The sequence below is a fragment of the Ranitomeya variabilis genome, chromosome 2 (genome assembly GCF_051348905.1).
Source record: "Ranitomeya variabilis isolate aRanVar5 chromosome 2, aRanVar5.hap1, whole genome shotgun sequence".
NCBI lineage: Eukaryota > Metazoa > Chordata > Amphibia > Anura > Dendrobatidae > Ranitomeya > Ranitomeya variabilis.
Genome location: NC_135233.1, coordinates 674,342,085 through 674,486,263, shown reverse-complemented (window position 1 = coordinate 674,486,263; position 144,179 = coordinate 674,342,085). Strand labels below are relative to the sequence as shown.

The following is a 144,179-nucleotide window of genomic DNA, read 5'->3' as shown; positions in this document are numbered from 1 at the left end:
CGCAAGTAACACTGCCAGCTTTGATTAATTTCTGAGTACAGATCACCATAAAAAAAGCATGAATTGGTTAATGAGTTCATGGAAAAAAGCAGCAGCAAGGCTTAGAATTTATAAGACAGTAATCCCCGACTAGATGCCTGTCATACGCTATACCTACTGCCTAGACAAATTGCAGATAAGAAAGGTATCATTATAATAGAACAGAATTTATTTGAATTAGCCCTGAAAACAGCAATTAGTTTAACATAGCAGCATCAAGGACTGCTATTTCATCAACAATGCTGGGGAATTTAGCATAACGTTTCACATTTACTCAGCCTGATATGGAGGAGACTAGGATCTTCTGTACTTACTGTACAAAGTCTCCTGTCGTGACTGTGAAATCTTGTATGCAGTGTGAGAACTCCCTGACTGACGACCCCCTGACGGCCAACAACAAGGCACTGGATCATATACTAATAGAACCCACTGGCTCTTTGGTTTCCAAAAATGTTCCCACATCTAGAAGGTGGAGCCTCAGAAAAGCATTTTTCCCCATTACTACGAAGTGGGTCTCCTACTCCGGTAAAGTATATGAACTAAGTGCAAGGGATATCAGAAATTTGAAGGAATATAAAAAAACTGAGAAATTCATGGATACCATCCGCGCTGCTGTACAAATAAAGGTCCAGGCCAGTTGAAGATACAAAATGGTGGTTTATTCTCAACGCGTTTTAAAGTCAACAGGACCTCTTCCTCAGGAGATGCTATAAGTGTACAATATCGCTACATACTGTTTAAGTAGATTCCACATTCAAATCTGGTACCAAAAGGGAATCACATGTCAAAAAGTGTCAAAGTTTATGAAAACTGATACATGGTATAGCACATGACTATCATAACTAAAACATGAGATTTGATTTTAAAAAAATATATATATACAGTACAGACCAAAAGTTTGGACACACCTTCTCATTTAAAGATTTTTCTGTATTTTCATGACTATGAAAATTGTACATTCACACTGAAGGCATCAAAACTATGAATTAACACATGTGGAATTATATACTTAACAAAAAAAAGTGTGAAACAACTAAAATATTGTCTTATATTCTAGGTTCTTCAAAGTAGCCACCTTTTGCTTTGATGACTGCTTTGCACACTCTTTGGCATTCTCTTGATGAGCTTCAAGGGGTAGTCACCGGGAATGGTTTTCACTTCACAGGTGTGCCCTCTCAGGTTTAATAAGTGGGATTTCTTGCCTTATAAATGGTGTTGGGACCATCAGTTGTGTTGTGCAGAAGTCTGGTGGATACACAGCTGATAGTCCTACTGAATAGACTGTTAGAATTTGTATTATGGCAAGAAAAAAGCAGCTAAGTAAAGAAAAACGAGTGGCCATCATTACTTTAAGAAATTAAGGTCAGTCAGTCCGAAAAGTTGGGAAATCTTTGAAAGTGTCCCCAAGCGCAGTGGCAAAAACCATCAAGCGATACAAAGAAACTGGCTCACATGAGGATCGCCCCAGGAAAGGAAGACCAAGAGTCACCTCTGCTTCTGAGGATAAGTTTATCTGAGTTAACGGCAGCTCAGATTAGAGACCAGGTCAATGCCACACAGAGTTCTAGCAGCAGACACATCTCTACAACAACTGTTAAGAGGAGACTTTGTGCAGCAGGCCTTCATGGTAAAATAGCTGCTAGGAAACCACTGCTAAGGACAGGCAACAAGCAAAAGAGACTTGTTTGGGCTAAAGAACATAAGGAATGGACATCAGACCAGAGGAAATCTGTGCTTTGGTCTGATGAGTCCAAATTTGAGATCTTTGGTTCCAATCACTGTGTCTTTGTGCGACGCAGAAAAGGTGAACGGATGGACACTACATGCCTGGTTCCCACCGTGAAGCATGGAGGAGGAGGTGTGATGGTCTGGGGGTGCTTTGGTGGTGAAACCTGTTGGGGATTTATTCAAAATTGAAGGCATACTGAACCAGCATGGCTACTACAGCACCTTCCAGCGGCATGCTATTCCATCCGGTTTGCGTTAATTTTTCAACAGGACAATGACCCCAAACACACCTCCAGGCTGTGTAAGGGCTATTTGACCAAGAAGGAGAGTGATGGGGTGCTACGCTAGATGACCTGGCCTCCACAGTCACCAGACCTGAACCCAATCGAGATGGTTTGGGGTGAGCTGGACTGCAGAGTGAAGGCAAAAGGGCCAACAAGTGCAAAGCATCTCTGGGAACTCCTTCAAGATTGTTGGAAGACCATTCCCGGTGACTACCTCTGGAGGATCATCAAGAGAATGCCAATAGTGTGCAAAGCAGTCATCAAATCAAAAGGTGGCTACTTTGAAGAATCTAGAATATAAGACATAATTTCAGTTGTTTCACACTTTTTTGTTAAGTATATAATTCCACATGTGTTAATTCATAGTTTTGATGCCTTCAGTGTGATGTACAATTTTCATAGTCATGAAAATACAGAAAAATCTTTAAATGAGGTGTGTCCAAACTTTTGGTCTGTACTGTATATACTGATATTTTATAATTATAATCATATATTCTCGTTTGTAGGTATATTAATACAGAAGAAAAAATCCAAAAAAATAAAAAATAAAAAATGCAGTGAAGAAGGGGATACGAACCCACTCAAAAAAGAGGGAACACAGACTTCTCAGAAGCACCAACTACATGGGCCAAAGTTCCAGATGGCAAAATCTGATTAATAAGTATATATGGATTAAAAATATTTAAAAAGTCGAGATTACCACCATCTGAACAAAGGAGACTATTTATTGTTAAAAAAATTTTGAATGAAATTAATTCTTTATCAATTTTTCCTCTATAACCCTATTACTTTTGAAACATATAACTGTGGTATAGTCCCTCTTTTGAATGAATTCCAGTTGTCTTTTAATTCCACTTTTTTAGAAAAAAATCTAATTGTGAACACATATATAGCTAGAGGAAATGTGCCTTTAAATAAAACAATTCAATATTAATCAACATATTCACATTTTTTTTTTTACAGATTTTTACATTACTTTTTTATAGATTTCTTTTTACTTAATAAATAGTCTCCTTTGTTCAGATGGTGGTAATCTCGACTTTTAAAATATTTTGTACCTATATACTTATTTCTCACTGCAAAATGCAAATACATTTATATAATTTATACAATGTGATTTTCTGGATTTTATTCTTGATTTTCTATCTCTCAATGTTAAAATTAACCTACCCTTAAATTTATAGACTGTTCATGTCTTTGTTAGTGGGCAAACTTACAAAATCAGCAAGAAATCAAACACTGTTCATATATGTGAAGATCTGAGGTTGTAGGTTGTAATATTCACTTAGGCAGGTTAACGATGCAACTATTTTTTATTTCTTACATCCATGGTTGTACAACAATTCCAAGTAGATGGCCAAAGTACAATGGCAGTAGAGGAGGAGGACGACACAAAAAAGGCGAAATGCTGAAGCGTATACCCATGTTTGGGTGGGAAGGGGTGCATCGGAATGGACCAGAAAAAAACAAAAAACACTGGATTTGCATTTGTGATCCACTGCTGTCATCAGGTGGTGTAAAGAAGTCTGGCCCACACAAGACCTTTTTGATAAGAGCATTTTCAGTTGACAGGCGCCTATTGGTTATAATACTCCAGGCAGCAATAAAAACCAGCTCTGACAAAATGCTAGCTGCAAGGTAGGCCGTGACCTCCAAGGCATAAAAAGACAGTTCATGCCATGTGTCTAGCTTGGATACCCAATAGTTGTAAGGCACAAAGGAATCATGGAAGATTCTTATACAGTTGGCCAGGTACTTCATCAGCATTTTCTAAAACTTTTCCTCCTTGTCAGAGTACCCCAGGGAGCTGTGGGGGTCTGAGAAAACTTTCCCAGATTTTTGAGAGTGTTCTTCTGCCTCTTTTGCACCTGGTGTGTGCCTCCCTCGTCTCCACTCCTTGGTTGTCTAAGGAACGGTGGGTGACCTCCGCTGCCAGCGTTGTCAGATGAGAATTTTTTAAATAATTCTTCAACTAGGCCCTTTTGGTACTGCAACATTTTATTAGACCTCTCCGGTACTGGAAGGCCAGATGCAAAGTTCTCCTTTGTAGTGTTGGTCTAGAATGGTGACCAACCAGTAATTAGTGTTGGCTAAAATGCATACATCATGAGGGTCACGTGAAAGGCAGCGGAACATAGACTCAGCCATGTGTGCCAGACTGCCAACAGTGAAGACTTCACTGTCCCCAAGAGGACGACTGTCCATGTTTTCCTCCTCGTCATCCTCCTTGTCCTCCTCCTCATCCTCCCTCTACTCATCTTCAGGCCATCCACACTGAACAGACGAGATGAAGGTGGTTTGGGAAGTACTACCTATTGCGCAAGCAACAACCTCCTTTTTCCTCTTCCTCCTCATTGTCACTCAATACGCATTGAGAAGATGAGGCTGGGCTGTGTAGCATCACCCAGTATATTGTCTTGCTCCATCTCAACTTCCTCTGCCTGCAATGTCTCCTCTTTAATTATGAGCAGCGAGCCTTTTAGTTGATAGAGAAGCAAGATGGTGGCGCTGATTATGGCATCATCAATGTTCACCATTTTGGTCGTGGTTTCGAGAACCGCACAAATGTCAGATATCTATGCCCACTCATCAGCTCTTATGTGTGGAGGCTGACCGGAATACCGACGGGCATGGTGTATCTGTAAGAGGCGCATGTCACGTGTCTATCTACGTCGCGCAGGTCCTGTTGGCTCCAAAGACGCCAATAGACTGTATCGCGGCACACAGATGCCCGCGCACCAATGGAGAAGAGCATTAAGTGAGCGCCTGTCTTTGGCCAGGACAGCGCTCCAGAAGATAATTCAGACAGCTGCCGCAGGCCATTCTCTCAATCTTGTGGGGAATACCCACTGAGGACCTTCCACTTTCCACCTATGACCTACGATGGATCAGCACCCCTACCACACAAGCGAAAGGTAAAAGCCTTATATTAAAAACCTACTTACTTAGTGGGCCCTAGTTGTACTGTCTGGCACTTTTCTTTATAATCATTGTTAAATATTTATAGCATACTTGTCCTAGGGATATGCCTGCATGATTATCCCAACCTATTTCACATTACTATACCATTGATTATACCCTTTCACAGGGAAGGTATTTACAGCACAAATTACTGACATCAAATAATATCAGCTGCCTTGTCCTCAGTAACACTTTCTCCTGAGCTAATGAAAACATCCTTGAAATAATGTAAGTAGGTCCTGTTGTGTCAGGACTGAAATTCAGTGGAAATGGAGCTATTTATGACTAATTTAATTTTCATGGCAAGAAATGACTGCAATATTTTACAATTCATCTGATCACTCTTCACAACAATCTAGAATTAAAGCGGTTGCCCACAAAAAAGGACATTATAATCTATAGATCTCTGAATAATAATATTAAGTTCCACAATTGCATAAATTAAATAGAACCTGTCAGCAGGTTTGTGCACAGTAACCGACAGGCACTGTCAGGTTGGCACCGTTATACTGATTAAAATGATGTCTTGGTTGGTGAAATCCATCTTGTGGTTGTTGTTTAAGCTTTGTTTTCAGTTTTCAGTTAATGATATGCTCATGCTTCAGGTTGGGGCTGTGGGGGAGATCTTCATGTGGTGCTCTGCTTAGCTAGTCATACTGATGGCTTCTGACAGGTCACTGATCCTTCAGTGACCTGCCCCCCATTTTACATAATTAATATTTTATACATAGCTTAAAAAAAATCCTCTTCTGCAGATAGGCGCCAGTGGTGTATTGTGTATGTATTCCTTTTCTTTCATTTTTTCCATAAATTCATTAAAAAAAAAATCAGTTTGAAAATGGGATGGCCGTGCCTTCACAGTAGGTGCCTTCACAGTATCAGCTACTGGCGATCTTCTAGCTGCTACTGCACAGGCACCGGCAGTGACATCTTACTAGAGAAAAAAGTTGCCTCCTCCAAGATAGGGCCTGCGCAGTAGCATCTATCGGATCGCCAAAGCTGCTACTGCGCAGGCTCGGCCAGTGCAATTTTCATACTGATTTTTTTTAATTTTTTTAGGAATTCATGGCTAACATGAGAGAAAAGGATTACATACACATTATATATGGGATCATGCTGCAGCCCATGCGCCTGCCTGCAGAAGAGGATTTTTTTTTCAAGATACTGTCAGAAGCTACACTGGTGAATACCTAACCAGAGCACCACATAAAGACCCCCCCCACAGGCCGCCCCGAAGCACGAGCATATCATTAACTCAAAACTGAAACTAAAGATTAAACAACAACCACAAGACGGATTTCATCAGCCAAGGTATCATTTTAATCAGTATAATGGCGCCGACCTGACACTGTCTGTAGGTTACTGAGCACAATCCTGTTGTTCCCTTTAAACAAATGCTCCTTTCATGAGATAAACTTATAAATGTGCCACTGCTGTGTACTGTTATTTACTGTACAGGATATTTGAAGATGTCGAGGTTTTTTATGGCCATTCTCTATTAGAATGCTTGATTTCCAGTTAATATACTTTCTTCTACTTTCTCCTACTTAGGCTTTAGTAGGTGCTGGTAGCCAGTTTACCATTTTTCTTCATACAAATGTATGTTTTATGTGATGTCGCCAACTTAAATGACATCCAGATATGACACTTTCTGCATGCCCATTTTGAATACTAATTAAATTGCCTGTAGATCTGTCAGACAGGCCGAGCAAAACTCAATCTAAAGAACCACTGAAAATGTTTTAGATAAATGAGACTTGTATTGTGTGGCTACATATTAATCATGGTTTGTATTATAGTCACGAGCAGTCAACTTATTTAGTGGTTAACACAACACTAGCTGGGGGCATTTGAAACCCAGTGTAGAAAAAAATAATCACGTGACAGTATTCCTAATGTAGTCCTGCATAAAGTTTTAGTAGAAGACCTTGCTAGTCAGAAGTCTAATTCATGGAATGAAGTAACATCAGCCTGCAGGTAATGGATGTGTGTTTACAATGAGGTGCTGTATTAATAATATCATCTGCAAACAATTGAAGTAGTGTTCAAGGGAGTAGCTTGGCAATAATCCATGAAGCTATAGTACATATATAAAATGGCTTTAGGATGCAAACAGCAATAAAAAAAGAACAGACAATAAAGAACTGAAAGAATAACATGATTAAGTGCAAAACATCAAACATTTCACCCGCAGGCAATGTCTCAAGAGAAAATGATGGTTTATTGCTAGTAAATTTTCCATCAATATCTGATCAGAAATGATTTGATCATTAATTGCCAGAACAAATAGCAGCTGCACTAGTTTTTGCCATTGAGAGAACACAGACTTTTATTTTTTCCTCTTTTAGATCGGAAAAAAATATCCACTAATCACAGAGAACCAACACAGAAGAAGCTCTACAATGATAGGACCCGATTAAACATCTTCTAATAGCTTAACTTCTTTGGAACATGACACTGAGGTAACCTTGAGCTGTATAGCCATTATTATTATTATCATTATTATTATTATTAATAATAATTATTATTCAGAATCCAGGAAAACCTGTATAATCAGCCTACATGTGATCAACTTTCTTTACGATCCAACATACTGAGAGTAAACCTGCTCAAAATTTACATCTACTGCAATTTTATTAGTGAGCACTGAATAATTACAGCCAAAGCTTTCAAGCCTCAGATCCTGAATGTTTTTGATTTAGAAGGGAACATACCTGCAAAACTTATGGCTAAGAAGGCCTTTAGTAGAAATATTCTTTCAAGATGATAAATGTTCACACTTCTCTTGACAATGTTACACTAAAATCTCGAGAAATAGAAGATCTAACGCATAATTGACCCAGTAACATGTCACAACAAGAATTTTGTTGTCTATTTTAACTTGCAAGTTAAGCAGGAAAAAGCGCACTGCTACATATGCAAAGTTTCTAGAGCCTGACTACAATGTCAAAACAGTGTAAGATGAGTACATTGAAATGCCTGACATGAAAACATAATAAATCTGGATATTATCATCTTCATTAACCCCTAGGGAGTTGGTAGACTATTTCATACATGTGTATCATCTACATATATAGTTTTATCCAAGCATTAAGACACCCTTTGTTGTTTGCGTCTAAGTGAAAAGAAGTCAACTGTAACTATTCCACCCCTGGTACAGGTTCCAGTGGTGGGAATAATCAGGTTTTCACAGAATAGTGCTCAAATCATATAAAACATAACCTTTATTATAAATCAATAAAATCCCACAAAATATTAAAATACAATCGACACCCCATATGATATGGGCTGGCTTATAAATGGGCATATAAAGAAGAAAGGCAGATATTTCACCCTAATAGGTTACCATAGCTTCCCTTCCTATCAGTGGAGGTTGGCACCCTGGAAAACCCGTGCAGTGGTGCCCCAGCTTAACGTCGACTCTACCTCCCTTTCCCTAAAAAGCCCTCTCAAAAGTAGGGTGCATAGAAATAGAGCAGTATTGTACCACATGTAATACACTAAAATTTGTAGAGCTTTTTGTGGTAAAGGTGGGATTGACTTGTCATTTTCATCTGCTTACCATCATGATACCAACGGTCAGACTGAGAAGACAAATCAATCTTTGGAACAAATTTTAAGGTGCTTTGTGTTGTGAATTCTGCTCTTGGGCTCCCTCCGGTGGTTGTTGGTGGTAGTGCAGTTGTCTTGGGGTTGTAATCCAGGGCAGGTGTTTCTGCTGATTGCATCTCTACTAGGTATTTAGGTTTGCAGGATCCATGAGTCCTTGCCAGTTGTCCATGGTTCTTGGAGGGATTGCATCTCTCTCTGGTTCCTCATGCCCTGCTGCCAATTCAGCTAAGATAAGTGTCTGTTTTTTGTCTCTGTGCACACATGCAGTGTGCTTTTCAATTCAGTGCAATTTATTGTGTTTTTGTCCAGCTTAGACTTTGTTTGGATTTTTCAGTCATGCTGGATTCTCAGGAGATGCAGATATACTTTCTATGTCTTTAGTTAGATGTAGAATATTTGTATTATCTGCTGTGGATATTTTTAGGATTTTAATACTGACCGCTCAGAATTCTGTCCTATCCTTTTCTATTTAGCTAGAAGTGCCTCTTTTGCTAAATCCTGTTTTTCTGCCTGCGTGTGTCTTTCCTCTTATACTCACAGTCAATATTTGTGGGGGGCTGCCTATCCTTTGGGGTTCTGCTCTGAGGCAAGATAGAATTCCCATTTCCATCTATAGGGGTATTTAGTCCTCCGGCTGTGTCGAGGTGTCTAGGACGTGTTAGGTACATCCCACGGCTACTTCTAGTTGCGGTGTTAGTTTAGGGTTTGCGGTCAGTACAGGTACCACCTACTCCTGAGAAAGTCTCTCATGCGGCTCCAAGGTCAACGGATCATAACAGTACAACTGGCCAACAATGAGTTAAATGCATCTCAGAAGAAGGGAAGAAAGAGCCATTTTTTTTTCTGTAGCCTGCTTTGTTTTTTCTTCCCTCTTTTCCTCTGGGTGACTGAGGAGTCTTGTGCTAGCATGGATGTTCAGGGATTAGTTTCTCGTGTAGACCAGCTTGCTGCTAGGGTACAGGGTATTTCTGATTATATTGTTCAGACTCCGCTTTTAGAGCCTAGGATTCCTACTCCTGATTTGTTTTTTGGGGACAGGTCCAAATTTTTGAGTTTTAAAAACAACTGTAAACTGTTTTTTGCTCTGAAGCCTCGTTCCTCTGGTGATCCCATTCAGCAGGTTAAAATTGTCATCTCCCTGCTGCGTGGCGACCCTCAGGATTGGGCATTTTCCCTGGAATCTGGGAATCCGGCCTTGCTTAATGTAGATGCCTTTTTTTCAGGCTCTAGGATTATTATATGATAAACCAAATTCTGTGGATCAAGCGGAGAAGACCTTGTTGGCCCTGTCTCAGGGTCAAGAAGCGGCAGAATTGTATTGTCAGAAATTTAGAAAATGGTCTGTGCTGACTAAATGGAATTGAGGATGCTTTGGCGGCAATTTTCAGAAAGGGTCTTTCTGAATCTGTTAAAGATGTTATGGTGGGGTTTCCCACGCCTGTTGGTCTGAGTGATTCTATGTCTCTGGCCATTCAGATTGATCGGCGCTTGCGGGAGCGCAGAACTGTGCGCGCTGTGGCGTTGTCCTCAGAGCAGATGCCTGAGCCTATGCAGTGTGATAGGATTCTGTCTAGAACGGAACAACAAGGATTCAGACGTCAGAATAGGTTGTGTTTTTATTGTGGCGATGCTTCTCATGTCATTTCAGTCTGTCCAAAGTGTACAAAGAGAATCGCTAGTTCAGTTACCATCGGAACTGTACAACCTAAATTTCTGTTATCTGTGACCTTGATCTGCTCATTGTCGTCATTTTCTGTCATGGCGTTTGTGGATTCAGGCGCCGCTTTGAACTTAATGGACTTTGAATTTGCCAGGCGTTGTGGTTTCCCCTTGCAATCTTTGCAGAACCCTATTCCTTTAAGGGGCATTGATGCTACACCTTTGGCTAAAAATAAACCCCAGTTTTGGACACAGGTGACCATGTGCATGGCGCCAGCCCATCAGGAAGATTGTCGTTTTCTGGTGTTGCATAATTTGCATGATGCTATTGTGCTGGGTTTTCCAAGGTTGCAGATACATAATCCGGTGTTGGATTGGAATTCTATGTCTGTGACTAGTTGGGGTTGTCAGGGGGTTCATAATGACGTTCCTGTGATGTCAATCTCCTCTTCCTCCTCTTCTAAAGTTCCAGAGTTTTTGTCTGATTTTCAGGATGTATTCGATGAGCCCAAGTCCAGTTCCCTTCCACCGCATAGGGACTGTGATTGTGCTATTGACTTGATTCCAGGCTGTAAGTTTCCTAAGGGCCGACTTTTCAACCTGTCTGTGCCTGAACATACCGCCATGCGGAGTTATGTTAAGGAGTATTTGGAGAAAGGGCATATTCGGCCATCTTCTTCACCGTTGGGAGCGGGATTTTTTTTTGTTGCTAAGAAGGATGGCTCCTTGAGACCCTGTATTGATTATCGCCTCTTGAATAAGATCACGGTCAAGTTTCAATACCCTTTACCTTTGCTTTCCGATTTGTTTGCCAGGATTAAGGGGGCTAGTTGGTTTACTAAAATTGACCTTCGGAGGGCATATAATCTTGTTCGTATTAAGCAGGGTGACGAATGGAAAACTGCGTTTAATACGCCCGAAGGCCATTTTGAATACCTTGTGATGCCATTCAGGCTCTCTAATGCTCCATCTGTTTTTCAGTCCTTCATGCATGATATCTTCCGGAATTATCTTGATAAATTCATGATTGTATATTTGGATGACATCTTAATTTTTTCTGATGATTGGGAGTCTCATGTGAAACAGGTCAGGATGGTATTTCAGATCCTTCGTGATAATGCTTTGTTTGTGAAGGGGTCTAAGTGTCTCTTTGGAGTGCAGAAGGTTTCTTTTTTGGGCTTCATTTTTTCTCCCTCATCTATAGAGATGGATCCGGTTAAGGTTCAGGCCATTCATGATTGGATTCAGCCCACATCCGTGAAGAGCCTTCAGAAATTTTTGGGCTTTGCTAATTTTTATCGCCGTTTCATTGCTAACTTCTCCAGTGTGGTGAAACCCCTGACCGATTTGACGAAGAAAGGCGCTGATGTAACGAATTGGTCCTCTGTGGCTGTCTCTGCCTTTCAGGAGCTTAAATGCCGATTTACTTCTGCCCCGGTGTTGCGTCAGCCAGATGTTTCTCTTCCGTTTCAGGTTGAGGTTGACGCTTCTGAGATTGGGGCAGGGGCCGTTTTGTCTCAGAGGAATTCTGATGGTTCCTTGATGAAACCGTGTGCCTTCTTTTCCCGTAAGTTTTCGCCTGCTGAACGCAATTATGATTTCGGCAATTGGGAGTTGTTGGCTATGAAGTGGGCGTTTGAGGAATGGCGACATTGGCTTGAGGGAGCCAAGCACCGTATTGTTGTCTTGACCGATCATAAAAATCTGATTTACCTCGAATCTGCCAAACGGATGAATCCTAGACAGGCTCGATGGTCCCTGTTTTTCTCCTGTTTTGATTTTGTGGTCTCGTATTATTATTATTATTATTATTATTTATTGTTATAGCGCCATTTATTCCATGGCGCTTTACAAGTGAGGGGTATACATAATAAAAACAAGTACAATAATCTTGAACAATACAAGTCATAACTGGTACAGGAGGAGTGAGGACCCTGCCCGCGAGGGCTCACAATCTACAAGGGATGGGTGAGAATACAGTAGGTGAGGATAGAGCTGATCGTGCAGTGGTTGGTTGATCGGTGGTTACTGCAGGTTGTAGGCTTGTCGGAAGAGGTGGGTCTTCAGATTCTTTTTGAAGGTTTCGATGGTGGGCGAGAGTCTGATGTGTTGTGGTAGAGGGTTCCAGAGTAGGGGTGATACGCGAGAGAAATCTTGTATACGATTGTGGGAAGAGGAGATAAGAGGGGAGTAGAGAAGGAGATCTTGTGAGGATCGGAGGTTGCGTGTAGGAAAGTACCGGGAGATGAGGTCACAGATGTAAGGAGGAGACAGGTTGTGGATGGCTTTGTACGTCATGGTTAGGGTTTTGTACTGGAGTCTCTGGGCAATGGGGAGCCAGTGAAGGGATTGACAGAGGGGAGAGGCCGGAGAATAACGGGGGGACCCGTATCTTCCGGGTTCTAAGAATATTAAGGCTGATGCCCTCTCTAGGAGTTTTTTGCCTGATTCTCCTGAGGTACTTGAGCCGGTTGGCATTCTGAAGGAAGGGGTGGTCCTTTCTGCCATTTCCCCTGATTTGCGACGGGTTCTGCAGGAATTTCAGGCTGACAAACCTGACCGCTGTCCAGTGGGGAAACTGTTTGTTCCTGATAGATGGACTAGTAGAGTGATTTCTGAGGTTCATTGTTCTGTGTTGGCTGGCCATCCTGGTATTTTTGGTACCAGAGATTTGGTTGGTAGGTCCTTTTGGTGGCCTTCTTTGTCGCGTGATGTGCGTTCTTTTGTGCAGTCCTGTGGGACTTGTGCGCGGGCCAAGCCTTGTTGTTCCCGTGCTAGTGGGTTGCTTTTGCCTTTGCTGGTCCCTGAGAGGCCCTGGATGCATATTTCTATGGATTTTATTTCAGATCTTCCGGTTTCCCAGAGGATGTCGGTTATCTGGGTGGTTTGTGACCGGTTTTCTAAGATGGTTCATTTGGTGCCTTTGCCTAAATTGCCTTCCTCTTCTGATTTGGTTCTGTTGTTTTTTCAGCATGTAGTTCGTTTGCATGGTATTCCGGAGAATATTGTGTCCGACAGAGGTTCCCAGTTTGTTTCTAGGTTTTGGCGGGCCTTTTGTGCTAGGCTGGGCATTGATTTGTCTTTTTCTTCCGCATTTCTGTCATGGTTCCCAATGGCAAGGGAACGTCAGAGAACTTAAATAACAGACTAGCTCTTGGGTGATGGAATCTCGAGCTGACCGTGAGCTAAACCTACCACACAACTAACAGTGGCCGGGTGACGTACCTACGTTTTATCCCTAGACGCCCAGCGCCAGCCGGAGAACTAACTAACCCTAATAGAGGAAAAAACAGACCTGGCTTACCTCTAGGGAAATTCCCCCAAAAAGGAGACAGAAGCCCCCCACATATATTGACGGTGAGTTCAGAGGAAAAGACATACGCAGTATGAAGGTAGGTTCAGCAAAGCGAGGTCCGCTTACTAGATAGTAAGAAGATACAATAGGGAACTTCACGGTCAGCTGAAAACCCTATTAAAATACCATCCAGAAATTACTTTAAGACTCATGTGTCAACTCATGACACCGGAGTGGTAATTTCGGCCCACAAGAGCTTCCAGCTACAGAAACATAACATAACTGTGAACTGGAACAAAAATGCAAACAAACTTAGGACTAAGAGTCCAACTTAGCTGATAGTAGTCTAGAAGCAGGAACATGCAACAGAAAGGCTCTGGTTACATTGATGGCCGGCACTAGAATAACTGAGCAGCAAGGCTAAATAGGATACTCCCATATCCTGATGGAAACAGGTGAACAGAGAAAGTGAAGCACACAAGTCCAGTACCACCAGTGACCACCGGGGGAGCCCAAAAACCAAATTCACAACAGTACCCCCCCCTCAAGGAGGGGGCACCGAACCCTCACAAGAACCACCAGGGCGATCAGGATGAGCCCTATGAAAGGCACGGACCAAATCAGAAACATGAACATCAGAGGCTGTCACCCAAGAATTATCCTCCTGACCGTAGCCCTTCCACTTGACCAGATACTGAAGTTTCCGTCTGGAAACACGGGAGTCCAAGATCTTCTCCACAACGTACTCCAATTCACCCTCAACCAACACCGGAGCGGGAGGCTCAACGGAAGGCACAACCGGTACCTCATACCTGCGCAATAATGACCGATGGAAGACATTATGGATAGAAAAAGATGCCGGGAGGTCCAATCGAAAGGACACAGGGTTAAGAATCTCCAAAATCTTATACGGGCCGATGAACCGAGGCTTAAACTTAGGAGAAGAAACCCTCATAGGGACAAAACGAGAAGACAACCACACCAAGTCCCCAACACGAAGACGAGGACCAACACGACGACGGCGGTTAGCAAAATGCCGAGTCTTCTCCTGGGACAACTCCAAATTGTCCACCACCTGTCCCCAAATCCGATGCAACCTATCCACCACAGTATCCACTCCAGGACAATCCGAAGACTCCACCTGACCAGAAGAAAAGCGAGGATGAAACCCCGAATTGCAAAAGAAAGGAGAAACCAAAGTGGCAGAACTAGCCCGATTATTGAGGGCAAACTCCGCCAACGGCAAAAAGGCAACCCAGTCATCCTGATCCGCAGACACAAAACACCTCAAATAAGTCTCCAAGGTCTGATTAGTTCGCTCAGTCTGGCCATTAGTCTGAGGATGGAACGCAGACGAAAAAGACAAATCAATGCCCATCCTAGCACAGAACGCCCGCCAAAATCTAGACACGAACTGGGTCCCCCTGTCAGAAACGATATTCTCCGGAATACCATGCAAGCGAACCACATTTTGAAAAAACAGAGGAACCAACTCGGAAGAGGACGGCAACTTAGGCAAGGGCACCAAATGAACCATCTTTGAAAAACGGTCACACACCACCCAGATGACAGACATTTTCTGAGAAACAGGGAGATCAGAAATAAAATCCATAGAGATGTGAGTCCAAGGCCTCTTTGGAATAGGCAAAGATAACAACAATCCGCTAGCCCGAGAACAACAAGGTTTGGCCCGAGCACAAACATCACAAGACTGCACAAAAACTCGTACATCTCGAGACAGAGAAGGCCACCAGAAGGACCTAGCCACCAAATCCCTGGTACCAAAGATCCCGGGATGACCTGCCAACGCAGAAGAATGAACCTCCGAGATGACTCTACTGGTCCAATCATCAGGAACAAACAGTCTACCAGGCGGGCAACGATCAGGTCTATCCGCCTGAAACTTCTGCAAAGCCCGTCGCAGGTCTGGGGAAACAGCAGATAATATCACCCCATCCTTAAGGATACCTGTAGGTTCAGAATCACCAGGGAAATCAGGCTCAAAACTCCTAGAAAGGGCATCCGCCTTCACATTTTTAGAACCTGGTAAGTATGAGACCACAAAATTAAACCGAGAGAAAAACAACGACCAGCGCGCCTGTCTAGGATTCAGGCGCCTGGCAGACTCAAGATAAATCAAATTCTTGTGATCGGTCAATACCACCACCTGATGTCTAGCCCCCTCAAGCCAATGACGCCACTCCTCAAAAGCCCACTTCATAGCCAAAAGCTCCCGATTACCAATATCATAATTTCGCTCGGCGGGCGAAAATTTTCGAGAAAAGAACGCACAAGGTCTCATCACGGAGCAATCGGAACTTTTCTGCGACAAGACCGCCCCAGCTCCGATCTCGGAAGCATCGACCTCAACCTGAAAAGGAAGAGTAACATCAGGCTGACGCAACACAGGGGCGGAAGAAAAGCGGCGCTTAAGCTCCCGAAAGGCCTCCACAGCAGCAGGGGACCAATCAGCAACATCAGCACCCTTTTTGGTCAAATCAGTCAAAGGTTTAGCAACATCAGAAAAACCAGTTATAAATCGACGATAAAAATTAGCAAAGCCCAAAAATTTCTGAAGGCTCTTAAGCGAAGAAGGTTGCGTCCAATCACAAATAGCCCGAACCTTGACAGGATCCATCTCAATGGAAGAGGGGGAAAAAATGTACCCCAAAAAAGAAATCTTTTGAACCCCAAAAATACACTTAGAACCCTTCACACACAAGGAATTAGCCCGCAAAACCTGAAAAACCCTCCTGACCTGTTGGACATGAGAATCCCAGTCATCCGAAAAAATCAAAATATCATCCAGATACACGATCATGAATTTATCCAAATATTCCCGGAAAATGTCATGCATAAAGGACTGAAAGACTGAAGGGGCATTCGAAAGACCAAAAGGCATTACTAAATACTCAAAATGGCCCTCGGGCGTATTAAATGCGGTTTTCCACTCATCCCCCTGCTTAATTCGCACCAAATTATACGCCCCACGGAGATCAATCTTAGAGAACCACTTAGCCCCTTTTATTCGAGCAAACAAATCAGTCAGCAGTGGCAGAGGATACTGATATCTGACTGTAATTTTATTCAAGAGTCGATAATCAATACACGGCCTCAAAGAGCCATCTTTTTTAGATACAAAGAAAAAACCGGCTCCTAAGGGAGATGAAGAAGGACGAATATGTCCCTTTTCCAGGGACTCCTTAATATATTCTCGCATAGCAGCATGTTCAGGTACAGATAGATTAAATAAACGACCCTTTGGAAATTTACTGCCCGGAATCAGATCTATGGTACAATCGCAATCTCTGTGAGGAGGTAGTGAACCAAGCTTAGGCTCCTCAAAAACATCACGATAATCAGATAAAAATTCCGGAATCTCAGAGGGAATAGATGACGAAATGGAAACCAAAGGTACGTCCCCATGAGCCCCCTGACATCCCCAGCTTAACACAGACATTGCTTTCCAGTCAAGAACTGGGTTATGAGATTGTAACCATGGCAATCCGAGCACCAAAACATCATGTAGATTGTACAACACAAGGAAGCGAATCGTCTCCTGATGGTCTGGATTCATACGCATAGTCACTTGTGTCCAGTATTGTGGTTTATTACTAGCCAATGGTGTAGAGTCAATACCCTTCAGAGGTATAGGAACTTCCAGAGGCTCTAGATCAAACCCACAGCGCCTGGCAAAGGACCAATCCATAAGACTCAAAGCGGCGCCAGAGTCGACATAGGCATCCGCGGTAATTGACGATAATGAACAAATCAAGGTCACAGACAGAATAAACTTAGACTGTAAAGTGCCAATTGAAATAGACTTATCAACCTTTTTTGTACGTTTAGAGCATGCTGATATAACATGAGTTGAATCACCACAATAGAAGCACAACCCATTTTTTCGCCTAAAATTCTGCCGTTCGCTTCTGGACAGAATTCTATCACATTGCATATTTTCTGGAGCCTTCTCAGAAGACACCGCCAAATGGTGCACAGGTTTGCGCTCCTGCAAACGCCGATCAATCTGAATAGCCATTGTCATGGACTCATTCAGACCTGTAGGTGCAGGGAACCCCACCATAACATCTTTAATGGCATCAGAGAGACCCTCTCTGAAATTCGCCGCCAGGGCGCACTGATTCCACTGAGTAAGCACAGACCACTTACGAAATTTTTGGCAGTATATTTCAGCTTCATCTTGCCCTTGAGATAGGGCCATCAAGGTTTTTTCAGCCTGAATCTCTAAATTAGGTTCCTCATAAAGCAACCCCAAAGCCAGAAAAAACGCATCCACATTGAGCAACGCAGGATCCCCGGGTACCAACGCAAATGCCCAATCCTGAGGGTCACCCCGCAGCAAGGAAATTACTATCCTAACCTGCTGTGCGGGATCTCCAGCGGAGCGAGATCTCAGGGAAAGAAATAATTTACAATTATATTTGAAATTCAGGAAACGAGATCTATCTCCGGAGAAAAATTCTGGTATAGGAATTCTAGGTTCAGATATAGGAGCATGAATAGCAAAATCCTGTAAATTTTGAACCTTCGTAGCAAGATTATTCAAACCTGTAGCCAAACTCTGAGGATACATTTTAATCAGGTGAGATCAGAGCCATTCAAGGATTAGAAGGAGAGAGAGAGAGGCAAAGGCTGCAATTAGAGCAGAAAAGCAACTGAGTCAACTATAGAGCAAGCTCAGAAGAAAAAAAAAAAAAATCTGAAGACTTCTTTTTCTCTCCTTTCTTCTGCCAACGGTTTTAACCCTTGGCCGGCCATACTGTCATGGTTCCCAATGGCAAGGGAACGTCAGAGAACTTAAATAACAGACTAGCTCTTGGGTGATGGAATCTCGAGCTGACCGTGAGCTAAACCTACCACACAACTAACAGTGGCCGGGTGACGTACCTACGTTTTATCCCTAGACGCCCAGCGCCAGCCGGAGAACTAACTAACCCTAATAGAGGAAAAAACAGACCTGGCTTACCTCTAGGGAAATTCCCCCAAAAAGGAGACAGAAGCCCCCCACATATATTGACGGTGAGTTCAGAGGAAAAGACATACGCAGTATGAAGGTAGGTTCAGCAAAGCGAGGTCCGCTTACTAGATAGTAAGAAGATACAATAGGGAACTTCACGGTCAGCTGAAAACCCTATTAAAATACCATCCAGAAATTACTTTAAGACTCATGTGTCAACTCATGACACCGGAGTGGTAATTTCGGCCCACAAGAGCTTCCAGCTACAGAAACATAACATAACTGTGAACTGGAACAAAAATGCAAACAAACTTAGGACTAAGAGTCCAACTTAGCTGATAGTAGTCTAGAAGCAGGAACATGCAACAGAAAGGCTCTGGTTACATTGATGGCCGGCACTAGAATAACTGAGCAGCAAGGCTAAATAGGATACTCCCATATCCTGATGGAAACAGGTGAACAGAGAAAGTGAAGCACACAAGTCCAGTACCACCAGTGACCACCAGGGGAGCCCAAAAACCAAATTCACAACACATTTCATCCTCAAATGGCCAGACCGAGCGAACTAATCAGACTTTGGAAACCTATTTGAGATGCTTTGTGTCTGCTGATCAGGATGATTGGGTGGCTTTCTTGCCATTGGCCAAGTTTGCCCTTAATAATCGGGCTAGTTTGGCTACCTTGGTTTCGCCCTTCTTTTGTAATTTTGGTTTTCATCCTCGTTTTTCTTCGGGGCAAGTTGAACCTTCTGATTGTCCTGGTGTGGATTCTGTGGTTGATAGGTTGCAGCAGATTTGGGCTCATGGCACGGCTACTTCTAGTTGCGGTGTTAGTTTAGGGTTTGCGGTCAGTACAGGTACCACCTACTCCTGAGAAAGTCTCTCATGCGGCTCCAAGGTCACCAGATCATAACAGCTTTGTTGCAGATCGCCAGGAGGACTGGCACTTTGCTTTTACCTCTCGAAGAGTTTGCTTTTAACAGTCGAGTAAATCACCCTACTGGAACCTCACCATTTTTCTGTATTTATGGTTTTCATCCTCATTTTGCTGAATTTTTAGGATTAGTTCTGAATATCTTGAAGTGGAGGTCACCATGCAGAGATTGGGAAAGTCAGGAGGTAGGTTCAAAAGAATATTGGGACTGCTCAGATTCACCAAAAACGGAAGGCCAATAAAAGACTTTCAGTGGTGCTGTTTTTAATATTGGGGATAAGGTTTGGTTGTCATCTTGGAACATTAAGCTTAGAGTGCCGTCGGCAAAGTTGGGTCCAAAGTTTATTGGTCCATATGAGATCCTGTAGGTGGTAAATCCGGTGGCATTCAGATTAAATCTTCCTCCTTCCCTAACATGTTCCATAAATTCATATTAAAGAAGTTTGTCCCTTCAGAAGTGTCTTCATCATCCCCACCTCCTTTGGTTTCTCACGACGGCGGCTTGGAGTATGAGGTTCAGAGGGTTGTGGATTCTCGTAGGTTCCCTGCAGTACTTCATCCACTGTAGGTGATACACACCAGAGGAGAGATCCTGGATCCCAGCTCGATGTGTTAATGCCAAGCGGTTAATCAGAGCCTTCCATCTAAAATTCCCTGGGAATCCTGGGGTTCCAGTGCCCCCCCATAGAAGAGGGGGTACTGTCATGATTCCACCCCTCAGTGTGCCTGGGATGCAACTACTGATGGCTCAGCCTTTCAATCTGGTACAGGGGCATGTTGAAGCTGTTAGTACTTTGATTGGTAGCTCAGTGTCCAGTCTTGTGCAGGAGCGTGGGTAGCTCTCTGTGTTATGATTGACCATGTGGCTGTCCAATTTGAGACTGGGAAGTCCTGGCTGTCTCCATGTGTTCATTGTCCCAGGTGATTGCTCTGCTACTTACCTGGGCTGTTAGTCCCAGACCTCTGCCAGTCAGACATCCAGCTAAGTGTGGTTTGTCATTCCTTTTCTGAATCCTGCTCATACAGGTATTGTACATATGACCAGGTTTTAAATACATCAGATAGGGATTACATACATTAGTTAGGACTGCTCTATATGGGTATACCTTGACGTTTGGTAGAGCGGCTTAATATACATTTTTTGCAAAAAACGTATGAACCAAATACCCTGTTTTTTCCATCTTTTTACTAGCACTTGCTGTCCACTGTGATTTTTTTTTGCAACAGAGTGTTTTTGGTTTTACTGTGCTTGTGTTTTCAAGTCTCTTGGTGGTGTGAACATTTCTCTACTGGCTTGTTCACTGTGCGCGCAGCTCATGTGTTCTGGTTGTATACCTCTTATAGCCTGGTCATAAATGAAGAAACCTAGATGAAAGCTGGATCACCATGGGAGCAATAGTCACCAAGAAAGTCTGTTTCCAGAAGTAAATCCGGACTGGGTACAGTTGTGCCACGCTGTTAGGTCCTGTGTCACCAGTGGCACTGGAAATATTCAAGGAAAAAAAAGTTGTTGTTGTTCCAGCGTCTGGTAAAATTGTTCTTTCTTTATTTTAAGTCCATTAAAAATGTACAAAAATTACAAAGGTTGCATAGACAGGGCAAGGGCGCAAGACGTGTTTCGAACGCACGCTTGCTTTTTTTTTATCATACTGGAAATATACAGGGATTTCTCTCACCCTTGCTAATTATAAGGAGAATCTGGATCTAAGACCTCCTAATTCATACTTTGAATGATTTCAAATAAGCACTAAAGGCAGGTACTGCGCCCTAATTGAGGGACCTGGAAGATTTTTTCTAAAAAGAAGTAAAAATGATCCGTAAGTTCATGGGCAGAGTTTATTTACTATGCTTATTTATAAAGCACCATCATATTCCACAGCACTTTACAGACATTATCATCACTGTCCCCGATGGGGCTCACAATCTAGATTCCCTATCAGTAGGTCTTTGGAGTGTGGGAGGAAACCGGAGAACCTGGAGGAAACCCACGCAAACACAGACAGAACATATAACACTAAGAGTAATTTCTAAACAGTAAGAACACAGTTATGAATCAGCTGTTCACTTGTATGGCAGCAGCGATGGCCACTGCTCGACTCTCTATGTAGCCCAGCATAATATGAATAGGGGGTTAGCACACAAATCTGGTAAGGACAGAGATTCGGCACCTACCACTCGGAGCATCTCTGCGACTGCAAGGCAGTTTTTTCTACTAATTTGGACACTTTTGAAGAACTATTGCACTAGTGTATATTAATTATAGTTTGAACATTCCTTGCAATTGTATTTTGCTACCTGGACTTAGGAGCAGATTCTGCTTCAAATACTCTTTGAATAAGCTTCCAATTCAGTTCAATGGGAAAACATTAGTGTTGGTTTTTTTTGCATGTGGAAAAAAAACCATGTTACTTCTTGAGGCAGTACTGCCTGAAAATAAATGCCCCAAATTTGACTTTGGAGAAAGTTGAAGCCAAGAAATGCCCCGTACACAAACACCAATATTATTCCATGAGGCAGTGCAGATCTGAGCATTTTTTCTCAGCTGTATTCAGAATGCTGCAATTTCATTCCGAAATGTGACGGGTGTGAGAAAAAAAACCAAATGCCACACGGACCATCAGTGGCATTACAATTCTGTAACATAGGAAACTGTAACTAGTCCTGGTAAAGATTTATAGCTTCTGAATAGAAAAAATGGATTGTATGCAGAATGAGAGAAAATCATCCCGCTCTCTTGGATGAGAATGGGAGCGATTATTTATACACACGTGTGAATGAGCCCAAAGGGGAAAAGAGGCTGTCTGTGTGGCATTGGTTTTTTACCTCACACCCATCAGATTTCGGAATGAAATCGCAGCATGCTGAGGAAAATATGCAGACCTGTACTTCCTTATTGAATAACATTGGTACGAGTGCAATCCGATTTTTTTCTATCAGATTGCACTCGCCTGTTTTATACGTAAGCGTGAGCGAACCCTACGAGTGACAAAAACTCAAATTTTACCTTGTATTTCCTTGTAATATTTGGTTGCTTAGGCAGAAACACAATAAACACCACCCCGCCGCCTGAATAATGGTCTGTAGACAATCATAAGCTATTATTTAAGTCTGAGCACAGATCAGGAAGAGGTAAGAAGTAGAAAGGTAAGGTTTAGTCTTGAGGAAGAGGTCCTTCATGACCTCGAAACGCGTTGACTATTAACATGTTCGAAATAAAGCTTTGAAGAATATCGTCCGCCATTCATCTTCATCAGCAGAATTGGACACCTACACCCTGTTTCACCATCATCTTCACCCTAAGAGCACGTACCTGGTATGATACCTGCCGTAAGGGGGTCCCACTCTGTGACCACATGGCATGTGCCGCTTCATCCTCCCTAGCTGTCTATTAAATAAATGATTATAATAAAGATCTCCTGATTTCACGCTTCCAGAAATCTGGCCATATGAGGAGAAGGTGCAACAATTGTCTGGCCAGCAGCACTTGCCGCAGTGCTGTGTAATGGGGAGCTGTCCTTCAGCACCCTGCCAGGACCGCCTCATAGGAGAGCCCTGCCAGCTGCCCAGCCATGCCTCACCCTCTCCAGCTCCTTCCTGGAGGGTAGCCTGCTGCTGACCAAAGCTCCACACTGACTGATTCTCAGCAGCACTGCCTCCAATGCAACATGCACTTAACTCTTACAGTGCTGGCACAGCCGTAGCTCAACAAGTTCTACTTTTCTCAATGAAACCTTTGCATACATATATCTGTGGTACCTGATATTTATGGACAAGGCAGATGTGTGATGATATCTTAATGAAGCTGCATTGTTTGCTCCAAGGGGGGGAAAAAGTTTTCTAAGCTGCTGCAGCATGGTGACCTCCTCAACATGATACCTCTGTGTGTGTGCTGCCTCTGCAATTTATACAAGCCTGTGATCAAAAGCATTTACTTATATGTATGTCATTTAAGCAAAAAATAATGTATAATAATACATCATAATAAAAACAGGTTGGAACTGGCAGCCACTAATAAAGCGAATGCGCGGGTTAGGTAATAGTCACTTACATTAGTGAGAATGCTTTCTGGTGGGTAATAGTTTATTGGATTGGATAGACACTCAATAGCCATTGTTGTGTGACCTCTGCCAGCAATCAGTTAAAGGAAACCTATTGATTTAGTCAGTGGTCATTGGGGCCCAATATCAATAAGATATAAATACTGTATAGATATATACACACTGCGAATATAAATACCGTATATATATATACATGTCAGTACAATACATACCGTATATGGTATGTATATACACGTGTAAATATATATATATATAAACATGTACATCAAGTATATATACATACAAATATATACAATATATCTATATAAATACAAGACATGTACAAATATATACAAATAGCATGCAATGTATATATATATATATATATATATATATATATATACACACACGAAGTATATATACGTAAAAAAATATGCTATATATATTGTATGTCATATATAAATGACATACACAAATAACATAATGTGTATATATCTATATATATAGATATATACATATCTATCTATTTATCTATCTATCCATCTATCTATATACAAACATATGGTACTATTTGTTTCCTATTCTTTTCATTGAATCTGTCCATAAATGAGCCATGAGAAGAGCAATCAGACTACTCCCAATGAATTACCTAAGTGGAATCTGCATAGGCACCCTTGTCCAAATGCGTCAGAGCCAGGTCCCTGTGTGGGGGAGGGGAGGCATTCCAGACACATATCCTATCCAGAGTGCATTTTTTGTCCCCTATTGATCGTTGTTACTTTTTCCTCCTCTTCTTCTCCAATAGGGAGGTGATGCTGCTGCTGCTCCAGTCGCTGTCCATAGGCTGAGCACACAGTGTCTTGGAGGGGATCCCTGGGTACAGTTGGTCTCAGGCAGACATCAGGGGGTTCCCCTGTGTGTGGAAAGTGTTCTCGGTGCTCGGGGTCTGCCTTGTGCTCAGGGTCTGCCGTGTGCTCAGGATGCAGCTGTGCAAGGGACGCCTGCTGGGGATCTCCGTGGCGGTAGCACATGGGGTGTTCTCCGGCTCCCTGAACATCCTGCTCAAGTTCCTCATCAGCAAGTACCACTTCTCCTTCCTGACCCTAGTGCAGTGCATGACCAGCTCCACTGCAGCGCTCACCCTGGAAGTGCTCCGGCGCTGTGGGAAGATCTCTGTGCCTCCCTATGGGCTCCAGCTGGCTCGGATGTTTGCAGGGGTGACCATCCTCTCCACCCTGCAGTCCAGCCTGACCCTGTGGTCTCTGCGGGGGCTCAGTCTCCCTATGTACGTGGTATTCAAGCGATGTCTGCCCCTGGTGACCCTGCTCATTGGAGTACTGGTGCTCAGGAACGGGCTGCCCTCTGTAGGGGTGCTCATTGCAGTCTTCATCACCACTTGTGGGGCTGCCCTGGCAGGTAAGTGCCTTCACACCCAGTCTCTTACCGCTCAGGCTGCTTTATTAATAAAGTCTCCTGTCATTATTTGCTCCTTAAGACCTTTCAGGCTCCAGTAGTGTTCTTAATGACTTTCCTCCTGACCCTCATCTCCTAGTGACTGTCATATTAGCAGTTGTTTTTATTGTCACCTCTGAGCTTTATGTCTCTTTTCCTTCCTTGTTCTCTAGTTTTTCAGCACTTGTCATACTTGCTTACTGTATCTTATAAATGGTTGGATTTTTTTTTAAATAAACATAAAAACCTGTATAAAGTAGACCTTCAACTCAGGTTGACCTATCTAACACACTGTGGGCAACATTAAACCCAATTAATCACATTGGCAAAATTAAATCAATCTAATTTATTCATGAATTAATAATAAACACTAAATAATTGTGACTGGGTAATGTGTAAGAACACTTTTCCACTTAGCAAGGTGAAGTCAGGTTGCTTTCTGTCTGCAGTACACACTATATAAGGGTGTATAGCGCAGGTGTCCTAAAAATCCCACTGAAGAAGTATGTGATTGCCTGTATTACTATGCTTTTGCCTTATACATAGCATATAGGTATATGTATCATGCAGTATAAAAGAATGCGTCCGATGACCTCTAGGATATAATATCATGTTTATAAAACAGTTTTGGCATACAATGTAATATAAAAGTAATGATACCGGGCTTAGCACACCCTTATATATTTTATTAGCCCTTGAAGAAAAAAAGTGTGACATAGTGAATTTGTGTCATCATGTCTCATGTTTTTGTAGTCACCCCCGCAACTTGCACAAAATCCCCCATTAACCTGTCTTCCCATGAACTTATTCAGGTTACCATTGTATTTATTATGTCAGATTGTACTGTATTTAACACCCTGGATTTTCTTTGGTATTATCATGCTAATTTATAAAGCATGAAGAAGAAATCTGCAGAGCCTTGTTTTGTGCAAATATCTAAAAATAAGTAGTATTGAGAGATACTGCGGGTTACAGTAAGGCTACTTTCACACTAGCGTTAACTGCATTCCGTCACAATGCGTCGTTTTGCCAAAAAAACGCATCCTGCAAAAGTGTTTGCAGGATGCGTTTTTTCGCCATTGATTAACATTAAGCGACGCATTGTGACGGATTGCCACACGTCGCACCCGTCGTGCGACGGATGCGTCGTGCAGTGGCAGACCGTCAGGAGCAAAAAACGCTACATGTAAAGTTTTTTGCTCCCGACGGTCCGCTTTTTCCGACCGCGCATGCGCGGCCGGAACTCCGCCCCCACCTCCCTGCACTTCCCCGCACCTCACAATGGGGCAGCGGATGCGCTGGAAAAATGCATCCACTGCCCCCGTTGTGCGGCGGAGACAACGCTAGCGTCGGGAACGTCGTCCCGACGCTAGTGTGAAAGTAGCCTTAACATTATCGAACCCCTGTTCTTCCTACTTTTATGGCTGAAACTACTAAAGGATTGTATGTTCTTTCCATTTCAAGTTAATTTATGGGACTTTTAGCCAGGTGTGACACAAATGCTGTAAAGTTTGAATGCTTTCAAAATTAGAAGTGTTAATAGTTCATTTTTATCAATTACCAAAATATAAAGTGAATGAACAAAAGAGAAATTTGAATCAAATTAATATTTGCTGCGACCGTCATAAATTTTTCTAGCTCCATTTGCACATGGTCCTTGATGGAACTTGACGTGGATGTTGTTGCAAACATCTTGGAGAACTAACCACAGATCTGTGAATGTAGGCTTCTGCCAATTTGTCTCTATCTTCCTGTAATCCTAGACAGACTTGATGATGTTGGCTCTGTGAGGTCTTATCATCACTTCCAGGACTCCTTGTTCTTCTTTACACTAAAGATAGATATTTATGACATTGGCTGTATGTTTGGAGTCATTGTCCTGTTGCAGAATAAATTTGGAGCCAATCAGATGCTTCCCACATGGAACTGCTTGACTGGATAAGTATCTTAAATTGACCAAAACCCCAAATATGTTTGCTGAAATATAGCCCCAAGCTATTCAAACCTCCACCATGCTTCACTGTTACCTGCAGACACTAATTATTATACAGCTTTTCAGCCAGCTCTTCAGTAGACACATTTTCTTCTATTACAGCCAAATATATAACATTTTGACTTCATCCTTTCAAAGAACTTGCTGGAATTTTTCTCGTATAGTTTTGAGCATACTTGAGTCACTTGGCCTTGTTTCATTCAGTGCTGGATGTATGACTTTTTGGCTGCAATTTTTCCATGAAGACAACTTCTGGCCATACTCTCCTAAACAGCAGATGAGTGTAGCTGGGTCTGGCTGGTTGCTGCAAGGTCTGAGCTAATAACACCGCTGGATTCCTAATTTTGAGGGAAAGTAAACATGATGACTGCGTCTATGGTCCTATTTCTTGTAGTTCTGTAAAACATTCTTGAACAGCACACTGGAAACCCCAGCCTGGTGTGAAATTTTTGCCTGGGAGAGATGTTGCTGATGCAGTATAATTACCTTGTGTCTTGTGCTGTGCTTAGTCTAGACATTGTGCATGACCTGTGACATGAAACTGTCCCACAATTTCAACTTTATAGCACAGTTTGATTGTTCTTCTTTACATGCTTGAGCTTCAAACACAGCTATTTCTTTTACAGTTAATGATTGTGTTTCAGCCAACATATGAAGATAATAATCATTATCATGTGTTTGGTATAATTGGTTACTTCTGCATCACACTATAATTCTACAAAGTTCATGACTTTGTGAAACCGAACCTAGAAGAATTAATGTTGTTTTTATGTCAAATATTGATTATTTGATTTAGGTTTCTCATTTGGTCATTCACTTGGTCATTCACTTTGCACTTGGTTAATTGATAAAAAATAAGCTACAGGCACTCTCATTTTTCCCACACCTGACTACATTTTTTTCACAGCTATATATATATATATATACTAGATGGTGGCCCGATTCTAACGCATCGGGTATTCTAGAATATGTATGTAGTTTATTTATGAAGATTATGAAGAATTTAGAATAATACATTGAATACACAGGATTCGGCCGGCTGCGACCAATTAGCGAAGCATGGTTCAAATCCCACACCAGTTCGCGGCCAGAGTGCGCCTGTCGCTGATTGACGGCCGGCCACATAGTGTATAGCACAGCCACGTAGTATATAACAAAGCTCACGTAGTATATAACAGTCTATGCACTATATAACACAGCCCACGTAGTGTATAACACAGCCACGTAGTATATAACACAGCCCACGTAGTATATTGCACAGCCATGTAGTATGTAGCACAGCCCACGTAGCATATTGCACAGCCCACGCAGTATATTGCACAGCCCACGCAGTATATTGCACAGCCCACGTAGTATATTGCACAGCCATGTAGTATATTGCACAGCCCACGTAGTATATTGCACAGCCACATATTATATTGCACAGCCCACGTAGTATATTGCACAGCCCACATAGTATATAGCACAGCCACGTATTATATAGCACAGCCACGTGTATAGCACAGCCACGTATATAGCACAGCCACGTAGTATATTGCACAGCCCACGCAGTGTATTACACAGCCACGTAGTATATTACACAGCCCACATAGTGTATAGCACAGCGACATAGTATATAACACAGCCCTTGCAGTATATAACACAGGCACGTAGTCCTACATAGTATATAGCACAGCCACATAGTATATAGCACAGCCACGTAGTGTATTGCACACCATGTAGTATATTGCACAGCCACGTAGTATATAACACAGCTACATTGTATATTACACAGCCCACATAGTATATAGCACAGCCACGTAGTATGTTGCACAGCCGATACAGTATATAACCCAGCCCACGCAGTATATAGCGCAGCCCACGCAGTATATTACAGCCACGTAATATATTACATAGCCCACATAGTATATTGCACAGCCAATGTAGTATATAGCACAGCCCATGCAGTATGTAACACAGCCCACGTAGTATATAGCACAGCCAAGTAGTATATTGCACAGCCACAAAGTATATTGCACAGCCACGTAGTATATTGCACAGCCATGTAGTATATTGCACAGCCACATAGTATATTGCACAGTCCACGTAGTATATAGCACAGCCACGTAGTATATTGCACAGCCGACGCAGTATATTGCAGAGCCGACGCAGTATATAACACAGCCCACGCAGTATATAGCACAGCCCACGTAGTATATTACACAGCCATGTAGTATATTACACAGCCACATAGTATAGTACACAGCCCACATAGTATATAGCACAGCCATGTATTATATTGCACATCCGACGTAGTATATAACACAGCCCACGTAGTATATAACACAGCCCACGCAGTATATAGCAATGTGGGCACCATATCCCTGTTAAAAAAAGAATTAAAATTAAAATAAAAAATAGTTATATACTCACCCTCCGACGGCCCCCGGATCCAACCCAGGCCTTTCCCGCTCCTCGCGCGCCGCTCCGGTCCCAAGCGGCAATAATACGTGATGATGTAGTGGTCTCGCGAGACCGCTACGTCATCTCCGGTCATTGCCGCAATGCATTCTGGGGACTGGAGCGGCGCGTGAGGAGCGGGAAAGGCCTGGGCTGGATCCGGGGGCCGTCGGAGGGTGAGTATATAATGATTTTTTTATTTTTTTTATTATTTTTAACATTATATGTTTTTACTATTGATGCTGCATAGGCAGCATCAATAGTAAAAGGTTGGTCACACAGAGGGATAATGGCAGCGTTAACGGACTGCCTTACACCGCGTTATGCCATGGTGTAAGGCAGTCCGGTTAACGCTATGTGGGCGCTGACTGGGGGAGGAGTAGGGAGGGGGCACGACGTGGGATTTCCGTGACAGACAGACAGACAAACAGATGGAAGTGACCCATAGACAATTATATGGTAGATGTATATATATATATATATATATATATATATATATATATATATATATATATGTATAGTGCTCAACATAAATGACTATGGAGTATACTCCCTTTGATAAGTAACTTTTAATCGATATCTCATGACTGAGTTTCATAGAACATTTTTTTTAAACCATAACATTAAAGTTAGGTTAATTATATAACTTTCATTACAAAATCTCATATTTTGCTCAAATTAGTTAATGTAAGAATGCACTACACATTAGAACCTGGATGCTCAATTGAGAGTGATGCTCAACTTGTCTCTTCAGAATTTCCCATACTTGTTCAATTGTGTTAATATCAGGAGAGATACTTGGCCACTGAATCACTTCCACACTGTTATTCTTCAGACGTGCAACCGATGTCTGTTTTGAATCATTGTCATGATGGAAAAGTGCACGTCTACCAAGGACACGGAGTGATGGTAGTATCTTCTCTTTCAATATTGAGCAGCACATCTGTGAATTCATAATACCATCAATGAACTGAAGCTCCCTGACAGCAGCTCTAATGCAGCTCCACATAAGGACACTGACCTCACTATGCTCAATGTAGGCATAAAGTTTTATTGCCAAGTGTTTAAAAAAATTTGAAAATGGCGGCCTCCGCACCTGCGCAATAACAGCTATTGGTATATATAGAGATCTGATAGCTACTATTGCGCAGGCGCTGGCGGCACCATTTGGCTGGAGAAGGAAAAAAATGTCCTCCTCCAAGATAACACCGCCCGCGCCTGGACAGTAGCAGCTCTCGGCGATCTCCTATTTTTTAATTCTTTTTTATTTTAAACTTGCTCATTAACATTAAGAGTACTTATTAACTGGACACTAAACTGTTATGATCCGGTGACCTTGGAGCCGCATGAGAGACTTTCTCAGGAGTAGGTGGTACCTGTACTGACCGCAAACCCTAAACTAACACCGCAACTAGAAGTAGCCGTGGGATGTACCTAACATGTCCTTGACACCTCGACACAGCCGGAGGACTAAATACCCCTATAGATGGAAATGGGAATTCTATCTTGCCTCAGAGCAGAACCCCAAAGGATAGGCAGCCCCCCACAAATATTGACTGTGAGTATAAGAGGAAAGACACACACAGGCAGAAAAACAGGATTTAGCAAAAGAGACACTTCTAGCTAAATAGAAAAGGATAGGACAGAATTCTAAGCGGTCAGTATTAAAATCCTAAAAATATCCACAGCAGAAAATACAAATATTCTACATCTAACTAAAGACATAGAAAATATATCTGCATCTCCTGAGAATCCAGCATGACTGAAAAATCCAAACAAAGTCTAAGCTGGACAAAAACACAATAAATTGCACTGAATTGCAAAGCACACTGCATGTGTGCACAGATACAAAAAACCAGACACTTATCTTAGTTGAATTGGCAGCAGGGCATGAGGAACCAGAGAGAGATACAATCCCTCCAAGAACAATGGACAACTGGCCAGGAGTAATGGATCCTGCACACCTAAATACCAGAAGAGCTGCAATCAGCAGAAACACCTGCCCAGGATTACTAGCCCAAGACAGCTGCACTATCACTAACAACCACCGGAGGGGGCCCAAGAGCAGAATTCACAACAGTACCCCCCCCCTTGAAGAGGGGTCACCGAACCCTCACCAGAGCCCCCAGGCCGATCAGGACGAGCCAGATGAAAGGCACGGACCAAATCAGCAGCATGGACATCAGAGGCAAAAACCCAAGAATTATCCTCCTGGCCATAACCCTTCCATTTGACAAGGTACTGAAGCCTCCGCCTCGAAAAGCGAGAATCCAAAATTTTCTCAACCACATACTCCAACTCCCCATCAACCAACACAGGAGCAGGAGGATCAACAGAGCAGAGGGAACAATGGGCACCACATATTTCCGCAATAAAGATCTATGGAAAACATTATGGATGGCAAAAGAGGCCGGAAGGGCCAAACGAAAAGACACCGGATTGATAATCTCAGAAATCCTATAAGGACCAATAAACCGAGGCTTAAACTTAGGGGAAGAAATCTTCATAGGAACATGACGGGAAGACAACCAGACCAAATCCCCAACCCGAAGCCGGGAACCAACACACCGACGACGGTTGGCAAAACGCTGAGCCTCCTCCTGAAACAAAACCAAATTGTCCACCACATGAGCCCAAATCTGCTGCAACCTGTCAACCACAGAATCCACACCAGGACAATCAGAAGGCTCAACCTGCCCTGAAGAAAAACGAGGATGAAAACCAAAATTACAAAAGAAGGGCGAAACCAAGGTAGCTGAACTAGCCCGATTATTAAGGGCAAACTCGGCCAATGGCAAGAAAGCCACCCAATCATCCTGATCAGCAGACACAAAGCATCTCAAATAAGTTTCCAAAGTCTGATTAGTTCGCTCGGTCTGGCCATTTGTCTGCGGATGAAATGCGGAAGAAAAAGACAAATCAATGCCCAGCCTAGCACAAAAGGCCCGCCAAAACCTAGAAACAAACTGGGAACCTCTGTCGGACACAATATTCTCCGGAATACCATGCAAACGAACCACATGCTGAAAAAACAACGGAACCAAATCAGAAGAGGAAGGCAATTTAGGCAAAGGCACCAAATGAACCATCTTAGAGAACCGGTCACAAACCACCCAGATAACCGACATCCTCTGGGAAACCGGAAGATCTGAAATAAAATCCATAGAAATATGCGTCCAGGGCCTCTCAGGGACCGGCAAAGGCAAAAGCAACCTACTAGCACGGGAGCAACAAGGCTTGGCCCGCGCACAAGTCCCACAGGACTGCACAAAAGAACGCACATCACTCGACAAAGAAGGCCACCAAAAGGACCTACCAACCAAATCTCTGGTACCAAAAATACCAGGATGGCCAGCCAACACAGAACAATGAACCTCAGAAATCACTCTACTAGTCCATCTATCAGGAACAAACAGTTTCCCCACTGGACAGCGGTTTGTCAGCCTGAAATTCCTGCAGAACCCGTCGCAAATCAGGGGAAATAGCAGAAAAAACCACCCCTTCCTTCAGAATGCCGACCGGCTCAAGTACCTCAGGAGAATCAGGCAAAAAACTCCTAGAAAGGGCATCAGCCTTAATATTCTTAGAACCTGGAAGATACGAGACCACGAAATCAAAACGGGAGAAAAACAGGGACCATCGAGCCTGTCTAGGATTCAGCTGTTTGGCAGATTCGAGGTAAATCAGATTTTTATGATCAGTCAAGACCACAATACGGTGCTTGGCTCCCTCAAGCCAATGTCGCCACTCCTCAAACGCCCACTTCATAGCCAACAACTCCCGATTGCCGACATCATAATTGCGTTCAGCAGGCGAAAACTTACGGGAAAAGAAGGCACACGGTTTCATCAAGGAACCATCAGAATTCCTCTGAGACAAAACGGCCCCTGCCCCAATCTCAGAAGCGTCAACCTCAACCTGAAACAGAAGAGAAACATCTGGCTGACGCAACACCGGGGCAGAAGTAAATCGGCGTTTAAGCTCCTGAAAGGTAGAGACAGCCACAGAGGACCAATTCGTTACATCAGCGGCTTTCTTCGTCAAATCGGTCAGGGGTTTAACTACACTGGAGAAGTTAGCAATGAAACGGCAATAAAAACTAGCAAAGCCCAAAAATTTCTCAAGGCACTTCACGGATGTGGGCTGAATCCAATCATGAATGGCCTGAACCTTAACCGGATCCATCTCTATAGATGAGGGAGAAAAAATGAAGCCCAAAAAAGAAACCTTCTGCACTCCAAAGAGACACTTAGACCCCTTCACAAACAAAGCATTATCACAAAGGATCTGAAATACCATCCTGACCTGTTTCACATGAGACTCCCAATCATCGGAAAAAATTAAGATGTCATCCAATTATACAATCATGAATTTATCAAGATAATTCCGGAAGATATCATGCATGAAGGACTGAAAAACAGATGGAGCATTAGAGAGCCCGAATGGCATCACAAGATATTCAAAATGTCCTTCGGGCGTATTAAACGCAGTTTTCCATTCGTCACCCTGCTTAATACGAACAAGATTATATGCCCCCCGAAGGTCAATCTTAGTAAACCAACTAGCCCCCTTAATCCTGGCAAACAAATCGGAAAGCAAAGGTAAAGGGTATTGAAACTTGACCGTGATCTTATTCAAGAGGCGATAATCAATACAGGGTCTCAAGGAGCCATCCTTCTTAGCAACAAAAAAAAATCCCGCTCCCAACTGTGAAGAAGATGGCCGAATATGCCCTTTCTCCAAAGACTCCTTAACATAACTCCGCATGGCGGTATGTTCAGGCACAGACAGCTTGAAAAGCCGGCCCTTAGGAAACTTACAGCCTGGAATCAAGTCAATAGCACAATCACAGTCCCTATGCGGTGGAAGGGAACTGGACTTGGGCTCATCGAATACATCCTGAAAATCAGACAAAAACTCTGGAACTTCAGAAGAGGAGGAAGAGGAGATTGACATTAAAGGAACGTCATTATGAACCCCCTGACAACCCCAACTAGTCACAGACATAGACTTCCAATCCAACACAGGATTATGTATCTGCAACCATGGAAAACCCAGCACAATAGCATCATGCAAATTATGCAACACCAGAAAACGACAATCTTCCTGATGGGCTGGCGCCATGCACATGGTCACCTGTGTCCAAAACTGGGGTTTATTTTTAGCCAAAGGTGTAGCATCAATGCCCCTTAAAGGAATAGGGTTCTGCAAAGACTGCAAGGGAAAACCACAACGCCTGGCAAATTCAAAGTCCATTAAGTTCAAAGCGGCGCCTGAATCCACAAACGCCATGACAGAAAATGACGACAATGAGCAGATCAAGGTCACAGATAACAGAAATTTAGGTTGTACAGTTCCGATGGTAACTGAACTAGCGATTCTCTTTGTACGCTTTGGGCAGACTGAAATGACATGAGAAGCATCGCCACAATAAAAACACAACCTATTCTGACGTCTGAATCCTTGTTGTTCCGTTCTAGACAGAATCCTATCACACTGCATAGGCTCAGGCATCTGCTCTGAGGACAACGCCACAGCGCACAGTTCTGCACTCCCACAAGCGCCGATCAATCTGAATGGCCAAAGACATAGAATCACTCAGACCAACAGGCGTGGGAAACCCCACCATAACATCTTTAACAGATTCAGAAAGGCCCTTTCTGAAAATTGCCACCAAAGCATCTTTATTCCATTTAGTCAGCACAGACCATTTTCTAAATTTCTGACAATACAATTCTGCCGCTTCTTGACCCTGAGACAGGGCCAACAAGGTCTTCTCTGCTTGATCTACAGAATTTGGTTCATCATATAATAATCCTAGAGCCTGAAAGAAGGCATCTACATTAAGCAAGGCCGGATTCCCAGATTCCAGGGAAAATGCCCAATCCTGAGGGTCGCCATGCAGCAAGGAGATGACAATTTTAACCTGCTGAATGGGATCACCAGAGGAACGAGGCTTCAGAGCAAAAAACAGTTTACAGTTGTTTTTAAAACTCAAAAATTTGGACCTGTCCCCAAAAAACAAATCAGGAGTAGGAATCCTAGGCTCTAAAAGCGGAGTCTGAACAATATAATCAGAAATACCCTGTACCCTAGCAGCAAGCTGGTCTACACGAGAAACTAATCCCTGAACATCCATGCTAGCACAAAACTCCTCAGTCACCCAGAGGAAAAGAGGGAAGAAAAGACAGAACAGACTACAGAAAAAAAATGGCTCAACACCTTTCTTCCCTTCTTCTGAGATGCATTTAACTCATTGTTGGCCAGTTGTACTGTTATGATCCGGTGACCTTGGAGCCGCATGAGAGACTAAACCCTAAACTAACACCGCAACTAGAAGTAGCCTCCGCACCTGCGCAATAACAGCTATTGGTATATATAGAGATCTGATAGCTACTATTGCGCAGGCGCTGGCGGCACCATTTGGCTGGAGAAGGAAAAAAATTTCCTCCTCCAAGATAACACCGCCCGCGCCTGGACAGTAGCAGCTCTCGGCGATCTCCTATTTTTTAATTCTTTTTTATTTTAAACTTGCTCATTAACATTAAGAGTACTTATTAACTGGACACTAAACTGTTATGATCCGGTGACCTTGGAGCCGCATGAGAGACTTTCTCAGGAGTAGGTGGTACCTGTACTGACCGCAAACCCTAAACTAACACCGCAACTAGAAGTAGCCGTGGGATGTACCTAACATGTCCTAGACACCTCGACACAGCCGGAGGACTAAATACCCCTATAGATGGAAATGGGAATTCTATCTTGCCTCAGAGCAGAACCCCAAAGGATAGGCAGCCCCCCACAAATATTGACTGTGAGTATAAGAGGAAAGACACACAGGCAGAAAAACAGGATTTAGCAAAAGAGGCACTTCTAGCTAAATAGAAAAGGATAGGACAGAATTCTAAGCGGTCAGTATTAAAATCCTAAAAATATCCACAGCAGAAAATACAAATATTCTACATCTAACTAAAGACATAGAAAGTATATCTGCATCTCCTGAGAATCCAGCATGACTGAAAAATCCAAACAAAGTCTAAGCTGGACAAAAACACAATATATTGCACTGAATTGCAAAGCACACTGCATGTGTGCACAGAGACAAAAAACCAGACACTTATCTTAGTTGAATTGGCAGCAGGGCATGAGGAACCAGAGAGAGATACAATCCCTCCAAGAACAATGGACAACTGGCCAGGAGTAATGGATCCTGCACACCTAAATACCAGAAGAGCTGCAATCAGCAGAAACACCTGCCCAGGATTACTAGCCCAAGACAGCTGCACTATCACTAACAACCACCGGAGGGAGCCCAAGAGCAGAATTCACAACACTAAACATACGATTATGCTGCCGTGCAGGTGCCACAGCTGGCACCTGCCTGTAAGAGCGTTTTTTATTTTTTTCTTCACTATCTACAGGTATTCATTATGCAAACTAGTGGGCAGTGAAGGATCAGTGACCTGTCAGTCTGCATTATCAATAGCTAAAGGTACCTTCACATTAAACGACTTTGCAATGAGAACGACAACGATCCGTGACGTTGCAGCGTCCTGGATAGAGATATCGTTGTGTTTGACACGCAGCAGCGATCTGGATCCCGCTGTGATATCGCTGGTCATTGCTGAAAGTCCAGAACTTTATTTGGTGGTCAGATCGGCGTGTATCGTCGTGTTTGACAGCAAAAGCAACGATGCCAGCAATGTTTTACAATGGTAACCAGGGTAAATATCGGGTTACTAAGTGCAGGGCCACGCTTAGTAACCCGATATTTACCCTGGTTACCATTGTAAAAGTAAAAAAAACCCCACTACATACTCACCCTCTGATGTCTGTCACGTCCCCCAGCGTCCGCACTGCTGCTCAGAGCTTCCTGCACTGAATGTGTCAGTGCCGGCCGTAAAGCAAAGCACAGCGGTGACGTCACCGCTGTGCTTTAGGGCCGGCGCTTACACAGTGCAGGGAAGCTGAAGGCGAGGGACGCGACAGACACGGCAATGTAAGTATGTAGTGTTTGTTTTTTTTACATTTACACTGGTAACCAGGGGTAAACATCGGTTACTAAGCGCGGCCCTGCGCTTAGTAACCCGATGTTTACCCTGGTTACCCGGGGACTTCGGCATCGTTGGTCGCTGGAGAGCTGTCTGTGTGACAGCTCTCCAGCGACCACATAGCGACGCTACAGCGATCGGCATCGTTGTCGATATCGCTGCAGTGTCGCTTAATGTGACGGTACCTTAAGTAGAGCACCACATAAAGACCCCCTCCAGGCCCGCTCCAGAGGACGAACATATCATTAACACAAAACTGAAAATAAAGATTAAAAAATATCCACAAGATGGATTTCAGCAACAAAGTTATCATTTTGATCAGCATAACAGCGCCGACTTGACACTGTAAGTTACTGTGCACAATGCTGCTGACAGGTTCCCTTTAAAGTCAAAGTCCCATAATGGGACAAAGTATAAAACTAAAAAAATGTAAAAAAAAATTAGTGGAAAAATAAAAAAATTTAAAGCTTTAAGTATAAAACGATACAAAAATATATTTTTTTCTATAAAATAGATTTCATTGTGTAAAAGCGGCAAAAGATAAATCTTACCCAAAGAATAAAGCTACCATATCACTGGATTCTCATTGGATAATCAGTAACAATCCCAAAAAGAAAAATTAGAAGCATTTAAAGAGACCATGATGGATGAACAAAAAAACTTAAGCACTTGTTAAAAAATAAAAAATAAATGTATATTAAATGTAAAGAGGTGAGGCATATTTAAAGTTGAATATAATGCTGGTTTCAGGGAATGCAGGGCAAGCGTTAGAAGAGCTAAAGACAGTAATTAAATGAGGCTTGCAAGGGAGACCAAAAACAGTAAAACAGGATTTTGGAGGTATGTCAAAAGCAAAAGAAAAGTTAAAGATGCCATAGGATTTTTACCGGATGAAAAGGGGAAGTGTTCAAAAATGATGTTGAGAAGGCCGAACTTTTAAATTCCTATTTTGCATCTGTGTTCTCTAAGAAAGCAAATGTAACATCAACTGATCCTCAAGGTGACATCGAAGGAATAAAAGAATTCACACTATCTACAAACAGAGAGATAATGAGGGAACACTTAGCTAATTTAATTAAATTTAAATCTCTTGTTTCAGATGAATTACATCCTATGGTACTATAAAGGTACCGTCACACTAGGCGATATCGCCAGCGATCCGTGACGTTGCAGCGACCTGGATAGCGATATCGCTGTATTTGACACGCAGCAGCGATCTGGATCCCGCTGTGAAATTGCTGGTCGCTGCTAGAAGGTCTGCACTTTATTTGGTCGCTAGGTCGCCGTGTATCGCCGTGTTTGACAGCAAAAGCAAGGATACCAGCGATATTTTACACTGGTAACCAGGGTAAACATCGGGTTACTAAGCGCAGGGCCGCGCTTAGTAACCCGATGTTTACCCTGGTTACCAGCGTAAAAGTTAAAAAAACAAACAGTACATACTCACCAGCGCGTCCCCCAGCCTCTGCTTCCTGACACTGACTGAGCGCCGGCCCTAAACTGAAAGTGAAAGCACAGCGGTGACGTTAGTGGTGACTGTTAGGGCCGGAGCTCAGTCAGTGTCAGGAAGCAGAGGCTGGGGGACGCGCTGGTGAGTATGTGCTGTTTGTTTTTTTAACTTTTACGCTGGTAACCAGGGTAAACATCGGGTTACTAAGCGCGGCCCTGCGCTTAGCAACCCGATGCTTACCCTGGTTACCCGGGGACCTCGGCATCGTTGGTCGCTGGAGAGCGGTCTGTGTGACAGCTCTCCAGCGACCAAACAGCGACGCTGCAGCGATCGGCATCGCTGTCGCTATCGCTGCAGCGTCGCTTAATGTGAAGGTACCTTAAGAGTAATTAGTAATATTAGTAGAGGAAATTGCAGAACTACTAGCCAGAATCTTTGAAAATCCTTGAGAGCAGGATAAGTCCCAGAAGATTGCAGAAGGGCAAATGTTCGTATCTTCAAAAAGGAAAGATGATGGAGCCAGGAAATTACAGAGCAGGGAGCTTTACTTCTCTACGAGGAAAGATCTTTGAACAAATTATCAAACAACATGTATGTAAGTACTTGGATAAGAATACAGTAATTAATCAGCCAGCATGGGTTTGCAGCAAACAATTCATGCTACACTAATCTAATTTCCTTCTATAATGGAATCACTGACTGAGTGGATCAGGGAAATGGAGTAGATATAGTATATCTTGACTTCAGCAATACATTTGGTAAAGTATCTCATACTATCCTTATTGAAAAAATGATCAAGTATGGGATTGACAAGGCTACACTTAGGTGGATTCATAACTGGCTCAGTGATCGTACTGAAAAAGTGGTGATAAATGTGTTGTGAATTCGGTTTGTGGGCTCCCCCGGTGGTCTGTTATGGTAGTGTCTCTTATGTGCCTTCCTCCATCTCTGATTACCTGTCGCCACCCTCTTGGGGAGTTTCCTATTTAAGGCTGCTTGGCTGTTAGTCACATGCCGGCCAGCAATGTGCTAGTAGCATTCTGTTGCATTCACCTGCCTCAAGTTCCAGTTCAGCTAAGTTGAATTTTGTTTCTTGTTTTGCTATTTTTGTCCAGCTATCTGCAATGTGACTCTTCAGTGCTGGAAGCTCTTGTGGACAGAAAATTACTACTCCAGTGGCATGAGTTGTCACTGGAGTTTAAAGTAATTTCTGGATGGTGTTTTTGAATAGTGATTTTTAGGTCGACCGTGAAGTAACTCTTTCCTGTCCTTCTGCTATCTAGTAAGCGGACCTCACTGTGCTAAATCTGCTGTTCATCCTACGTATGTCATTTCCTCTGAACTCACCGTCAATATCTGTGGGGGCCTACTATCATCTTTTGGGGTTCCTCACTGGAGGTAAGGCAGGCCTGTATGTTCCTCTTATAGGGGTAGTTAGATCTCCGGCTGGCGCGTGGTGTCTAGGGCATCGTAGGTACATCCCCCGGCTACTGTAAGTGTTGGGTCAGGTTCAGGTCACGGTCGACCTTAGTTTCCATCACCCGAGAGCTAGTCCGTTTTGTATTTTTTTCCCATGGTCATTGGGGTAACCATAACAGTTTGGCCGGCCTGTAAAAAATCTATGTGTTAAAATATGCACTAAAGTAGGAAGGAGAAGAAAAGGTTTTTTTTTTTTCTGTGTTTGAAAGTGCACCTTAGTTTGATCATTTGTATTCCTTGCTTAAACTGCAGTCTTCAGCCTTTTTTTTTTCTCCTCTCCTCTTAATCTCTGAATGCTTGGGTTACACCCATTTGAAACATGGATCCACAGAGTTTAGTTGCGGGTTTGAATAACCTTGCGACAAAAGTACAGAACCTACAAGATTTTGTTATACGTGCTCCAATGTCTGAACCTAAGATTCCTCTGCCTGAATACTTTACCGGAGACAGATCCCGGTTTTTGAGTTTCAGAGAAAATTGCAAATTGTTTTTGTCTCTGAGATCTCACTCTGCTGGTGATCAGACTCAACAAGTTAAAATTGTTATCTCTCTACTGCGCGGCGACCCACAAAGTTGGGCATTTGCATTATCGCCAGGGGATCCTGCGTTGTTAAATGTAGATGCGTTTTTTCAGGCTTTGGGGTTGCTTTATGAAGAACCTAATTTGGAGATTTTGGCTGAGAAAGCCTTGATAGCTCTTTCCCAAGGGCAAGATGAAGCTGAGATATACTGCCAGAAATTCCGTAAATGGTCGGTGCTTACTAAATGGAATGAGTGCGCTTTAGCAGCTAATTTCAGAGAAGGTCTCTCTGATGCCGTGAAGGATGTCATGGTGGGGTTCCCTGTGCCTACAGGTCTGAATGATGCCATGAAATTGGCTATCCAGATTGATCGGCGTTTGCGGGAGCGCAAATCTGTGCACCATATGGCGGGGTCTTCTGAGGAAGAATCTGTGCACCATATGGCGGTATCTTCTGAGCAAAAACCTGTGCACCATATGGCGGTGTCTTCTGAGCAAAGACCTGTGCACCATTTGGCGGTGACCTCTGAAAAGGCATTGGAGCATATGCAATGCGATCGTGTTTTGTCTAGAGGCGAACGTCAAAATTACAGGCGCAAAAATGGATTGTGCTTCTACTGTGGAGATCCAACTCATGTTATATCAGCATGCTCTAAACGTATAAATAAGGTTGATAAAAAGGTTGATAAATCTTTTTCTACAGGTACCTTGCAGTCAAAATTTCTTTTGTCCGTGACATTGATTTGTACCTTATCATCTGTGACTGTGAATGCTTATGTGGATTCTGGCGCCGCTCTGAGTCTCATGGATTGGTCCTTTGCCAAGCGTTGTGGGTTTGATTTGGAGCCGTTGGAAGTTTCTATTCCCCTGAAGGGTATTGATTCTACACCTTTGGCTAGCAATAAACCACAATATTGGACACAAGTGACTATGCGTCTTACCCCAGACCATCAGGAGATTATTCGTTTCCTTGTATTATATAACCTACATGATGTCTTAGTGCTTGGATTACCATGGTTACAGATTCATAATCCCGTCTTGGACTGGAAATCTATGTCTGTGTTGAGCTGGGGATGTCGGGGTATTCATGGGGATGCACCTTTGGTTCCTATTTCTTCATCTACTCCCTCTGAGATCCCAGCATTTCTGTCAGATTTTTATGATGTCTTTCAAGAGCCTAAAGTTGATTCTCTCCCTCCCCACAGAGAGTGTGACTGCGCTATTGAATTGATCCCCGGTAGTAAGTTTCCTAAGGGTCGCTTGTTTAATTTGTCTGTACCTGAACATACTGCTATGCGGGAGTATATCAGAGAATCCTTGGAAAAGGGTCATATTCGCCCCTCGTTGTCTCCACTAGGGGCAGGATTTTTCTTTGTAGGTAAAAAGGATGGTTCATTGAGACCTTGTATCGACTATCGACTTTTGAATAAGATTACAGTTAAATACCAGTACCCGTTACCTTTACTGACTGATCTGTTTGCTCGTATAAAGGGGGCTAAGTGGTTCACTAAGATCGATCTACGTGGTGCGTATAATTTGGTCCGGATTAAGCAGGGGGATGAGTGGAAGACCGCATTTAATACGCCTGAAGGCCATTTTGAGTATTTGGTAATGCCTTTCGGTCTCGCAAATGCTCCTTCCGTTTTTCAGTCCTTTATGCACGATATTTTCCGTGAATATCTGGATAAGTTTATGATTGTGTATTTGGATGATATTCTTGTTTTTTCGGAGGACTGGGAATCTCACGTTCAACAGGTCAGGAGAGTTTTTCAGGTTTTGCGAGCTAATTCTCTTTTTGTAAAGGGCTCAAAGTGTAGTTTTGGAGTTCAGAGAATTTCCTTTTTGGGATATATTTTTTCCCCTTCATCTATGGAGATGGACCCTGTCAAGGTCCAGGCTATTTGTGATTGGATGCAACCTACTTCTTTGAAGAGTCTGCAAAAGTTCTTGGGTTTTGCTAATTTCTATCGCCGATTTATAGCGGGTTTTTCTGCCATTGCTAAACCTTTGACTGATTTGACCAAAAAGGGTGCTGATGTTGCTAATTGGTCCTCTGCGGCTGTGGAGGCCTTTCAAGAGCTTAAGCGCCGCTTTTCTTCCGCTCCTGTGTTGCGCCAACCTGATGTGTTACTTCCGTTCCAGGTTGAGGTGGATGCTTCGGAGATCGGAGCAGGTGCAGTTTTGTCGCAGAAAGATCCTGACTGCTCAGTAATGAGACCATGTGCGTTTTTCTCCCGAAAGTTTTCGCCCGCTGAGCGAAATTATGATGTGGGAAATCGGGAACTTCTGGCCATGAAGTGGGCGTTTGAGGAGTGGCGTCATTGGCTTGAGGGTGCTAGACACCAGGTGGTGGTCCTCACTGACCACAAGAATCTAATTTATCTTGAGTCGGCCAGGCGTCTGAATCCTAGACAGGCGCGCTGGTCGTTGTTTTTCTCCCGATTTAACTTTGTGGTGTCATATCTGCCTGGGTCCAAGAATGTGAAGGCGGATGCCCTCTCTAGGAGTTTTGAGCCTGACTCGCCTGGTGATTCCGAACCTACCGGCATCCTGAAGGATGGGGTGATATTGTCAGCTGTCTCCCCAGACCTGCGGCGTTCTTTGCAGGAGTTTCAGGTGGATAGGCCTGATCGCTGTCCGCCTGGTAGACTGTTTGTCCCTGATGATTGGACCAGTAGAGTTATCTCGGAGGTTCATTCTTCCGCGTTGACAGGTCATCCTGGAATTTTTGGCACCAGGGATTTGGTGTCTAGGTCCTTCTGGTGGCCTTCTTTGTCTCGAGATGTGCGCATGTTTGTGCAGTCTTGTGATGTTTGTGCTCGGGCCAAGCCCTGCTGTTCTAGGGCCAGTGGGTTGTTGTTGCCCTTGCCTATTCCTAAGAGGCCTTGGACGCACATCTCTATGGACTTTATTTCTGACCTTCCGGTTTCTCGTAGGATGTCTGTCATCTGGGTGATTTGTGACCGTTTTTCCAAGATGGTTCATTTGGTACCTTTACCCAAATTGCCCTCCTCCTCTGAGTTGGTTCCTCTATTTTTTCAGAATGTGGTGCGTTTGCATGGTATTCCTGAGAATATAGTGTCTGACAGGGGTACTCAGTTTGTGTCTAGATTTTGGCGGACGTTCTGTGCCAGGATGGGTATCGATTTGTCTTTTTCATCTGCATTCCATCCTCAGACTAATGGCCAGACTGAGCGTACTAATCAGACCTTGGAGACTTACTTGAGGTGTTTTGTGTCCGCTGATCAGGATGATTGGCTTGACTTTTTGCCATTGGCAGAGTTTGCCCTTAACAATCGGGCTAGTTCTGCCACTTTGGTTTCTCCATTTTTTTGTAATTCAGGGTTTCACCCTCGGTTTTCGTCCGGTCAATTGGAGTCTTCGGATTGTCCTGGAGTGGATGCTGTGGTTGATAGGATGCATCAGATTTGGGGACAGGTTGTGGACAATCTGAAGTTGTCCCAGGAGAAGACTCAACAGTTCACTAATCGTCATCGGCGTATTGGTCCTCGTCTTTGTGTTGGGGACCTGGTGTGGCTGTCTTCTCGATTTGTTCCTATGAAGGTCTCGTCTCCTAAGTTTAAGCCTCGGTTTATCGGCCCTTATAGGATTCTGGAGGTTCTTAATCCTGTGTCCTTTCGTTTGGACCTCCCAGCATCTTTTAATATCCATAATGTTTTCCATCGGTCATTATTGCGGAGGTATGAGGTACCGGTTGTTCCTTCTGCTGATCCACCTGCTCCTGTGTTGGTTGAGGGTGAATTGGAGTATGTGGTGGAAAAGATCTTGGACTCCCGTGTTTCCAGACGGAAACTTCAGTATCTGGTTAAGTGGAAAGGTTATGGCCAGGAGGATAATTCTTGGGTGACAGCATCCGATGTTCATGCTCTCGATTTGGTTCGTGCATTTCATAGTGCTCATCCAGGTCGCCCTGGTGGTTCTGGTGAGGGTTCGGTGCCCCCTCCTTAAGGGGGGGGTACTGTTGTGAATTCGGTTTGTGGGCTCCCCCGGTGGTCTGTTATGGTAGTGTCTCTTATGTGCCTTCCTCCATCTCTGATTACCTGTCGCCACCCTCTTGGGGAGTTTCCTATTTAAGGCTGCTTGGCTGTTAGTCACATGCCGGCCAGCAATGTGCTAGTAGCATTCTGTTGCATTCACCTGCCTCAAGTTCCAGTTCAGCTAAGTTGAATTTTGTTTCTTGTTTTGCTATTTTTGTCCAGCTATCTGCAATGTGACTCTTCAGTGCTGGAAGCTCTTGTGGACAGAAAATTACTACTCCAGTGGCATGAGTTGTCACTGGAGTTTAAAGTAATTTCTGGATGGTGTTTTTGAATAGTGATTTTTAGGTCGACCGTGAAGTAACTCTTTCCTGTCCTTCTGCTATCTAGTAAGCGGACCTCACTGTGCTAAATCTGCTGTTCATCCTACGTATGTCATTTCCTCTGAACTCACCGTCAATATCTGTGGGGGCCTACTATCATCTTTTGGGGTTCCTCACTGGAGGTAAGGCAGGCCTGTATGTTCCTCTTATAGGGGTAGTTAGATCTCCGGCTGGCGCGTGGTGTCTAGGGCATCGTAGGTACATCCCCCGGCTACTGTAAGTGTTGGGTCAGGTTCAGGTCACGGTCGACCTTAGTTTCCATCACCCGAGAGCTAGTCCGTTTTGTATTTTTTTCCCATGGTCATTGGGGTAACCATAACATAAATGGTTGCAAAATCCAATTGGAAGAGTGTTTCAAGTGGGGTACCACCAGGCTTTGTCCTGGCCCCACTGTTCAACATCTTAATAAATGATCTAGATAAGGGAACTGAAGGTAAACTAATCAAGGTTGCAGACAATGCAAAGCTAGGTGGGATCGCTAAAGGCCCCGTCTCACATAGCGAGATCGCTAGCGAGATCGCTGCTGAGTCACAAGTTTTGTGACGCAACAGCGATCTCAGTAACGATCTCGCTATGTGTGACACATAGCAGCGATCAGGCCCCTGCTGTGAGATCGCCGGTCGTGTCGGAATGGCCTGGGCCATTTTTTGGTCGTTGAGGTCCCGCTGACATCGCTGAATCGGTGTGTGTGACACCGATCCAGCGATGTCTTCACTGGTAACCAGGGTAAACATCGGGTTACTAAGTGCAGGGCCGCGCTTAGTAACCCGATGTTTACCCTGGTTACCAGCGTAAATGTAAAAAAAACCAAACACTAAATACTCACCATCTGATGTCCGTCAGGTCCCTTGCCGTCTGCTTCCTGCTCTGACTGAGTGCCGCCGTACAGTGAGAGCACAGTACAGCAGTGACGTCACCGCTGCGCTCTGCTCTCACTGTACGGCGGCACTCAGTCAGAGCAGGAAGTAGACGGCAAGGGACCTGACGGACACCGAAAGGCGAGTATGTACTGTTTGTTTTTTTTGGTAACAAGGGTAAACATCGGGTTACTAAGCGCGGCCCTGCGCTTAGTAACCCGATGTTTACCCTGGTTACCCGGATGCTGCAGGGGGACTGGACTTCGGCATCGTTGAAGACAGTTTCAACGATGCCGAAGTCGTTCCCCTGATCGTTGGTCGCTGGAGAGAGCGGTCTGTGTGACAGCTCCCCAGCGACCACACAACGAATTACCAACGATCACGGCCAGGTCGTATCGCTGGTCGTGATCGTTGGTAAATCGCTATGTGAGACGGGGCCTTAACACTAGAGAAGACAGAAAAAGGATTCATAAGAATCTAGATAAGCTTGAACAATGGGAAGCAGCTAATAGAATGGTATTTAACAGGGAAAAATGCAAAATTCTACATCTGAGCAAGAAAAATGAAAATTACATTTACAGAATTGGAGGAATAGAACTAAAACATCATGTGTGAAAAAGACTTGGATATACTAATAGATCACAGATTGCACATGAGTCAACAGTGTGATGCAGCAGCAAAAAAGGCAGACACAGTTTTCTAAAGAATATATACAAATATTATATGGTCCCTAAAAATGGTTTTGTAAATTTTGTTGGAAAAATGAGAAATCGTTGGTCAACTTTTAATCCTTCTAGCTTCCTAACAAAAAAAAATTTTGTTTCAAAAATTGTGCTGATGTAAAGTAGACATGTGGGAAATGTTATTTATTAACTATTTTCTATGATATAGCTCTCTGATTTAGGGGTATAAAAATTAAAAGTTTGAAAATTGCAAAAAAGTTGCCAAATTTCAGATTTTTTTCACCAATAAGCGCAAGTCATGTCAATGTAGTTTGCAAAATGGGGTAACTTGTGGGGGTTTCTGCTGTTTTGGCACTTCAGGGACTCTGAAAATGTGACATTGCGTCCACAATCTATTAAAGCTAAAATTGTGCTCTAGGAGTCTAATTGTGCTCATTCTCTTCAGAGCCCTGTCATGCTGCAAACAGTAGTTTCTGCACAAATGTGGGCTATTGGCATACTCAGAAGAAATGGTACAACAAACTGTGGTTTCTATTTTCTTCTGTCATCATTGTGAAAATTAAAAATTTGGGACTAAACCAACATTTTCATGTACAAAATTATGATATTTCATTTTCATAACCAAAGATATAAATTTGTGGAGTACCAGTGGGTTTTAAGATGCTTACCAGAACCCTACATGACATTTTTGAGTGGTGTAGTTTCAAAAATTGGGTTACTTGTGAGAGGTTTCTGCTAATTTGTTACCTCAGAGTCTTGTCAAATGCGACATGGCATTCCCAATCTTTTCCAGCCAAATTTTCATTCCTAAAGTCAGAAAGCACTCTTTCCCTTCCATTTTTTCTAGTATTGGCATACTCAGGAGAAATTGGACAAGAAATTTGCTGGGTTTATTTACTCCTGTTATTTCTGTGAAAAAGAGTAATCGGGCTAAAACAACATTATTGTAAAAAAAAAAAAAGTACCTGTAATAATTTTTTTTCTTTCCAATCATTAATTCCTGTCAAGCATCTGGAAGGTTAACAAACATTCTGATTGCCTCTAAAAAAAAAAAACAGGTTTTGTAAAAATCACTGAAAAAATAAAAAATGCTACTATACTTTTAAGCCTTCTAAAGTTTCAAAAATAATGCTGACTAGTAAACGTAATGTAAGTGTCTTTTATTAACTGTCTTGTGTACCATGACTATTAAAAGTTGTGAGTTTTTCTAGATTTTTGATAGATATTTGGATAAAAATTGTGATTTTTATTGATCTAAATTTACCACAAAGATGAAGTACAATGTGTCACGAAAAAACAGTCTCAGAATCATAGAATTATATCGTGGCATACTGCAGCTAGTGGACCAGCACATAGGGAGCAAAACACATCTGAGTAGGCCCTCAATGTAGGAAAACACGTTTACAACTTTGTGGGAACACCCTAATCATAGTAGGTAAAGGGGAACTGTAAAGAAATTGCTCCCTAAATTTTTTTAATGCTTTATTGTGAATGCCCCAAAAATAATAGTGATCACATTTTGCCCTTCTACCAAAGAAGTAATGATGCCCCTTGGACAATTACAGTACACTGAGGTCCCTTATAATGCTATAATGCCTCTCAAGTGCACAATTAGTATTTATATTGTTCCTTGAGTGCCTCTAAAAAAATAATGTCTACCGAGTGTCCTCTAAGCAATTTATAATGCCCCGAGTACGTCAGCAAAAGTAATAGCATCCCATTTATCACCCTACATACTGTAATAATGTCTCAGGTTCTTGCACATATGGTTTTAACATCCCTTGGATTTCCCCAAATTCAGTAATACTGATCCAAAAGTCCCTTACATGCAGTAATAATGTGTACTGAGTTCCCCACATACAGTAATCATTAATTTATGCCCAGTAGGATGTCCCCACAATCACCAACAGAGTATATCTCCAGTGTCCCCCACATATTACGATGGCCGACATCTTCTCACATAGTATTATTACCTCCACAGCTGCCCACACATAGCATGATGATCGCAACACCACCCCACACATAATATGAAGGTCTCAAAGCCACACCCGCACAGCATAACATTTCTCACAGTTATCCACAGACAGTATTATGGCCCACACAGCCCCCACACAATATGATGGCCTCACAGACCCCTCACAGTATGACCTCACAGTATGATGCATCCACAGCCACCCACAGACGGTATTATAGTTCTCCCCCACAGAGTATGATGGCTTCCACAGCCCACCACACACAGTATGATGGCCTCCGCCAGCACCCACAGACAGTATGATGCCCCCGCAGACAGTATGATAGCCCCACAACCCCCCACAGACTATGATGTTTTAACAGCCTTCAACACAGTATGTTGGCCCTACAGTCCTCCAAACACAATATGACCTAAACAGCCCCCTCACATAGTATGATGTTCTCCACAGTCCACCACACACAATATGTGGCTTCCATAGACCCCCATACACATCCATCATTTCACAGCATAATGGCCTCAACCAATCCACACATAGAATGAAGGTCCCATAACCCCCATAAAATATGATGGTTCCACAGCCCCTTCACATATACTGTCTCCATATACCCCACATACTGTATGATTGCCCCCACAGTCCACCACTGAGTATAATGTCCTCATGGCCATCCACACACAGTATGATAGCTGCAAAGCCACCGACACTATATGATTGCCACGATTGCCTCTCTACTATATGATAGCCTTCACAGCACTGCCACACAGTATGATGTTCACACAGCCACTTACACAGTTTGATGCCCCCACACAGTATTCTGGTCACCACTGCCCCAAAATATATGTTTGCTCCCACCGGCCTCCCACACATTATGATGTCCCACTGTCCTCTACAGGTAATAACTCATAAAAAAATCAATACTATATCCTCACCTAACCCCAAATCTACAGTCAGCATTAAGGTGTCAGCTGTTGTGAATTTGGATTCTGGGCTCCCCCGGTGGCTACTGGTGGAATTGAACTGGTGTTTTCATCTTCTCTGTTCACCTGTTCCCATCAAGATGTGGGAGTCGCTATATAACCTTGCTGCTCTGTTAGTTGCTTGCCGGTCAACAATGTTATCAGAAGCCTCTCTGTGCTTGTTCCTGCTCCTAGACAACTACTAGATAAGTTGGACTCTTGTCCATGTTTGTTTTTGCATTTTTGTTCCAGTTCACAGCTGTAGTTTCGTTACTGTGTCTGGAAAGCTCTTGTGAACAGGAATTGCCACTCTGGTGTTATGAGTTAATGCCAGAGTTTTAAAGTAATTTCTGGATGGTGTTTTGATAGGGTTTTCAGCTGACCATGAAAGTGTCCTTTCTGTCTTCTGCTATGTAGTAAGTGGACCTCAAATTTGCTAAACCTATTTTCATACTACGTTTGTTATTTCATCTTAATTCACCGCCAATACATGTGGGGGGCCTCTGTCTCCTTTCGGGGTATTTCTCTAGAGGTGAGCTAGGACTAATATTTTCCTCTGCTAGCATTATTTAGTCCTCCGGCTGGTGCTGGGCATCTAGAATCAACGTAGGCATGCTACCCGGCCACTGCTAGTTGTGCGTTAGGTTTAGTTCATGGTCAGCTCAGTTCCCATCTTCCAAGAGCTAGTTCCTAGATATGCTGATGCTATGTTCTCTTGCCATTGAGAACATGACAGTTTGACCGGCCCACTAAAGGGTTAAAATCCTTGGCTGAGAAAGGAGAGAAATAAGAAGTCTGCTGAGAATTTTTTTTTTTTTTTTTTTTCTCCTTCTAATCTTTGAATGGCTCTGTGTCCACCTGTTTGTAATGGATCTTCAGAGTGTAACTGCAGGTTTGAATAATCTCGCCACGAAGGTACAAAATTTGCAAGACTTTGTTTGTCATGCACCTGTATCTGAGCCGAGAATTCCTTTGCCGGAATTTTTCTCGGGGAATAGATCTGGGTTTCAGAATTTTCGAAATAATTGCAAATTATTTTTGTCCCTGAAATTTCGCTCTGCCGGAGACCCTGCACAGCAGGTCAGGATTGTGATTTCCTTGCTCCGGGGCGACCCTCAAGACTGGGCTTTTTCATTGACACCAGGGGATCCTGCGTTGCTCAATGTGGATGCGTTTTTTCTGGCCTTGGGGTTGCTTTATGACGAACCTCATTTGGAGCTTCAGGCAGAAAAAACTTTGATGTCCCTATCTCAGGGGCAAGATGAAGCGGAAATTTACTGTCAAAGATTCCGTAAATGGTCTGTGCTTACTCAGTGGAATGAGTGCGCCCTGGCGGCGACTTTCAGAGAGGGTCTCTCTGATGCCATTAAGGATGTTATGGTGGGGTTCCCTGTGCCTGCGGGTCTGAATGAGTCCATGACAATGGCTATTCAGATCGATAGGCGTTTGCGGGAGCGCAAACCAGTGCACCATCTGGCGGGGTCCACTGAGAAGTCGCCAGAGAGTATGCAGTGTGATAGAATTCTGTCCCGAAGCGAGCGGCAGAATTTTAGACGGAAAAATGGGTTGTGTTTCTATTGTGGTGATTCTACTCATGTTATATCAGCAAAGCTTGATAAATCTGTTTCCATTTGCACCTTACCGTCTAAGTTTATTCTATCTGTGACCCTGATTTGCTCTTTGTCATCTATTACCACGGACGCCTATGTCGACTCTGGCGCCGCTTTGAGTCTTATGGATTGGTCCTTTGCCAAACGCTGTGGGTATGATTTAGAGCCTTTGGAGACTCTTATTCCTCTGAAGGGGATTGACTCCACCCCATTGGCTAATAATAAACCACAATACTGGACACAAGTAACTATGCGTATTAATCCGGATCACCAGGAGATTATTCGCTTTCTGGTGCTGTATAATCTACATGATGATTTGGTGCTAGGATTGCCTTGGCTGCAATCTCACAACCCAGTCCTCGACTGGAGAGCTATGTCTGTGTTGAGCTGGGGATGTAAGGGGGCTCATGGGGATGTACCTGTGGTTTCCATTTCATCATCTATTCCCTCTGAAATTCCTGAGTTCCTGTCTGACAATCGTGACGTCTTTGAAGAATCCAAGCTTGGTTCGTTACCTCCGCACCGAGAGTGCGATTGTGCCATAGATTTAATCCCGGGTAGTAAATACCCAAAGGGTCGTTTATTTAATCTGTCTGTGCCTGAACATGCTGCTATGCGAGAATATATAAAGGAGTCCTTGGAAAAGGGACATATTCGTCCATCGTCATCTCCCTTAGGAGCCGGTTTTTTCTTTGTGTCAAAAAAAGACGGCTCTTTGAGACCATGTATCGATTATCGGCTTTTGAATAAAATCACTGTAAAATATCAATACCCATTGCCGTTGCTGACTGATTTGTTTGCTCGCATAAAGGGGGCCAAGTGGTTCTCTAAAATTGACCTTCGTGGGGCGTATAATTTGGTGCGAATCAGGCAGGGGGATGAGTGGAAAACCGCATTTAATACGCCCGAGGGCCACTTTGAGTATTTAGTGATGCCTTTTGGTCTTTCAAATGCTCCGTCAGTTTTCCAGTCCTTTATGCATGATATTTTTCGCGATTATTTGGATAAATTTATGATTGTGTATCTGGATGATATTCTGATTTTTTCGGATGACTGGGACTCTCATGTCCAGCAAGTCAGGAGGGTTTTCCAGGTTTTGCGGTCTAATTCTTTGTGTGTGAAGGGTTCTAAGTGTGTTTTTGGGGTACAGAGGATTTCCTTTTTGGGATATATTTTTTCTCCCTCTTCCATTGAAATGGATCCTGTCAAGGTTCAAGCTATTTGTGATTGGACGCAGCCCTCTTCTCTTAAGAGTCTTCAGAAATTTTTGGGCTTTGCTAACTTTTATCGTCGATTTATTGCTGGTTTTTCGGATATTGCTAAGCCATTGACCGATTTGACTAAGAAGGGTGCTGATGTTGCTGATTGGTCCCCTGACGCTGTGGAGGCCTTTCGGGAGCTTAAGCGCCGTTTTTCCTCTGCCCCTGTGTTGCGTCAGCCTGATGTTGCTCTACCTTTTCAGGTTGAGGTCGACGCTTCTGAGATCGGAGCTGGGGCAGTGTTGTCGCAGAAAAGTTCTGACTGCTCCGTGATGAGGCCTTGTGCCTTCTTTTCCCGTAAATTTTCGCCCGCTGAGCGGAATTATGATGTTGGGAATCGGGAGCTTTTGGCCATGAAGTGGGCTTTTGAGGAGTGGCGCCATTGGCTTGAGGGGGCCAGACATCAGGTGGTGGTATTGACTGACCACAAAAATTTGATTTATCTTGAGACCGCCAGGCGCCTGAATCCTAGACAGGCGCGCTGGTCATTATTTTTCTCTCGGTTTAATTTTGTGGTGTCATACCTACCGGGTTCTAAGAATGTTAAGGCAGATGCCCTTTCTAGGAGTTTTGAGCCTGACTCGCCTGGTAACTCTGAGCCCACAGGTATCCTTGAGGATGGAGTGGTATTGTCAGCCGTTTCTCCAGACCTGCGGCGGGCCTTGCAGGAGTTTCAGGCGGATAGACCGGATCGTTGCCCACCTGATAAACTGTTTGTTCCTGATGATTGGACCAGTAGAGTCATCTCTGAGGTTCATTCTTCTGCGTTGGCAGGTCATCCTGGCATTTTTGGTACCAGGGATTTGGTGGCAAGGTCCTTCTGGTGGCCTTCCCTGTCACGAGATGTGCGAGGCTTTGTGCAGTCTTGTGACGTTTGTGCTCGGGCCAAGCCTTGTTGCTCTCGGGCTAGTGGATTATTGTTGCCCTTGCCTATTCCTAAGAGGCCTTGGACGCACATCTCGATGGATTTTATTTCAGATCTGCCTGTTTCTCAGAAGATGTCTGTCATCTGGGTGGTGTGTGACCGTTTCTCTAAGATGGTCCATTTGGTTCCTCTGCCCAAGTTGCCTTCTTCTTCCGAGTTGGTTCCTCTGTTTTTTCAAAATGTTGTTCGTTTGCATGGTATTCCTGAGAATATCATTTCTGACAGAGGGACCCAATTCGTGTCTAGATTTTGGCGGGCATTCTGTGCTAGGATGGGCATAGATTTATCTTTTTCGTCCGCTTTCCATCCTCAGACGAATGGCCAGACCGAGCGGACTAATCAGACCCTGGAGACATATCTGAGGTGTTTTGTGTCTGCTGACCAGGATGATTGGGTTGCTTTTTTGCCATTGGCAGAGTTCGCTCTCAATAATCGGGCCAGCTCTGCCACTTTGGTGTCCCCGTTTTTCTGTAATTCGGGGTTTCATCCTCGATTTTCCTCTGGTCAGGTGGAATCTTCGGATTGTCCTGGAGTGGATGCTGTGGTGGAGAGATTGCATCAGATCTGGGGGCAGGTGGTGGACAATTTGAGGTTGTCCCAGGAGAAGACTCAGCTTTTTGCCAACCGCCACCGTCGTGTTGGTCCTCGGCTTTGTGTTGGGGATTTGGTGTGGTTGTCTTCTCGTTTTGTCCCTATGAGGGTCTCTTCTCCTAAGTTTAAGCCTCGGTTCATTGGCCCGTATAAGATATTGGAGATTCTTAACCCTGTTTCCTTCCGTTTGGACCTCCCTGCATCCTTTTCTATTCATAACGTTTTTCATCGGTCATTATTGCGCAGGTATGAGGTACCGGTTGTGCCTTCCGTTGAGCCTCCTGCTCCGGTGTTGGTTGAGGGTGAGTTGGAGTACGTTGTGGAGAAAATCTTGGACTCTCGTGTTTCCAGACGGAGACTCCAGTATCTGGTCAAGTGGAAGGGATACGGCCAGGAGGATAATTCTTGGGTGAATGCATCTGATGTTCATGCCTCTGATCTGGTTCGTGCCTTTCATAGGGCCCATCCTGATCGCCCTGGTGGTTCTGGTGAGGGTTCGGTGCCCCCTCCTTGAGGGGGGGGTACTGTTGTGAATTTGGATTCTGGGCTCCCCCGGTGGCTACTGGTGGAATTGAACTGGTGTTTTCATCTTCTCTGTTCACCTGTTCCCATCAAGATGTGGGAGTCGCTATATAACCTTGCTGCTCTGTTAGTTGCTTGCCGGTCAACAATGTTATCAGAAGCCTCTCTGTGCTTGTTCCTGCTCCTAGACAACTACTAGATAAGTTGGACTCTTGTCCATGTTTGTTTTTGCATTTTTGTTCCAGTTCACAGCTGTAGTTTCGTTACTGTGTCTGGAAAGCTCTTGTGAACAGGAATTGCCACTCTGGTGTTATGAGTTAATGCCAGAGTTTTAAAGTAATTTCTGGATGGTGTTTTGATAGGGTTTTCAGCTGACCATGAAAGTGTCCTTTCTGTCTTCTGCTATGTAGTAAGTGGACCTCAAATTTGCTAAACCTATTTTCATACTACGTTTGTTATTTCATCTTAATTCACCGCCAATACATGTGGGGGGCCTCTGTCTCCTTTCGGGGTATTTCTCTAGAGGTGAGCTAGGACTAATATTTTCCTCTGCTAGCATTATTTAGTCCTCCGGCTGGTGCTGGGCATCTAGAATCAACGTAGGCATGCTACCCGGCCACTGCTAGTTGTGCGTTAGGTTTAGTTCATGGTCAGCTCAGTTCCCATCTTCCAAGAGCTAGTTCCTAGATATGCTGATGCTATGTTCTCTTGCCATTGAGAACATGACAGTCAGCAGAGTAATGCGGTGATGTAATCGCACCCAATGACCCCGGACTCTGACAATCATCTGTGTGATCATCTGCCATTTTTTAGCCCGCAGGCCTAAAGCGACTTACAGACTACAGAACGAAGAGTGATTTTCCTCAGGTTTTGAAAGTAGTGGCATTATTTGCTTGCCATTACAAATAAGACTGGTGGTTGCTCCGGGTGGGCCCCACCTTGTCAGTGAGTTCGGGGCAACCGCTTTTCCAGTAGCTTTGTTACAGTCTAGAGGCATTATAGCATTATTAGCACATAAAGTCACTCATGTCAGATTTGAAAAATTTGACCTGGTCAGGAAGATGAAAACTGGCTTCAGTGGGAAGGCGTTAAACTATTAAAATTACCTTACTATTCAGATGGATGAAATGATCTTGTATAATGTGATTTACCCCTAAAAATATGTTCACTGAAGAAACTCAATTTGAGTATACAATATACCAAGAACACTTTTTGTCATCACAGAGCAGTTCACATTTCAAACATAACTTTATTAGTTAAAGATAAATGCATTTCGTAAAATGTGACGTACATATATTATTAACATAAACTTATAGACCAAAATATTGTTTTTACATTTAACCCAGTTACCATAGGTGAATAAAATCATGCCTCAAGTCATACAATCTACCTTTACAAACATTTTTGTCAGACTGGGGTGCTCTAAAGAGGTGGTCACTGCAGTGAGGTTCTGTAATAAGGGGCTGCCGCGGTTACATGTTAGTTTGTGAATTTTTTTCCTCCTAAATATTACGCAATCAACTGGGAGTTGTATTAAGGTATGTTTCCATGGTCAGTAAACGCTTGGATGCTGCGTACAGCCACAGCGTCCAACCCGCAGCGGCCAGATATTACAGCATAGTGGAGGGGATTTTATGAAATCCCATCTCCACTATGCGTGCACGGACGCCTCCGGCTTCCCTGCGTGACCAGACATGCTGTGCATCTTTCTAGACTGCAGCATGTCTGTTTATCTTGCGGAGACGCTCAGTCTCTGCAAGATAAATATCACCGTCCTATGTATAGGATGCATTGATTCTGCATGGTTCAATGAACACATGCGGAATTACCGCGCATACAGATGCCGGCAGCTCTTTTGGCGAGTTGTGTCCAAAGCGCTGCCAATCCGGATGGTGGAAATATACCCTTATTGAAAACAGGAAGCATTAAGGTAATTAACCCCAGTGACAAAAGCATACAGACAGCATAGTTATAGAGTGAGTCACCGAATTCTGTGGCACACAGTGCAAAAAGTCGCCAACATTCTGCTGACTCAATAACTGTAAAGTTCCAAACCTCCGAGTCCTCTTGCATTAACATGAACAAAATGTGCACGCAGGAAACTTGTTTTGTTGAGTGACAAATCACACTGCTCTAATGTCTGAAGAACAAGTATAGACTTGGCAAATGCCAGGAGATAGTTACTTGCCTGACTTCATTGTGCCAACTGTAAAGTTTGGTGGAGTAATGTTTTAGTGCAAGGGAGATCCTACTGCTTCATTATACCAAGACATTTTGGATATTTGCATACTTCCAATTTTGTGGAAACAGTTTGGGGAAGGCCATTTTCTGTTCCAGTTTGACTGTGCCCCAGAGCACAAAGCATAGAGATTGTGAGCTTGGCAGGGCCGGTGTCAGCACATGGGCAAATGATGGAGCCCTGAGCAGGTGGGGGGAACCACTCACCGTCAGGGACACTGCCATGCTATGGGGGCCCTTTGCCTGTGCCAGAGCCTGCGAGTGGGTCCCTCCACCTGCTCAGAGCTACGTAGCTTGCAATACTTACCTCTCCCCGTTCCACCTCTGCAGTGTCTTCTGCATCTCCTGACTGTGACTTTTCAGGTCAGAGGGAGCGATGACGTGACTAGTGTGTGCCCTCTGCCTGAACAGTCACAGAGCAGAGAGCAGTAAGATGCAGACTCTGAGGAGTCCAGAGCAGAGAAGTAGCCAGCGAGGGGAGGTGAGTATTTCACTTTATTTTTTTTGTTTGGAGCAATATATGGGGTCCATTATATGGGGTCCATCATACACTGGAGCATCATATATGGGGCCCATTATGCATGGAACAATATATGGGGCCCATCATACATTGAAGCATCCTATATGTGGCCCATTATATATGGAGCATTATATAGGACCCATCATATACTGGAGTATCATACATGGGGACAATTATATATGGAGCATTATATGGGGCCCATCATACACTGGAGCATTATATATGGGACCTATTATATGTGGAGCATTATATGGTGCTCATCATATAATGGAGTATCATATATGGGGCCCATCATATACTGGAGCATCGTATGGGACCCATTATATATGGAGCATCTTATGGGGCCCATTATATATGGAGCATTATATAGGACCCATTATGTATGGAGCATTATATGGGGCTCATTATTCTGTATGAAGCAATATGTGGTGCCCATAATACTGTATGGAGCAATATATGGGGCTCATTATTCTGTATGGATCACTTTGTGGTGCCCATAATCCTGTATGGAACATTATATGGAGCTCATTATTCTGTATTGAGCACTATGTGGTGCCCATAAAACTGTATGGTGCAATGTACAGGGCTCATTATTCTGTATAGAGCACTATGTTGTGCCCATAATAATAATGTATGGAGCAATATACTGTATGAGTTTTGTAGTAAGCCTTAGCAGAACAATTAAAGCTGTTAATCTTCAAAGGGTTGGTCAACTCATTTTTAATTGCCTAAGGAATAAGAACGGATTGTAATAAAAACTTTGGAAGGTGTAATGTGTAGGTGTACCAATATTTTACTTCATATACTGAATAAACCAAGACAAAAGAAAGAATGAGGCTGAATAGTCACATAGTTATCCAGAAGTGAAAAAAAAAAAGGAAATGATTGAAGTATAGTGTATACACTTGATCACGGGCTACTAATCTGTAGCTTATGTGCTAACAAATGCATGGCTGTAAAGGCTGTAACTGATAACGTGGCACCATTTGCCAGGAAGAGCCCTTGTTACTGTTAATGAGGGAATGGTGTATGGTGGATGTCATGCTTTTGCCATTGGTGGAAAAAAAGGAATGACTGTTTTTGTGGCTGGCATTTCACATTATTCTTTTGGTAAGCTCTAGGTAAAGTATGTTTTATTCCTTATAGAATAAACTAGATGGTAGCCCGATTCTAACGCATCAGGTATTCTAGAATATGTATGTAGTTTATTTATGAAGATTTTAGAATAATACATTGAATACACAGGATTCGGCCAGCCGCGACCAATTAGCGAAGGGTGGTTCAAATCCCGCGCCAATTCGCGGCCAGACTGCGCCTGTCACTGATTGTTCGCGGCCGGCCACGTAGTATATAGCACAGCCACATAGTATTTAACAGCCCACGTAGTAAATAGCACAGCCACGTAGTATATTGCACAGCCACATAGTATATAGCACAGCCACGTAGTATATAGCACAACCACGTAGTATATAGCACAACCCACGGAGTATATAGCACAGCCCATGGAGTATATAGCACAGCCACATAGTATATAACACAGCCCACGGAGTATATAGCACAGGCACATAGTATATAGGCCAGCCCATGGAGTGTATAACAGCCCACATAGCATATAACACAGCCACGTAGTCTATAAGAGCCCATGTAGCATATAACACAGCTCACGTAGTGTATAACACAGGCCACGTAGTGTATAACACAAGCCACGTAGTGTATAACACAGGCCACGTAGTGTATAACACAGCCCATGTAGTATATAGCACAGCCATGTAGTATGGTGCACAGCCACGTAGTATATTGCACAGCCTATGTAGTATATTGCACAGCGCACATAGTGTATAACACAGCCCACGGAGTATATAGCACAGCCACATAGTATATAACACAGCTCACGTAGTATATAACAGCTCACGCACGCAGTATATAACACAGCCCATGTAGTGTATAACACAGCCCACGTAGTTTATAACACAGGCCATGTAGTGTATAACACAGGCCACGTAGTGTATAACACAGCCCACGTAGTATATAGCACAGCCACGTAGTATATTGCACAGCCACGTAGTATATTGCACAGCCCACGTAGTATATTGCACAGCCCATGCAGTATATCATAGCGCACGTAGTATATTGCACAGCCCACGTACAGATAGGTCCATATATATTTGGACAGAGATAACATTTTTCTTATTTTGGTTATAGACATTACCACAATGAATTTTAAACAAAACAATTCAGATGCAGTTGAAGTTCAGACTTTCAGCTTTCATTTAAGGGTATCCACATTAAAATTGGATGAAGGCAGGGGTGGGATTCAAATTTTTAACAACAGGTCCTCTAAGTCGCGGTGGCCGGAATTTTGGCCACGCCCATTTTCAATAACCCCGCCCATACTAATAAGCCACGCCCAGTTCAATAGACAGACCAGACACCATATCACCACAGTGACCTATAATACTATCTACAAGGCACAAATACCGCCACACCATGACCAGATGACATATTACCACCACAGTGATCGAATAATATCAAATACAAGGAACAAATACCACAACATCATGACCAGACCACATATTACCACCATAGTGACTGAATACTACAATACTGATCAATAATAAAAAAAACCACAATACTATCACCATAAGTGCCATTATACACAGGAGATCTGTACTTAGTATGCAGCGTCTGTGTATAGGTAATACAGTGATCACCGGTGACATACACAGGACCTCAGTATATAGTATACAGTGTATAGTGTCAGTGTATAGGTAACACACTGACTCACCAGTGACATCTCTAGGTGAAGTCCTTCATCTTTCATCCCGCACAGACCGCCATCACTTCATCCAGCCAGGACTCGTCTCTGCAGGAAATAACACAGTTATCACGAGTTCCACTTGCAGAACACATTACTTAATTTTCCCAACTTCTACATTACATCACATGAAGAAGGCGACATAGTGTCACTCTCACAGTAATAGGACCGCCCCTCCATTTAAAACAGTATACTCAAAAAATAAAATAAATACATCACTGCAGTAATAATATCCCTTAATTAGCCCCTATGGTAATAATATTCGCCATCCTGGCCCCCGTGTGTCTCATTCCTGGCGTCAGCCATATATTCTCCCATCCTGCCCTAATGAGTATCTATCCTGCCCCATATGATCTTCCCATCCTGCCCCATCTGTCTCCATCGTATCCATCCTGCCCCATGATCCTGCCCCATCTGTCTCCAATCCTGCCTCCAGTGTCTCCAGTCATGACGCCATGTCTGTCATCCTGCCCCGTGTCTCCATTCTGCCCCTGTGTCAAGCATTCTGCCCCTGTGTCCAGCTTTCTGCCCCAGTGTCCAGCGTTCTGCATCAGTGTCCAGCGTTCTGCCCCAGTGTCCAGCTTTCTGCCCCTGTGTCCAGCTTTCTGCCCCTGTGTCCAGCTTTCTGCCCCAATGTCCAGCGTTCTGCTCCCAATGTCCAGCTTTCTGCATCAGTGTCCAGCGTTCTGCCCCAATGTCCAGCGTTCTGCCCCAGTGTCCAGCTTTCTGCCCCCCTGTGTCCAGCTTTCTGCCCCAGTGTCCAGCTTTCTGCATCAGTGTCCAGCGTTCTGCCCCAGTGTCCAGCTTTCTGCCCCAGTGTCCAGCTTTCTGCCCCAGTGTCCAGCTTTCTGCCCCAGTGTCCAGCGTTCTGCATCAGTGTCCAGCGTTCTGCCCCAGTGTCCAGCGTTCTGCCCCTGTGTCCAGCTTTCTGCCCCAGTGTCCAGCTTTCTGCCCCAGTGTCCAGCTTTCTGCCCCTGTGTCCAGCTTTCTGCCCCAGTGTCCAGCTTTCTGCCCCCGTGTCCAGCGTTCTGCCCCCGTGTCCAGCGTTCTGCCCCCGTGTCCAGCGTTCTGCCCCCCTGTGTCCAGCTTTCTGCCCCTGTGTCCAGCTTTCTGCCCCAGTGTCCAGCTTTCTGCCCCCCTGTGTCCTGCTTTCTGCCCCCCCTGTGTCCAGCTTTCTGCCCCCCTGTGTCCAGCTTTCTGCCCCCCTGTGTCCAGCTTTCTGCCCCCCAGTGTCCAGCTTTGTGCCCCCCTGTGTCCAGCTTTCTGCCCCCCTGTGTCCAGCTTTCTGCCCCCCAGTGTCCAGCTTTGTGCCCCCCAGTGTCCAGCTTTCTGCCCTGCCCCCCCCCGATCGCCGCTCTCAATAATAATAAAAAAAAAACAACAAGTTCTTCTTACCTGACCGCGATCCTGCTCTATCTGCTTATCGGTGGGGGCGGCCATCTTCCTGAGGCCGCGCGTGCGCAGGTGGAGTGCTCTGCTGCCCGGGGCTTCAGGAAAATGGCCGCGGGATGCCGCGCATGCGCAGATGGAGATCGCGGCGGCCATTTTTCTGAAGCCCAGATGCGAACAGGTAAATTCTGCGCCGCCGGCGACCCGCCCCCCGCATTGTGCCGCCCCCCGCATTGTGCCGCCCGGGGCGGCCCGCCCCCCCCGCCCCCCCCTTCCTACGCCACTGCCAGGGGGGGCCCGATGACCAGGGGCGTGGTAACCGGAACGCTGGCAGATGGAAATTTTAGAAAACGGCTGCCCCGTACCGGGTCGTACCGGCTGAATCCCACCCCTGGATGAAGGGTTTAGAAGTTTCAGCTTCTTAACATGTGCCACCCTGTTTTTAAAGGGACCAAAAGTAATTGGACAGATTCAATAATTTTAAATAAAATGTTTATTTTTAGTGCTTGGTTGAAAACCCTTTGTTGGCAATGACTGCCTGAAGTCTTGAACTCATGGACATCACCAGACGCTGTGTTTCCTCCTTTTTGATGCTCTGCCAGGCCTTCACTGCGGTGGTTTTCAGTTGCTGTTTGTTTGTGGGCCTTTCTGTCTGAAGTTTAGTCTTTAACAAGTGAAATGCATGCTCAATTGGGTTGAGATCAGGTGACTGACTTGGCCATTCAGGAATATTCCACTTCTTTGCTTTAATAAACTCCTGGGTTTCTTTGGCTTTATGTTTTGGGTCATTGTCCATCTGTAGTATGAAACGACGACCAATCAGTTTGGCTGCATTTGGCTGGATCTGAGCACACAGTATGGCTCTGAATACCTCAGAATTAATTCGGCTGCTTTTGTCCTGTGTCACATCATCAATAAACACTGGTGACCCAGTACCACTGGCAGCCATGCATGCCCAAGCCATCACACTGCCTCCGCCGTGTTTTACAGATGATGTGATATGCTTTGGATCATGAGCTGTATCACGCCTTCGCCATACTTTTCTCTTTCCATCATTCTGGTAGAGGTTGATCTTGGTTTCATCTGTCCAAAAAATGTTCTTCCAGAACTGTGCTGGCTTTTTTAGATGTTTTTTAGCAAATTCCAGTCTAGCCTTTTTATTCTTGATGCTTATGAGTGGCTTGCACCATGCAGTGAACCCTCTGTATTTACATTCATGCAGTCTTCTCTTTATGGTAGATTTGGATATTGATACGCCTACCTCCTGGAGAGTGTTGTTCACTTGGTTGGCTGTTGTGAAGGGGTTTCTCTTCACCATGGAGATTATTCTGCGATCATCCACCACTGTTGTCTTCCGTGGGCGCCCAGGTCTTTTTGCATTGATGAGTTCACCAGTACTTTCTTTCTTTCGCAGGATGTACCAAACTGTATATTTTGCCACTCCTAATATTGTAGCAATTTCTCGGATGGGTTTTTTCTGTTTTCGCAGCTTAAGGATGGCTTGTTTCACCTGCATGGAGAGCTCCTTTGACCGCATGTTTACTTCACAGCAAAACCTTCCAAATGCAAGCACCACACTTCAAATCAACTCCAGACCTTTTATCTGCTTAATTGAGAATGACATAACGAAGGGATTGCCCACACCTGTCCATGAAATAGCCTTGGAGTCAATTGTCCAATTACTTTTGGTCCCTTTAAAAACAGGGTGGCACATGTTAAGGAGCTGAAACTCCTAAACCCTTCATCCAATTTTAATGTGGATACCCTCAAATGAAAGCTGAAAGTCTGAACTTCAATTGCATCTGAATTGTTTTGTTTAAAATTCATTGTGGTAATGTCTATAACCAAAATAAGAAAAATGTTGTCTCTGTCCAAATATATATGGACCTAACTGTAGTATATTGCACAGCCAACATAGTATATTGCACAGCCCACACAGTATATAGCACAGCCCACGCAGTATATTGCACAGCCCATGCAGTAACTTGCACAGCCCACGCAGTACATTACACAGCCCACTCAGTACATTGCACAGCCCACGTAGTACATTGCACAGCCCACGTAGTACATTGCACAGATCACGTAGTACATTGCACAGCCCATATAGTATATTGCACAGCCCACGTAGTATATAGCACAGCCCATGCAGTATGTTGCACAGCCCATGTAGTACATTGCATAGCCCACGTAGTATATAGCACAGCCCACCTAGTACATTGCAAAACCCATGTAGTACATTGCACAGCCAATGTAGTATATTGCACAGCCCGCATAGTATATTGCACAGCCCACGTAGTATATAGCACAGCCCACGCAGTATGTTGCACAGCCCACATAGTACATTGCATAGCCCACGTAGTATATAGCACAGCCCACGTAGTATATTGCACAGCCCACGTAGTATTTTGCACAGCCCACGTAGTATATAGCACAGCCCATGTAGTATATTGCACAGCCCATGTAGTATTTTGCACAGCCCACGTAGTATATTGCACAGCCCACGTGGTATATTGCACAGCCCACATAGTTTGTTGCACAGCCCACGTAGTATATAGCAATGTGGGCATCATATCCCTGTTAAAAAAAAAGAATTAAAATAAAAAATAGTTATATACTCATCTTCCGTTGGCCCCTGGATCCAGGTGAAGCATTTACCGATGCTCCTCGCATGCTCCAGTCCCAAGAGTGCATTGCGGTCTCGACTACGTCATCATCTCGCAAGATTGCAATGCATGGAGCAGTCACTGGAGCGTCGCGAGGAGCAGGAAAGGCCTGTTCTGGATCCGAGGGGCCGACGGATGGTGAGTATATAACTATTTTTTATTTTTTTTATTATTTTTAACATTAGATCTTTTTACTATTGATGCTGCATAGGCAGCATCAATAGTAAAAAGTTGGTCACACAGGGTTAATAGCAGCGTTAATGGAGTGCGTTACACCGCGGCATAACGAGGTCCATTAACGCTACCATTAACCCTGTGTGAGCGCTGACTGGAGGGGAATATACCGGCGCTGGGCACTGACTGCGGGGAGTAAGAAGAGGCCATTTTGCCGCCGGACTATGCCCGTCGCTGATTGGTCGTGGCTGTTTTGCCGCGACCAATCAGCGACTTGGGATTTCCGTTACAGACAGACAGACAGAAAGACGGAAGTGACCCTTAGACAATTATATAGTAGATGGTATTACACAGTGACCATGATTATGGCTGCAGTTTACAACAGGTCACTTTCTCCTTGTAGCCCAGACATTTTTAGTACCCTGTACAATTGAGGGAACTTCTTAAAAAAATTATCACATCTGCACATTTGAAAAACTAAAGAGAGCAAGAAAAAGTGGTGCATAAGAAACTGCGCAAAATGTTTCCTTTACGCATCGCATTTATGTACTGTACAAATTTATTATAAATAGTACATATAACCCAATCCATTAAACCACAAAATGAATACAAATCGTACACAGAGGTATATGTCTGTATATTTTAATGAGGACACTGTATATAATATTCTAAGCGGTCACTTCATCTAATATAGTATGGTAATATACATAATATGGAACACTGTATGCAGAGGCACATTGTCAACACAGGTTGATCTGTATATCTGTGTATCTAAAAGAGGTGTAGCAGATCTAAATCTTCTGTTCTGTGTATAACCCCGCCCACATAACTGATTGGCAGCACTCTGCCTGAAAGCTGCTAATCAGTGGTGGGGGCGGGGTTAAATAGATCAGCCTGACTGCTCTCCAAGTAAGGTGTAGTCATGCAATGTTAATCTCCTGCTGATAAAATAATGATTGTATTGAAATTATTATTACTACAATTATACTTATATAGCGCCATTAATTCCACAGTACTTTACTTTATCAGTACTGTCCCCATTGAGGCTCGCAATCTGGATTCTACCATACACAGCCTAATAAGTGACACATGCCTGGAATCAGGGTCTTGTGGCCTATATTTTGCTACTCTCACATTAAATAGCAGAAATCTGCTGACAGATTCCCTTTAAGAGAAGATATTTTTCCCTTGAGTTATCTTGGCAACATGAACATTGTCCACATTTAAAACTTTCTAAGGCCATGTTCACACTTCACGGTTTTTACCGCGGATCCGCGGCGATTTTGATGCTGCGGGTCCGCAGCAGTTTCCATAGCGTTTCCATTTACATGTAAACCCTATGGAAACCGCAAACCGCTGTGCACATGCTGCAGGAAAAACCGCGCAGAAACGCAGTGGTTTAAAACCCGCAGCATGTCACTTCTTTGTGCAGAATCGCTGCGATTCTGCACCCATAGGAATGCATTGAACCGCTTACTTCCCGCATGGGCTGTGCCCACGTTGCAGGAAGTAAGCGGTTAATGTGCGGGTGGTACCCGGGGTGGAGGAGAGGAGACTCTCCTCCAGGCCCTGGGAACCATATTTGGGGTAAAAAAAAGAATACAAATAAAAAATCATGTTATACTCACCTCTCAGCGCTGCACGCGGCCGGCCGGTCAGAGTTGCTGTGCGAGCAGGACCTGCGGTGACGTCACGGTCACATGACCATGATGATGCCCGGGTCACATGACCGTGACGTCACGAAGGTCCTTCTCGGCACAGCATCTTTGGAACCGGACCGCCGGGTGCAGCGCCGAGGAGATCCAGACATCGGAGGGTGAGTATATAACCAATTTTTATTATTTTTAACATTACTATTGATGCTGCATATTGCTGCATATGCAGCATCAATAGTATAGGAGTAATCCCGCAGCGGAAATCGCAAAACAAACCGCGATAAATCTGCAGGGATAACCGCAGCGGTTTTGCCCTGCAGATTTATCAATTCCGCTGCGGGAGAACCCGCAGAGGGACGCCGCAAAGTGTGAACATGGCCTTATACTATCATATGTATTAGCCACATTTTAGGTATCTGGCAGTATCAAGAACATACAAAATTGCAAGAATGGCAACAAGCACATCTAGACCATGCTTAAATCTTATGCAGTTAGTACAAAAAAAAGCAAAGAAAGTAAATACGGAAAGGTGAAAGTGTAGCTTTGTAAGGCAAAAACTGAGCTGAGAACACAATTCACAGACCAGCAATTTCACAACTTTTCAAAGAAGCTGGAAAAGCAGTTGATACCCATTAAAAGACAAAGGAAAGTTAAAAAACACAAATTACTAAGGGATAATCATGATTGTGATACAAATCACATTTTTGGTTGAAATAGTGGAAAACCAGAGAGATCAAATCTAAATAATACTGCAACCTTGATCATTGGACTACTGAATCACATTCAATGTTTTAGATTATCCTTTAACAGCTCTATAATCTGCAGAAACAATACTAGAAGGTGAGAAGAGGGCGAAAGATAAAAACATCAAAGAAGAAACAGGACTAATGGTGTTAAAGGGAACCTGACAACATGAAAATGGAGTCCAATCTGTAAGAACCATGTTATAGAGCAGGAAGTGCAGAGCAGATTGATAAATTGTTTTGTGAGAAATGATTCAGTATAACCTGTTTCTATCATATACACATTTGCTCTTTCTGGGACTTTTAGACCAGTGGGCGGTCCTAATAGTGACTGACAGCTATCTCTGTGTAAACACTTATGCAGAGAAAGCTGTCAATCACTGATAGGACCTCCCTGTTATGATCCGGTGGTAGGATCTCAAAACTGACCTGACACATATGACCAGAATATAGGACAAGTTCTGGGGATGTGGAAGCTATACTGACCGCAATCCTGATCCTATCCACAAACACTAAAGGTAGCTGTGGAGCGTTCCTAAAATCCTAGACGCCTCGTTCACAGCCTGAGAAACTGACTACCCCTAGAGAGAAAGCAAAGACCTCACTTGCCTCAGAGAAATAACCCCAAAGTTATAGTCAGCCCCCCACAAATAATAACGGTGAGTTAAGGGGAAAAGACAAACGTAGAAATGAAACAGGTTCAGCAAATGAGGCCCACTAACACTAGATAGACTGAAAATAGATAGGAGTCTGTGCGGTCAGTACAAAAACTATCAAAAATAAACCACGCAGAGAATACAAGAACCCCCACACCGACTCACGATGTGAGGGGCGCACTCTGCACCCCAGAACTAACCAGCAAGCGAAAAATCACATATAAGCAAGCTGGACTGAACTCATAATATACAGAGAAACGTTTTCAAGGAAATAATGAGCAAAATGAACAAACAAACTTAACTTCTCCAGCAGGAGACTGGTCACAAGGAATATTCAGGAGCTCTCAGAAACAGGACTGAATACACCGACAGCAGGCAACAAATGAAGGGCCAGGTGAATTAAATAGGCCCAGCATAGCAGGAAATGAATCAGCAGAGCCCAGCCAAGACCAGCCATATCGCTAAAGGCCACCAGAGGGAGCCCTAGAACAAACTCACACAGTACCGCTCATGACCACAGGAGGGAGCCCGAGAACGGAATTCACAACACTCCCACTGGTCTAAACGTCCCAGAAAGAGCAGAGGTTTAAATGATTAATTTACATTAAATGATAAATCTTTTCTCACAAAACTAAATATTCTACTCAGCTTCCCCTGCTCTATAACATGATGCCTACAGATTAGAGTGCATTTTCTTGGTGACAGGTTCCCTTTAATCGCAGGAGGTACAGAGCAAAAAAGGGAGTATTTAACCTAATTGACATGAAATTGGATGAGGAATGCCTTTTCTTATTATCAAAAAGATTAAATTGTCATGTAGCAGAAGAATTTGATATAGTAATGTCATGATCCAGGCCGGGGTTTGTTTCTTGCTTTTCTCTCCCTGGTCTGGTCATGCGGAGGTTAACCTTCTTTACCTCCTTTTGGGATCTGTTTTGCTATTTCCGTCCATGGCTGCCTGCAGGTAGCATCAGCTATAGTTCTTGCCCCCGGCTTGAGTGACTGACCCGTTACTCCCTGATTTGTCCTCTGCCCTGGTTACTCAGTTCCCCTGCCTTCCCATTCCTGCTCCCCACTCGTCTTGCTGTGTGCTCTCCGTGCTGTGACCTTTGGTATCTGACCCCGCTTGTCCTCTAACCTATTTTCTGTCTCACGTCTCTGGCATCTCCGCTCCCGACTGGCTCCGACTTCTTTGGCTTGTATCTGACCACGTGTTTTGCTGTTTCCCCTGGTACTGCGTCTCCTGTCCATTCCTGACCCGGCTTGTTTGACCACTCTCTCGCCACCTAGTGGCACCTGCACTGCTGCACTGTAGTATTACACCGTGTGTGCAACCTATCTTCCCTCTCCAGCACCCCCTGGTATTGGAGGCACGATACGGTGCTGTGGCAGAATTACAAGTAGCCTGTGAAGTGTAGTTTTTAAGGCAATGCGTAAACTTAATCTGCATAAATTATTAAATAAAAGTAATTCTAATGTACAGGAGCCCAGAGAAAAATACTGACCATTTTGAGTCCTCTAAGATTTAGCACTGTACATATTTGTAGCGCAAATAAAAAATAATTCATAAGGCATTTAGCAGAGTTTCCTGAAATTAATAATAAACGTTTGGATGATTGCTATATGTACTTTCAAAGGTGGTAAATCTAATCTCACTCCACCTACACAGCACAATGTTGAAGGTGTTATCTTGGCCAGGTCCCCCAGAAGAAGCTAAGGTGAAATCGTGTATTTGGATTCATACCTCATACCCCCAGGCTGTCTCAGCACCTCCATTTCTGGTATATCTCTGCACTCCCTGTCTGCAATACTTTGGGTTTGGCACAAAAGAACAAGGAAAACACAAATACTGTATGGGAGACTAGAAGCTGCGATCATCCGATCTCTTGTCCTACATAGAGCAGGACTGACGCCCTGCTCTGTGTAGTAGAAATGCTCACTTGCTATGAGCGCCGACTCCTGGGCAGCGCTCATAGCAATCTGGTCTCCTGCAGACCCCAGATTGTCATGCCAACCCATCGGTGACCTGCAGTCATGTGACATGGCTGCCGATGTGCAGCATTAATGACGCTCTTCCTTCGCGTACATGTTAAATGCCGCTGTCAGAGTTTGACAGCGGCATTTAACATGTTGACAGCCGCTGGTGGATCACAATTACACCTGCGGCTGTTAAGTGCACATGACAGCTGATCAGATCAGCTGTCATCTGCTGGAAAAGGTGTGGGCAAATCCCCGAAGCCCACACCAAATAGGGGGAGGCGTCCAATGTTGGATATATCCATCATTGGATGTTAAGGGGTTAAATATGTATACGTGGTGGCTGAAAGAGACAGGCACACACACAATATAAAAATGACATAAAAAGGGATGATAAAATATCTACAGAAATCTTCAGCATACCAAATAATTGTAGGAATAGATGGGCATGTATAATGCCTACAAGATGATAAACATATGCAATGGTCAATAATGCAAATAAATAAATATACAAATACTGTATATGTATTCTCCAGGGACATGCTGCTGCTCCATAATACCCTGGCACTTTACAGAAAAATAGAGTCCCAGTCCCAAAGTGCTGTGAGGTGTAAGGTGTATCACACTCAGCAATAATAAACTCACAGAAAATTTATTTGTGCCAAAAGGTTGGGAGCATATTGTTATAAATAACAGTTTGTGATCCCCCATATGGTTTGAATGGATAGCTAGTAATTGTAAACTCCTATAATATATTGAACACAGGAAGAATGGAGTACTATACAATATTTAAAAATATATCATTATATATTATTATACATTTAAATACAAATTGTAAGAGAATTAATTCTGCAATAACAATAAGGACAAAACACTATGTAGTGCAGTGGTGTCCATCTGTGCAGTGATGAGTCAGTGACCCAAGCAAGTTAAAAACAAAATGTGTTTAATGTTCAAAAACTCACAGCACGCTGTACCTTCCGGATTGCAGCCGGGAAAACAAAAGACAGTCTGGGACCGGTTGCCATGAGCATCCACACAGCCATGTACGCAGGGGTGCCAGACCCTTTGGCTCCTCTTGACCCTGTGTTGCCTCACACAGGGAATGCTCTGCAGACCCACTGCTCTGTCTGCTTGCAAGACCAAAACTGACACCCCTAAAACTCTTCCTGCAGGGTTTTTTTTCATTCACGCCACTCTGTGGCCTTGGGCCACTTATAAGATCTGGGCTGGAGGAAACGGACCGGCCCCACTACCTTCCTGCAGTCTTTCAAAAATAAAAGCCCATGGCCTGGTTTTCCTGAACAAGCTCCTTGGTCAAAAATAACTGGACCAGGTTCAAACTTACTTTTATTCTGCCTTGTGACCCACAGGCTACCTGCTGTGACAACAAGGCACTCCAGTGGATCTAATAGGCTTCTGAGCGCATCCTGGGGGACGACACATAGCGACCCTCACATTTGACACCGGTCACTGCCTCACAAACTAGTATAAAACCCTAGGACCTGTATGTAGTCACAATGGACAATAACTGGAAATCATCCCAAGCTGATCCTAATCAAAAATCATCATATGTTTAATTGACAGAAAATGGTATAAAAGAAATCAACAATTTGTAACAAGAAAATATAGTGAACAATGAATGTAATGTCTAATACATTTGATGTGTAAGATTAGAAACAATTTCACTCCCATGGGATCTCTACTACCACAGTGGTTTTATACCTCTGTTGTCTCAAGATCTCCATCTTTAGGAGCCGCCGCACATAACTCAGGGGACACCCAGTTTGTTTCAACACTCACAAGTTTACTGGACAGTACAAGTTCATCAGATTGTAACAAGCAGTATCAGCAGTTTCCTTAACATAACACATTTTCAGCATTACTATCCTTTCATCCTGGACTCTCTGTCAGCCCCAGCGATTTCCCTCCCGGTTCTGCAGTTCACCCAAAATCTATTACCTTTTCTTCCCTTCCCTTCACGCGGATCCACATCCATTGTCTCCTGCATACTCTTCGTAGTACCTGTTTCGAGCCTTGAGCTTTGGATGTTGCAGGAATGTCTGTGTCATGAGCTTTGTCAGGAACTTCCAGCTCTCTGTCCCCCCGTTACGCTGCTGGCCAATAAGGGTATTGACAGAGGATAAGAAACTGAGGGCAGCTGCTCTAATTTATGTTGACTATTGCGGCACGTGATGTGATGGGATGCATATATACCACCAGTTCCTGATAGGAACATATATATATCCCGATCCAGTCACCATCAAGTCCTCAACACCACATAAATGCGAAAACTATGCTGCCACCACCGACCTCTTATAGGTGGATCAGACACCTGTTCGGTAGTGTGAATTTGCGCAGAGTACATGGCGGACCGCTCATAGAGCAAGAAGAACAAAGCTAGCAAATTTATAATTTTACTCCAGAAGAATCGGCAGTGTTTACAAAAGATACAAAATTACATTACAAAAGAGACAAAATACAAATATGTACAAACAGTTATGAAATAAAACTGGATAAAAATATGAAACTTGCTAAATCTCAGTCACAGGTATGATGTGTTGATAAATGGAAGGAGAAATCCCAAAGAAATGTGCCAAAGATGAAGGTTCCTGTTTTATGCTTCAGCCATCACATTTGGGCTGTTTTCTGGGAGGTGCACACATCTTTGAAAGTTATTGATAACTCATTTCCTTCATATCTGTAGCCTGGAAGCTCACAGGCCAACGATATTGGCATTATTTTTTCCCTTGCGATTTTACCTCTTTTTACAGTCCATGCACCATTTGTCTTTGATTTGCTGGTGGGCAGAAATTAATTTCCCAGGTTTCTGATAGCCCTAAATGCCAAAAAACGCTGCCATGCATAACCCCAAGTGCCCAGATCCTGGAAATGTAATTTTCATGTCTCTGGGATTAATGTGCATTATTGAATTTGATTTTGAGTGTTGTGCCTAGAAGACAAAGAGATGTTTAGAGGGAAAGCATATTCAGCTCTGCTGGTGCTGGCAGGCAATAAAACTCTGCATTCCAAACTGACCATTTGCTTGAAGGGGGGAATTCACAGAGTGAGGGGGTGCGCTGTATGTAGGACTTGGTCCTACAGAAACCAATGGTGGGAGGAGTAGTAGGCCTGCTCTGGTTGTGCCTCAAAACAATGGAAAATAATTCATATCTTCCTGACAGTCTGAAAGGGATCACAATAAGGCATCCCACTGCCCCGAACAATAGGTCCATACTTCCACTATCAGTCCACAGCAATTTGAACTTGACCTTGGTTAACCAATGTCCCTTTCTAACTCCTTTCAGGAAGCAATTCCTTTTTAATGAGGCTTGCCCCTCTCACTATGGGCTAGTCCTGAACTATAACTATGTCTGTCCCTACATCTGTAGCTGACAGATATACTTTTACAAACATTATGCCTTGCATTTGCATATATCAAACATATTACACTTATGATGTTTATCAAAGTCTATCTTACCCTATATTCACTAAAGTATGTCCTAAAATTTAACATATGTCATTCTCAGTACTTTATACATTACCAGATCACAGTCTATATCACAATACACACGTCACATGACACAACCTTTGTATGGTAGACAGTGTGAAAAAGTATTTGCCCCTTCCTGATTTCCTATTTTTTTGCATGTTTGTCAAACTTAAATGTTGCAGATCACCAAACCAATGTAAACATTAGACAAAGATAACACAATTAAACACAAAATGCAGTTTTTGAATGCAGGTTTTTATTAAGGGAAAATAGTGATTGCACCCTAAACCTAATAATGATTTAGGTCACTCTTAGCAGCAGCAACTGCAGTTGCTCTTTTGTATTAACATGAGTTGATCTATAAAAAAAATATTTCATTTGATTCATTTTTTTCAGGACATATTCCACATTATGTACTTAAGCTTCATGGGTGCCAATAACGATTAGCAGGAGTGTATGTAAATGTATTTTATAAAATATAGAGGTGAATACCATATGCAGTGACTCTGCCCAAATAATAACTCAGCATAGGCCACTGCCTCATACAATCAGCCTGGTTGTATACACAAAAATCAAGTAAAAAGTATAGGTACAGAATATCAGGATTGTAAAATTACCTTGCAGGGAGGATCAAATAGTGTGGCTCCCACCCCGATGCGCGTTTTGGTTGATTATCTTCGCAAGGGGGTATTGCAAAGTCTGCAGTACTTTAGGTTTGCATTCCGTGGATTATCATTTGGCTTGGCTACATTTTCTTCATTATGACATTTATTTTTTGTCTTTAGTTGTGTCCTACCGTATTTTTCGGACTATAATATGCACTTTTTACCTCCCAAATTTGGGGGGGAAATGAGGGTGCATCTTATAGTCAGAATATACTTACCAGTAGTATGGTGGCAGCAGGAGTCAGGCGATACTTCGGTGGTTCAACACTGCAGGGAGATGATCTCAATCCCATCCCAGGCTGGTGCGAAAGTATTCGGCGTTACTCGGTGGTGCTGGGGCTCCGCTGACATTTTGTGAAAGCCTGGAGTCCCCGCACTTCCATTGCTGTGATGCTGTGGCCTCCAAAAAAATGGCCGCTGGAGGCGGCGCATGCGCAGACTGAGATCTGGGCCCCACACTATGCCCCTCCCCTTGCATATAACATGAAATGATTGTGCCTCTCTAAATTTTAAATGATACCACAGTGCCCCCATGAATATAAAATAAAGATTCTATGTCCGGATATAAAATAAATCAATGGTTCACCTTGGATGAGCCAATGTTTTCACGTTTACAAATCTTAAGTCAGTATACTCTCTTACTAAATTTTATGCCTTTGTGACCCTTTGTTAAAAAAAAAACATTCTGTGCCACTTGAACACAAATATACCCCACAATGTACCTCTGAAAACGCCACACTGTACCCTTCTCAATGTAAAATGAAGCCACTGTCCCCTTTAAATATACATTGAAGACACCGTGTCCCCTGCATAGAACATGAAGCCAATGTGCCCCCTGATGAATGAAAGCCAATGATTATTTTGAAGGTGGAAAGCCCGGTAACGATTTTTATTACTGTATTTATCACCATTTTTCAGTTCAATGAAGGCAGCTAATGTCTTCATGCAGGATTTATGGTCTGTAGACATGCATCACTTATAATTGTAATGATTATTTATGGTCATCTAATTTGACCATAAAGAAAAAGTTGGCTGTCCGTAATTTTAATAAAAACTGGCCAGAAAAAATAAAAATAATGTTGGCAACCCTGTCATGGAATGATAATAAATTTAAAAATGAAACACCTCACAAATCTTTTCCTATGTGAAGACACACACAGGTTTTAAATCACATTTTTGACAAATGTATTCAAGTTATTTTAGGTTAATGTTGTGAAAAATGGTATAAAATAAAAATAAAGAATAAATAAAAATTACAGATTGTGGGGTACGTAATTCTGGACTTTTATTAGACCATTAAAATCATTGGTTATAACGCTCAGCAAACAATACACCAAAAAAATAGGACAACTTACAAAGTATAGTTAATGCCAGCTCTGGGCAAGGAGCCATGACTGTTGTGTCCTCACAGTCCTCAAACCAAGTGAAAGAGGGATGATTGGACTCAGTGTCCTGATTGAGATATTAGGTTGTAATGTTCTGTTTGAGGGCACTAAACCACGCAGACAATTCTACTCCAATTAATATGAACAAATATATTCAATTCCACCTTTATCAGGTTATCATCCTGAAATGGATGGTTGAGTCTATGAAGAGGACAGTTGGTTACCACTTCTTATGCGAGTGCTTTCAACCTCATCTATTATACAGGGTGGGTCATGTTATATGGATACACTTAAATTAAATGGGAATGGTTGGTGATATCAACTTTCTGTTTGTGGCACATTATTATATGGAAGGGGGAAAACTCCCCCCCTCCCATATACTAATGTGCCACAAACAGAAAGTTGATATCACCAACCATTCCCATTTTATTTAGGTGCATCCATATACATGGCCCACCCTGTAGTTAGTTCCAGCCCTATCAGTGAGAAACTTCGAACATAGATAATGTTTGGTGTTGCATATCTTGAATAGATTAGTTGAGTTAAGGCCCCGTCACACATAGCGATTTAACAACGATCACGACCAGCGATACGACCTGACCGTGATCGTTGGTAAGTCGCTGTGTGGTTGCTGGGGAGCTGTCACACAGCTCTCTCCAGCGACCAACGATCAGGGGAATGACTTCGGCATCGTTGAAACTGTCTTCAACTATGCCGAAGTCCCCCTGCAGCACTCGGGTAACCAGGGTAAACATCGGGTTACTAAGCACAGGGCCGCGCTTAGTAACCCGATGTTTACCCTGGTTACCAAAAAAAACAAACAGTACATACTCACCATCTGATGTCCATCAGGTCCCTTGCCATCTGCTTCCTGCTCTGACTGAGTGCCGCCGTACAGTGAGAGCAGAGCACAGCGGTGAGGTCACTGCTGTGCTGTGCTCTCACTGTACGGCCGGCAGTCAGTCAGAGCAGGAAGCAGACGGCAAGGGACCTGACGGACATCAGATGGTGAGTATGTACTGTTTTTTTTTTTTTTACATTTACGCTGGTAACCAGGGTAAACATCGGGTTACTAAGCGCGGCCCTGCGCTTAGTAACCCGATGTTTACCCTGGTTACCAGTGAAGACATCGCTGGATCGGTGTCACACACACCGATTCAGCGATGTCAGCGGGACCTCAACGACCAAAAAACGGTCCAGGCCATTCCGACACGACCAGCGATCTCGCAGCAGGGGCCGGGTCGCTGGTACTTGTCACACATAGCGAGATCACTACTGAAGTCGCTGTTGCGTCACAAAACTTGTGACTCAGCAGCGATCTCGCTAGCGATCTCGCTATGTGTGACGGGGCCTTTAGAGGTCCTTGTGGTGGCATAGAGGTACAAATAAATTGTAAATTAGGACCAAAGGTCCATTTAATTTTGCCCTAATCAGTGTAATACCTGGAACATGGACAGTGGTTAATGTCCCAAAATGGACAGTTGGGGTCAGCGCCTTATGTCCCAATAATCACCTTAGATTTATCTAATTCTCAGTGTCCAAGTTAAGACCACAGATCAATTTATTTTCTTTCCATTTGGTGGTATAAATGGAGGAAGGTTGGAGGACATTCAGGCTCCTCAAAAATTGGCATTTCTGATGCTCCAATTTTGTTTGTTTTTTAGGCGTTTAATGTATGGTTTAAATAATTTCATATTCTTATAACTTTTTCGAAAATGACGATACAAAATACACTACCATTCAAAAGTTTAGGGTCACTTAGAAATGTCCTTATTTTTGAAAGAAAAGCACAGTTTTTTCCAATTAAGCTAACATTAAATGATTCAGAAATACACTCCGTACATTGTTAATGTGGTAAATGAGTATTCTAGCTGCAAATGTCTGGTTTGTAATGCAATATTTTCATAGGTGTATAGAGGCCCATTTCCAACAACCATCACTCCAGCGTTCTTATGGTACTTTGTGTTTGCTAACTGTGTAAAAACACTAATGGATGGTTAGAATACCGTTGAAAACCCTTGTGCAAGTATGTTAGCACAGCTGAAAACAGTTTGGCTGATTAGAGAACCTATAAACCTGATGTTCCTTTGAGCTAGTTGAGAATCTGGAGCATTACATTTGTTGGTTCCATTAAACTCTCAAAATGGCCAGATAAAAAGAACTATCATGAGAAACTCGACAGTCTATTCTTGTTCTTAGAAATGAAGGCTATTCCATGCGAGAAATTGCCAAGAAACTGAAGATTTCCTACAACGGTGTGTACTACTCCCTTCAGAGGAGAGCACAAACAGGCTCTAACCAGAGTAGAAAGAGAAGTGGGAGGCCCTGCTGCACAACTGAGCAACATGTACATTAGAGTCTGTAGTTTGAGAAATTGATGCCTCACAGGTCCTCAACTGGCAGCTTCATTAAATAGTACACGCAAAATGCCAGTGTCAACGTCTACAGTGAAGAGGAGGCTCCTGGATGCTGGCCTTCAGGGCAGAGTGGCAAAGAAAAAGCCATATCTGGGACTGGCTAATAAAAGGAAAATATTCATACAGGCAAAAGAACACAGACATTGAACAGATGAAGATGGGAAAAAAATGTTATGGACAGACGAATCTAAGTTTGAGGTGTTTGGATCACACAGAAGAACATTTGTGAGACGCAGAACAACTGAAGAGATGCTGGAAAAACGCCTGACGCCATCTGTCAAGCATGGTGGAGGTAAAGTGATGGTCTGGGGTTGCTTTGGTGCTGGTAAAGTGGGAGATTTGCACAAGGTAAAAGGGATTTTGAATAAGGAAGGCTATCACTCCATTTTGCAACGCCATGCCATACCCTGTGGACAGCGCTTGATTGGAGCCAATTTCATCCTACAACAGGACAATGACCCAAAGCACACCTCCAAATTATGCAACAAATATTTAGGGAAGAAGCAGGCAGCTGGTATTCTATCTGTAATGGAGTGACCAGCGCAGTCACCAGGTCTCAACCCCATTGAGCTGTTGTGGGAGCAGCTTGACCGTATGGTAAGCAAAAAGTGCCCATCAAGCCAAACCAACTTGTTGGAGGGGCTTCTGGAAGCATGGGGTGACATTTCTCCAGATTACCTCAGCAAATTAACTGCTAGAATGCCAAAGGTCTGCAATGCTGTAATTGCTGCAAAGGGAGCATTCTTTGATAAAAGCAAAGTTTGAAGGAGAAAATTATTATTTCAAATAAAAATCTTTTTTTTGAACCTTGTCAATGTCTGGACTAGATTTTCAATTCATTTGGCAACTCATTTGGTTAATAAAAGTATGAGTTTTCATGGAAAACATCAAATTGTCTGGGTGACCCTAAACTTTTGAACGGTAGTATATATTTCTATTTTTAACCCCTTCCTGACATCGGACGTACTATCCCGTCGAGGTGGGGTGGGCCCCCATGACCACGGACGGGATAGTACGTCCAGCGCGATCGGCGGCGCTCACGGGGGGAGCGCGGCCGATCGCGGCCGGGTGTCAGCTGCCTATCGCAGCTGACATCCGGCACTATGTGCCAGGAGCGGTCACGGACCGCTCCCGGCACATTAACCCCCGGCACACCGCGATCAAACATGATCGCGATGTGCCGGCGGTGCAGGGAAGCGCTCCCTGCGGGCTTCCCTGAGCCCCCCGCAGCAACGCGATGTGATCGCGTTGCTGCGAGGGTCTTACCTCCCTCCCTGCCTGCTCCAGACCCAGATCCAAGATGGCTGCGGATCCGGGTCCTGCAGGGAGGGAGGTGGCTTCACAGAAGCCTGCTCAGAGCAGGCACTGTGAAGCAGCCTGCACTTCTCTCAGATCGGTGATCTGTCAGAGTGCTATGCAAACTGGCAGATCACCGATCTGTATTGTCCCCCCCTGGGGCAAAGTAAAAAAGTAAAAAAAAAATTTTCCAAATGTGTAAAAAAAAATTAAAAAAAATATTCCAAAATAATGAAAAAAAAAAAAAAAATTATTCCCATAAATACATTTCTTTATCTAAATAATAAAAAAAAACAATAAAAGTACACATATTTAGTATCGCCACGTCCGTAACGACCCGACCTATAAAACTGGCCCACTAGTTAACCCCTTCAGTAAACACCGTAAGAAAAAAAAAAAAAAACGAGGCAAAAAACAACGCTTTATTATCATACCGCCGAACAAAAAGTGGAATAACACGCGATCAAAAAGACAGATATAAATAACCATGGTACCGCTGACAGCGTCATCTTGTCCCGCAAATAATGAGCCGCCAAACAGCATGATCAGCAAAAAAATAAAAAAGTTATAGTCCTGAGAATAAAGCGATGCAAAAATAATTATTTTTTCCATAAAATAGTTTTTATCGTATAAAAGCGCCAAAACATAAAAAAATAATATAAATGAGGTATCGCTGTAATCGTACTGACCCGATGAATAAAACTGCTTTATCAATTTTACCAAACGCGGAACGGTATAAACGCCTCCACCAAAAGAAATTCATGAATAGCTGGTTTTTGGTCATTCTGCCTCACAAAAATCGGAATAAAAAGCGATCAAAAAATGTGACGTGCCCAAAAATGTTACCAATAAAAACGTCAACTCGTCCCGCAAAAAACAAGACCTCACATGACTCTGTGGACCAAAATATGGAAAATTTATAGCTCTCAAAATGTGGTAACGCAAAAAATATTTTTTGCAATAAAAAGCGTCTTTCAGTGTGTGACGGCTGCCAATCATAAAAATCCGCTAAAAAACTCGCTATAAAAGTAAATCAAACCCCCCATCATCACCCCCTTAGTTAGGGAAAAATAAAAAAAATGTATTTATTTCCATTTTCCCATTAGGGCTAGGGTTAGGGTTAGGGTTGGGGCTAGGGTTAGGGCTAGGGTTAGGGCTAGGTCTAGGGTTAGGGCTAGGGTTAGGGCTAGGGTTGGGGCTAGGGTTAGGGCTAGGGTTAGGGCTAGGGTTAGGGCTAAGGTTAGGGCTAGGTCTAGGGTTAGGGCTAGGGTTAGGGCTAGGGTTAGGGTTGGGGCTAGGGTTAGGGCTAGGGTTAGGGCAAGGGTTGGGGCTAGGGTTAAGGCTACAGTTAGGGTTGGGGCTAAAGTTAGGGTTAGGGTTGGGGCTAAAGTTACGGTTAGGGTTTAGATTACATTTACGGTTGGGAATAGGGTTGGGATTAGGGTTAGGGGTGTGTCAGGGTTAGAGGTGTGGTTAGGGTTACTGTTGGGATTAGGGTTAGGGGTGTGTTTGGATTAGGGTTTCAGTTATAATTGGGGGTTTTCCACTGTTTCGGCACATCAGGGGCTCTCCAAACGCGACATGGCGTCCGATCTCAATTCCAGCCAATTCTGCGTTGAAAAAGTAAAACAGTGCTCCTTCCCTTCCGAGCTCTCCCGTGTGCCTAAACAGGGGTTTACCCCAACATATGGGGTATCAGCGTACTCAGGACAAATAGAACAACCTTTGGGGTCCAATTTCTCCTGTTACCCCTGGGAAAATACAAAACTGGGGGCTAAAAAATAATTTTTGTGGGGAAAAAAAAGATTTTTTATTTTCACGGCTCTGCGTTATAAACTGTAGTGAAACACTTGGGGGTTCAAAGTTCTTACAACACATCTAGATAAGTTCCTTAGGGGGTCTACTTTCCAAAATGGGGTCACTTGTGCGGGGCTTCTACTGTTTAGGTACATTAGGGGCTCTGCAAACGCAATGTGACGCCTGCAGACCATTCCATCTAAGTCTGCATTCCAAATGGCGCTCCTTCCCTTCCGAGCCCTTCCATGCGTCCAAACGGTGGTTCCCCCCCACATATGGGGTATCAGCGCACTCAGGACAAATTGGACAACAACTTTTGGGGTCCAATTTCTCCTGTTACCCTCGGGAAAATACAAAACTGGGGGCTAAAAAATAATTTTGGTGGGAAAAAATTTTTGTTTTATTTTTATGGCTCTGCATTATAAACTTCTGTGAAGCCCTTGGTGGGTCAAAGCGCTCACCACACATCTAGATAAGTTCCTTAGGGGGTCTACTTTCCAAAATGGTGTCACTTGTGGGGGGTTTCTACTGTTTAGGTACATCAGGGGCTCTGCAAACGCAATGTGACACCTGCAGACCATTCCATCTAAGTCTGCATTCCAAATGACGCTCCTTCCTTTCCGAGCCCTCCCATGCGCCCAAACAGTGGTTCTCCCCACATATGGTGTATCATCGCACTCAGGACAACTTGGACAACAAATTTTGGGGTCCAATTTCTCCTGCTATCCTCGGGAAAATACAAAACTGGGGGCTAAAAAAATAATTTTTGTGGGAAAAAATTTTTGTTTTATTTTTACGGCTCTGCATTATAAACTTCTGTGAAGCCCTTGGTGGGTCAAAGCGCTCACCACACATCTAGATAAGTTCCTTAGGGGGTCTACTTTCCAAAATGGTGTCACTTGTGGGGGGTTTCTACTGTTTAGGTACATTAGGGGCTCTGCAAACGCAATGTGACACCTGCAGACCATTCCATCTAAGTCTGCATTCCAAATGACGCTCCTTCCTTTCCGAGCCCTCCCATGCGCCCAAACAGTGGTTCTCCCCACATATGGTGTATCATCGCACTCAGGACAACTTGGACAACAAATTTTGGGGTCCAATTTCTCCTGCTACCCTCGGGAAAATACAAAACTGGGCGCTAAAAAAATAATTTTTGTGGGAAAAAATTTTTGTTTTATTTTTACGGCTCTGCATTATAAACTTCTGTGAAGCCCTTGGTGGGTCAAAGCACTCAAAACACATCTAGATAAGTTCCTTAGGGGGTCTACTTTCCAAAATGGTGTCACTTGTGGGGGGTTTCAATGTTTAGGCACATCAGTGGCTCTCCAAACGCAACATGGCGTCCCATCTCAATTCCTGTCAATTTTGCATTGAAAAGTCAAACGGCGCTCCTTCCCTTCCGAGGTCTCCCATGCGCCCAAACAGTGGTTTACCCCCACATATGGGGTATCAGCGTACTCAGGACAAATTGTACAACAACTTTTGGGGTCCAATTTCTTCTCTTACCCTTGGGAAAATAAAAAATTGGGGGTGAAAAGATAATTTTTGTGAAAAAAATATGATTTTTTATTTTTACGGTTCTGCATTATAAACTTCTGTGAAGCACTTGGTGGGTCAAAGTGCTCACCACACCTCTAGATAAGTTCCTTAGGGGGTCTACTTTCCAAAATGGTGTCACTTGTGGGGGGTTTCAATGTTTAGGCACATCAGGGGCTCCCCAAACGCAACATGGCGTCCCATCTCAATTCCAGTCAATTTTGCATTGAAAAGTCAAATGACGCTCCTTCGCTTCCGAGCTCTGTCATGCGCCCAAACAGTGGTTTACCCCCACATATGGGGTATCGGCGTACTCAGGACAAATTGTACAACAACCTTTAGGGTCCATTTTCTCCTGTTACCCTTGGTAAAATAAAACAAATTGGAGCTGAAGTAAATTTTTTGTGAAAAAAAGTTAAATGTTCATTTTTATTTAAACATTCCAAAAATTCCTGTGAAGCACCAGAAGGGTTAATAAACTTCTTGAATATGGTTTTGAGCACCTTGAGGGGTGCAGTTTTTAGAATGGTGTCACCCTTGGGTATTTTCTATCATATAGACCCCTCAAAATGACTTCAAATGAGATGTGGTCCCTAAAAAAAATGGTGTTGTAAAAATGAGAAATTGCTGGTCAACTTTTAACCCTTATAACTCCCTAACAAAAAAAAATTTTGGTTCCAAAATTGTGCTGATGTAAAGTAGACATGTGGGAAATGTTACTTATTAAGTATTTTGTGTGACATATCTCTGTGATTTAATTGCATAAAAATTCAAATTTGGAAAATTGCGAAATTTTCGAAATCTTCGCCAAATTTCCGTTTTTTTCACAAATAAACGCAGGTACTATCACAGAATTTTTACCACTATCATGAAGTACAATATGTCACGAGAAAACAATGTCAGAATCACTGGCATCCGTTGAAGCGTTCCAGAGTTATAACCTCATAAAGGGACAGTGGTCAGAATTGTAAAAATTGGCCCGGTCATTAACGTGCAAACCACCCTTGGGGGTGAAGGGGTTAATTGTTTATTTTCTTTAATTTGAAAGGAGAAAAGGTGGATGTAGCATTGCAGTGCATAGCAAAATCATAGTTCTTCTTTGAAGCCCAACCTATTTCTGAGCTTCAAAGAAGGACTGACATGGCCGTTATTGGAGTTTTCGCAGACCCCAGGTGACATGGTTACCCACCAGTTCCTAGTGATCAGGTTGGTAGTAGCTGATGGAGACAGTAGGCCACATAATCAATGACGTTATTTAAATGCTGCCATCAGAGACACAGCAGCATTTAACTGGTTAAACAGCAGCAATCGGAGCAAACAGATGTCGTCTATGCAATACATATGATGAAAATGAATGTGATAGATCATTATTCATTAACCAGTTAAGTTGGATCTCTAATTCTACATTTATCTAGCCATCTATCTCCCTCCCTCCCCCTAAAAACAAGTGATTCATGTCTCTTTCTTTGCTGTATTTTGAAATGAATGAGTGAAGTGTGCAGCCACTAAGTGAATTACACTATTTTACAGTACTGTAGAGAATGAAATTACAGCTTTTTACTATAGGTTGATGACTGGAGTTACATTTTAATGGAGATCACTTGGATTTTTATAATTTCCATATCTGTTTTTTTACATTATTATACTTATAAAGCTACATAGAATGGATAAAAATACAGGTCCATTAAGTTCAACCTTTCTCCTTCACTTATATAATCTCTATCTGTATTATGTTAATTGCATTCATTGTTAAATAAGATTTTTCTTAAATGCTTATGTTCAATTTCTTGTATTTTTTATCTTATATTTTAAACAGGGGCTGGTGACCTGAGTGGAGAACCTATAGGATACATAACTGGAGTTCTGGCTGTATTAGTCCATGCCGCCTATCTTGTAATTATCCAAAAAACAAGCACAGATAATGACCACGGGCCTCTAACCGCACAGTACATCATTGCCATTACTGCAACTCCTGTGCTTATAATATGCTCCTTTGCCAGTATGGACATGATCAATGCCTGGTCCTTCCCAGGTTGGAAAGACCCAGTGATGGTTTGCACTTTCATTGCATGTACCCTGATTGGTTGTGCCATGAATTTTACCACATTGCACTGTACATATCTAAATTCCGCTGTCACAACAAGTTTTGTTGGAGTGGTGAAGAGCATTGCCACCATTACAGTAGGCATGCTTGCCTTTAACGATGTGGCACCTACTTCACTTTTCATTGCCGGTGTAGTTGTCAACACACTTGGTTCTATAATCTACTGTGTGGCCAAATATATTGAGACCAGGAGGCAAATTAACTATGAAGATTTGGAAAAGGAAACAATGAAAGATGAAAAGGAGGCTCAAGATGGGCAACCGCCACCTTTTGTTATGGAGGAAATCTTACAGGACAATGGCTCTGAGGGACAAGAACCAGTAAAGCCAATGGTTGAGACTGAGAATCCTACTGAAGAAAAGAAAGAAAGCACGTTGGCTGCAGTTTTACAATCACATGGCCCTACTAAGACTTCTGAAGAAGAGAATAGGAATCTGTTGAAAGATGCATATCTTGGAGTATGGAGGATGGTCAGGGGTACGAGATTTTTGAAAAAGGATTACCTTATAGAAAACGAGGAACTTCCTAGTCCATAACTATAATATTTCGATAAAATATGATAATGATGGAACTTAAATTATAAGGGAAATATACTGCAGAAATGTTGGCACACTTTCAATTAGGCCAGTGTCACACTTGTGAGTTCAATGCGAGAAACTCGTGTCAAGTACCGGCACTGCCGCCGGCACTCGGAACCGGAGCGTTCGGCTGCATAGAAATACATGCAGCCGCACTCTTCGGTCCCAAGTGCCTGCAGCAGTGCCGGGACTTGATGCGAGAGACTCATGCGAGTTTCTCGCATTGAATTCGCAAGTGTGACCCCGGCTTTAAACACACACACGCACACATTTATTTATATGGCTGTAGAAATTGTTCTGAAATTCAGGACTATAATATTTTTTTCATGTGTCACATTTAAAGATCTGCTGCCCTTCTCACCTCCAGTGATCAATCTCAGCTCTAAACATATGTCTTGCTTAAATCCCCCTTATATACCTTTGCACACTTTTAAGACCTCTTCCATCTGGAATAGAGAGCATTACATTTGCATTTTATCAGCCGTATAAATTTATCATGTATTTATCATGTATGCATTATTACAGTCTTCCTACTAAGAAAAAAAATAGAAATAATGTTTATGCATCGTCCAAGTAATATGTGAAAATGGAAATGTAACCAGAGGAAACAAATTTACATTCACGAGTACATGCCACGCAAATAAGAAACATTCATTATATCAATTCTGTGGTTACACGACCAATGGGGTATCCCATGAACTAGTCACTAAATTAAATGTAATCAATTATGTTTTGCCTCATCTAAAAGATGATATATCAGATATTTTAGTATTCTCATTTCTATTACTTTCCTCATTTAGTATTGAGGATAAAAGTTTTGATCATATTTTAATTGCATAATTTTACTTTGAACACAGATCAAAAAGTAAAGATGTAAGATAAAAAAACAAGCAAAAACGAGTCACCTGATCCAGTAGAGCCCCAATTAGTTTTCTTTCATGTGTCCTTTACGTGATGAATTCTCCGCACATGCCATGATGTTATGTCCCAGGATTGCTATGCATGACTCCGTGTTCATATTTTATAAAGTAATATTATTAAGTGGAATATATTTCGCTTTTGCTGTATATATATGTCTTTATGCCCTATTAATTTAAGAAGAAGGCATGGCAGGTAGTTACTAATATGCTCATTAAAGATTTTTTGTTTTACACTTTTAGTAAAGTTGTTCCCAACTGATCCGATACTAGTAAAAAAAAAGTTTCAGATAGTATTTACCCTCATCGACCATTCTAGTTGTCAACCGCTGTGTTTGGGCCAATTACTGAGTTCACCTAATCTTCCGATGGCAGGAATCGCTGAGATCAGTGATTAGCTGCAGCAGTGCTGTGCGCAGTTACCTTTGCAGCCAATGCACAGAGACAGGGGTAGCAGTGAGGAGCTGGGGCTGAACCCGGTGAGAGTAAGCACGATCAGTATTTGTTTTTTTACTAGTATCTGATAGTTTAGGGACCACTTTTTTTAAAAGTGGAAAACCCCTTTAAGTATTTTAGCATTATCAATATAATACCATTAATTCAGATGTGTAATCTGATGCTTCTGGACTCAATTCAAAATCTGTAACAGATTCTTAAATACAATAGGTCGTTTATACTACTGGTCTTCTCTTATATGGCACCAGTGAATATGCTTAGCTTTAGCCTCTGGCTAGCCCCTATAGTTACACCCCTGCTATAAATGAAAGGGAAGATCTTATGTATTGTTTGTAATTTTCAATTGAATTTTGCTTGGATCCTTGGCCTTGCTCTGTCCACTACCTCTACTTAAAGGGAATCTCTCAGCAGGTTTTTGCTATTTAATCTGAGAGCAGCATAATCTAAGTGCTGAGAACCTGATTCCAAGGATGTGTCTCTTTTTAGGTTGTGTGCTGTAGTTTTGATACAATCAGTATTTTATCAGCAAGATAAGATCACTAGATGACTATGTCTCATATGCAGACCAGTCAGGCTGATCTGTGTAACCCTGCCCCCACCATTGATTTGCAGCTGGCTGACAATTCACAGTGTACACAGGAAGCTGCCAGTAAGGGGTGTGGGCTGGGTTATCCACAGCCCAGAAGTTTTAGCTTTGCTAAATCTAAATCAGGCAAAGCAGGCATTCTATCAAAACTGCACCAAGCAGCCCAGTAAGGGATACATCTCTTGAATCAGGATATCTCCTCATTGTACTGTTGTCAGATTCCATAGCAAAAACCTGCTGACAAATTCCCTTTAATTACTACTGGGTGCCATTGTCATGAGTCACTCTCTCTAATAAATGGCGCAAAAGACCCAAATGGATTCTTCAAAAATGCCATGATGGCTAATGATAATGGTGCATGTTTGTCATAATCCAGATTTTAAAAGTTTGAAGAGGATGTAAAGCTAAATTTTAAGTACTTACCCAGATCTATACTCAAGAACCTTAAATGCTTGAAATATTTTTTGGGATATTGGTCTTCTCTTACAATATGTGAGCCTGTTGTTTTTCACAGTAATAAGATTCCATTGATTCAGAATCATACTTTTTGTTTTTCTCATTTTCTGAAGGTTTTCAACAATAATAAAGAGCTCTTGTGAGAAAGTAAAGGTAAAGGTTACATTACCACCTGAATATCATACAGTCAAAAATAGTCTTTAAAAAACACTTTAAAAGATCCTAAAGGACTTGGCTAGTCCCATTTTAAAATGTCACAAAGACTTGATCAGCACTATTGCAGTCCTTGCTGATCCATAACCTCCTCTATGGTGATATTTTAGCCCTGGAGCCAGTGCTTCAGAACGGTGCTAACCACTGAGCCATTATTCTAATCCTATACATTGTCAGTGAAGTAGTGAGCATGAGGATGTCCAGAAATAATGAATGATGATTTTGTTATTTTCTTCAGGATATTTTAGTATGAACCGAGAAATCCGATTTAGTATACCTAAAGAATGCACATGATAAGACAACAAAACAGCATTTCTTCATGTGGTTAAAAGAGGGATCATGCCTGTATTTGTTCTGGACTACGAGGTTTTCCTGATGTTACTCTCCTCACTATCCAGTGATCAAGGCAAAGAATTTCTGCTCTGAAAGAATGTCTTGCATAAATCTCCCATGTATAGCTCTTCATTAGTTGAGAAAAAGTCAAGAGCCAAAAATCTCAACTCAGGCCCCAATTACTAATGAAGGAAATATATGTCTAATGTTTTATATGGTGCTAATAGCATACATACTATACCAGTAGTCTATGCTGCTGTATTACATTCTAGGTTACAGGGACATAGCCTCCAACTAAAGAATAAAGAGATGTTAAGAATGTGGTGGAGCTATGAACATGGAGTTGGTGCACAGGATATCCTTTCTTGGATGTTGCAGGATGTGGTGGTGCCAGATAAACAAGCACCAATTTCAGTTCTCATTCATCAAACAGTTTGCACCAGGATTCTGTTTTAAAACTCTTTGAAGTGTTGAAAAATGTTGTTATAGTTGTGAAAAAATATAGCAACACAGGTGTAAATTACAACAGAAATGAACTCCAGTCACTGACTAGAATACACTTCCTATGCTGGTGCACAGAATCGGAAAGATGCGCCAAATTTCTTAAGCAATGGACACCTCTCAATGAATATGACACATAGGACCATTTATCAAGACCAGCATGAAATATGTTGCCCAATATTTTGGCACCATATTATAGAGCAGGAGTAGATGAGCAGATTGATAAATAGTTTTGTGAGAAAATATTTAGCATAACTGAAAAGGCCTACATAAGGGAACACCAAGCTGATCCTACTCATGAAAGTATGATGTTGGGTGGCATAATATACGGTAGCCAGACCACTCTAGTTTTCATGCCAGGGAAACTAACAGCTTACATTGGTTATGGAAACAGTAATACAGCCATGTCTCCAAAGTGTCCTAGGAGAAGCTGATTTTCAACACCGCCGGGCTGCATTTGGCTCGCACTACTGTGAGGAATCTATGTGGCCTATAGTGTCTCCAGACTTGTCTCCCTTTGAGCACATCTGGCACATCATTGGTTGGTATGTGTAAATGGAGCTGTCAGCAGTGGATCTTGATGATTTCCTTTCCCAAATACATTCAGCATCACAGAACATTACTCAGACAACCATTATTAACCACATTGATCGCATGCCAAAGTGAATAAGTATGGGGGGGGGGATTTTTGCACAACACGCTTATACTCAATACTAAAGAAATGGGAAAGTTTTGAAAATTTTGTTTTGCATATCATTAACATGTCTATTGATCCCGTGATTTTAATAATCCCATAACTTTATCTTATTGTTACAATTTCAGTGTTGAAGAGTGTATGTGTACTCTTGCAAAATAGTTTTTTTCTTCACTAGGATAACATTTTTATTTCCAAAATACAGTTTGATGCGTATATTCCATTAATATAAGTTCAATTAACATGATTGCAACATTCTGTGTTTCTATGAATATATATTTTTAATGGCATACTTTCTTTTATAAGAATGACCATAATAAATTGCACTTGCTTCTTGCAGCTAAATATAGAGGTCTCTGTTTATGCACAAGACTATGCTGAAGGCATACAGTTCCTTTTATTAGAAGGAATGACCATATTAAAAAATTCACATACATTTTGCAGTGTTTCTAAGAATATATTGTTACAACCACTTAATTGACTATTGTGCACTGAAATATGATACATTGCTGCACTACAATTATTGAAGCCTTGTAAAATGTGTACTTTCTTAAACTGTAAAAACTGAGAAATACTATTTATTGTTTGTACCATGGCGTTCGAGTAAATGTACTGAATTACGTGAAGATAAATCAAAAGTGTTAACCTATATTTATTGGTAAAATCTGAAGTATATATGTTCTTAAACGTGGTCCGAGACCAGAAAGATGACAAATATGAATGTTGGTTTCCAAACCTTATGTACAAAACCAGTAAAGTTATATACAAGGACACAAATGTAATATATTTTAGATCATAGAAATGGTAAAAGACTGAAATTTCTTTTAGCATATAAGTATATATGCTTTCTTTCACATTAAATATTTTCAAAACATGACCGGATGGAGTTCTGTTTTATGATTCTTTCTTCATTAAAAGCTATGTATGATCTGTCAACAGAAGGAAATAAATGGAAAAAAAATGGTTTAAATCTAAAATAAAATTGTTGAGCCTAAATTCCTCTTTTTTTCAGTACAAGGCCAGAAATTTAGTATCAAGCCATTTTACATATTACATATTGCAGAAGATTAAATCATCCAGAAATGGCCGTTCCATCTTCCCCATAATACCTTGCAATTTTCACATCACCTTTTAAATTACCCGTTTATCAGCAGGGATTATATATAGCCTCTATAAAAGCAAGGGCAGGGAATGCAGCAGCCATTTTGTTTAGTGCGAGAACTTAAAAGTTCATAGCATAGGAATAGAAATAGGTGGAGAAAGCCATAAAACACTGAAAAAATCCATAGCCCCATCCATAGCCACACATGTGAAGGCCGTGTTTGCATTATGGAGCTTGAAATCAGTTGGATATAGTCCTAACAGACCTCATAGTATTATGCACATCCTTTTTGGGCTATTAGAGCACTTGCAAGTTGCTGAAAATCAAATTTTCAAGAACAATTTGCCAAAGCTTACAAAATTGAAATTTAAAAAATTAATTATTGTGTATTAATGAATCTGTCAGCAAGTTTTTGCTGTTCAATATGAGAGCAGCATGACATAGGGGCAGAGGCCCTGATTCCAGTGATTTATCACTCACTGTGCTGCTCGTTGTAGCTTAAATAAAAAAGTGCTTTTTCAGCAGTAGATTATCACTAGAGGACTAGTTGTTTCATGCCATGTTGCTCTTCTGCTTTGTGTAACCTCGTCCTCGCTACTGATTAGCAGCTTTCTGCAAATGTACAGTGTACACAGAAAGCTGCCAATCAGGTGTGTGGGTGGGATTAAGCATAGCTCAGCATTTAGAGAACTGCTAGATCTGCAACAGATAAAACTGTGATTTTATAAAAGAATACACCAAGCAGCCATATAAGTGACACATCGCTGGTATCGGCAGCAAAAATCAGGTGACAGATTCTCTTTCAGGCTGTAATGCTGTGAGCCAGTGTAGTTCTACTGAATAGACTTTGATAAACACAGGGATCAGTTGTAAAGTCTGGTGTCTGGGGTACTGCACACAAAAATATAAAAAATATGTGGCTGTGTTATAGCTGTATCTGACCGGGCAGCAGGCATAGTATATGTTATGGAACCCAACAACTAAGGATGGCTATTTCCACTGAGAACTAAGGTCCAGATATTGATAACTATGGGTAATAGAAGGTTGTGTGTAAGACTGAATGTGGCCCCTTCATAAATTTCACTACAGAACCACATGTTTACTACTGTTGCACACAAAATCCTGTGTATAGAAAATTACTATATGTTTTGCATTATTCCTATGACATCTCTGCATTACTGTACTGGACATTATAATGTGTACATGTGAGAAATGTTTTATTCTTTCTTTCATGCTGTATTATCACAGTGTACACGCTACCCTTTTTTATGTGTACAAGATCCCAGTATTATGACATCACTATGTGCTCATAGTTTTATGTTAGACCCTCAGATCGGCTTAGTAAGCTAATGCCTATATAGAATATAGAATATTTTTCTATCTACTGGCTAACACAGTACCAAGATATATATATCTTTCCTATATCTATATAGAATCCCATCAGACTGAAATCTGAATTTTTCAGATCAAACATTTTAAGTTAGCTTTTCAACAGAAAATACATACTGTCATTGTCATGATTAAGGGAGCTTAGTCTCCAGAAACACATTGAGATTCTTACCCATATGGTTTGTGCTGAAGTCTGTATCCTCTATGTCTAAAGTTTGCGAATAAAGAAAACTCTTTTTTATGGATTCGGTGAAGCTGGACATTCTCTTCTTTTTTAGAAAATAAATACGCATTATAATATTTGTACTCTGAAAAATATTAAAATCATATACTGTGGGGAAAAAACTATTTAGTTAGCCACCAATTATTCAAGTTCTCCCACTTAAAAAGATGAGAGAGGCCTGTAATTGACATCATAGGTAGACCACAACTATGAGAGTCAAAAAGAGAAAACAAATCCAGAAAATCACCTTGTCTGATTTGGCAAGATTTATTTTGAAAATTATGGTGGAAAATAAGTATTTGGTCACCTAATAACATGCAAGATTTCTGGCTCTCACAGACCTGTAACTTTAAGAGGTTCCGCAGTCCTCCACTCATAAATGGCACCTGTTTAATCTTATTAGTATAAAAGACACTTGCCCACAACCACAAGTAGTCACCTTCCAAACTCCACTATGATGAAGACCAAAGAGTTGTTGAAAGACACCAGAAACAAAATAGCCCTGCACCAGACTGGAAAGAGTGAATCTGCAATAGGCAAGCAGCTTGGTGTAATGAAATCAACTGTGGGAGCAATAATAAAATGGAAGACATACAAGACCACTCATAATCTCCCTTAATCTGGAGCTCCACGTAAGATCTAACCCTGTGGGGTCAAAATGATCACAAGAACGGTGAGCAAAAATCCCAGAACCACATGGGGGGACCTAGTGAATGACCTCCATAGAGCTGGGATCACCGTAAAAATGGATACCATCAGTAACACACTATGCCACCAGTGACTCAGATCCTGCAGAGCCAGATGTGTCCCCCTGCTTAGTCCAGTACATGTCTGGGCCTGTCTGAAGTTTGCTAGAGAGCATTTGGATTATCCAGAAGAGTATTGGGAGAATGTCATATGGTCTGATGAAACCAAAGTAGAACTGTTTGGTAGAAACAAAACTCATCAAGGAGATAGAATGCTGAGTTGCATCCAAAGAACACCATACCTACTGTGAAGCATGGGGGTGGCAACTTCATGCTTTGGGGCTGTTTCTCTGCAAAGGATGACTGATCTGTGTACGTGAATGAATGGGGCCAGGTTTTGTAAGATTTTGAGTGCAAACCTCCTTCCATCAGCAAGGGCATTGAAGATGAAACATAGATGGGTATTTCAGCATGATAATGATCACAAGCACACCGCCAGGGCAATGAAGGAGTGGCTTCGTAAGAAGCATATGAAGGTCCTGGAGTGGCCTTGCCAGTCTCCAGATCTTAACCCCATGGAAAACCTTTGGAGGGATTTAAAAGTCCATGTTGCCCAGTGACAGGCCCAAAACATCACTGCTCTAGAGGAGATCTGCATGGAGGAATGGACCAACATACCACCAACAGTGTGTGCCAACCTTGTGAAGACTTACAGAAAACGTTGACCTCTGTCATTGCCAAAAAAGTATATATAACAAAATATTGAGATGAACTTTTGTTAATGACCAAATACTTATTTTCCACCATAATTTGCAAAATAAATCTTGCCAAATCAGACAAGGTGATTTTCTGGATTTGTTTTCTCATTTTGACTCTCATAGTTGTGGTCTACCTATGATGTCAATTACAGGCCTCTCTCATCTTTTTAAGTGGGAGAACTTGCACAATTGGTGGCTGACTAAATAATTTTTTCCCCACTGTATCACCACATTATATACAATATTATGCGTGAATGTAGAGTTGAGGGACTTTTACTTTTTTCGGATCGAGTCGGGTTTCGCGAAACCCGACTTTGTCAAAAGAAAAGTCGGGTTGGGTGAAATCGGCCGATTATTGCGAAAAGTCGGGGGCCGACTGAAACACGAAACCCAATGCAAGTCAATGGGGAATCAAAGTCGGCAGTGAGTGGAGGACAGGAAAACACCTACAGTGCACATTTTAATGCCAAAAACATCAATTATTATTACTTAAGCTTGTCAATCTTAATTTACTTTATAATAATAGTTAGGCATTGAAAACTGGGGGTCATTTTGCTAAAGTTGTGGGGGAGCAGGGCTGGCTCAAGATTTTTGTGGGCCCAGGAAATGCGGAATACGTCATGGCGGTGGAGCAGGGAGAGGTAAGTATTTAAACTTTGCAAGTGCTGTGATCCTGAGCAAGCAGGGGGGGCCCACTCATTGGCACAGGGCCACTCATAGTACGGCGGTGTGTTTGACGGCGGGTGGTGCCTCCCACTGGCAGAGACACTTTTGCGTACTATGAGGGGCCATGTGCCTGTGACGTCGCCAATGAGTATGCCCCCCCACCTGATGAAGGAACCTGCACTTTCATCTGCACCTTCCTCTTTGTCCCCGTGTAAGGTGGTGTAGTATGCGGGAAGGGGAACCTGACTTTCAGCAGGGTTAGATTCTGGCTGTGTAGAGTGCAAGGGGAATGTAGTGGTCTGGGTCAATGTACCAGCAGACTCATCTAGCAGTGGCTGGGCAATGGGCAGGATGAGGAGGAAACACAGATATAGGCCCAAATAATAAAGTAGGCTAAATGCAGTTTAAAATTGGTAACATGACTAAACAGGCGGCATTGCTTTGTTCAGTGGAGGAAAACTGTAATGAGTGGCAGACACAGTTAGTAGGCCCAAATAATAAAGTAGTTCTAAATGCAGTTCAAATGTGGTAACAGGACTAAACAGGCGGCATTGCTTTGTTCAGTGGAGGAAAACTGTAATGAGTGGTAGACACAGTTAGTAGGCCCAAATAATAAAGTGGGCTAAATGTCTGCCAAAAAATTGTTCATAAATAAATAGGCGACATTGCTTTGCTCAGTGTCGGAAAATTGTAATGAGTAGCAGACTACGTTAGTAGGCCCAAATAGTAAAGTGGGCTAAATGTCTGCCAAAAAATTATTCATAAATAAACAGGTGGCATAGCTAGGTACAGGGGTGGACTCCTCTGCTGAGTAGCAGACAGGGGTAGTAGGCGCAAAGTATTAACTGGTCTAAATGGAGGCCAGGGCCCCTGTATATTTTAACTATCATCTATCATTTCAACAAATTTGTATTGGCAGTGCCATTGAAGGATTTAACAGCACAGACTACACAGTGGTGGAGCAGGGAGAGGTAAGTATTGCAAGTGGTAGAGCACTGTTCGAGCTGGGGGGAACACTCTCATGTGGGCGGCTGTACTGGCACAGGGCCCCTCATATTACGACGGTGTGTATGACGTTAGTTGTGCACCACCACCGTCAGAGACACTTCATTGTACTATGAGGGACCCTGTGCCAGTGCCGTCGCCCAAGAGTGGGCCCACCCACCTGTCCAGGCAAACGGTACTCGCATGGGTGCTTGCGCCAGGTGGTGACCACGGCCCTGTGGGGGGAGTCAGCCCATTTAGGGAGGTATAAAAATGGCCTATGGTGGACATTCAGCAGCTGCAAATGAAGGAATTGGCGAAGTCAGTAAGAGGAGGCCAAAAGCAAGACATTTTTCAGGCAAGCTACGTGTCAGCAGGGGAAGGTGGGGCAAAATAATTTGAAATCCATGACTGGTTCATTTAAATGAAGGTTAGATCATCAACATTTTGGGTAGTCAGACGATGATGCTGGCTCAACACCTCCAGCCTTAGGTGCTATTGTGCTTTTGCCACTACCACTAGATGCACCACCACCACCACCACCACCATCAGTACCAGCTGGCAATCACCGCCCACGGGCTCTTCCACCAGACTTCCTCATTTTTTTGAAAATCTATCCAAAATAACAACCGTTATATGGTACTGTAAAACAAGGTAGAAGGTGTAGTATATAAACTTGTTGAGAATTTAAATCTCCCATTTTTTGGGGGGAGACTGAACCAAAACTCAGGCCCTGTGCATAAAACAACACAATGTAAGTGGCAGAAAGTGGCTGGCTGATATACGACAAACTAACAGGACTGAAGTATATCCACTTTGTGAGAATTTGAATCTCACTTTTTTTTTTGGAGACTGAACCAAAACTCAGGCCCAGTGTATAACACAACACAATGTAAGTGGCAGAAAGTGGCTGGAAGACATGAAAAAATGCAAGAACTGTAGTACAATTTCAATCTCCCTACAATTATCTCAGGACAATTATGGCAGCAATACAAAGGACTGCTGCACACAAAAGTGTGGACAAATAAACAAGATAACTGTGCAGAAAGGAGCAACAGGATTTTTGTTTTTAAAAAAGCAGTTGGTTTGCACAGCAGCGGTGCAAACAGCAATGCAGCTATCAGGGAGCCTTATAAGGCAGCCTAATAAGCTACAGAGCTGATGCACAAAGATATAGCCCCCACTGTCCCTGCAAAAAAAAGGTGGTGTTGGACAGTGGAAATCGCTACAGCACAAGCGGTTTGGGGGTTAATCTTCCCTCCCTAACTATATCCCTTCTTCTGATGAAGCTGCAGCAACCTCTCCCTATGCTAAGATCGGCAGAAGTAAGATGGCGGTCGGCGTGCACGCCCCTTTATAGCCCCTGTGACGCCACGGAAAGCAAGCCAATCACTGTCATGCCCTTCTCTAAGATGGTGGGGACCGAGACCTATGTCATCACGCTTCCCACACTCTGCGTCCTCCTTCATTGGCTGAAAAATGGCGCTGAAAGTGTCATATGAAACGCGACTTTTGCGCACAGATCGGCGACCTCATAGCCGATCCCACACTAGGATCGGGTCGGGTTTCATGAAACCCGACTTTGCCGAAAGTCGGCGATTTTTGAATTTGTCCGATCCGTTTCGCTCAACCCTACGTGAATGTAATGAAAAATAAACAAGAGACACTTACACGACGCTCACTTACTAAGTCATATCAGAATCATGGCCCTTATACAAATGAGTAACATTATTCTAAAATAAATTAATAATATTGATCTAAATGCATTCAATACACAGGTCTGTGACTAAAAAGCTGTTTGATTATTTTCATATAATTTCCATGTATTTTGATAATGAAAAAAATATTTGAAAAAATCCTAAACTTCAGGACGTTGTCAGGTGGTTAGTGACATAATGAAAGGTCTTTATTAGGGTTGAGCGACTTTTATTTTTATAGGATCGGGTCGGGTTTCACGAAACCCGACTTTCTCAAAAGTCGGGTCGAGTGAAATCGGCCGATCCTATAAAAAATTCGGGGTCGGGGTCGGCCGAAACACGAAACCCAATGCAGTGCAATGGGATATTATGGTTCCCAGGGTCTGAAGGAGAGGAAACTCTCCTTCAGGCCCTGGGATCCATATTTAAGTGTAAAATAAAGAATTAAAATAAAAAATATTGATATACTCACCTCTCCGACGCAGCCTGGACATCGCCGCTGGTAACCGGCATCTTCCATTCCTAAGAATGGCGCTTGAAAGACCTTTCGATGACGTCACGGCTTGTGATTGGTCGCGGCCGCCCACGTGACCGCTCAGCGACCAATCACAAAGCCGTGACGTAATTTTCAGGTCCTAAATTCCTCATTCTAGGAATTTAGGACATGAGAATTACGTCACGGCTTTTGATTGGTCGCTGAAAGAAGCCGAGGGTGAGTATATTCCTATTAGGTATATACTCACTCTCGGACGCGCCCTGCTTCTTTCCGGCAGCCTTCCTTCTTAAGAATGAGCGCGTGAAGGACCTTTCGATGATGTCACGGCTTGTGATTGGTCGCGGCGGCCCACGTGACCGCTCAGCGACCAATCAAAAGCCGTGACGTAATTCTCATGTCCTAAATTCCTAGAATGAGGAATTTAGGACCTGAAAATTACGTCACGGCTTTGTGATTGGTCGCTGAGCGGTCACGTGGGCGGCCGCGACCAATCACAAGCCGTGACGTCATCGAAAGGTCTTTCAAGCGCCATTCTTAGGAACGGAAGATGCCGGTTACTAGCGGCGATGTCCAGGTTGCGTCGGAGAGGTGAGTATATCAATATTTTTTATTTTAATTCTTTATTTTACACTTAAATGTGGATTCCAATACCGATTTCCGATATCGCAAACATATCGGAACTCGGTATCGGAATTCCGATACCAGATTCAGAAGATCGCCGACCTCATGGCCGACCCCACACAGGGGTCGGGTCGGGTTTCATGAAACCCGACTTTGCCAAAAGTCGGCAACTTCTGAAAATGGCCGACCCGTTTCGCTCAACCCTAGTCTTTATGCTTTCAAGAAACTTGCATTGGAATTTCATTCATCTACTGTGTTTCCCCAAATTAGCATTGTGGCTTTGCAAAAGTGTATTAATTTCCCTAACCATTTCTGTTTCATTTGTGGTGAATATACAGTGTTGAATCAACAGCTTACTATTACAGACTTTGTGAAAAAAGTATACTTCGCATACTACGGACTAAAACTTGGAGATCAAGATGAAGTTTGGGAGCATCATCAAGTGTGCAAACGGTGTGCTGAGGACCTCCGAAATGGGTTCAAGGATAAGAAAAAAGCTTTCTGTTATGGGATTCCTATTGTATGGCAAGAGCAAAAGAACCATAGTAACAACTGTTAGTTTTGTTCATGCAATGTTAAAGGGTATAAAATTGTAAATTCCATTTCATACCCCAATCTTCACTCAGCAATTCGTCCCATCCCCCATAGTACAGATATACCAGTACCCAAGGCCCCTGCTACCTTGGAAGAGATACCTAGATCTGATGAAGGTGGAATCATACCTGAGCCAGATGACAAATCAAGTTCTGACTTTTAAGATGATACAAGACCAAAATTTGTTTCCCAGGAGGAGATGAAGGATTTAGTAAGAGACTTGAATCATCCCAAAGATGTCGCTGAGTTACTCAGATCCAGGCTCAAAAGCAGGAATTTAATGTTACCAGGGGTGTCTTTTTCATGGTTCAGACATTGTGAAAAGGAGTTTGTTACTTACTTTGCCCAGGAAGACAAGTTGGTTTATTGCATCGATTTTGAAGGTTTCATGGGTCAACTCAAAATCCATTATGATTCAGCACAATGGCATATTTTTTATAGATTCTTCAAAAAGAAGTCTCAAAGCAGTTTTACTCCACAACGGCGGTTTTTACACTTCCATCACTGTAGGTCATTCCGTACACTTGAAGGAAACTTAAATATGAAGACCACGGTTGGCAAGTGTATGGGGATTTTGAGGTCTTGTGCATGCTGCTCGTTCAACAAGCTGGGTATACCAAATACCCTTGTTTTTTGTGTCTGTTGGATAGTCAAGACTGATAAAATCATGGGACCAAGAAGAGTTGGCAGCCGAGGGTGCTCACAGTCAGTGAAAAAAATGTCCTCTGAGAAACTTTGGTACCTCCCTATAAAGTTCTTCTACCACCTCTCCACATAAAATTGGGCTTGATGAAGCAATTCGTAAAATCACTCCCAAGAGATGGGGAATCCTTCAAATACTTGGTCACCAAGTTTCCAAGCCTCTCGGAGGCAAAATTGTAGGAAAGTGTGTTTGTCGGACCAGACATTAGAATGCTTATAGAAGGGTGGATTGCATTTAAATAGGTTGTAGAGAAATTTTTAAACAGTAAAAAAGATCCTGACAACAAAAAAAAGTCAGATGAAAGCTGAAAGCATTCCAAGCTTTCCTGAAAATTTGGGAGCTGCAAGTGAAGAGAAAGGTGAACGATTCCACCAGGACATTAAAGAGATGGAAGGAAGATACCAGGGAAAATGGAGCATTACAATGATGGCAGACTACTGTTGGATGCTTCAGAGAGACATTCCAGATGCTACTCACAAGCATAAATGTACCAAGAAGAGCCTCACAGGGGGAAAAAAAAATGGAATTTAGTGAGTGTTATTGAGCTCTTTTCAGTTCAAAAATGTTTTTCATTAAAAATTTGCGCTAAAAAATTAATTTTATAAGCCTATTTTCATTTATTTTGCGGTATTACCTTATTTAACATAGTTACCTAAATTGTCATGAAGTGTGATGTTCTATGAGAAATCGGAGGTCATTTTCAAATTCAGCGCACTACAAAATATAAATATTACCTGGAATAATCAAAACAGCTCTTGAAATTTATTTTTTTGCCGACCTGTGATATCTGTACTTGAAAACATGTAAGATTGCTTTAATAAGTACTTTCCAAAAAGAAAAAGCTAACAGGGAAAAAAAGCGTCAATGGGTTTAACTAAATAAGAGAAATAATAAATGACATCCAAACTGAATGACATTTTCCCATTTCCCTCTACACCACAGATATTTGTATGTTACTGGTCAATAAAATGAGCTAATGTCTTTTTGTTAGGCCAAATTCATATATAGTTCATATAGTTACATAGGTTGAAAAAAGACCTACTGTAGGTTCAACCCTTCTCCACCAATTATATTATATATATGCCAGAGATGGCAGTTGCTACTGTAGACAAGAAGGGGAGGAGGGAGGCGCTCTGTCTCAAGCTCCTCCCTTCTCCCGTCTACATAGAATCTTATCAGTAGCACCTGCCATCTCCTAGCTCAATAATGGGAAAGTCTGTCTTCATTGAATACAGATTTTTATTTCAGAACTGAAAATTGTAATAATGATTGATGATTATTTTCATGTGAACTATTGATTTATGAAATAATAATTACAACGACGGTTACTCTTTAAAGAGAATCCATCAGCATGATTTTGTAAAGTAAAGACATGGCTGTAATAGCACTGTAATAGAGATTAACGTGATACCTTTGGTGAAGAAATCTGCTTTGTTCTTCTTTAATCAGCATTTGAAGTTTTTTGCTAACTAGATTTCAGTGTACAGGGGTTGGACTGTGCACTGGGTCTTCTCCTTCCTGTCTGTAAATCCTCGCCCCCTCCGTCTGTGTCTGGTCTTTGAATGACGGGCCACTACTGAGATTTCAAACACTGATCGGAGGTAGGCAAAGGAGCCGGGAATCATAGACATGGAGGACAAGACCCAGTGCACAGACCGGCCCTGAGCACTGAAATCCAACTAGCAAAAAACTTCAAATGGTGATGAAAGAAGAACAACAAAGTGGATTTCTTCAAAAGGCATCAATTTAATCTGTATTACAGGACCATTACAGTCATGTCTTTCTTTACTTTACATTACAAAACTGTGCTGACAGGTTATCTTTGAATAATTAATTTACTTGCTAAATACCTGCCCTCATACAATCTCAGAGACGAACAGCTAGACCACAAGTTTGTAGTCCTTCTCGTTTTATAAGCTATGTGTATCTGAGGAAAACTCCAGGCATGTCTAATTGTCTAGAACAGTTCTGCTCATCTGTGTTAAAAAAGCTGATATATTGTGCACATGTGTAATACAAATGTCTGGAATGAAATAAACAACGCACAAAATCACAAAAAGTACACTTGGCACATCATGCATTATACTAAATAGAAATGATATTGTAACAGTGCGCTGTGCATCAAAGCAGAGCTTCCACAGAAAGCCACTCTGCTTAGCAGATCCCATAGGAACCCTGGCCCTCATTTTAAACCCCTTCAATAGGATTTGGATTCACATGAGGTCTCTTGGGTTACTTCCAAAACGTGGCTGCTTGCCAATGGAGCGAATTGGCAGATAAGAGGGTAGTCAAGCCAGTTCAAACCCAGAAAAAGCCGACTCAGAACAGAATCAGAAATTTTGAAGAGGTCAGAAGGATACCGAGATCAGTCCCAGGAGGACAGATTCAGAGATAGCATCAAACGGTAGGTGGGAAGTCAATAGAGTCCAAAGTGAATAATGGAAATCTAGCAAGGTGAATCAAGACAGAGCTGCAGGAGTATAAAGCAAGTAATTATAATTTATGACTGTCAGCTGAGACCGACTGCTGGGGGTTTAAATAGGGAAAAGCCCTGTCCATGGCTCCCAGCAGGGAGCTAAATACGCTAATAAACAGCTCTCCACTGCAAAACACAAATACATTTTAAGAATAGGCAAGAACCAGATATCCAAAAGCTGAACTGAAACTCGGTACTGTTACCAGTGGCATTGGCAGCTTTAGTGTGGCTCCCTTAGCGACAAATGCAGAGATAGTAGGAGCATGTTCAGACATGGATGTTACAGCTTTGTCCAACCAAAGACAACAGCAGTGGCCTGCTCGAGTTTTTTTTGTTTATAAATGTGAAGATCTGAGGTTGTAGTTGTAATAATCACCTAGGCAGGTTAATGATGCAACTATTTTTTATTCCTTACATCCATAGTTTTGCAACAACACTTCATGTAGATGGCCAAAATACAATGTCCTCAGTCCACAAGATCCCCTCCTCGGGGCCAATAGTCCTACAGCATCGGTACCAGGCAATACTCACTGTCTCCCAACTTTTAGTTGGCCCACAGATTAGTCACTTTAGTCTGTAGTCACAGTCCAGGCTCCTCCAGACAAAAAATAACACAACCAATGTCCATGTATCCAGGACCAACAATCCTTAAGAAAATTTGGAAAATCCAGATGACAGATCCCTCAACCATAGCAGTGGGATCCAGCCCAGCTGGCAACCAATCTCCAAAACTCCATAGACCATCCATCCAGCTTGGATCATCTTCCCTTTAAGTCACTTCAACAACTGCCTGACTAAACCTGTGGCATCTTTTTCTCCCCCCACTTAGACATTTTCCTCTAGCTCACAGAATAAAGCATATTCCATAAGCCCATCACCTGAGATTCCATGTGGGACCCCCTGTGGTGACTGCTCCCCAGGGTCTACTATCCTCAGCAACAAAATGGGCCTAGGGCTGGGAGGACAATGGATTGAGACCTTGAGATACAGATGAGATTGATAGAATAATTGCTTTACATTTACCTTTGGCAATCTCCTGTCTGACCTTATGTATACATAAGATCCAACCTACATGCTTTTCTCTGCTTGCTGTCACTGAATGGAAACATTGATACCTGGGAATGAACTGACGAGCAAGCAAATAATTAATAAAACACAGCAAGGAAATCTACTATATAATTGTCTAAGGGTCACTTCCGTCTTTCTGTCTGTCCTTCTGTCTGTCTGTCTTTCTGTCTGTCACGGATATTCATTGGTTGCGGCCTCTGTCTTTCATGGAATCCAAGTCACTGATTGGTCGCGGCAGCCATGACAGCCTGTCATGGCTGCCGCGACCAATCAGCGACGGCCACAGTCTGATTAGTCCCTCCCTACTCCCCGGCAGTCAGTGTCCGGCGCCCGCTCCATACTCCCCTCCAGTCACCGCTCACACAGGGTTAATGCCAGCGGTAATGGACCGTGTTATGCCGCGGGTAACTCACTCCGTTACTGCCACTATTAACCCTGTGTGACCAAGTTTTTACTATTGAGGCTGCCTATGCAGCATCAATAGTAAAATGATCTAATGTTAAAAATAATAAAAAAAATAAAAAATCATTATATACTCACCTTCCGCCACCTTTCCCGCACCTCGCGACGCTCCAGTGACCGCTCCATGCAAGCGGCAGGTTCCGGTGCCAAGGATGATATGCGAGAAGGACCTGCCATGACATCACGGTCATGTGACCGCGACGTCATCACAGTTCCTGCGAGAAGGACCTTCCATGATGTCACGGTCACGTGACCGCGACGTCATCACGGTCATGTGACCGCGACGTCATCACAGGTCCTGCGCTCATACCAACCCTGGGACCGGAAGCTGCCGCATGCACCGCACACAGCGTGCACCGCACACAGCGTGCACCGCACTCAGGGCCAGGACTTCAATGGGCCTTCGGAAGGTGAGTATATGTTTATTTTTTATTTTAAGTCTGTATACTACGTGGCTCTGTGCTGTATACTCCGTCGCTGTGCAATGTACTACGTGGCTGGGCAATATACTACTTACGTGGCTGGGCAATATACTAGGTGACTGGGCAATATACTACGTGGCTGGGCAATATACTATGTGACTGGGCAATATACTACGTCACTGGGCAATATACTATGTGACTGGGCAATATACTACGTCGCTGGGCAATATACTACATGGCTGGGCAATATACTATGTGGCTGGGCAATATACTATGTGGCTGGGCAATATACTTCGTGACTGGGCAATATACTACGTGGCTGGGCAATATACTACGTGGCTGAGCAATATACTACGTGACTGGGCAATATACTATGTCACTGGGCAATATACTACGTGGCAGGGCAATATACTACGTGACTGGGCAATATACTACATGACTGGGCAATATACTACGTGGGCTGTGCAATATACTACGTCGCTGGGCAATATACTACGTGGGCTGTGCAATATACTACGTCGCTGGGCAATATACTACGTGGCTGGGCAATATACTACGTGACTGGGCAATATACTACGTGGGCTGTCCCATTGACCTGCTCCCTGGTACGTCTCCTCCTCGGGGTCGAATCTATCCTTTATCCCAGGCAGAGACCAAAGCCATGTCGGAGTACAACAAGGAAAATCTGGCTAGGGGATTCATCCAGAAGTCTTCTTCTCCGGCGGACATGAGTTTCTTTTTCGTCAAGAAGAAGGAACGATCTCTATGGCCCTGTATTGACTATAGAGGTTTAAACCAGATCACGGTAAAGAACCGGTACCCATTGCCATTTATTTCGGAGTTGTTTGAACGTCTCAGAGGGGCCAAGATCTTCACTAAATTGGATCTTATTTGGGCCTACAACCTGATTTTCATATGCCAAGAAGACGAGTGGAAGACTGCCTTCAACACCCGAGATGGGCACTATGAGTACCGAGTTATGCCGTTCAGGCTCAGCAATGCTCCTGCGATGTTTCTGGAATTTGTGAATGACATTTTTAGGGATCATCTGTATTCTTGTGTTGTTCTCTAACTGGATGACATCTTGATCTACTCTCCAGACACAGATCGGAGAGATGTCTGTCTGGTTCTGCAGAGACTCAGGAAGAACCGGCTGTAGGCCAAGTTTGAGAAGTGTGTCTTCGAGCAATCCTCTCTGCCATTCCTTGGTTACATTGTCTCATCCTGTGGTCTGATGATGAATCCAGAAAAGCCTCTATCCTCAAATGGCCTCGCTCGACTGGGCTTAAAGCGATGCAACGCTTCCTGGGGTTCGCTATTATCATCAATTTATTCCACATTCCACATTTCTCATCTCAGATGGCTTCCAGCTCTGCTCTGACCTGAAAAGGCGCCAATTCCATAGCAGAGGAGGCATTTACTTCTCTAAAAAAAGCTTTCTCTTCCACGCCCAAGCTCCATCAGCCAATTGCAGATAAACAGTTTTTCCTCGAGTTAGATACCTCCTCCATAGGCGCCGGAGTGATTCTTACCCAGAAGTCTTCCTCCGAGTGAATGGTCAATTGTGGCTTCTTCTTGAAGGTTTTTTTCCGCTTTTGAAAGAAATTATTCCATCAGAGATTGGGAGTTACTGGCCATCAAGCTGGCTCTGCAAGAGTGGCGTCATGTTCTTGAGGGAGTAGTTCACCAGGTCGTTATTTTTACCGACCATAAGAATCTCGCCTATCTCCAGTCTGCACAGAGGCTGAACCCATGCCAGGCCAGGTGGTCTCTGTTCTTTGATTTAACTTTGTTCTTCATTTTCGCCCTGCTAGCAAGAACATCAAGGCCGACAATCTCTCTAGGTCTTTTCTGCCTCCTGACTTGGAAGAGGAACCACATCATCGAGCCCTCCCACATGGTGACAGTGGCCTCTGTCAATCTGTCTTAGATTCCTGCCGGTAAGACATTGGTAGCTAGTTCAGACAGGAGATGAATTCTTCAGTGGGATCATTCTTCTAAGTTGTCCGGTCATGCTGGGCAGAGGAAGAGTTTGCAACTTATTTCCCGTTATTATTGGTGGCCTACCATGCGTAAGGACACCTTGGAATATGTCTCGGCTTGCCCCTCCTGTGCCCGAAGCAAAACTGCAAAGCATCTTCCATCCGGACATCTTCTGCCACTTCCCATTCCTTCAGTTTCCTGGCAGCACATTGCAATGGACTTTATTATGGATCTCCACATCTCTTCTGTCTGCTCCGTTATATGCGTTGTGGTGAACCTCTTTTCTAAAATGGCTCGCTTTACTCCTCTGTCAGGTCTTCTGTCTGCTCCTGAGCTTGCCGACTACTCTATTCAGCATATTTTTCACCTTCATGGGTTTCCTCTCCACATTGTGTCCAACAGAGGTGTCCAGTTCATTTCAAAGTTTTGTAGGGTGATCTGTAAAATAATGAATGTGGAGCTGGAGTTCTCTTCTGCTTATCATCATCAGTCCAATGGACCGGTGAAGAGGATCAATCAGATTGTGTTTGAGATCCTATGTCACTTCATCAATGTGCATCACAGTGACTGGGTCAAGTTACTACCATGGGCAAAATTCTCTTATAACAACCACATAAGCGAGTCTTCTACTAAGTCTCATTTCCGGATTGTGTTTGGACTCAAACCTGGTATCCCTCTTCCAGGGGCTGGCTGGCAATTTTCAGCCTGGGGGGCAATCACAAGGCAGTGGCACTCGAATTGCGGTGGCCCTCCTTTTCCCTGCTTATATCTGGCCACTGCATTAAAGTAGTAGAGATAACAGGCTTTAAAAACAGGCTGGTACACAGATATGGGAACTGAACGGAGCTTGCTGCATAGATATGGGAGCAGAATCGAGCTTACTCCAGAGATATGGGAACAGAACGGAGCTTACTACAGAGATATGTGAGCAGAACAGAGCTTACTACAGAAATATGGGAGCAGAAAAGAGCTTATTATAGAGATATGGGAGCAGAACCGAACTTACTAGATTCAGAGATATGGGAGCCTAACCGAGCTTACTGCAAAGATATGGGAGCAGAACCAAGCTTACTACAGAGATATGGGAGCAGAACTGAGCTAACAGCATGGATATGGGAGCAGAACCAAGCTTACTGCAGAGATATGGGAGCAGAACGGGGCTTACTACAGAGATATGTCAGCAGAAACGAGCTTACTACAGAGATAAGGGAGCAGAACTAAGCATACTACAGAGATAGGGGAACACAACCGAGCTTACTACAGAGATATGGGAGCAGAAACGAGCTTACTACAGAGATATGGGAACAGAACCGAGCTTACTACAGAGATATGGACGCAGAACCGAGCTTACTGCAAAGATATGGGAACAGAATCGACCTTACTACAGAGATATGGGAGCAGAACCGAGCTAACAGCAAGGATATGGGAGCAGAACCAAGCTTACTACAGAGATATGGGAGCAGAACCGAGCTAACAGCAAGGATATGGGAGCAGAACCAAGCTTACTACAGAGATATGGGAGCAGAACCAAGCTTAGTGCTGAGAAATGGGAGCAGAACCGAGCTTACTGCAGAGATATGGGAACAGAATCGACCTTACTACAGAGATATGGGAGCAGAACCAAACTTACTACAGAGATATGGGAGCAGAACCGAGCTTACTGCAGAGATATGGGAGCAGAACCGAGCTTACTGCAGAGATATGGGAGCAGAACCGAGCTTACTACAGAGATAAGGGAGCAGAACCGAGCTTACTACATAGAAACTGGAGCAGAACTGAGATTACGACATACATACAGTACCATAATCTAGATTACTACATTGATAGAGTACCAGAACCAAGCTTACTGCTTAGATATGGTGCCATAACGGAGCTTACTTACAAACATACACACAACAATACAGCTATACAGTGCCTAGTACTATCTCCACTACACAGAGAATACATAATATTATAATATCACCATTACCTCTGCATGAAACTACATTCTATACAAAGACCAATGATGCCACCATACACTCCCTGACAGAAGTTATGTCGCTTATCCGTGTTATGTAAATAAAAGCTTATAACCTGATGTTAAATTCATCCATTGGTTGTATAAGTTATTCTTTTGAAAGCTGGAACCCTCCAAAATGTGATTTAGGTTAAGAAAATAAATGATCAAAGCAGAAATATTGATCAGGTAATGGACACAGAATGGTCAGATTTTGGCAAGACAAAATTTTTGTTGCCCACAGACAAATAATTAACGTAAAATACAAATATATGTTGCATAACATTGGTGAATGAAGTTGTGGTGCTCATTTAGATTCTCTGGTTTTGTCTTCCAAGCTTCCTCTTTCATCCTTCCCCAAACATGCTCAATGATGTTCATGTCTGGTGACTGGGCTGGCCAGTCCTTGAGCACCTTGATCTTTTTTGCCTGGAGGAACTTTGTTGTAGAGATGGATGTATGAGATGGAGCACCATCTTGCTGCAGAATTTGACCCCTTTTATGATATGGAATATAAGAGGTAGCTAATACTTCTTGATATTTTAGGCTATTGATATTGCCTTCCACCTTGCAAATGTTTCGCACACCCCCATACTGAATGTAACCCCAGACCATGATCTTTCAACCACCAAATTTAACTGTCTTCTGGGTGTATTTTGGATCCATACTGGCTCCAGTAAGTCTCCTGCAGTGTTTGTGGCAACTGTGGTGTAATTCTACTGAAGAGAAATCCATCTTCTGCTACTTTTCCAGTGTCCATCTATTTAGCAGGCTGTGGGACTTTGCAAATGCCACATGGTTTTTTATTTGCCTTTTGTTTAATGCTGGCTTCTGGGTACTGATTCGACCATGGAGGCCATTTTGAGACAGAATCCTACAAACTGTTCTGGTTGACACAGGTAAAGGTTTAGGTGTGCACTCAGCCTTATTCTGGACCAATGGCTCAGAATAACAGTAAAAGTTAAATTCACTGCACTCTCTTTAGGTTTCTTATGCAAAGTCTGGTATAAATTTATTATACATAAACTGGGAGCGTAACAGAATATTACAGCATCTGTGATTTTTTATATACAATGTTTCGGCTCAACCAGAGCCTTTGTCACGTAATCGCTTGTTCCAGCTAAGATAGTGATATACAGAGAAGGCGGAAAGTCCCAGCGGTGCAATATAAGCTCTATTGTAATCTAAATGTCCGCCTATGGAAGATCCTGTCCAGTAGTGTGGACCTGCAGTGTCTGTTATGACAAGCGGCGCTCCCGCGCCTTGCTAACAATCGGCGTGTCACGTGCGGTGAATTTAACTTTTGCTAGTTGACACAGGGACTTGAGGTGACCAGACCTGTTGGAGCTCTGCTGCTGTGGAAGAGGGGCTTGCTTTGGATTTTCTAACCAACAAACATTCCTCCTGAGCAGTTGTGTTGCAGGGTCTGCCGGATCTGGGCTTGAAAAACACATCTCCAGTCTCTTAAAATCTTTTTTTTAAATTCTTTGTACTTGACGCTGAGACACATTAAAGGTGCCCGCCACCTCTGCAGTGGATCTGGTCTTCAGCCTCTTGATAATCCAGGCTTTGGTCGCAGGGTGGATTTTTGGCATGTTGTCAAGAGCTCAAGTTGCAGTTCAAGTGAAGGTCTGGGGTGCTAGGTTTCTTTTTATACACACACACTAAATAACCGATCATTTACTGAGCACAGGTAAGGATGTAAACTAGGATTGGGTGCATTATATGACCAGGCGACAAAACTTTTGTCTTGCTAAAATCTGACCATTCTGTGTCCATTAACTGATCAATATTTCTGCATTGATGTCAATTTATTTTCTTAACCTAAACCACATTTTGGAAGGTTTCAGCTTTCAAAATAATAATTTACACAACCAATGGATGAATTTAACATCAGGTTATAAGCTTTTATTTACATAACATGGATAAGGCTTCTTTCACACTAGCGTCGGGCTCGGTCCGTCGCAGTGCGTCGGGCCGAGGTCCCCGACGCTAGCGTTGTCTCCGCCGCACAATGGGTGCAGCGGATGCATTTTTCCAGCGCATCCGCTGCCCCATTGTGAGGTGCGGGGAAGTGCGGGGACGTGGGGGTGGAGTCCCGGCCGCGCATGCGCGGTCGGAAAAAGCGGACCGTCGGGAGCAAAAAACGTTACATGTAGCGTTTTTTGCTCCCGACGGTCTGCCACTGCACGACGCATCCGTCGCTTGACAGGTGCGACGTGTGGCAATCCGTCACAATGCGTCGCTTAATGTTAATCAATGGTGAAAAAACGCATCCTGCAAACACTTTTGCAGGATGCGTTTTTTCGGCAAAACGACGCATTGTGACGGAATGCAGTTAACGCTAGTGTGAAAGTAGCCTAAGCGACATTACTTCTGTCAGGGAGTGTACAACTTTTACTACTAGTATACTACAATACTGATCATTAATTTTAAAAAAAGCACAACACTAAGTGCCATTGTATACAGGAACTCTGTATTTACGGTCAGTGTAAAGATACTACAGTGATCACTGGTGACCTTATACACAGGAGATCTGTATAAGGTGTCAGTGTACAGGTAATACAATGATCACCACTGCCAGTGACATTATACACAGGAGCTTTGTGTATAGTATACAGTGTATAGTGTCAGTGTACAGGTAATACACTGACTCACTAGTGATGTCTCTAGCTGAAGTCCTTCATCTTTGCTTTTCATTTTCATCCAGCACAGACTGCCATCACTTCTTCCAGTCAGCACTTGTCTCTGCATAAAATAACACAGTTGCCTAGAGCACGGCTTCCAGACCACATTCCCCACTTTTTCCCTTTCTTCTACACCATGTTCCAAATTATTATGCAAATTATATTTTTCTCGGATTTTCCTAAATGGTCGGTGCAAATGACAGTCAGTCTAATAAAAGTCATCACCCGTTAGAGTATACATCGAATTTTATTGGAGAAACCTCCCAATGATAACAGTATAATCTCCAAAATGAATAAAAACTCAAAATGCACTGTTCCAAATTATTAGGCACAGTAGAATTTCTAAACATTTGATCTGTTTTAAAGAACTGAAAATGCTCATTTGTGGAATTTGCAGCATTAAGAGGTCACATTCACTGAACAAAAAAGCTATTTACCTCCAAAATATCCTAACAGGCCAAGTCACATGTTACCATAGGACCCTTCTTTGATGTCACCTTCACAATTCTCGCCTCCATTGAAGTTGTGAGTTTTTGGAGAGTTTCTGCTTGTATTTCTTTGCATGAAGTCAGAATAGCCTCCCAGAGCTGCTGTTTTGATGTGAACTGCCTCCCACCCTCATAGATCTTTTGCTTGATGATACTCCAAAGGTTCTCTATAGGGTTGAGGTCAGAGGAAGATGGTGGCCACACCATGAGTTTATCTCCTTTTATGCCCATAGCAGCCAATGACCCAGAGATATTCTTTGCAGCATGAGATGGTGCATTGACATGCATGAAGATGATTTTGCTCCTGAAGGTACAATTCTGATTTTTATACCATGGAAGAAAGTTGTCAGTCAGAAACTCTATATACTTTGCCGAGGTCATTTTCACACCTTCAGGTACCTTAAAGGGCCCTTCCAGCTGGTTCCCCATGATTCTGTCATGGTTCCCAATGGCAAGGGAACGTCAGAGAACATAAATAACAGAACAGCTCTTGGGTGATGGAATCTTGAGCTGACCGTGAGCTAAACCTACCACACAACTAACAGTGGCCGGGTGGCGTACCTACGTTTTATCCCTAGACGCCTAGCGCCAGCCGGAGGACTAACTAACCCTAATAGAGGAAAAGACAGACCTGGCTTACCTCTAGGGAAATTCCCCCAAAAAGGAGACAGAAGCCCCCCACATATATTGACGGTGAGTTCAGAGGAAAAGACATACGCAGTATGAAGGTAGGTTCAGCAAAGCGAGGTCCGCTTACTAGATAGCAAGAAGATACAATAGGGAACTTCACGGTCAGCTGAAAACCCTATTAAAATACCATCCCGAAATTACTTTAAGACTCATGTGTCAACTCATGACACCGGAGTGGCAATTTCGGCCCACAAGAGCTTCCAGCTACAGAAAAATAACATAACTGTGAACTGGAACAAAAATGCAAAACAAACTTAGGACTAAGAGTCCAACTTAGCTGATAGTAGTCTAGAAGCAGGAACATGCAACAGAAAGGCTCTGGTTACATTGATGGCCGGCACTAGAATAACTGAGCAGCAAGGCTAAATAGGATACTCCCATATCCTGATGGAAACAGGTGAACAGAGAAAGTGAAGCACACAAGTCCAGTACCACCAGTGACCACCGGGGGAGCCCAAAAACCAAATTCACAACAGTACCCCCCCCTCAAGGAGGGGGCACCGAACCCTCACAAGAACCACCAGGGCGATCAGGATGAGCCCTATGAAAGGCACGGACCAAATCAGAGGCATGAACATCAGAGGCTGTCACCCAAGAATTATCCTCCTGACCGTAGCCCTTCCACTTGACCAGATACTGAAGTTTCCGTCTGGAAACACGGGAGTCCAAGATCTTCTCCACAACGTACTCCAATTCACCCTCAACCAACACTGGAGCGGGAGGCTCAACGGAAGGCACAACCGGTACCTCATACCTGCGCAATAATGACCGATGGAAGACATTATGGATAGAAAAAGATGCTGGGAGGTCCAATCGAAAGGACACGGGTTAAGAATCTCCAAAATCTTATACGGGCCGATGAACCAAGGCTTAAACTTAGGAGAAGAAACCCTCATAGGGACAAAACGAGAAGACAACCACACCAAGTCCCCAACACGAAGACGAGGACCAACACGACGACGGCGGTTAGCAAAATGCCGAGTCTTTTCCTGGGACAACTCCAAATTGTCCACCACCTGTCCCCAAATCCGATGCAACCTATCCACCACAGTATCCACTCCAGGACAATCCGAAGACTCCACCTGACCGGAAGAAAAACGAGGATGAAACCCCGAATTGCAAAAGAAAGGAGAAACCAAAGTGGCAGAACTAGCCCGATTATTGAGGGCAAACTCCGCCAACGGCAAAAAGGCAACCCAGTCATCCTGATCCGCAGACACAAAACACCTCAAATAAGTCTCCAAGGTCTGATTAGTTCGCTCAGTCTGGCCATTAGTCTGAGGATGGAACGCAGACGAAAAAGACAAATCAATGCCCATCCTAGCACAGAACGCCCGCCAAAATCTAGACACGAACTGGGTCCCCCTGTCAGAAACGATATTCTCCGGAATACCATGCAACCGAACCACATTTTGAAAAAACAGAGGAACCAACTCGGATGAGGAAGGCAACTTAGGCAAGGGCACCAAATGAACCATCTTTGAAAAACGGTCACACACCACCCAGATGACAGACATTTTCTGAGAAACAGGGAGATCAGAAATAAAATCCATAGAGATGTGAGTCCAAGGCCTCTTCGGAATAGGCAAAGATAACAACAATCCGCTAGCCCGAGAACAACAAGGTTTGGCCCGAGCACAAACATCACAAGACTGCACAAAAACTCGTACATCTCGAGACAGGGAAGGCCACCAGAAGGACCTAGCCACCAAATCCCTGGTACCAAAGATCCCGGGATGACCTGCCAACACAGAAGAATGAACCTCCGAGATGACTCTACTGGTCCAATCATCAGGAACAAACAGTCTACCAGGCGGGCAACGATCAGGTCTATCCGCCTGAAACTCCTGCAAAGCCCGTCGCAGGTCTGGGGAAACAGCAGATAATATCACCCCATCCTTAAGGATACCTGTAGGTTCAGAATCACCAGGGGAATCAGGCTCAAAACTCCTAGAAAGGGCATCCGCCTTCACATTTTTAGAACCTGGTAAGTATGAGACCACAAAATTAAACCGAGAGAAAAACAACGACCAGCGCGCCTGTCTAGGATTCAGGCGCCTGGCAGACTCAAGATAAATCAAATTCTTGTGATCGGTCAATACCACCACCTGATGTCTAGCCCCCTCAAGCCAATGACGCCACTCCTCAAAAGCCCACTTCATAGCCAAAAGCTCCCGATTACCAATATCATAATTTCGCTCGGCGGGCGAAAATTTTCGAGAAAAGAACGCACAAGGTCTCATCACGGAGCAGTCGGAACTTTTCTGCGACAAGACCGCCCCAGCTCCGATCTCGGAAGCATCGACCTCAAACTGAAAAGGAAGAGTAACATCAGGCTGACGCAACACAGGGGCGGAAGAAAAGCGGCGCTTAAGCTCCCGAAAGGCCTCCACAGCAGCAGGGGACCAATCAGCAACATCAGCACCCTTTTTGGTCAAATCAGTCAAAGGTTTAGCAACATCAGAAAAACCAGTTATAAATCGACGATAAAAATTAGCAAAGCCCAAAAATTTCTGAAGGCTCTTAAGAGAAGAAGGTTGCGTCCAATCACAAATAGCCCGAACCTTGACAGGATCCATCTCAATGGAAGAGGGGGAAAAAATGTACCCCAAAAAAGAAATCTTTTGAACCCCAAAAATACACTTAGAACCCTTCACACACAAGGAATTAGCCCGCAAAACCTGAAAAACCCTCCTGACCTGTTGGACATGAGAATCCCAGTCATCCGAAAAAATCAAAATATCATCCAGATACACGATCATAAATTTATCCAAATATTCACGGAAAATGTCATGCATAAAGGACTGAAAGACTGAAGGGGCATTTGAAAGACCAAAAGGCATTACTAAATACTCAAAATGGCCCTCGGGCGTATTAAATGCGGTTTTCCACTCATCCCCCTGCTTAATTCGCACCAAATTATACGCCCCACGGACATCAATCTTAGAGAACCACTTAGCCCCTTTTATTCGAGCAAACAAATCAGTAAGCAGTGGCAGAGGATACTGATATTTGACTGCAATTTTATTCAAGAGTCGATAATCAATACACGGCCTCAAAGAGCCATCTTTTTTAGATACAAAGAAAAAACCAGCTCCTAAGGGAGATGAAGAAGGACGAATATGTCCCTTTTCCAGGGACTCCTTAATATATTCTCGCATAGCAGCATGTTCAGGTACAGATAGATTAAATAAACGACCCTTTGGAAATTTACTGCCCGGAATCAGATCTATGGCACAATCGCAATCTCTGTGAGGAGGTAGTGAACCAAGCTTAGGCTCCTCAAAAACATCATGATAATCAGATAAAAATTCCGGAATCTCAGAGGGAATAGATGACGAAATGGAAACCAAAGGTACGTCCCCATGAGCCCCCTGACATCCCCAGCTTAACACAGACATTGCTTTCCAGTCAAGGACTGGGTTATGAGATTGTAACCATGGTAATCCGAGCACCAAAACGTCATGTAGATTGTACAACACAAGGAAGCGAATCATCTCCTGATGGTCTGGATTCATACGCATAGTCACTTGTGTCCAGTATTGTGGTTTATTACTAGCCAATGGTGTAGAGTCAATACCCTTCAGAGGTATAGGAACTTCCAGAGGCTCTAGATCAAACCCACAGCGCCTGGCAAAGGACCAATCCATTAGACTCAAAGCGGCGCCAGAGTCGACATAGGCATCCGCGGTAATTGACGATAATGAACAAATCAAGGTCACAGACAGAATAAACTTAGACTGGAAAGTGCCAATTGAAATAGACTTATCAACCTTTTTTGTACGTTTAGAGCATGCTGATATAACATGAGTTGAATCACCACAATAGAAGCACAACCCATTTTTTCGCCTAAAATTCTGCCGTTCGCTTCTGGACAGAATTCTATCACATTGCATATTTTCTGGAGCCTTCTCAGAAGACACCGCCAAATGGTGCACAGGTTTGCGCTCCCGCAAACGCCGATCAATCTGAATAGCCATTGTCATGGACTCATTCAGACCTGTAGGTGCAGGGAACCCCACCATAACATCTTTAATGGCATCAGAGAGACCCTCTCTGAAATTCGCCGCCAGGGCGCACTCATTCCACTGAGTAAGCACAGACCATTTACGAAATTTTTGGCAGTATATTTCAGCTTCATCTTGCCCTTGAGATAGGGCCATCAAGGCTTTTTCAGCCTGAATCTCTAAGTTAGGTTCCTCATAAAGCAACCCCAAAGCCAGAAAAAACGCATCCACATTGAGCAACGCAGGATCCCTGGGTGCCAATGCAAATGCCCAGTCTTGAGGGTCACCCCGCAGCAAGGAAATTACTATCCTAACCTGCTGTGCGGGATCTCCAGCGGAGCGAGATCTCAGGGAAAGAAATAATTTACAATTATTTTTGAAATTCAGGAAACGAGATCTATCCCCGGAGAAAAATTCTGGTATAGGAATTCTAGGTTCAGATATAGGAGCATGAATAACAAAATCCTGTAAATTTTGAACCTTCGTAGCAAGATTATTCAAACCTGTAGCCCAACTCTGAGGATCCATTTTAATCAGGTGAGATCAGAGCCATTCAAGGATTAGAAGGAGAGAGAGAGACAAAGGCTGCAATTAGAGCAGAAATGCAACTAAGTCAACTATAGAGCAAGCTCAGAGGAAAAAAAAATAAAAATCTGCAGACTTCTTTTTCTCTCCTTTCTTCTGCCAACGGTTTAACACTGGGCCGGCCATACTGTCATGGTTCCCAATGGCAAGGGAACGTCAGAGAACATAAATAACAGAACAGCTCTTGGGTGATGGAATCTCGAGCTGACCGTGAGCTAAACCTACCACACAACTAACAGTGGCCGGGTGGCGTACCTACGTTTTATCCCTAGACGCCTAGCGCCAGCCGGAGGACTAACTAACCCTAATAGAGGAAAAGACAGACCTGGCTTACCTCTAGGGAAATTCCCCCAAAAAGGAGACAGAAGCCCCCCACATATATTGATGGTGAGTTCAGAGGAAAAGACATACGCAGTATGAAGGTAGGTTCAGCAAAGCGAGGTCCGCTTACTAGATAGCAAGAAGATACAATAGGGAACTTCACGGTCAGCTGAAAACCCTATTAAAATACCATCCCGAAATTACTTTAAGACTCATGTGTCAACTCATGACACCGGAGTGGCAATTTCGGCCCACAAGAGCTTCCAGCTACAGAAAAATAACATAACTGTGAACTGGAACAAAAATGCAAAACAAACTTAGGACTAAGAGTCCAACTTAGCTGATAGTAGTCTAGAAGCAGGAACATGCAACAGAAAGGCTCTGGTTACATTGATGGCCGGCACTAGAATAACTGAGCAGCAAGGCTAAATAGGATACTCCCATATCCTGATGGAAACAGGTGAACAGAGAAAGTGAAGCAAACAAGTCCAGTACCACCAGTGACCACCGGGGGAGCCCAAAAACCAAATTCACAACATGATTCCAGCCCAAAACATTACTCCTCCATCTCCTTGCTGACGTTGCAGCCTTGTTGGGACATGGTGGCCATCCACCAACCATCCACTACTCCATCCATCTGGACCATCCAGGGTTGCTCGACACTCATCAGTAAACAAGACTGTTTGGAAATCAGTCTTCATGCATGTCTGGGCCCACTGCAACCGTTTCTGCTTGTGAACACTCTTTAGGGGTGGCTGAATAGTAGTTTTATGCACCACAGCAAGCCTTTGAAGGATCATACACCTTGAGGTTCGAGGGACTCCAGAGGCACCAGCAGCTTCAAATAACTGTTTGCTGCTTTGTAATGGTATTTTGGCAGCTGCTCTCTTTATCCAATGAATTTGTCTGGCAGAAATCTTCCTCATTATGCCTTTATCTGCATGAACTCAGTCTGTGCTCTGTTTCAGTCGCAAATCTAATCTCTTCACAGTATGATGATCACTCTTAAGTTTTCGTGAAATATCTAATGTTTTCATGCTTTTGACCAAGGCATTGCACTATTTAATGCTTTACAGCAGCAGAGAGATCCTTTTTATTTCCCATGTTGCTTGAAACCTGTGGTCTGCTTTATAATGTGGAACATCATTTTTAAGTAGTTTTTCTTTAATTAGAATCACCTGGAAAACTAACGATCACATGTGTTTAAGATTGATTTCAGTGATCCATTGAGCCCTGAGACACAATACCATCCACGAGTTTATTTGAAAAACAAAACAATTAAATCTTTATGACACTTAAATCCAATTTGCATAATAATTTGGAACATGGTGTACACTAGACATCTGAATACAGAGGTGCACCCACAAACAATATATAATTGGTTATTATGCAACCTCATAGATTGTAAGCTTGCGAGCAGGGCCCTCATTCCTTTTGGTATCTGTTGATCTATGTGTTTATTGTTATGCTTAATGTCCATTGTCTGTACAAGTCCCCTCTAAAATGTAAAGTGTTGGCACTATAGAAATAAAATCATCATTATTATTATTAACCGACCATTCCAAATATAAATTATAATCCGCCACTGTTGCACCTCTATCTGTGCATAGCCACTTTCCCCATTTAATATATAAATTAATTAGCACCTGTACTCTTTCCCCCAATTCATTACCAGTCTGTTATGGTTCTCAATGGCAAGAGAACATAGCCCAGCAAACATAAGTACTAGCTCTTGGAAGGATGGAAACTAAACTGACCATGAACTAAACCTGCCGCACAACTAACAGTAGCCGGGTAGCTTTGCCTACATTTTTATCCCTAGACGCCCAGCGCCGGCCGGAGGACTAACTAATCCTGGCAGAGGAAAATATAGTCCTGGCTCACCTCTAGAGAAATTTCCCCGATAGGCAGACAGAGGCCCCCACATATATTGGCGGTGATTTTAGATGAAATGACAAACGTAGTATGAAAATAGGTTTAGCAAAATTGAGGTCCGCTTACTAGATAGCAGGAAGACAGAAAGGGCACTTTCATGGTCAGCTGAAAACCCTATCAAAATACCATCCTGAAATTACTTTAAGACTCTAGTATTAACTCATAACATCAGAGTGGCAATTTCAGATAACAAGAGCTTTCCAGACACAGAAACGAAACTACAGCAGTGAACTGGAACAAAATGCAAAAACAAACGAGGACTAAAGTCCAACTTAGCTGGGAGTTGTCTAGCAGCAGGAACATGCACAGAAAGGCTTCTGATTACAATGTTGACCGGCATGGAAGCGACAGAGGAGCAAGGTTAAATAGCGACTCCCACATCCTGATGGAAACAGGTGAACAGAGGGGATGATGCACACCAGTTCAATTCCACCAGTGGCCACCGGGGGAGCCCAAAATCCAATTTCACAACAGTACCCCCCCCCTCAAGGAGGGGGCACCGAACCCTCACCAGAACCACCAGGGCGATCAGGATGAGCCCTATGAAAGGCACGGACCAGATCGGAGGCATGAACATCAGAGGCAGTCACCCAAGAATTATCCTCCTGACCGTATCCCTTCCATTTGACCAGATACTGGAGTTTCCGTCTGGAAACACGGGAGTCCAAGATTTTTTCCACAACGTACTCCAACTCGCCCTCAACCAACACCGGAGCAGGAGGCTCAACGGAAGGCACAACCGGTACCTCATACCTGCGCAACAATGACCGATGAAAAACATTATGAATAGAAAAAGATGCAGGGAGGTCCAAACGGAAGGACACAGGGTTAAGAATCTCCAATATCTTGTACGGGCCGATGAACCGAGGCTTAAACTTAGGAGAAGAAACCCTCATAGGGACAAAACAAGAAGACAACCACACCAAGTCCCCAACACAAAGCCGAGGACCAACCCGACGCCGGCGGTTGGCAAAAAGCTGAGTCTTCTCCTGGGACAACTTCAAATTGTCCACTACCTGCCCCCAAATCTGATGCAACCTCTCCACCACAGCATCCACTCCAGGACAATCCGAAGATTCCACCTGACCAGAAGAAAATCGAGGATGAAACCCCGAATTACAGAAAAAAGGAGACACCAAGGTGGCAGAGCTGGCCCGATTATTGAGGGCAAACTCCGCTAAAGGCAAAAAAGCAACCCAATCATCCTGATCTGCAGACACAAAACATCTCAAATATGTCTCCAAGGTCTGATTCGTCCGCTCGGTCTGGCCATTTGTCTGAGGATGGAAAGCAGACGAGAAAGACAAATCTATGCCCATCCTAGCACAGAATGCTCGCCAAAATCTAGACACGAATTGGGTTCCTCTGTCAGAAACGATATTCTCCGGAATACCATGCAAACGGACCACATTTTGAAAAAACAGAGGAACCAACTCGGAAGAAGAAGGCAACTTAGGCAGGGGAACCAAATGGACCATCTTAGAGAAACGGTCACACACCACCCAGATGACAGACATCTTCTGAGAAACAGGAAGATCCGAAATAAAATCCATCGAGATGTGCGTCCAGGGCCTCTTCGGGATAGGCAAGGGCAACAACAATCCACTAGCCCGAGAACAACAAGGCTTGGCCCGAGCACAAACGTCACAAGACTGCACAAAGCCTCGCACATCTCGAGACAGGGAAGGCCACCAGAAGGACCTTGCCACCAAATCCCTGGTACCAAAGATTCCAGGATGACCTGTCAACGCAGAAGAATGAACCTCAGAAATGACTTTACTGGTCCAATCATCAGGAACAAACAGTCTACCAGGTGGGCAACGATCAGGTCTATCCGCCTGAAACTCCTGCAAGGCCCGCCGCAGGTCTGGAGAAACGGCAGACAATATCACTCCATCCTTAAGGATACCTGTAGGTTCAGAGTTACCAGGGGAGTCAGGCTCAAAACTCCTAGAAAGGGCATCCGCCTTAACATTCTTAGAACCCGGCAGGTAGGACACCACAAAATTAAACCGAGAGAAAAACAACGACCAGCGCGCCTGTCTAGGATTCAGGCGTCTGGCGGACTCAAGATAAATTAGATTTTTGTGGTCAGTCAATACCACCACCTGATGTCTAGCCCCCTCAAGCCAATGACGCCACTCCTCAAAAGCCCACTTCATGGCCAAAAGCTCCCGATTCCCAACATCATAATTCCGCTCGGCGGGCGAAAATTTACGCGAGAAAAAGGCACAAGGTCTCATCACGGAACAATCGGAACTTCTCTGCGACAAAACTGCCCCAGCTCCGATTTCAGAAGCGTCGACCTCAACCTGAAAAGGAAGAGCAACATCAGGCTGACGCAACACAGGGGCGGAAGAAAAGCGGCGCTTAAGCTCCCGAAAGGCCTCCACAGCAGCAGGGGACCAATCAGCAACACAAGCACCCTTCTTAGTCAAATCAGTCAATGGTTTAACAACATCAGAAAAACCAGCAATAAATCGACGATAAAAGTTAGCAAAGCCCAAAAATTTCTGAAGACTCTTAAGAGAAGAGGGTTGCGTCCAATCACAAATAGCCTGAACCTTGACAGGATCCATCTCGATGGAAGAGGGGGAAAAAATATATCCCAAAAAGGAAATCTTTTGAACCCCAAAAACGCACTTAGAACCCTTCACACACAAGGAATTAGACCGCAAAACCTGAAAAACCCTCCTGACCTGCTGGACATGAGAGTCCCAGTCATCCGAAAAAATCAAAATATCATCCAGATACACAATCATAAATTTATCCAAATAATCACGGAAAATGTCATGCATAAAGGACTGAAAGACTGAAGGGGCATTTGAAAGACCAAAAGGCATCACCAAATACTCAAAGTGGCCCTCGGGCGTATTAAATGCGGTCTTCCACTCATCCCCCTGCTTAATTCGCACCAAATTATACGCCCCACGGAGATCTATCTTAGAGAACCACTTGGCCCCCTTTATGCGAGCAAACAAATCAGTCAGCAGTGGCAACGGATATTGATATTTAACCGTGATTTTATTCAAAAGCCGATAATCAATACACGGTCTCAAAGAGCCATCCTTCTTAGCCACAAAGAAAAAACCGGCTCCTAAGGGAGATGACGAAGGACGAATATGTCCCTTTTCCAAGGACTCCTTTATATATTCTCGCATAGCAGCATGTTCAGGCACAGACAGATTAAATAAACGACCCTTAGGGTATTTACTACCCGGAATCAAATCTATGGCACAATCGCACTCCCGGTGCGGAGGTAATGAACCAAGCTTAGGTTCTTCAAAAACGTCACGATATTCAGTCAAGAATTCAGGAATCTCAGAGGGAATAGATGATGAAATGGAAACCACAGGTACGTCCCCATGCGTCCCCTTACATCCCCAGCTTAACACAGACATAGCTTTCCAGTCAAGGACTGGGTTATGAGATTGCAGCCATGGCAATCCAAGCACCAACACATCATGTAGGTTATACAGCACAAGAAAGCGAATAATCTCCTGATGATCCGGATTAATCCGCATAGTTACTTGTGTCCAGTATTGTGGTTTATTACTAGCCAATGGGGTGGAGTCAATCCCCTTCAGGGGTATAGGAGTTTCAAGAGGCTCCAAATCATACCCACAGCGTTTGGCAAAGGACCAATCCATAAGACTCAAAGCGGCGCCAGAGTCGACATAGGCATCCGCGGTAATAGATGATAAAGAACAAATCAGGGTCACAGATAGAATAAACTTAGACTGTAAAGTGCCAATTGAAACAGACTTATCAAGCTTCTTAGTACGCTTAGAGCATGCTGATATAACATGAGTTGAATCACCGCAATAGAAGCACAACCCATTTTTTCGTCTTAAATTCTGCCGTTCACTTCTGGACAGAATTCTATCACATTGCATATTCTCTGGCGTCTTCTCAGTAGACACCGCCAAATGGTGCACAGGTTTGCGCTCCCGCAGACGCCTATCGATCTGGATAGCCATTGTCATGGACTCATTCAGACCCGCAGGCACAGGGAACCCCACCATAACATCCTTAATGGCATCAGAGAGACCCTCTCTGAAATTCGCCGCCAGGGCGCACTCATTCCACTGAGTAAGCACAGCCCATTTACGGAATTTCTGGCAGTATATTTCAGCTTCGTCTTGCCCCTGAGATAGGGACATCAAGGCCTTTTCCGCCTGAAGCTCTAACTGAGGTTCCTCATAAAGCAACCCCAAGGCCAGAAAAAACGCATCCACATTGAGCAACGCAGGATCCCCTGGAGCTAATGCAAAAGCCCAATCCTGAGGGTCGCCCCGGAGCAAGGAAATCACAATCCTGACCTGCTGAGCAGGATCTCCAGCAGAGCGAGATTTCAGGGACAAAAACAACTTGCAATTATTTTTGAAATTTTGAAAGCAAGATCTATTCCCCGAGAAAAATTCAGGCAAAGGAATTCTAGGTTCAGATATAGGAACATGAACAACAAAATCTTGTAAATTTTGAACTTTCGTGGTGAGATTATTCAAACCTGCAGCTAAACTCTGAATATCCATTTTAAACAGGTGAACACAGAGCCATTCCAGGATTAGAAGGAGAGAGAGAGAGAGAAAGGCTGCAATATAGGCAGACTTGCAAGAGATTCAATTACAAGCACACTCAGAACTGAAGGGAAGGGAAAAAAAAAAAAATCTTCAGCAGACTTCTCTTTTCTCTCCTTTCTCTGTCAATTAATTTAACCCTTTTTGGCCGGTCAAACTGTTATGGTTCTCAATGGCAAGAGAACATAGCCCAGCAAACATAAGTACTAGCTCTTGGAAGGATGGAAACTAAACTGACCATGAACTAAACCTGCCGCACAACTAACAGTAGCCGGGTAGCGTTGCCTACGTTTTTATCCCTAGACGCCCAGCGCCGGCCGGAGGACTAACTAATCCTGGCAGAGGAAAATATAGTCCTGGCTCACCTCTAGAGAAATTTCCCCGATAGGCAGACAGAGGCCCCCACATATATTGGCGGTGATTTTAGATGAAATGACAAACGTAGTATGAAAATAGGTTTAGCAAAATTGAGGTCCGCTTACTAGATAGCAGGAAGACAGAAAGGGCACTTTCATGGTCAGCTGAAAACCCTATCAAAATACCATCCTGAAATTACTTTAAGACTCTAGTATTAACTCATAACATCAGAGTGGCAATTTCAGATAACAAGAGCTTTCCAGACACAGAAACGAAACTACAGCTGTGAACTGGAACAAAATGCAAAAACAAACGAGGACTAAAGTCCAACTTAGCTGGGAGTTGTCTAGCAGCAGGAACATGCACAGAAAGGCTTCTGATTACAATGTTGACCGGCATGGAAGCGACAGAGGAGCAAGGTTAAATAGCGACTCCCACATCCTGATGGAAACAGGTGAACAGAGGGGATGATGCACACCAGTTCAATTCCACCAGTGGCCACCGGGGGAGCCCAAAATCCAATTTCACAACACCAGTCACTTCATCCTCAACGCCCCCCACTATGTACCTACCACTCTAACCCTAACCCCGATTCATTATAGTTACATGCCCCTCCCGCCCCAATTCATTGTCATGTCTTTCTCTCTCACCCTCTATTCATTATCAACTGCTCTTCCCCACATTCAATACATCATTTACTCCCCCACCCTTAAAATTAATTATTTGTTCTTCCCCTAGATCATTTGCTCTCCCCACCCCCTCTTCAATTGATCATTTGCTCTCCCCACCCCCACCTTCAATTAAATTGCTGTCCCCTGTCCCTCACACTGAATTTATCATTTTGCAGTTCCCCCACTTTAATTTGAAGTCCCCTTACTTCATTCATTGCAGTCCCCTATCACCCCTTCACTTCATCTGCAGTGCCCCTTCATCATTTGCAGCCCCCTATCCGCCTTCCATTTCATCATGAGCAGTCCCCCATCAGACACACTTCATCATGTGCAGTCCCGCAGTCCCCTTCTCCCACTTCATCACGTTCAGTCCCCTTACCCCCCACTTCATCATATGCTGTCCCCTTACCCCCCACTTCATCATGTTCAGTCACCCTTACCCCCCACTTCATGTGCAGTCCATCTTACACTCCACTTTATCATGTGCAGTCCCCATTACTCCCCACTTCATGTGCAGATCACCTTACCCCCCACTTCATCATGTGCAGTCCCCTTTAACCCCCAATTCATTATGTGCAGTCCCCCTTACCCCCCACTTCATCATGTGCAGTCCCCCTTACCCCAACTTCATGTGCAGCCCCACTCCCCCTTCATCATGCGCAATCCCCCTTACCCCCACATCATCATGTGCTGCCCCATTCCATCATGTACAGCCCCACTCTCCCCACTTCATCATGTGCAGTCTCCTTTATCCACTAAACTATCATGTGCAGCCCCACTTCCCCTTCATCGTGTACAGTCCCACTCCATCATGTACAGCCCCACTCAACCTTCATCATGTGCAGCCCCACTTACCCCCTCACTCCATCATGTGCAGTCTCCTTTAACCCCCAAATTCCATCATGTGCAGCCTCCTTACACCCCCCACTTCATAACTTGCAGTTACACACCATTAAATTTATTTTATAAAGAAAACAAAAAAGTTCTTCATACTTACCTCACCAGTCGCTCCCCTGCAGTGCCTCTCTGCTTCTAGCATTCGGGACATGTCGGCGCGTGCGTGAGGACGCCATCGCGCATGCCCAACACCTAACCTGGAAGTATAGAGAACATGAAGGGAGCAGTAGCTGCGCAGCCGTCAAGGTGACAGCCAAGCATAGCTCCTGGCCCCAGCACAGACGTGTGCGCTAACTGTGATGCGGCTGTGTCTGCTGCCAGCCGCATCACAGTACAGCAGACATGGCTGCGCACAATTTGCTGTGTGGCTGTAGCCACCACCAGGCAGCCGGCCCTGAACAGCTGCTGGGGGAGCGGCCCGGGGGGCATTTGCCTCTTTGCCACCTGGGCCAGTCAGCCCCTGCCCTCTTCCTATCTCTGGGTCTCCGGGCATACCAGCCACTGACACTGTTACGGAGACTTTTTCTAAAGTGTGGAGGGACATCAAGACCACTTTAGAGTGAGCATCTCAGCGTATGAAGAAGCATGCCGATACGAGACGCCTGGATGCTTCGAGCTTTCAGCCTGGGGATAAAGTCTGTCTCTCCTCCAAGTACATCCATCTGAAGATGCCTACCTACAAATTGGGACCTCACTTCATCAGTCCCTTTGAGGTCTTAAAACAAATTAATGTTGTCTCTTATAAGTTGAAATTGCCTGCTTCTTTGTGTGTGCCTCTTTTCATGTTTCCCTTCTCAAACAGGTAATCTTGAGCTCTTTTTTTAAGGACCTGGGTACCACTCCTGATCCTGTCAGTGAGGAGGATGTATTTTGAGGTAGAAAATATTTTGGCCACAAAGAGGGTAAGGGGAAAGACACTTTTTGGGTTTCGGGCCTGAGGAGAGGTCATGGGAGCCCAAATAAAATATCCAGGCCCCTCTCCTACTGGAGAGATTTTTTGCAGGCTTGAAAAAGATGGGGCTTAAAGGGGGGTACTGTAGTGCCTCCGTCCCATTCCAGGTCCACTCCTCGGTTGTCACCTCTTGCCTCGGCGCTGCCACTTCGGTGTGGTGCCCGGCAGAGATGCCGGTTTCCAGGGGCTCATCTCCCATGTCCCACACTGCCTGCTCCTGCTGCTTCCAGGATGCTGCACGCGTCCCGTAGATCCCCTAGCACACCACTAAGGGCGCATGTGCACATACTCTCTGTCTCTTAAAGAGATAGCGTGCCATTTTCAAAGATACGTCTCAGCCAATGGCTCAGTGTCTCGTACTATTTCAGGCACCTCTGCCCTTAGGGAGGTGCCTGGGCAACAAGTGTTTCCTGTTGCTAGTTCCCAGGTTCCCTGTGCCTGTGTGTTATGCTCTGCTTGCACCTTGCTAATTCTGGTTTGTTTCCTCAGTGTACCTACCGTGCTTTCCCATGCCTTCCAGTACTATGCTTGCACCACCTACTTCTCTCCATGCCAGCTGTCGCCTGCTACCTGCTTGAGCCGCTTTTATCCTGCCTGATTCTTTGCTTCTTGCAGTACCTGCCTGCAAAACCAGTCCAGCCAAGTCAGCTGCCAGGTACCCAGGGTCTAACTGGAGGTAGCACCCTGCATCTCCCGAACTTCCATTCCGGCCCTGTTTGAGGGGTCTTACTACGGGAGTCCAGAGTTTGCTTAGTCACACCCCCTTCGGAGCCCTCTGGGTAGTGGTATCATGGTTTCAAGAAAATTTCAATAAACAAATGTGTACTTCACCATCTGTGTCTCCATTTCCATTTGTTACTCAGATATTGTTCCTGTATGAAATTTATCCCAGTGTGGGTGTAAGTACATATTGAAATCCCCTATCATGAGCAAAGGCACGTGTGGAAGTGTGGAGGTGAAAGTGAATATTTTTTTCAGCATGTCACCCGAGTAAGGTGGAGGGCTATAAATGGCTACTATAAGGATTGGGGTGTTATGTATAGTCAGGGCCGGCTCCAGGTTTTCATGGGCCCTTGGGCGACAGAACCTCAGTGGGCCCCCTTGTGGAGCAAATCATGTGGCGACAGTAAAACAGCAGGGACCACAGAGACCCAAATATTTTATTTAGAAAAAAACTATGTAAACTTTATAAAAACACTAGTGCAAAATAGAGAAAGTGCAATATATCAGGGAAACTTTTGATAAATTTGCTTCTCTGTAAGTTGTAAACTTCTAAACAAATTTAAACAATTTATGCCTTTTGCTAGATCTTTAACAGTAGTTACTTTTCTTAGGTGCTCCTTTAAACCTTTCTTCCCCATCTATTCCCTACCTACAAAAACTCCCCACTCTGTGTGCACCTGCAGTGTGGACCACTGACCCCAATATTTAATCAATTGTGTCATTGCTAGGATTACTCCCACCCCCCAAAATCCCACAGAAAGTAGTAATGCCCCTACTGTGCAACGACATGTATGGGCCTTTGAAGGATATAAATATATAAATACAATTGTAAATGCATTAATTTAAAAAAACCCACAATACTAAGTGCTATTTACATGAACTCTGTATTTACTGTCAGTGTACATGTAACACAGTGATCACTGGTGACATTATACACAGGAGCTCTGTATATAGTGTCAGTGTACAGGTAATACAGGGATCACCAGTGACATTATACACAGGAGCTCTGTAAAAAGTGCCAGTGTACAGGTAATACAGTGATCACCACTGCCAGTGACATTATATACAGGAGCTCTGTATATAGTATACAGTGTATAGTGTCAGTGCACAGGTAATACACTGACTCACCAGTGACGTCTCTAGCTGAAGTCCTTCATCTTTGCTTTTCTCATTCATGCAGCACAGACCGCCATCGCTTCTTCCAGCCAGGACTCGCCTCTGCATAAAAAAAACACAGTTATCTAGAGCACATTCCCCACTTTTTCCCTTTCTTCTACACTACACATCTGAATACAGAGGTCCACCCACAATCAATATATAATTGGTTATTATGCAACCTCATAGATTGCAAGCTTACGAGTCCCCCATCATGTGCAGTCCCCCTTACCTCCCACTTCATGTGCAGTCCTCCTTACCCCCACTTCATCATGTTCAGCCCAACTCCCCCACTTCATCATGTGCAGCCCAACTCCCCCACTTCATCATGTGCAGCCCAACTCCTCCTTCATCATGTGCAGTCCTCCTTAACCCCCAAATTCCATCATGTGCAGCCTCCTTTAACCCCCCAAATTCCGTCATGTGCAGCCTCCTTTAACCCCCCAAATTCCAACATGTGCAGCCTCCTTTAACCCCCCAAATTCCGTCATGTGAAGCCTCCTTTAACCCCCCAAAATTCCGTCATGTGCAGCCTCCTTTAACCCCCCAAGTTCCATCATGTGCTGCCTCCTTTAATCCCCCCAAACTCCATCATGTGCAGCCTCCTTTAACACCCCCAAATTCCATCATGTGCAGCCTCCTTTAACCCCCCAAATTCCATCATGTGCAGCCTCCTTTAACCCCCCAAATTCCGTCATGTGCAGCCTCCTTTAACCCCCCCAAGTTCCATCGTGTGCAGCCTCCTTTAATCCCCCCAAACTCCATCATGTGCAGCCTCCTTTAACCCCCCAAATTCCATCATGTGCAGCCTTCTTTATCCCCCCAAATTCCATCATGTGCAGCCTCCTTTAACCCCCCAAATTCCGTCATGTGCAGCCTCCTTTAACCCCCCAAATTCCATCATGTGCAGCCTCCTTTAACCCCCCAAATTCCATCATGTGCAGCCTCCTTTAACCCCCAAAACTCCATCATGTGCAGCCTCCTTTCACCCCTCCCCACTTCTTCATTTGCAGTTACCCACCATTTAATTTAAAAAAAAAAAAAAAAAAAAGGTTTTTTTATACTTACATCACCACTCGCTCCCTTGCAGCGCCTCTCCGCTAGCGTCCTGGCCGGGACATGTCGGCACGTGCGCGATGACGTCATCGCGCACGCCCGACACCTGACCCGGAAGCATAGAGAGATATCATGGAGCCTGGAGGGAGCAGGAGCTGTGCAGCCGTCAAGCTGACAGCCGCGCACAAAGCTCCCGGACCCGGCGCGGACGTGTGCGCCGACTGTGACTGCTGCCGGCCGCTTCACAGTGCAGCGCACACGGCCGCGCACAATTTGATGCAGCTTTGCACACAATTTGCAGCTTTACAGCCACCACCAGGCGGCCGGCCCTGATCAGCTTCAGGGGGAGCGGCCCGGGGGGCATTTGCATCTTTGCAACCCGGCCCAGTCCGCCCCTGCTAGGGGGGCCCCCAGAAGTCAGGGGGCCCCGGCATCTGCCCGACCCTGCCGTCCGCTGACGCCGGCCCTGTGTATAGTACAAAATATAGAAACAAAGCAACCCTCTGAGTCTACCATGACTTTGATGCACGTGAACAGGATGGCCCTACGAACCAAAAGACTCACTCCTCTTGAATGCGTGCTATAGACCGAATGATATTCAAATGACATCCATGACCCATGCATTAGATGTGCATCTTTTGAATGGATCACCCAGTCCTCTGACATTCCACGCTATAAAATTTACGTTTTTCGACATTTTGTGCAAAAAACAAAGTATTTAGCATATGATATCACTGTTGTTTCTGCTTGCAGGGAGAGCAACCTGGTAGGTAGCTGCTCATGCATACAGTAGTTTCCTAACCCAACTACATGAAAAAAACTAATTAGACATATAAACAACTTAATAGACATTCCTCTTCTAATAAGAGGATTGAGGCTTTGTATGCTCCTGGAGTCGTGTGATGAGCTGCCTCTATTGTTATTATATAGCATACCGTCCATTTGAGTTCCAGCCACTCTGCTTATCTGAACAGGTATTAAGTGGCTACCTGCCATAGAACAGACTGACATAAATTGAAAAATATTCTATGCAGGGAAGGGGTAAAAAAGAAACCACAACCATCCTCTTGAGTCAGGATCATACAGCTCTCAGGGGCGCCTGTTCCGTAGGTCTTTTTTGTTATTGTCCACCCACACCAAGGCATCAAGCTGGGTCTCAAAGATTTGTATCTCTCCTTTTGCAGCTACTTGGAGTTTAGCAGGATAAAGCATGGAGTAGGGCACTTGACTAGCTCTCAGTCTTTTTTTAATATCAAAAAACTTTGCTTGACTTTTTTGTATTTCTGCAGAAAAGTCCAGGTAAATGGAAGTTTTATATCCATTAATAGAGAGATCTTTAAGTTCCCTGGCTTTTTTTTAGAATAGCATCTCTGTCACGGTAGTGTAGCATGCTCATAATGACTGGATGTGGGGGAGCACCGGGCGGGACGGGTCTGCTGGGGACCCTGTGCACTCATTCAATTGCAAAAACTGACAGGAGTACCTTCTTTCCTATGGTATTATATAGCCACTTTTCAAAAAATCCCACAAGATCTTTTCCTTCCACTTTTTCGGGGACCCCACCAGCCTTATATTATTTCTGCGCATCCTGTTTTCTAAATCATCTGTTTTGTCCAACAGTAGTGAAATGTTCTGCACAGTTTTCTTAACATCTTTAATGATTTAAGGCATGTTATCCTCCATGCATCCAACCCTCTCCTCCAGCACCTCCACTCTTTCATTTACTATATGGAAGTCCTGTTTAATGCAATAAATATCCGCCTTCATGCTGCCTATTTGTTCACTAATCATTGCTAGAGTAGTGTAAGACAAAGAGACTGCTGCAAATACATCACTCAAAGTTGGTTCAGAGACATCATCCTGTGAGAGAGCAGATAGCACAGACTTGCTCCCCTTGGTCTGCAGGGGTGATCTTTCCTCACATGCTGTGAGTGCCTGCACCATGTTACCATCTTGTAACTCTTTTTCCATCCCTAGTTGCTGCTCATTGCTATTGTGAGCAGTCTCCAAGCCTGATTGTGCCTCAAGCTGCAGGAAAGTCACAGAGACACTTGCAAAACGTTCTAGGCTTGCAGCAGCATCTGCTGCTCTGTCTGGGGCTGTATTACCTTATATAGGAGTCATTTTGGAGGATTCATCTTCCCTCGGCCGGGTCTCCTTCTCTCCCACTTTCCTGCTGCGTGTTATGATTTATCTCGTCAACGATGTCCCTGGAGAACAGACCACAGTTAGAGGAGACACACTGGTCAGTTCTGGGCTGCAGGAGTGAGTCTAAAGCCAGGCAACCAAGGATTTTTCAGGATGGAATGCAGGAGCTGTGTAAAACATTTCTTCTTAACATGCTGTCCAGGCCACGCCCATTTTTTTTGCAAATTTAATAAAAAAGAAAAACTGAAATATCATATGGTCATAAGTATTCAGACCCTTTGCTCAGACACTCATATTTAAGTCACATGCTGTCCATTTCCTTGTGATCCTCCTTGAGATGGTTCTACTCCTTCATTGGAGTCCTGATGTGTTTAGTTAAACTGATAGGACTTGATTTGGAAATTCACACACCTGTCTATATAAGATCTCACAGCTCACAATGCATGTCAGACCAAATGAGAATCATGAGGTCTAAGTAACTAGCCAAGGAGCTCAGAGACAGAATTGTGTCAAGGCACAGATCTGGCCAAGGTTACAAAAGATTTCTGCAATATTCAAGGTTCCTAAGAGCACAGTGGCCTCCATAATCCTTAAATAGCAGAAGTTTGGGACCACCGGAAGTCTTTCTAGACCTGGCCATCCAGCCAAACTGAGCAATCATGGGAGAAGAGCCTTAGTGAGAGAGGTAAAGAAGAACCCCAAGATCACTGTGGCTGAGTTCCAGAGATGCAGAAGGGAGATGGGAGAAAGTTCCAAAAACTCAACTATCACTGCAGCCCTCCACCAGTCAGGCCCGATAGAAGCCTCTCCTCAGCGCACGACATATGAAAGCCAGCATAAAGTGTGCTAAAAAACACATGAAGGACTCGCAGACTATGAGAAATAAGATTCTCTGTTATGATGATAGACCTTTTTGGTGATAATTCTAAGAGGTATGTGTGGAGAAAACCAGGCACTGCTCATTATCTGCCCAATACAATCCCAACTGTGAAACATGGTGGTGGCAGCAACATGCTATGGGGGTGTTTTTCAGCTGCAGGAAATATAAATGCGGCCAAGTACAGAGATATCCTGGATGAAAACCTCTTCCAGAGTTCTCTGGACCTCAGACTTGGCCCAAGGTTCATCTTCCAACAAGACAATGACCCTAAGCACACAGCTAAAATAACAAAGGAGTGGCTTCAGAACAACTCTGTGACCATTCTTGACTGGCCGAGCCAGAACCCTGACCTAAACCCAACTGAGCATCTCTGTAGAGACCTGAAAATGGCTGTCTACTACTGTTCACCATCCAATCTGATGAGGATCTGCAAGGAAGAATGGCATAGGATCCCCAAATCCAGGTGTGAAAAACTTGTTGCATCATTCCCAAGAAGACTCATGGCTGTACTAGCTCAAAAGGGTGCTTCTACTCAATACTGAGCAAAGGGTTTGAATACTTATGACCATGTGATATTTCAGTTTTTCTTTTTTTATTAAATTTGCAAAAATTTCTGCATTTCTGTTTTTTTTTAGTCAAGATGGGGTGCAGAGTGCACATTAATGTGAAAAAAATTCAACTTTATTGAATTTACCAAATGGCTGCAATGAAACAAAGAGTGAAAAATTTAAAGGGGTATGAATACTTTCCGTACCCACTGTATTTAGTTACAGCAGGGTTTTTGCTCATTTTGCATCTTGTAGGTTTTGTTTGCTTTATGGCCAATGTGAATATGTGTTTATGTGCTGCATGTATACTAATTTAAACCAAGCTCAATTTTTGTGTTTTTTCTTTGAATTTTTGCATTTTGTGCAAGTCGGGGTGTGGCCTCCTTCTCCTGACCTGGAAATTACATTTGAAGGCTTCCCCAGACAGGTCTCCACAGGTCGAGAACCAGTCCTTTTGTCTGCCCTTATGCACACATTGAAGTCAACTCTGACACATGGTAAGGTTTTTAATATTAGACAGCGCAGGACAGTCCTGATCAGGGTCACCTTGTCAATGGTGTGATGGCTTTTATGCTATTTTTGATCAAAAGCAGTATCATAAAGAACCCTGTGTTATTCAAATGCACTTTTGAGTTTTACTTATTAGTTACAGCAGGGTTTTTGCTTATTTCGCTTCTTGTAGGTTTTGTATGCTTTATGGCCAATGTGAACATGTGTTTACATGCTGCATGTATACCAACTTAATCCAAGCTCAGTTTTGGTGTTTTTTCTTTTTCTTTTTACATTCTGTGAAAGCCGGGGTGTGGCCTCCCTCTCCTGAGCTGGAAATTACATTTAAAGGATTCCCCATACTTTCCACAGGTCAGGACCCGATTCTTTTGTCTGCCCTTATTCACACATTGAGGTCAACTCTGACACACGGTAAGGTTTTTAATATTAGACAGCCTAGAATTGTCCTGATCAGGGTCACCTTGTCGATGGTGGGATGGCTTTTATGTTATTTTTTATCAAAAACAGTATTACTAAGAGTGCTGTTTTATTCAAATTTACGTTTGTTTTTTTTTTACTTATTTAGGTTAGCAATAGTGATGAGCGAACGTGTTCACTCGAACCTGGTGTTCGATCGGACATTAGGGCGTTCGAAGGTGTTCGGTATTCGGCCGAACATCTCGCGGTACTCGAGTGAAATCTCGTTTTTGTTTTTCTCATTTTTGGCGGTTTTTCAAGGAGCCAATCATGTTAGGTGAGCCTTCTAAGCTACTAGCATGACGTAGGGACATGTACAAGACGAGAGCAGTGAGTGGCTGGCCAGATCAGGTGACCTGACCAGCCAATAGACTGCTTTCATTATGTTCGGCGCTTTCAGCCATTTGCAGTGTGAAAGAGCATAGGGACAGACGTGCTGGGGGGACTGGGAATTGATAGGGACTAGAGCAGGGACAAAGACCAGAATTAATCAGGCAGGCAGGGTGCAGAAATCAACAGCCCTTGTCAGGGCTAATCTACGTTTACTACTACTAGTCCTCTCTTGTATTTGCTGGCTAGCTGTGTGGCAGCTGGGACCAGGAGTGCAGCGGCCGCCATCTTAGCTGCGCACTCACTGTCTCAGTGCCAAGTCTCAATCTCAGTCTCCAAGTCAATCTTTATAGGCATTAGGCATTAGGCAGGGATCGTGTGTGCATTAGGCTGGGCTTTATAGTGCGGCGTCCGCCATTTTGGGCGAACGCCGCACTATTAGAATATCGGCTGCTGGATGTTCCTCAGACTCCATTTAGCCTCCAGCACACGCTGTCTGTAACCTCATTTGTGCTGCTGTCTGGGACTTGTAGTGCCTCAGACTCCAGCACACGCTGTAACCTCATTTGTGCTGCTGTCTGGGACTTGTAGTGCCTCAGACTCCAGCACACGCTGTAACCTCATTTGTGCTGCTGTCTGGGACTTGTAGTGCCTCAGACTCCGTAGAGTGGTACAGCACACGCTGTCACCTCATTTAATAATAATAATATTAATTAATAACAATAATTAATAAATTAAAAAAGGAAATATTTGCGGCCTAAAAATAAAACCGCATAAGATATAAAAATGCATTTTTGAGTGATACAGATATACCACACCTGGCCCAAAAATATTTGTTTAGCGTACACATAAGCGCAGTGTACAGAATACGCAATTCTGCCACATATATAGTATATATATATATAGTATAGAATACCCTACATTCTAATCCAAGGTTTTGTGTGTCCAAAAAACCGCATTAGATAAAAATTGCATTTTTATAGCCCGCCATATCTAATAGTTAAAGAAATAAAGGGTATTTGATGTGAAGAAATACCACAAATATAAACACAGTTTTATATCTGTTACTGGTACCCAAGTTTTGTGGTTCAAAAATACGCTCTGTATTTAGTGACTAGGCCTGTTGCCAGATTTGTGCACGCCATATCTAATAGTTAAAGAAATAAAGGGTATTTGATGTGAAGAAATACCACAAATATAAACACAGTTTTATATCTGTTACTGGTACCCAAGTTTTGTGGTTCAAAAATACGCTCTGTATTTAGTGACTAGGCCTGTTGCCAGATTTGTGCACGCCATATCTAATAGTTAAAGAAATAAAGGGTATTTGATGTGAAGAAATACCACAAATATAAACACAGTTTTATATCTGTTACTGGTACCCAAGTTTTGTGGTCCAAAAATAAGCTCTGTATTTAGTGGCTAGGCCTGTGGCCAGTTTTGTGCACGCCATATCTAATAGTTACATAAAGAAGGGGTATTTGATCTGAAGAAATACCACAAATATAAAACACAGTTTTATATCTGTTACTGATACACATCAGTTTGCTGTAAACCAAGGTTTGGTTGCATAAAATACGCTCTTTACCGAATAGTCCTTTTTGCAACACGCAATATATCCTCTGTTTGGACAAATAGAGTGTATTTCACCTTCATAACTAGCTTTTCTAGCATAACCTTTACAATGGTGAACCCCAGGGGTAAGGGACGAGGACGAGGACGTGGTCGTGGGCGTCAAAGTGAGGTTGCAGGCAGAGGCCGTAGTCCTGGGCAGGGTGACACAGTACCTGCTTCTGATGGAGCACTGGAACGCCGCAGAGTACCCTTTTCTAGCTTCCTGTCCCAATTTACAGTGTCACGTGGCACACCCCTATTGGATCCCCAGCAGTGCGAACAGGTGATCAACTGGATAGCGGATAATGCATCCAGTAGTTTATCCACTGCCCAGTCTTCCACGCAGTCCACCAACGCTAGCCAAGGGAGTGGACCTCAGGATCTTTCAGCTCAACCTCCTCCCGCCCAGCCTGGCCCCTCCTTGGAAATTAGTGATTCAAATCCTGCATACTCCCAGGAACTGTTTTCCCAACCCTTCCTAGATTCACAAAGCACTGCTGAGCAGCAACCTGACCAGTGGGTCTGTCCCGATGCCCAAAATAGAGAGCTTTCCCAGTCTGTGGGTGATGAAAGTGGGGATTTACAAATAGTCTGTGGAGAGGTGTCTGAGGATGAGACACGGGTGTCAGACAGTGAGGTGCTTGTCAGTGCAGTAATTCCCAGGGGGGAGCAGGCTGATGAATGGGAGGAGGAGGAGCCGGTGGATGATGAGGTGACTGACCCCAGCTGGGTTGTTAGGCCTAGTCAAGAGAGTGCTTCGGAGGGGGAGGCAAGTGTAACATCAGAAAACGTTGCAAGAGGTAGACGTGCGACCAGAGGGAGAGGCAGGGCCAGAGTAATTTCATCAGACAGAGGTTCAACAAGTGAACCAGTTTGGTCGAGGCCTCGGTGTTCTAAAGTCTGGAGCTTCTTTAAAGAAAGTGAGGAGGACCGACGGACTGTGTTGTGCAACCTGTGCCACACCAAGCTCAGTAGGGGAGCCACCACTAGCAACCTAAGCACTACCAGCATGCGCAGGCATATGAGTGCTAAACACCCAACTCATTGGAATCAAGGCCGTTCACCTCCTTCTGGTCGCACCGCTGCTCCTTCCCCTGTGTCACATGCTGGCTCTGCCAGTAACTCCCCAGCCCAGGAGCCCGGCACCAGCGACTCCCGCCATGCAACCACCCCTGCACCTTCACCATCCCCCCCACAATCCACCAATGTGTCCCAGCGCAGTGTTCAGCTGTCTTTGCATGAAACATTTGAGCGCAAGCGCAAATATGCCTCCACCCACCCACATGCACAGGCCTTAAATGTCCACGTCTCCAAACTCCTGAGTTTGGAGATGCTGCCCTACAGGCTGGTGGAGACGGAGGCATTCCGCAACCTGATGGCGGTGGCTGCCCCTCGCTACTCCGTCCCAAGCCGCCACTATTTTTCTCGATGTGCCGTCCCAGCACTACACCAGCACGTGTCTCAGAACATCAACCGTGCCCTGACCAACGCGGTTACAGAAAAGGTCCACTTAACCACGGACACGTGGACCAGTGCTGGGGGGCAGGGACACTATATCTCCCTGACGGCACATTGGATTAATTTGGTTGAGGCTGGGACAGAGTCTGAACCGGGGTCAGCTCATGTGTTGCCCACACCCAGGATTGCGGGGCCTACCTCGGTGACTGTTTCCCAGGATTACTATACTTCTCCCCCCTCCTCCTCCTCCTCCTCCTCCTCCTCCTCCTCCACAAACACCACTTGTAAATTTCCATCCGTGGACACGCCACCTTCAGTCGGCAGCTGCAGTCGCAGCAGGACCGCAGTGGGCAAGCGCCAGCAGGCGGTGCTAAAACTGCTGAGCTTAGGTGACAAGAGGCACACTGCCCAGGAGCTGTTACAGGGCATGACGGCTCAGACGGATCTTTGGCTGGCGCCGCTGAACCTGAAAGCAGGCATGGTCGTGTGTGACAACGGGCGTAATCTGGTGGCGGCTCTGCAACTGGGCAGACTCACACACGTTCCATGCCTTGCCCACGTGTTCAATCTGGTGGTTCAGCGGTTCCTCAAGACCTACCCCAATCTGTCAGATTTGCTCACCAAGGTGAGACGCATCTGTGCCCATTTCCGCAAATCCACCACTGATGCTGCCACCCTGAGGGCAGTGCAACGGCGCTTACAACTGCCAGCTCACCGACTGTTGTGCGACGTGCCAACGAGATGGAATTCCACCCTACACATGTTAAACAGGGTTTACCAGCAGCGCAGAGCCATTGTAGACTGTCAGATGACCACTTCCACCAGAACCGGTAGTCAAGTTAGTCAGCTTCCTCAAATCTACAATGAGGAGTGGACGTGGATGTCTGATATATGTAAGGTGTTAAGCCACTTTGACGAGTCAACACTGATGGTCAGCGGGGATGACGCCATAATCAGCGTCACCATCCCGCTGCTTTGTCTGCTGAAAAAATCATTGCTCAGCATGAAGTCTGAGGCGCATCGATTGTCACAGGAGATGGGGGAAGAAGAGTTGACTGAGAGCCAGAACACCAGCCAGTCTGTTTCTCAGAGTGTAACTGAGGAGGGGGAGGAGGAAGATGAGGATGAAGAGGAGGAGACTGTGGGCGAGACTGAAGACGGTACCCATTCCCTCTTCTCAGTTCAGCGTGTTTGGGCTGAGGAGGAGGAGTTGGAGGAGGAGGAGGAGGAGGAAATGGAGAGTCGGCCTGTTGCGGAGGGGGAATTCTTACGTGTTGGGACTCTGGCGCACATGGCTGACTTCATGTTAGGCTGCCTTTCCCGTGACCCTCGCGTGAGAAAAATATTTTCCACCAGCGATTACTGGGTGTTCACCCTCTTGGACCCCCGGTACAAGCACAACTTTTCCACTCTAATTCCTATAGAGGAAAGGAGTATGAGACTGCATCAATACCAACTGGCCCTGGTGCACAAGCTGAAAATAGCCTTCCCATCTGACACCGCTAGCGGCAGAGGACGTGGTTCTGAGGGCCAACAAGCGAGGGAGAGGAGGGGAGCAGGCAGCTTGTCAAGCGCTGGCAGAGGATCAATCTCCAAGGCCTTTGCCAGTTTTATGTCACCCATGCAAGAGTATGCCACCAATCCACAGTCTAGACAGAGTAGAGGCGAGATTTACAGAAAGATGGTGAATGACTACCTAGGTGACCATACCAACGTCCTGCATGATCACTCTGCTCCATACAACTACTGGGTTTCAAAGCTGGACACGTGGCCAGAACTGGCACTGTACGCCTTGGAGGTGCTGGCTTGCCCTGCCGCTAGCGTGTTGTCAGAGCGGGTCTTCAGTGCAGCTGGTGGCATCATCACCGATAAGCGTACACGCCTGTCAACTGACAGCGCTGACAGGCTGACGCTTATCAAGATGAATAAAGCATGGATTTCTACAGATTTCCACTCGCCACCATGTTAAAGCAGCTCAAACTGAAGTCTGTCATGTCACCGTGCCACTCTCCGTGCTGACGCTGCTGACGCCTCCACATGCTGGGTCTTCGCTACCTCCAAACTATGTAATTGTGCCACTCTGTGGCCTCAATGTGTAAGGAATGATGCTGCTGCCGCCTCCTCAAGGGTCCGTCACCGTGCCACTCTCCGTGCTGACGCCTCCACATGCTGGGTCTTCGCTACCTCCAAACTATGTAAATGTGCCACTCTGTGGCCTCAATGTGAAAGGAATGATGCTGCTGCCGCCTCCTCAAGGGTCCTTCACCGTGCCACTCTCCGTGCTGACGCCTCCACATGCTGGGTCTTCGCTACCTCCAAACTATGTAATTGTGCCACTCTGTGGCCTCAATGTGTAAGGATTAAGGAATGATGCTGCTGCCGCCTCCTCAAGGGTCCGTCACCGTGCCACTCTCCGTGCTGACGCCTCCACATGCTGGGTCTTCGCTACCTCCAAACTATGTAATTGTGCCACTCTGTGGCCTCAATGTGTAAGGAATGATGCTGCTGCCGCCTCCTCAAGGGTCCGTCACTGTGCCGCTCTCCGGCCTGATGCTGCCTCCGCATGCCGTGCCCATAGCTGCCATGCTGTGTCAGGCTCAATTTCGGTGTGTTTCACCTGCTACCTCATCAAAGTGGGTCACTCTGTCACCACAAAGCTGTTGGCCATAATTTGGCGTAATGGTGCATTTGGGCAGCCTCAGAGGCAACTATGCATGCTGCCCCTGCTGTTTCCTGTCCATTCCAGTGTTGTTTCCATCATTTTCTGAGCTTCCCAGGTTTTTAGGCGACCTTCCCTGTGCAGAGCTTTGGTCCCGCTGAAAAATGTTCGAGTCTCCCATTGACTACAATGGGGTTCGTTATTCGAAACGAACACTCGAACATCGGGAGATGTTCGACTCGAACAACGAGCACCCGAACATTTTAGTGTTCGCTCATCACTAGTTAGCAAGGTTTTTGCTCATTTTGCTTCTTGTAGTTTTTGCAAGTTACCATTGAATAAAGAGTTTATTTTGGAGTGGTGGTCTCCCTCATTGATCTGTGAAACGTCTGGTCATGGCAAGCCCACAACACTGGCTATATGCAGCCTGCATGGGTGTAATGCCCTCACAGCACAAGTCCACACCCCCAGCCAAGACCCAAACTTTCATGTAACGTGTCGGGGCCTTGAAGACGAGTCCCTCGCCCGCAGCTACCACCCTGTGCCACGTTACACATTCATCTTGCATTTTGTTAATTGATAAAAATAAGCTATTATCTCTTCTATTTTTATACAGTACTGTATAAGAGAAAGTGAGCTTAATAAATATAGGACATAACTGCGTAAAGCAGGTGTAGGAAAAGATGTTCCACAATTGTTATGTCATGGAGAATATGAGTATTTACTAAAAAAAAAAGACATGTAAGGAGATCTCTCAGGTTCTTTTTAACAGCGACTAATAACAACTTTACTGTCATTAATTAATTTTTGGGTATAAATTTAGGTAATTGGATGGTAAATAGAACTAATGAAAAATGATATAAAATTAAAATAACTTGTATCAGTTTAGATAATCTATAAAGCAAATACATATTGCAAAATGTGAAAAAAAAACCTGTTAAATAAGTCAGGAAAAAATATCTTTAAAAAAAAACAACACATATTTTGACCCGTTTGTGAAAATTTGATATTTTATATTTACTATTTTATGATTAATGATGTACTAAAGTACAGTATGATGATGAAAAATTATCATTATCTTAGAAAAATCTCCCAAGCTGCAACATCTATAATCAATGATTACAGTAGTGTGGCAGGGTATTTTCTCTATGTTGCATGAAGGTGTCTCTTATTATGGTCTGTGCTTGGAGATCTGACCAAAATGGTTGACTTAATGAAACCTTTCAATAAAGAAAATATTTCATTTAACATTCTCAGTGAAAGCGAGTAATGCATGACAATCTTCATCAGGATAGATAGCACTCTACTGCATTGTCAATCTTTGTTTCAGAACGTTAGGTCTTGGCTATTACTGAGTGTAAATTACCTATTTGACTTTCCAGCACTCTTCCATTTTATTCTGGCACATGATTTACACAGCAAACTGACTAAGAGAACAGGAGTCCTTCAAAACATTGCTTCATTTTGAGAGCTATTTAGGGTTGTATTATTAGAAGCAAATGCAGACTATCAGCCAATCAAATCTCTTGGCTTTACCATTCAGATTTCTCTTTAAGGAAAATGCGATGTTAAATCTGGCACCGAGTTCAGTATCGTTCCATTGTGATGATATAATAACAATCTGTTGCAATTCGCAAAGTTAAAAAATAGAAAGTTAGAGCCGCTTGTTAAACATTATAATCGTTTGTATTTTTATGCATTTTTTTCCAAAATGTTCCTGTCTATTTTCAAAGCTTTGTTTATTCAAACTATTGCTTTATGTCTGCTGCTCCACTTAATCTCATCCAAAATGTACTTCTATTTCCAAAATTACAATTAGCCACACAATACGATCTATAATATTTCTGAGTTAACAAAAAGACGATTAAGCTATGCAATCACATTTTGGAAGCTGCAAATTTGAATTCTATCATCAGCCTACATTGCCCCATAGTGGAAGATGAATTGACACTTTAGAGTGGTTCTATATCCATTTATTGCCACAAAGTGCATAATGTACTATGCAAACATGGAACTGGAAACTTAACATCATGTAGGTCTTTCCAGCTTGATTTTTTCCATTACTGTTGTGAAGAATGTCACCAGAGAAATCATGCAGAATCCCACTGCTGCCACCACATGTGAAGAACCCGCACCTCACCATCCCGCTTGACGTCACTATTATGTCCGAGGGATCACATGGTATGCTCTTCTCACTTGCATCAACTTGTTGTTCCACACCGCCTGGGGACATGTCACATGTAAGGTCAATTTGGCACAGTTTTACACAGACACCCCTATTCACACGGGCCCAGGGAGGTACTGAGAGGGAGAAGATGTGAACTACGCAGTTACTGACATGCCACCGCACTCGCCCACAACCCTGAGAGTTCCCTTTCATTAGTACCAGTGAAATAGCACCTGGTCAGCCTGTTACGACTGCCACCAATTCCTCGTTACGTATAAGCCTGGTCCGTTAATGGGATTATATTGGGCTAGAAACCAGCCCTGGAACCATGGAAAGTTTAGCCAAGAAAACAGACTTGTGGATTCGTGGAGCAAAATGAAAGAGTACCCAAGGTTAAGATATATATTTAATCACCTTATGGGCACACTAGACAAAACAATATACAGTATACACAATAGTTATACATGTACATTGGTCAGATATGCAAATACAAATAGCAGTAGTACAAAGTATGCAGAATGTAAGAGTCAGTTACCAGTCAGATGAAAGAGCTGGCATGTGGGGGAGGTGTGTTATGTTTGGCTGGTGGTTAGGAGCACTAGAAATGACCAGATGAGCAAACTAGAAATACGGGACGAGCTCTGGGAAATGGGAGCTCTGCTGACCGCAACCCCTAATCCTATCACAACAACTAGAAATAGCCGTGGAGCATTCCTGACTCTGCCTAGACGCCTCTTCACAGCCTAAGAGCTAACTACCCCTAAGATAGAAAATATAGCCTACCTTGCCTCAGAGAAATTCCCCAACGAAATAGGCAGCCCCCACATATATTGACTGTGAGTTAAGATGGAAGTCACAAACACAGGAATGAAATAGATTTCAGCATAGGAGGCCAGACTGACTAAACAGACAGAGGATAGAAAAGGTATCTTTGCGGTCAGCATAAAAAACTAACAAAAAACCACGCAGAGTGTGCAAAAGAAACCACCGCACCGACTCACGGCACGGTGGTGCCACTCTGCATCCCAGAGCTTCCAGCTAACAAAATTAAATCATAATAGCAAGCTGGACAAAAACACAATGGTAACAAATAAGCTAGCAGGGACTTAGCTTTTGCTGAAATAGACAGGTCATCTGAAAGATCCAAGAGAACTGAACCAGTACTAGGACATTGACAGCTGGCATCAAGTAAAGATCTGAGTGGAGTTAAATAGAGCAGCCAGCCAAGGCCTGAACGAGATCAGCTGGAGAAGGAATCTCAGAACCAGCAGCTCCACTCACAGCCACCAGAGGGAGTCCATGAACAGAACTCACCGAAGTACCATTCATAACCACAGGAGGGAGCTCGAGAACAGAATTCACAACAGTACCCCCCCCCTTGAGGAGGGGTCACCGAACCCTCACCAGAGCCTCCAGGCCGCTCCGGACGAGCCAAATGAAAGGCACGAACAAGATCGGCAGCATGAACATCAGAGGCAACTACCCAGGAATTATCCTCCTGACCATAACCTTTCCACGTGACTAGGTACTGAAGTTTCCGTCTCGAAATACGAGAATCCAAAATCTTCTCCACCACATACTCCAACTCCCCCTCAACCAACACCGGGGCAGGAGGATCAACGGAGGGAACCATAGGAGCCACATATCTCCGCAACAACGACCTATGGAACACATTATGGATGGCGAAAGAAGCTGGAAGGTCCAAACGAAATGACACAGGATTAATAATTTCAGAAATCTTATAAGGACCAATGAAACGAGGCTTAAACTTAGGAGACGAAACCTTCATAGGAACAAAACGAGACGACAACCAAACCAAATCCCCAACACGAAGTCGGGGACCAACACAGCGACGGCGGTTAGCGAAACGTTGAGCCTTCTCCTGGGACAATGTAAAATTGTCCACTATGTGAGTCCAAATTTGCTGCAACCTGTCCACCATGGAATCCACACCAGGACAGTCCGAAGGCTCAACCTGCCCTGAAGAAAAACGAGGGTGGAAACCAGAATTACAGAAAAAAGGCGAAACCAAAGTGGCCGAGCTGGCCCGATTATTAAGGGTGAACTCAGCCAAAGGCAAAAAGGACACCCAATCGTCCTGATCAGCAGAAACAAAGCATCTCAGATATGTTTCCAAAGTCTGATTGGTTCGTTCGGTTTGGCCATTTGTCTGGGGATGGAAAGCTGAAGAAAAAGACAAATCAATGCCCATCTTAGCACAAAAGGACCGCCAAAATCTTGAAACAAACTGGGAACCTCTGTCCGATACGATGTTCTCCGGAATGCCATGTAAACGAACCACATGCTGGAAAAACAATGGAACCAAATCAGAGGAGGAAGGCAATTTAGGCAAAGGTACCAAATGGACCATCTTAGAGAAGCGATCACAAACCACCCAGATAACTGACATCCTCTGAGAGACAGGGAGATCCAAAATAAAATCCATGGAAATATGCATCCAGGGCCTTTTCGGGACCGGCAAGGGCAAAAGCAACCCACTGGCATGAGAACAGCAGGGCTTAGCCCGAGCACAAGTCCCAAAGGACTGCACAAAAGAACGCACATCTCGTGACAAGGAAGGCCACCAAAAGGATCTAGCCACCAAATCTCTGGTACCAAAGATTCCAGGATGACCAGCCAACACCGAACAATGAACCTCAGAGATAACTCTACTAGTCCATCTATCAGGGACAAGCAGCTTCTCCGCTGGGCAACGGTCAGGTCTATCATCCTGAAACTCCTGCAGCACCCGCCGCAAATCAGGGGAGATGGCAGACAAAATTACCCCCTCTTTGAGAATACCAGCCGGCTCAGGAACTCCCGGAGAATCAGGCACAAAACTCCTTGAAAGGGCATCAGCCTTCACATTCTTAGAACCCGGAAGGTACGAAACCATAAAATTGAAGCGAGAGAAAAACAGCGACCATCGAGCCTGTCTAGGATTCAACCGCTTGGCAGACTCGAGATAAGTCAGATTCTTGTGATCCGTCAAGACCACCACGCGATATTTAGCTCCTTCAAGCCAATGTCGCCACTCCTCAAACGCCCACTTCATAGC

The 144,179-nt window shown here is 43.7% G+C and overlaps 1 protein-coding gene across 1 annotated transcript; it reads left to right on the top strand.

The window, feature by feature from the left end:
• The first annotated feature begins 24,375 nt into the window (after positions 1 to 24,375).
• On the top strand, positions 24,376 to 85,300 carry SLC35D3 (solute carrier family 35 member D3). The gene is made up of 2 exons (XM_077289285.1): positions 24,376 to 24,942; positions 83,900 to 85,300. The coding sequence occupies exons 1-2, from the start codon at positions 24,507 to 24,509 to the stop codon at positions 84,721 to 84,723; spliced, it is 1,260 nt and encodes a 419-aa protein (XP_077145400.1). The 5' UTR covers positions 24,376 to 24,506; the 3' UTR covers positions 84,724 to 85,300.
• The last annotated feature ends 58,879 nt before the right edge of the window (positions 85,301 to 144,179 follow it).

Bases quoted from the DNA above. Each gene is read 5' to 3' on its own strand.
- SLC35D3 (XM_077289285.1), top strand. From the start codon at position 24,507: ATGCAGCTGTGCAAGGGACGCCTGCTGGGGATCTCCGTGGCGGTAGCA. The intron at 24,943-83,899 runs GTAAGTGCCTTC...TATTTTAAACAG, and splicing joins TTGTGGGGCTGCCCTGGCAG to GGGCTGGTGACCTGAGTGGA.